This window comes from Patella vulgata, chromosome 8, assembly GCF_932274485.2.
Source record: "Patella vulgata chromosome 8, xgPatVulg1.2, whole genome shotgun sequence".
Lineage (NCBI taxonomy): Eukaryota > Metazoa > Mollusca > Gastropoda > Patellidae > Patella > Patella vulgata.
This window is the reverse complement of record NC_065886.2, coordinates 22,554,547-22,698,725: the sequence shown is the minus strand read 5'-3', so window position 1 is coordinate 22,698,725 and position 144,179 is coordinate 22,554,547. Positions and strand designations below refer to the sequence as shown.

Below are 144,179 nucleotides of genomic sequence, written 5' to 3'. Positions count from 1 at the left end.
TTGTCAGTGATACAGGACGCAGGGCCTGACAAGGACAGCTGTCTAGTCCTTCGGATGAGACAAAAAACCGAGGTCCCGTGTATACATTGGAATGCACGTAAAAGATCCCATGGCTGTTGGAATTCGATATAAGAGTAGGCGATACTGCCGCTGCCCGAGCAAAATTTCCCTCAAAGCAACTGTATGGCGTATTAGGTGGGTAGATATAACAATATGATGGGGGGGGACCTAGAACAAACTGCAACAGAAATCATTTCTTTGGGAACTGTTCAGGTATGGTCTCTAGTACTCCCATAACAAAAGCGGCCATTATCGGTCTTGGGGAAATTTGCATAAATAACTTAATTCCAAGATGGTCGCCAGTGGACTAGAAAATCGACGAAATCTCCGAAACGGTTGGCTTTAGTGCAACTAAATGTATTACCGACCTATAGGAAATCGATACTCCCGAGTTCAAAATTGCCGACATTTTTTTCCTACGTCCTTATCGTAACCAAAGCCCTATATAAGGAAAGTTACGACAACTCATTTCCAGGCGCCATTTTGGATCCCAACTATGACGCCACAAAAACCATGGCGTCATACAGCTTTACTTATCATTACAAAACGTTTTATTTACTTCATGCAGCATTATATAGGTGGGGAAAGATATAACGTTTTACCTTAAACAAATTGCACCAATGCAGTTTGGTTCAATGATAAATATGTCAGACAAAATTATACTCAAAATCGGTCGAATTTGGCCATGGTAAAATAACGTAATCAACATAATTCAATATGGCGGTCTTCAGGAATTTTCGGAGAGCGACATCTCGTAATCAATGTGTTTCAGTGGTGGAAGAATAAATAATTTTCAAATTCCTCAAACACAGAACGATTATGCAAGCCAAATGTGCCGAAAAGTCGAATTTGACAAATATCAATTAAAAAAATGTATTTTTCATATGGTGCCGAGCAGTTCTTTCAAAGTGGCTGCCAAATTTGGTAATATAATGCAATTTAAAAAAAAAAAACATAAATAATATGGTAATAAAAGGGCAGCGATAATTTCGTAAGATATGACTTTTGCTATGACTTTTATATGGTTTTCGATGTCCGAATTAAAAGATAAATTTCTAAAATCCAAAATGGCAGCAACACAAATCGGAAGATGTTAATTTAATCGTCATTTTTCCTTGTTGGATATTACTTGTAACATGTCATTTACACGGTTCTCGATGTCGCCGAGTTCAATACTGATCTCAAAAATGACTCCATGATGGCAGAAATTCAAAATGGTCGGCAAAGTGTTTTCCAAATTTGCGGAATTTGGTTATATATCTTATATATGTATTTTGAAGTTGTTGGCACAACTCTGATCCCAAAAATAAATTTCGAGAATTCTTGATGGTAGAAATTCAAAATGGTCGGCAAAATGAAATCTAAATTGGTGCTATTTTAATTAACCGTCATTTTTTTCCGTTTGATATGTCTTATATGTGGATTTGGTGGTTTTTAGGGTTACTGAATTCAATGTTGGGTTCAAAACTTAATTTCAAATAGGATTGTCACCCACCAAATTTGTGCGTAAGCTAGAAACATCAGGACAAATTACAGAAATCATCTTTTACGGTCAGTTTTGTAAAAGCAAGGACAGAACCTCACCGGAACTCCAATAGAGTGGGAACCCCTCGCGAGGCCAGGTTCAGAGACCCTCGGCCCCCTAGCTTGAGAAAAATTGTACTACTGGGGTAATCACAAGTACCGGTCGTGAAATGAATAACAAACAGAAATGAAACCGCAGTAACTATCGGTCTTGATGTTACCAGGGACGGACCGGGAGTCGAGGGTCTCTAAATCACGATGTACCCTGTAGTTCGGATATAGACTCTAAACTATGATGTGCACTGTAGTTCGTATTGATTCTCCAAATCATGATGTATCCTGTAGTTCGTATTGAGTCTTTAAACTATGATGTACCCTGTAATTCGGATAGAGTCGCTCTAAACAACCATGTACCCTATAGTTCGGATGTACTCTGTAGTTAAGATAGAGTTTCTAAACCATGTTTATACTGTAGTTCGTATGCACTATAGTTTTGTAAATAAGAGGTCGATCATCACATAAATATGAATTGTGCGATATGTTAATCCCAAAATGACATAGTTTTTTTTAAATGATATATTGTTAACACGCTTTAAATATCTGGATGTAGAAAATTCTAGATACATTAAAATATTGGCAACAGGAGAGATTCGTGGTATAGGACGGAATTTATTGTTTTATTAATTGTAATCACAATGTTACACACTAAATTATACCCCTCCCGCTCCCCACTGAGTATTGTAATTAAAATATGTAATGATATCTTAGTTTACATCATGTCTTTGAATCTACCTTGGAGGTATGTGCAACCGTATGACACCTTAAATTTATTAATATGATTATTCTTACAAAGATCCAATTATAGTCTTTAATTACACGCTGTTAACCAGCCATTGGTGTTTTAATGACAATAAATCATATAGTTTATTCAGTTCGACGTAAGATTTAAAATAAGTATATACAGTTGGTTTAACTTGAATGTAGATCTGTTAATCTATGTCGCATATATATCACATTTCAGTTGAATCATATATCATTTGTTACGTATGTTCATGTTGCCTTACGTATTTGTCAACATCAAAGTGAGCTTGTTATATTGTTCCATTAGCTTATTCAGATTTGTTGAGATGAACTTAGTACTAATATGGCATTTTTCCGATAAGACCGGCAATAATTTACTATGTCTTTTAAATGGATGTCGATGTCTCTGAATTAAAAGTCACCGTCGAGTGTAGAAGTCGTGAAACACGCCGTCGTGGGATTTGTTGGGGCCTGTCTTTCCCACAAAATTGACGAAAATTACAAGCCGGAAAACGCGTTTTCTTGCTACACAATTCAGGTCGTGAATACAGCAACATGAAAACGGTCCATCATAATGAAGACATCTGAACTCCAATCAACAAATCAATCAACCAGGCTGTTGTCGTTGCATTCACATGTCACCAGAAATTTCACTGATGAAACAAATATGCCCGAAAAATACACTTTTTTATTTAAATTACACTGATTTTAAATGTTTTATCCATTAGTTAATTTAAAGAAATTTCAATTCCCGAAATATTGATGATACAATTAATGATCGATGACCGAAAACTGTCACACAATCCGGAATATCACCAGACCAAAAGTCATGGAATTTCGAGCACTTTATTTTGCCGGCTAGAAGGCAAATGGGTTTTTCCCCCTCAAAATATTATTCTCAGACTTAAGTTGTGAATTTACTCAAAATTGTTCGCCTTATTTTAACTAAAATATAGCCCTTTATAAAACTTTTGTTGTTTTAATGTATCAAATACATCAATAAGAAACTATGTGCTGCAAAGTTTTGTGTTTCTGCATCAAAGATATTTCTCATAAACAAGGATTGAAAGTTGAGCAAATTCTCAACATAAGTCTGAGAATGCTTTGTGAACTAGGGTCTATATTTTTAAAAGCGTATTCAAGTTAACTATCTTTAATAGCGCTTTTATCTGGTGTATCTTTTATTTTGATTTTTCTTATGAATTCAATTAGGTTATATGACAATTGTGTGCGCTTTTGTTTTTCGTCTCATCCGAAGATGTACGTTGTCCCTTGCCAGGTCTTCTGCCCTGCACCACTGACAAGGGGTACCACGCCGTAAAATCCCGATGAACTTTCTCGGCCAACGCAGGGATCAAACACTGAACCCCCAGGTAAGCAAGCCAACGTCTTACTCTCTGAGCCACCGTGTCTCCCAGCTATAGATGAACGATGATGTACAGTTTCAGTTTGGATGAAGATGTGTTCTTTTATAGAAATTGTACAGCGGTTCCTGGTTTCAATACAATTTGATGAGAACGACGTAATGCCATCAAAATGACGTTACGACGTCATAATAAGGTAAAAAATGTTGGCATTTTTAAACTCGGGAGTATCGATTTCCTATAGGTCGTTAATACATTTATTTACACTGAAGTCAACCGATTCGGAGATTTCGGCGATTTTCTTATCCACTAGCGGCCATCTTGGATTTATGTTAATTATGCAAATTTCCCCAAGACCGATAATGGCCGCTTTTGTTATGGAAGTACTGGAGACCACACCTGAACAGTTCCCAAAGAAATGATTTCTGTTGCAATTTGTTCTAGGTGCATTGTTATCTACACCCGCCTATATGCCCGAGTAGAACAGTAGGACGTTAAACCCCATCTCATTTCATTTCATTTCGATCAACACTGAGTTAGAACCCGGAACCCCCTAAAGGTCCGTTAGTGCCTAAATGCCCGTTTATACTGAGCGCGGCCACGAACGCAGAGTTTGCCTCCAGAGCGATTTATTGGGAAAATTCGCGGGAACGATTGACATTAGACAATCACTACACACTTTCATCGGCGTTCGCACTCAGTATTCTCGTTACCGATGAGAGTTTATCCACATTCCTGAAGTAGTAGTAAAGATCCGTATATTGAATGCGATTGCGAATATGAATGCGACCACTGACCACGCGGGATTTCCGGCGCTTGGACAATTTGACCATGTGTGCCTTTTGTCCTTGCAGTCTGGTTAGTTTATCAAAATCGCGCTAACTGCTCCGAAAAATTCGCCCTGAGGGCAGTCTTGGCTATTTTAATGCTAGATTCCCACTGTCGTGCGATGCCTTACGATACGGTTGTCCCTATTGAGTCCACGCTACGTGCAGAATCGTTCGGATACGTTTCGATACGATCAACACGATTGCTACGACTGACCTCAATATTTGATAAGACAAGATAGGATTATCACGATGACTTCACGATTAAAACCACGATTTCAGTCGTATCACGAATCGTGATAGTGGGGATCTAGCATTTAACATTAGCGCGAACAAAGGATTCGGCCGCGTTAGCGTTCGCCATTCAGTATAAACGACTTCATTCAAACAGTTAATCAATCAAATGCGACCGTCGCGCTCTTGGTCGGGTTCGCAGGCGTGGTCGCGTTCGATAAAAACGGCCTCGTATGAATGAAATAAAATGAAATGGAGTTTAACGGTCTACTGTTTTACACCGACTAGGCAAATGAAGGCAGTCCAGTTTGAAGGATTGAAAGTACTAGAGGATTTATCGGCAAACGAAATTGGTTGACCAGTGATTTAGAGCATACCTGTACAGCAACAAAGAGACGATAGACCATTCACATCCCATAGTCAGTGTATACATTAAGTCTATAACTCATTCGTTGTATACTTAAAATTGTTATATGACGCGAATCAATCAACCAACCAAGTCAAGACAAATAGGAAACTGGGAACCGGTAGATAAGATAGCTCAATCATAACCATTTTACTTTGTTTTATTATCAGTAATAAAATAAAGTTCTATGATAAAATTTGCGATATCCATCGTTAATCGAACTTAATGACCGATGAAATCGTCAACTGGAAAAATCAGTAATGGATTGTTTAACCAAATGAATACAAACCACATACTATAGCACAACCAATGACAACTTTTATGGTCGGCACAGACGACTTTGCTGCCCCTGTGTTTTAAAACCAAAATGGAAGTTATGAATTAAATGGCAAGTCTTATGAAATATGACGCAGTGCAAATAACATGTTATTGTTATTGTTAATATTCTGGATATTTGTTGATCGTTCTTGCTATAATAGATCAAAAATAGGTAATGTGAAATGAATAATATATTGAAAGATGCATTCAAATTACTTTATTCTGAGCGACGTTATGAGTGTTTGAATTGTTCACAATATAGTCTTGATTATGTTCGTGTGTTTTAATTCATTTAAAATCACGTCCACATGATAATGGGGGGGGGGGGTGGCTGAATGGTTAGAGTGCGCGCGCTGTATCATAAAGTCTGTCATTGAGTCGACTGGCGTGGTTTCGAATCCCCGGTTGTTCGTGACAAGGAGTAGGGTCGCCTGTCCAAACTCGTGGGTTTTCTCCCGGACCTTCGGTTTCCTCCCACTGCTAAAGACCCCTACGCGCAAGCGAATTATTGAAATAAAAATTAAACCATATGTTAGTCCCGAAATGACCTAGTTTGTGTCGAGTGGGCGTTAAACCCCATTTCTCTCTCTCTCTCTCTCTCTCTCTCCCTCTCTCTCTCCCACCTGATAATCTAGTGAGATGATTATGGGCTTGCCCTGTGAATATATATACCTAATTAATAATTTCTCTGAAAGGCATTTAGTGAAAGTGATATATAATAAACAGACAGCTTTATGGAATAGATTTAATAGGTTTATTAACTGCAACGTTTCAATGAGGATACTCCCACCGTTATGAAGCACTAATTTATATATAACAAAGGGGAGGTCGGGTGTTCGATCCCTGCATTGGCCGAGAGAAAGTTCATCCAGATTTTCCGGCGTGGTTTCCCCTTGTCAGTGATGCAGGACGAGGGCCTGACAAGGTGATCTGTCTAGTCGTTCGGATGGGACGAAAAACCGAGGTCCCGTGTACATATTGGCGTGCACGTAAAAGATCCCTTGGCAGATGGAATTCGATATAAGAGTAGGCCGTAGCGCCGCTTCCCGGGCATAATTTCCCTCATAGCACACTGTATGGCGCATGCCCGTCTTCATTAGCCCAGTAGGACGTTAAACCCCATTTCATTTCATTTCATTTCATATAACAAAGGCCTGCAATGGGGATGTTTAGCTTTTACATAATGCATCTTTAACAAATATAATGCTGTAGATTTGTTAAAAACTCGAGAATTTTAGTACGAAACGCCACTCTGTAATAAACAGTAATTGTATTCCATATAATTGTGTCCTGTGTATGCCCAATTCAATTACTAAATACTGTGGAAACAATTTAATCTTTAGGGATTCCCTAATTCAATTTGTTGCCTTATACTTAATGGTCGACGTGTCAATTGGCGGAATAGGAATCCCTCGCAAATTACAATCTTGTGAAAGTTTAATCTCAAATACTAATATCAGTCCAAAATGGTTCAATTCCTTTTGTTATTTACAAATTTATGATAAAATGAAATTTCTTCGATCTGTGCGGAACGAGCGTAACATGACGCCGTTATCTTTTATTGGTAGCGGAGAAACCTGATGGGCCTAGTTTAAATGCGATTGAATCCATGTCGAGAGATTATTTGGCGTTGATATTTTGATAATCATAATTAAATGTTATAATATCGATCTGAGTACATATTATTTAGCGTGTAGGCAATTTGATGGTTTAGGAAAAATGCAAATGACGCATCAAGCCTTTAAGTGTAATAAAAGTGTTCGCGAATAGGTGTTTAGGATGTTATTTATTTAAATTTTGGCGTTTGGTTTGCACATTACGGGGAGCTAAAGCGGCTCCGTGAATAAGGTGCAAACAGTTATTCGCTAGCTAACTCAATGTATTGTCCTCTTGTCTGTGGTGTGGGACAGAGAGTTTGGTGATGACCAGCGTCTAATCGTTCGGTTGAACACGTAAATGTTGAAATTCGACGAAGATGCCGCTGCCTGGGAAAATTATCTGGTTGGTTCAGGAATGCCGGACGTTAAATCCCATTTCCTTTCCATTTATTTACCTTGTAAAACTCAGAACAGCTCCTTTAACGACAATCCCGAAATTAGCACCATCAATATTCTTTGTTTCTAAAATCAACATCGAATAAATATTTATATCATTATTCATGTAACCTTTTATTGCCATAAACAGACGACAATTAATAGACACCCCACGTGTATGACTGAATGTCATGTGATTCTTAATTCAGCAATATCAATTTCTACATAAAGGGCAACACCCACGTCCACAGAGACTACGGAGTTTACATATGTGATTGAAATAGTTAAATATAATTTGAACAGGAAAATATTTGTTGTGGTTGTTCTGTAACAACGATTTGCATATTCCGGACGGAAGTGACCCAGAATAAGGGAATGGGTTACCGTTACCATCTGAAGTAGAGAGTGGTAACTGACAAACTATGAGTTCGCCTTTAACTCGTCTTGTGTATAGACTGCGTCGAGTTGTTATCTGAGATTGTGAGTGGATATCATTCGAAAACGACTTATTCCAAGATAAACTGTTTGTCATGAGATTAGAAAAACATGGGAAATAGAAACGAAAAAGTCAGGGCATCAACTTTTTTTGATTAATTTTATGCTTACATTTTAAACGATAATTATAGTTTATTCCTAATCCTTTGGTGTTGAACGCGGACACCATGAGGACCACCCGTGGAAGCTGCTTATATTCAAAAGTACAACAAATGAGTAGCATACTATGTCTCTTAAATTACACGACATCCATCACTACTTATAAATACTTATTATTTGAGTAATCCGTACTCAGAATATTCCGAATTACGACATCAATCAACCGTCCTGTCACACGATTTCCATTGAATCAACACGGTATAACCCGGCCTTCAATCGGTGGGTGTGAAGCCACAAAAGATTAACAAGCAATCACTAATCAATTATCGATGAGATTAAAACTCGCTCGCGTAGGTCTTTGTTGATTACTTTGATAATTTTATAATCTCTTGTAAAACAGTTGTGACAAATACTCAAGAATACCCACGAATTTTCCCACGAATTATGTACAGAAAGGTTTATCATTTTAAACGGAATAAAGTTCTGGGGATTCGAAGCTACATTATAATAATATTTCCGGTTTTCGAAGTCACAATAATACTTCCGGTTTTGAGAAAAACGACTATTCCGACACTCTGCATAATCCGACATATTGTAACGATCCAGTACGATGTCGGATTTGACAGAGTCCACTGTAGTTTGAATTTGGATTTCAACACTATGGCCACCAGTAAATTTCTATATCTCTCTGAATTCGAACATGGGAACTTTTTAGGATTCTAAAATCACTGAACGTTTATAACAAAGAATCGCCATAGAATTAATAAAATATCACACAATATTTAGCGTAATGCCCTTTGTATTTTTCTGTGAACTTCCTTAATCTTTCTGTAACATTGTCAATGTGTCACTGGGCACATTCTTTTTATTTATATATTTGAGAGTGCATCTGCAGGATCTGGTCCCCGAGCACTCATCGTCTTCTTGTTCTTCTCGACGGCGACGCTGTTTGAACCAAGTCTAAAGACCTTTCAATACAAGTACTATCGGCAAGAAACTTAGCATGCTTGTTCCTTAGTACAGCTAGGGTGTTGGATGGCCGAATGGTTAGCACGTGCGTGCTGTATCATACAGTCTGTCATTGAGTCAACTGGCGGGGTTTCGATTCCCCGGTTGTTCGTGACAAGGAGTAGGGTCGCCTGTCCAACCCCGTGGGTTTTCTCCGGGTCCTCCGGTTTCCCCCCACTGCTAAAGACCCCTACGCGCAAGCGAATTATTGAAATAAAATTGAACCATATGTTAGTCCCGAAATGACCTAGTTTGTGTCGAGTGGACGTTAAACCACATCTCTCTCTCTCTCTCTCTCTCTCTCTCTCGCTTTCGACAGCTGTGTATCGATTCGCGGACTTTTTGATATGACCATTCCCATCATGCTGCGATGACGTCGTGTTCGGTTCCTGGTCCATGTAGTACGCGCATACTTGTTCTTCAAAATATAGTTACTTATTACATAAGGTATACATATTCGTCAGCAACGTTTTATTTTACAAAGGGTGTTATTCTTGCATGCATGTGTTCCATGACATGCGCCTGACCTGTAATTCCAACCTATTTTTAGAATATTCGACGAGAAAAGGTCATCGTGAATGCTGTGTTATTGTAGAAAAGGTCATTGTTTATATGTATAATATATCAAACATATTGAATGAATAAAATATGTTTTCTTGATGGAAGCCATATGTTCAGGTTTTTATATATCTAGTACAATATAAGAGATGTTTAGATCACAACACTGTCCACACCCAAATGTCCACTTATAACCTATATAATATAGTGTCTTTAAAGATGGCAAAACTTGTCCTACACGTTAAAGCGACTCACTTATTTACTACAACTTTAGAAGTTTATATTGTCATAGACTTCAAAGTGACTCGGAGAGCAGCGCTGGCTCGGTGTTAGCTGAGAAACTTCCTTGGGATTTGAGACGGGGTTACCCTGTCAGTGAGGCTGGAGAAATGTACCCTAAAGATCGCTTGACATTTGGAAATCGTAAAAATTGAAATATTAAACTTTGATTATGTTCTGTTCCTTTAAAGGGGAGAGGCTGAAAGGGTCCTTATGCCTGAATAAAAACAAAATATTCAATTACAAGTAGGCTTGTAACTCTAATTATGCAATTCCATTTGATGTATCTAATGGTTTAGCATTGGCATTTAGTAAAACATAATTTTCTTATAGACAAAATTCGTAGTGTAACGCCATTAAAAGAATATGCATCAAACTTGCGTCATTTTCAGAAATTGTCAAGTGTATTGTAATTCAACTACCTTTGATTTCCGCCATTAACTGAGTTCCGGGGAGGGAAGTTGTTGTGTGTGTGAATGTAATCTCTAAATGGTATCTTTAAGTTGATTGTGTTTGAATGTAATTATATCCAACGGATGGTGCTCAATTACCTGTTTCCCTTTAACGCCACAAAATACCGGATAAATCCGACTACCATGCATATAGTCTCACTGTTGGATAATCAAGACTATATCATATTACGTCACGGGTACATGGTTTCAACCAGCTGGTGTATTATATGAAATGTTGTGAAGCAGAAAATATCAATCTAACTACAATGATAGCATGTAAGTTATTTTGTCTCTGTATAATATCAATAGAGCTGTATATAAAACAATTCGAGTGCCGTGTGTGATTCTGACGATACGTCGCACACGAATATCTACCACCAACAGGACTCTTCTGCACGGATTAATCCAACAGACAGGGTATGCTTACTCTTTGCTTCCGACCGATTGAATTCGGCTGATTTTACGTGCATGTTATTAATATTAGGGACTGGGCAAGTTTTATGTGGTTCAATTTTCTTTTCGTAATATTGAGCAGGACTAATTTTGTTTATTATTCTTAGTTCCGTTTTTGGCTTAATAAACTGTCGACTGTTGAACATCAAATCTCAACAATTGCTTCGTCTGTGGGCGTAAATTTTAATGTACACAGATCCAACTTCGCAAACTAATAAATTCATCAAATTTAATTAGACCGACCTTTAATGTTTGCCAAAATCAGAGATACCAGTCAAATTCTTTGCCCAAATCCTTGAGGTCGGTACTTTTTACCCAAATCAGAGAGGTCAGTTACATATTTTTTACCCAAATCAGAGAGGTCAGTCACATATCTTTTTACCCAAAGTAAGATATTTTAATTTTGACACCATATAGCTTATACAACTTGTAAACGGGAAGTAACAATTTAAAGGAGGCAAGTCTCTAACTCAATATCATCCACAGCCTTCAACATTGCAAACAGGATTTATTGGTCAATTTAAATCAACATTGATGCTGTTATCTTACAGTGAAAAGTTGGGCTTCTGATATCCAATATTTAAGACAAAATCAAAATTTTCAAAATTGGCACACGAATCGAGTGCCAGAATGCTTTCGAGTCCCATTTGTAATGGAGCGACTCGATGAACGAGGCTAAACATATCTCACAGGAGAATACAACCGGTGTAGACTGGAATAACCAGACGTCAAAGATTGTCCATTTTGTGTCCATTTCTAGGTCATTTGGCGTAGTTTCGATTCCCCAGTTCTACATGACAAGGGATGGGATCGACTGTCGATCATCGTGCAACTGGTTTCCTCCCACTGCTAAAGACCCCTACGCGCAAGTGAATTATTGAAATAAAATTGAATCATTTCTGTGTGCCAAACAATAGAGATTTAGCTCCTTTAAAGCTATATAGCCCATATAATAAAAGCTTGATAACCTGAGTACAAGGAAGTATATTATAAAGCGAAGAATCTGTATAGTATTTAATGGTGCAAGCCATTTATACAAAGGGCTTGAAATGCGTGTAAAAACTAAAAGACACAATGAAGTTTTAAGGGGTTTAATATATTCAATTCGTGGACTCAATTCCAGGTTTAAATTTGTATGATGACAGGAATTAGTACCTTCCTGCGCGCAAGCCAATTTTGATATATGAATTGTTAGTCCCGAAATGACTAAATTTACTAATTTAGTGTTAAATTTACTAACTTCCAAAATAATGACCTTGCGCACGACAAGACAGGACGTGCCAGCTTTGTGACCTTTCGGACATTGGTGACGAATTCCATTATGTAATGGTATGTAATGTATTGAGTTCTGAAAGAAAGAAATATCTACCTCTTTTCTGCTGTTAAAATCCTAGTATTTATAGAGAGAGAGAAATGGGGTTTAACGGCCACTCGACGCAAACTAGGTCATTTCGGGACTAACATATGGTTTAATTTTATTTCAATAATTCGCTTGCGCGTAGGGGTCTTTAGCAGTGGGAGGAAACCGGGGGACCCGGAGAAAACCCACGAGGTTGGACAGGCGACCCTACTCCTTGTCACGTACAACCGGGGATTCGAAACCACGCCAGTCGACCTAATGACAGACTTTATGATACTGCGCGCGCACGCTAACCATTCAGCCCCCCCCCCCCCTAGTATTTATAAGTTTAACTAGTTGTTTATAAAATACCTCAAATATTATCACTTTGGAAAAACTATGTAAATTTATAAAACTTATAAATATGAACAACAGTCCTCCTAGATGATTTAGTAAATTTTGTTGTAATGTTTTTGTTAGTTGTGCCTCACACTGATCAGCAGTGAATATTCGCTAGGCCGGTACCATCAATGAGAGGGATGACATTTTGAAATATTAGAAAAATAAATAAAGGTGTTTGAAGTATATGTAGGTAAACAATATTTCCTATTTAGTGAAAATGGGTATATAAAATGAGTAAACGGCATCATTCTGTCCGGACCAGTTATTTATATCATAAATAATGTCATTGTATAAAGATGGACAGTTTAGTGTATTTATACATATTTACATAGTAACACTGTGGTTTTAATTGGATATAGTTACCATCGTCTATGGTTACATAGTATATAGGTAACTAATAGAAAACATGTACATACGTGTATTAATCTGTTGTAGATGGGTACAATTTAGAAACAATGAGTGGAAGATAATCCTAGGATAGATTTAAGAAAATAAATGAAGTTAATGGCCAATTGTTACTTATTGACTATTAAGTTGAGAAACGTATTTTTTAATAAAATGGTTTTCCATTAATTTCTTTTTCGTGATGTCATCGGCTTTCATTTTATAAAACGGGAAAATTTGGAATTTTACTTGTAGGTGTTGTGCGCATCTAAAGATCTGTCTATTTACAAATAAGGGTCCATTTTCAATATTGCAATCCCGTCGATGGTTGCGTACTCTATCCCGTAGATGCGTGCCCGTCTCCCCGATGTAGATTTTTAGACACCCATTGCAAGTCAAGACATATATGAGATTTTTGTGTCGCAATCCATATTGTCGTTGGCACTAAAAGTAAAGTTATGAAAATTATGTTTGTTATTTGGCGTAATATGGTCACAGCATTAACATCGTAGATCCGGGCATTTAGATACATAAAATCGGTCCTTGTGATAGATGACGGAGTGATACCACCGATCTTATTTGTTTTCTATATTAATTATTTTTCGGGAGCCCCAGTAGCCCAGTGAATATGTGGTTCAGGTTTCAATCAGTGGCGCATCTATTCATTGAATGGTGCCAACATTTCAGGAGCATCTCCATCAGATGAGATAAAAATAAAAGTTAGAATTCGAAAGTACTACGCTAAACCTCATTTTATTGTTTTCTATATAATTTATGTTTCAGTAGGAAGAAAGTGAGGATGGGAAGAAGGTTAAAGAAGAAGATATGTAAAGATTATTTATGTGTTGCTATTCTCGGCTTAATCTCGGGTTTTCTGGTATCCAACGCGTTAATCTTTCTGAAATCACGAAATCATAGCTTGTGTCTTCCCCGTCTTTCATCATCTACTACGAAACATAAACCACTCACAGAAAAACTTTTAATAAATACACTAGATCCAGATTTAAAACTTCTTTTAATCTGTGTGATTACTACTCGTCACCACCTCGATACACGTGCTTTAGCAATTCAAAAAACATGGGCAAACAGCGTCATCGGTGACGTCATTTTCTTCACAGGCGGTGACAGTAATTACACTGGTCCGCTTCCAGTTGTAGTTCTCAATGACGTATCAGATGACGAATATCCTCCACGACACAAATCATTCGCCATGTTGCAGTATGTATCTCATAACTATGGCAACCGTTACCATTGGTTTATGAGAGTTGATGACGATATATTTGTATACGGGAAGCGATTGAGTTTGTTTTTAATGACCATAAATAGCAAGAAAATGATCTATATGGGTCACCCTGGTAATGGAAGTCAGAAGGAATTAGGTCATCTTGGTCTCTATAGTAATGCCCCGTATTGTATGGGTGGTACTGGTATCGTGTTAAGCAGAATAATGTTAAACAGTATAGCAAGTCGGTTACCTGGATGTTTGAATTCTACGGTATCCAACCATGAAGACACGGAACTAGGAAGGTGTATTTATAAATATCATCAAACACCTTGTACCAGGGCGACTCAGGTAAGGGTGTACGTATATTATCTGAAACTGCACGCTCCCCAACCACGCCCAGCCCCATGACCGAATTTAACTTTTCCCCGTATCTTCATACAATATTCCAATTAAGTTATTCCTTGTCACGTACAAACCTGATATTGGGACTGCGACTCTTGTAGCTATATGACTACAATATACGTCCACGTGAAAATAATAGGTACTGGAGGTCCACGAAAAAATAATAGGTGCTGAAGGTTCACAATTTCCCCTCCGCGTATAACTCAAATAGCCACCACAGAATTATCCACCCGATTAGATTTTATTACATACTTCGAGAAGGTATTTGTTGAGTAATAAAACCTTCTAGTAGTTTATCGAGGGCTGGCCGTCCTTACCGCACGGTACAAATAAAACCTTCTAGTAGTTTATCGAGGTTCGGGTGCTTCCGGAGTCCAAAATGGCCGCTTTATATAAATGAGAATTTTGGGGATAACTAACCCTAACCCTAACCCTTTTTAAAAGACTGAACGTGGGTCTAATTTAGTTTTTACTTCTCTTAAAAAGGTTAGGGTTAGGGTTCGGGTTAGTATTCCCCTAAATACTCATTTGTATAAAGCGGCCATTTTGGTATGAGTTCTTGCTTGTTCTGAATTTGTTGCTTCTATATAGTGGTGATAATATTTGTACCGTGCGGTAAGGACGGCCAGCCCTCGATAAACTACTAGATGGTTTTATTACTCAACAAATACCTTCTCGAAGTATGTAATAAAATCTAATCGGGTGCATTATCGTACTGTCAAGAATGTGTTAGTGAAGTCCATTAAAGAAATAACTCGACAAAGCTACAACTCCTTTTACTCCTTTTTCTTTCGTGTTTTCAAGATCAATTATCTGCCTAATAAATGATTCGTAGGCTAATGTGTAAAAATGTCGGCCAACGTAATTAGGCGGAGTGCTGTCTTACAAAAAAAAGAAGAAATATTGACTAACACATAATATGGTGGCCATGACGTTGAACTTGCGTGTACTTTAAACTTGAATATTCGTGTATAACCAAACTGGTAGATTCAACCATAAACGAAAATCATATACAACAGTGAACATACAACATTGGGTGAACAGAAATTACCGAAGACTGTATCCTTGTAGCGTTGGTCAAATTTCCAAACCTTAAACAGCCGGGTTCGGAATGAAAAATGAATCAAACAATTTTCTCGCATAATATATTACAGGACTAATTTAAAATTGCGATATAGAGACAACCACTGATTATTTTAATTGTTGTTATTTAATAACATTTTTTAAAATGTGTAGAAATACTACAGTAGAGTAAAAGTTAGGTAGCTATACTAATTCCTCAAATGAGAAGTAGTATCAGGTGTATAGTTAGCATACCCTGCCTCGTGTGCGACACTATCACTCCTCACAGTACAGCTAACTGGATTTCAGAAGATATATTTGGGAAGGCTGTCGGGGGGGAGTCACCAAACCAGTGGTTTAAATAGGCTAACTAACGCCGGGATTAACAATGGTTTCATTGAAAGAAACCATACTACTTTTGTTTTACTGTTGTATTTCTAGATTATTTGAATAATATCATGCATAATTTACGTTTACCAGCTTCTTGCAAGAGGGAGCCGCGGTGGTTCAGTGGGAAAGACACTGGTTCACTAACCAAGAGGCCTCGGGTTCGCTCCCGGTGTTGGCCGAGAAAGTTCCTCGGGTGTGGTTTCCCCCTTGTTGGTATTGTTATTGGTGCAGGACAGAAGGCCTAGACAATCGTTCGGATGGAACGAAAAACCAGAGTAACCTGTAAACAAGGGCAGCTGTCTAGTCGTTCGGGAGAGGCGTAAAACCGATGTCCTGTGTACACGTTGGCGTGCACTTAAAGGAACCCTTAACTGTTGAAATGCAATATAAGAGTAGGCCATAGCGTCGATGTCAGGGCAATATTTCCCTCGTTGCACAATGCATGATGTACGCCCGTCTTTATTCGCCTATTACGTTTCTTTCTACTGCAAGTCTTTAAAAGTTACGCATTGAAAGAACCGATAACCCGGCTTTGCAACATAAGCACAAGATGTTAGGACTTTACATGCCCACTGATATCATCGATCAACACTGAAGTAGCCTTTACCATCTTTTTTTTTTTTTAATTCATTTATTTATATTCATTTTCAGTTTGACTATTTGTTTCATCAGAATTATGACGAAAGTAGCGGCAAATGGACAGATTCTATCACGTCAACGAAACATCTAACACGTCATCCTATTAAAAACGTGTCCTACATTTATAAAAACGATGTGACGGAAAAATCTAACACTTTACGTCAATTAGAAAACAAGGTTCAAACTTTATCCCGTGATATTTTACAAATGTCCAATTTGATAAACAATAGGATATTTAAAAACAAGGATGATAACCTGTTAAAACTTTTAAATCAAGACATTCCATGGTCTGTAAACATCAACCAATCATATTATTCCCTCATCGATAAAAACTTAAAGGAGCCGGCGGTGCGACGAGGAAGACATTTGACAATACTGAAATCTAGGAAAGCTTTAACTCAATATGTTCAGCAAAATAAAAACCGTTATCATCGTCTGCGATTGGCCTCGACGGGTTATTTCCGTGTTGTCCCGAACCAAGGTCTACAACATATCATCTTTACGAAGGATTCTAGTGACGTCATCAACCCATTCTTCAGTTTACAAACATTTGAAGGACTAAGATTTTCAGAGTCGAACATTATTAGAAATGCGACTAAGACCCCACCAGGACATCACATTAAAATTAAATAAATACCGCAAAAATGTCATATATTGAGGGCGAAGACAAAATGTTATAAAATATAGCTTTTGATAAAGTTTTAGAAAAGATAGTCGTTTGTAACAGTGTGATGAAATACGGCCGTTGAGGAACATTTTGCCCTTTTAGCGGCCTTCTCTTATTTCGACTTCCAATAGTATACACAGAATCCGGGTTTTCGTCCCATAGACTTTTCCCCATAGCCCTGTCTCGATAACCCGGTAGTCCCGGTTTCGATTCCGGTTGATAGCCGGTGGGTGTGTGTGTGTGAGTGTGGGGGGGGTCATCGGGATTTTCTAGCCAAGTTTCCCCTTAAGCATGGTGCATAAGAGATGGCATGACGAGAAAATGCGTCTAGTATAGTTTGGATGAGGGTGTGGCATTCGTGCTGCTATCACGGCAAAATGTACTTCCGTTGCAAATGGCGTTTGCTTGTCTTCATTAACACCAATGGTACAGAAAAGTAAGATATTGAACCATGTTTTTATTAAATTTCACTCTTTGCTTATGAAGCGGACGACACAGTTACACAGACGGCGGTGCCGGTTGTCTGCGAGAGGCGAAGGAGCAGAGCTTATCGTGTAGGACACCCCCCCCCCCCACACACACACACACACACACACGCACTCCGAAAAAAAGAAAAGTTGACGGCCGCAAACGCGTGACAGTGGGAACCTAGCATTAAGAGGGTTGTATTAACATAAAAACTTTTTCCATCGTAACACCTCACTGGTTTGCACGAATAAATGAATAGTCAGACCTTGTATGCTCCTTAACGCTGTCACATATGTAACAGATATTTGAGTAACTTGCTTGGTGAATAAGTATGCCAATAGAAATATATTATAATATGTAATATAAAGTTAACGGTGTGTGAAATATATGGCGTGACTTGTAAATTTTATTAATAACCAGAAGCCTTTTGTGAATGGTGTTTTAGGTGTCGTCTAACCAATATCAATCTAAAAATATCATATATCATTATTTATACATAAAATGGTCCTGTGATGCATAGGCGTGCGGGCTCAATGAATCTGGGCGGGCGGGGGGGGGGGGGGGCAGAACCTGAAATACCGGAAAAATTATTAGGGTTACAGACAGCGGGGTTGGTCGTCTACAAGAGGTGAAGGAGCGGGACTTACCGTCTGCCCTAAACATCAGATTGCCCGTAAGTTAGGACAGTTGCCCCCTGGCTCGTAGCCTATGGCCAGAACAATGACACTTTAGATGTTCAACTGTCATGGATCTTTAAAGGCTCAATACCACTCTTGTTGTAACTGAATAATATGTCCCAATCTTTATTCTGGTCAACAAATTGTACTATTTTAAAATATTCCAATTAATTGGTGATACAAATTTCATCTTAACACACTTAATTTAAAAAATTGGAAAAATTCAACTAAATGATTTGAAAAGCCTAACCTAAACCTTTTCAAATGTGACTTGGATTTAAAAATATTTTCGAACCCTCTGGACAACTAAAATAGGATATAATGGATAATTTACACAACAGGTAGGACACTTAAACATCTAATACTTAGAATAAGGCTATTATTTATTTTCTGGAGCTGTCAAGCCAGCAAGAGTGTTATTGTTCCTTTAATATGCTGCCAATGGTGTACAACAGACGTTAGTTTTTTCGTCACTGAGACAAGAAGGAAACCAGAAAAAATTTTCAGCCAACATATGAAGTCATATATAAGTAGAGGTTTCAGGGAAATAAAATATTACATGTTGGTGAATGACTTGAACCTTTGTCGACCTACATAACCATTAAGAGAAAACGATACGACACATGCTGGGGCTAAAAAGATCAACCAAAATGAATAGGAATGGCTTGCGGCTACTCATGCTTACAACTTCCAGGACCAGGAAACAGTTCATGTTGCAATTTCCTGGCATCCGAGCCCATCTCTGCTGAGTGTATACATGATATTGATTTCATGTCCAATCTGGGCATTTACATCAGCTGTCTAAATGAAACATTTGCAACCATCATGAATGAAATATCAGAAGTGTTCAATAGGCTGACACATTTCAATTTTATTTCTGTTTTAATCATGTATTATTTGTTTAAAGCAGAAATTAAATTGAAATGGATTATTTGTTCTGTACATGTATAGGCCTATGATGTTGAACAGTTTTCTGGCCAAAATCCTACTCCTAATGGGGAGTATGGTTGCCTTCCTAACTTAAGTTTTCTCCAAACACTCCTGTTCTCTCCTCCTCACACTTTTTTGCGCAAGCTAATTATTAAAATGAAAATGTACCATTTGTTAGTCTTGAAATGGCCTAGTGTGTTGAGTGGTCGTTAAAACCCATCTCTCTCCCTAATTATTTGTATCAGCATTCATAATAGGAAGATAAAGAATCAGCTGAGTTTTAGAAAAACATATAACAGAACGATATCTTGAATTTTCTTTAATTTACAACATATACCGTAAATATATCAGTAAATATATCATCGCGTAAATTTCTTTAAAACAATCAACAAAATAGGTTGGAAGGGAGATAACTCTAATTAGTACAGCACTTCCTGAAACAAAATCTATTCTAATAATTTCTGTATCATAATTTACAAATAAAATCCAAAAATTAATACTTATTTGTATCATATATATATCGGTTCCTAAAATAATAATTTACATCAGATATATTCAACATGGGAGTAAGTACATGTACATATGGCTACGGCTACGTGTAGGATTTTTTGTCACAGTTTAATAGATTAATTTTGGCAAGGTACTAGGTCTGTTTACTATTATTATACACATAATATAGTAATGTAGGAAGGTAAGATATTAGACAGGTTTATTCTAATTAAAAGTCTACATGTAAGAGTTTAAATCATATTTAATTTACTGAATTATTCACATTGAAACACTTTAGACATTTTGAGACAGGTAAAATGTTTTGAGTCCTAAAAGCCAGTGATACTCATTTGTATTTTTGTGGCCTAATCCTAGGTAAAGTGTACTCAATTTGAATATTTAAATTTTAATGAGAAAACCAAATCAAAATATCAACAGTAGATGTCCTGGCTTGAATACAATTGGATTAAAAAAAAAGACCCATCAAATTTCATACAAAATCAAGGGGGGGGGGGGTGCATTGGTTTAACAAATTGAACCATATTTTGACTGATAACCTTAAGAGATCCAACTTTCACAATATTGTAGTTGGCACAGGATTTAACCATTCTTCAAGTGATGATCAGAGTCAAATCTTTAAGGGCGTTGGTTGACTAGTCTAAGATACACACTAACTGTTCAACACCAATCATATTAAGACTTTGCATACTTATTCCATGTGTAAAATAACCAAGAGTACATATAACAGTTCACGTAATCATAGAAATACATGCGGAAAGAAAAAAAAACTATTTATAGCAAACGAGAAGTTTTTCCCCTTTTCCCCAGTCTAGATCAGTTCTTGAATAAATTTGGACGTGATCCACAGTAGACAATCATGGCTTGCGCCAGCAACAGTTTCATAATGGATCATTAACGTATATCTATATATGCACGTCGGAAGGAATTCCCTCAAAGACACGATTATCCAGGCCTACCATCTATCATGACTGGAACATCACTGATTTTTTTTTTTTTTTTGATGGTCGAAGTGAGACTACCATTTTTGAATGTATAAAATGACTGAGAGCGGCAGAGTAGTGCACTAAGTAGGGCCTAAATATCTATATTTTATATTCGAATTGTTGTATTTTAAAACTTGTTATGGAAGTATTCAAAGAATTTAACGAAAATCACAAAATCTCCCTTTTGATCTAAGGAAGGGATTATATCTTTTTAGCATGAACTTATATAATTTCCAAGAAAACTCATCATTTTTTGGTGTTTCCATGGACACCAGACAAACCACGTTCTATAGCCAAAAGGTGTCTCTTACCTTTCTTTGACTTGCATTAAGTATTGTTCATGCCAAATTTGATGAAAATCCATGCAGGCATAACTGAGAAAATTCGACTTTTGTTGTCATCAGCACCCTTTATTGTCATACATTTGGGCTAAGTTTGGAATATAGTTGGTAAATAAAACTGGTAAATTTTTTGGTGACTGATATGTAGTTTATCACCCCAAATAACAAAAAATGTCATATCTTATGAACAATACTTACAGTGCTAGCTTTCACATGTGCATTTTAAAGTAATCATCACCCGTAATCTAAAAAGCATTTGCAACTATCACAACATTAAAATTCATGACTTTTTGTAACGGCCTGTGTTCTGGATAATGTGAGCAACATTTGTCAATATGGTTATGGGCTGTGGTTGTTCATGTATAGAGTTCATGCAATGACTTATCGGAAATGTTGTCTCAATCCACCAGTTAAAATTGCATTCTGCACAATTCAAACACAAGGTCAAGATCATTTTTCCTCTCAACCAATTTTATTACTTATACATGAATTCCTAGATGACCTCTGACACGGTATACAAATGTGACACTATTTTGTCCAGCTGAGACTAATATTGTTGTAGTCAAAATGGAGACAATTTAGGCTGAAATGATCAAGACTTGTACCGCATGCTTGTGCAGCTCAATTTTTGATCTTACACACATCCCTCCATACAATATACTGTAGGTTACCGTAACAAATATATATAATAAGTTTTAAAAATATAATCTTTAACAATATAAATATATAAGCATCTAATCATCTAATCACTTTTCTTCACTCCATTTGTAAAATGTTTTGACTTAGCATGTCCATTTTGCTCCAATGTTTTTGATTTTATTTTTAGTACTTCATCCAGTGGTCCAGATCCTTGAAAGGCACTGGGAACGCGGAATGATCCACCCATTTTATCCCACAAGGTGAAAAACTGTCCGTAGTTGAAGGAATAGAATAAATGGTGATCTGTGTGATGTGCCGATCCATTCACATATGGTTTAAAAGATGTGGGTACACGATAATCCCCATCATGAATCGAAACCGACCAGATATTTACAAAGATGAATAACACCAAATATGTAATTTTGTGTAGAGGAAATAAGAACGGGTATATATGGTAGGGTAGACTCTGAACGAATCCGTCCAATGGATGAAAGGCATGGCTGGCGAAGGGTGTTGTTACTTTCCATTTGTGGTGAATTTTATGTAGATGTTTGTAGACTAGTTTATGATGTAACCAGCGATGAATCCAGTATATACACATATCAGTAAATAATATAAATGTTACAATACTCCATATAATACCATACCAACCTAAAATATACAGTTAATACTAATCATACATAAATACACAATCTATTTTATCTTAAAGAGGTAATAGAGCTTTGGGTAAAAAAAGATAGGTTGCCAGGCAATGAATGATACAAAGCATATGCCCACAGCAGTCAAGTCATCCAAGCATTCAAGATACTGAAAATTGCCAGAAATCATGTTTGAGGTTTTATTGACACTATAATACAGACATGATTTGACTACTGCAGAATTGAAGTAATGTAAAAGTCACTATATGCATTCTAATCTAATTGCATGTCACTTAGATAATAACTGTAGCCTACAGATCATCCACAAGAGCAGTTAGAGCAGTGACAGTAATTAACAGAAATTGTTGAAATTTTTTTAGTCAATAATAGGGTAACAACATTACTCTCCAGCAGTTGTAGACGACAGACAGGGGTGACAACAATTTAGCAAGAGATAAACTATGTGAGATTTACATGAAAATATTCTCCCTCTCACATGAATAGCATAGATAAATACTACATGTTAGACCTTTAATTACCAAAGTATTGTGTTGATGAGACTCCGCTGCACTGATTAATCACTTGACTTCGCACAGATAACAGACCTTATGATCTAATTTGATCACACCCTTGACTTATAATGGGTTTAGAATAAATGACATTCTTTGTTTCTGAGAAGTTCACATGACCTAGTTTTTATCATCCATACAAACACCTGGGACTACATCACACCTGCATCCAAACACACTCTGCAGAGAGGGATTCCATGGAAAGTTCTGCTTTAAGATTAACTTTCATTAAGTTGATTTCCCTTTTATCAACTCTATAAATAAAATCTGGCCACATAACTTGTCACATCAAATTCAGGTACAACCCCTCTAGTGATTGTCATTTTTCAGGCGCAGACTTATCTTTTTGCAAGTTGTAGTAGTAGGTGAAGGTCTTAGTAATGAACACATTGAAATATCTGTCTCTGTATATAAAATTTTGGGGAATAATGTGATTCAAGGTGACTAGTACTGTAGGAACCCAGTTTCAAAACTACATGTATCTAACCAAGAAATAACAAAATTCAAAACTTACCAAATTTCCAGTCATCTACACAATCATAGAGTTTACTGTAGCCTCTTATTTCCAGGAAGAACATGGCAACAGTAGGTATGCTCATCCAGGGTATTGATGTACAAGCACAGGTTATTTCTAATGCTATCTGGTTCTGAAATATACATTTAATTGCACATTTTAAAATATTTCTATTTGAAATTCTCTCCCACAAAAAAATAATATTCAGCTACTTAGTAATGGCATAAAAAAATTAACAATGGTAAAAAGATTTAGCATACCCCTGCCTCATGTATGACACCAGTCCGATGTTATTAGCTATTTTTGGTGATAATGCATGGCAGCATTATGCGGCATGTATGTAAAATTAAATGTCAGAAGGTGATCTGAGAGATTTTCATAATGCAGTCGAAACCAAAATAAATTTGCATCAAATGGTTCGACATCATTGATTTTGGTCAAAAATAAAAATTCTCGATTTCATTTATTCTAGATGTAAATTTTTGAAACTTTTAGGACTAATTCTTAACATGCATGACCGGACAGATTTGATTTGGGAAAAGAAAGAAATTGTTGATTGCATTTAAGGCATTAGATTTTATGCTTTGATTTGTTTTGTGGTATGGCAGTTTGTGTTCATTGAAAATTTTTATGTCTATCAATGATAACCCATTTTGTATTTCATTGTCAACACAGTAAGGCAAAACTTACACTAGTAAATAAATGCCAACTTTCATTTAATATTTCCAAACAAGAAGTAGTTACCATGCAAGATACGCCACCTTTTTGCAAGAGATGGGCAGAGAACAAGCTAAAAATTTGATTTTCATACTATTATAAGGGGCCATAATCCAGTCCGACAAGTCTCAATATCAAAAGGAACCAAGATCTTTCGGATATAAACAAATATTTTAAGTTTAATGAAAATCGGTTAAAAATTGTGACCACTAGAGGGTCCACTACCTTGGTATTACATGCTTTTACACTATTTGAGTGAAAAAAAGCAGCCATTTTAACGGGAAGTTTGGGTCCGATTTTCACAATATTCGAAGACAACCGCATTCACTTTGTGTAGCAGTGATATTAATTAACTTTTTATTAAAATCAAATTTAAGTTGTGACCTCTAGAGGGTCCACAAGCTAAAAACATGATTTATCCGTATAGTCAGGGGCCACAATGCAGAAAGTTATGGTCCAATATGTGCCAATATCGTAAGGAACCAAGATGATAGGGTTATAAATATAAATCTTAAGTTATATCAAAAACAGATAAAAATTGTGACATGTATATAGAGTGTCCACAAACAAAATGTAAACAGCATACAGCTACACAGGCAGACATGGGCAACGACTATATATGCCCACATTTTCATGAGCGTATAAAAATTGAATCATATAAAGCTTGCCAATCACTAATAGAAACATCAGATTAACACAATTCAATACTTTATTTCAACCTAACTCTAAGAGGGTTAAGCTCCTTTAAGTCTTGGGGCTGGCTTACAAAGTATGCTATTTAAAGATATTTAATTTAAAGTCTAACATCAATCCACAACATACTCAGGGCTCTTAAAGAATATTTAAATCGATTAAAGCCTACACTCTTTTTTTTACCTTTAAGAATTGAGGATGTTCCATGAGTCGTTTATCATAAATAAATTTATAGCTGAGAGACGCAACAATAAGATACAACAGATATCCACCAACATTTCCTATCACCAACAGGGAGATAATCTGTCTTAGAGGATTATCTTCCACCCAATCAGCAGGGTATACATAAGGTGTAAAAAAATACTGATCGCAGATGTCTAACACAATATCCATTTTTAATCTCTGTTTTCTTGTAGCCTATTTATCCTGAAAAACATGTACATGAAAAAAAGTTATTTTTACACACGTCAATACAATAAAGGTCAAACATGAAGCATCAGACATCAACATACTGCACCCTTGAAGATGCATTATGTAAGATTTAGATAAAAAGCTGGTCATTCTAGCTATAATAGTACAAAAATAGTTAATGCAAAATGAATATATTGAAAATTTAATTCAAATTACTTGATTCTGACAAGATTTAGCATAGATTGTTTAGCCTTGTAACAACTGTACTTGTTATTCAAGTCTTAGCCCCACTTCGACATTTTTAAATTAGACCATTAAAAATGGTGAACCATGTTTTAATCCCTTTAAATCTCTACCATACAATATCTAGAGAGTTGATTACAGGCTTGTCATGTGAATAAATGTCCAAATAATAGTTTTTAAGCCAAATTAAAGAGCTTTAATAGGCAGATTTAGCTCTTATATAATGTATCTTTAAACAGTTTGTGGCATAATCAATTAATCAATCAACCCAATCTACACAGAATTCATATAGTGCATATAATATAATACTTAGAATTCACTTTAAAGTTTATGTGAATTTTTTTATTATATGCTAAGGAAACAAATCCGGGACAGAATGATGGAGCCCATTTCGATATCCCTTACCAAAGTTTGGCGCTGGATAATAAGTAGCCTATTATACAGAACACCATTCTATGGAATACAATGGTAAGGCCTACTATACTGTTTATTGTTCAGCTATGTTTCATCTAAGAGTCTTTAGTCTTTAATGATAAAAATAGAGATTCCAAGTCGAAATGTTGCACTCATTTATATAAACAATAATTATCTTCCATAGAATTGTGTCTCCACTTCAATTATTAATAAATTATATGTCATTGAAACGATTTCTAAGGATGGAACGGGTATTACAGTTTTAAAGAAAAAAATACATGCCCTACCAGAGATGCTATTTCAAAATTTTGCTCATCAGACATTTTTAGTTGGAGGTAATAGAAGTCAGAATTAGGTTGTTTATCGGCTTTTTGAAATAGAGTCAATAAGCTTCCATTCCCTTTAGACTTCAACTACAATATATTTTTATGTTATATATGTAACATATCTGCTTCTGAATACTACAACAATAGGTGCAATAGGTGCACCTCGCTATTCTTCATATTTAATTCCTGTACGGTATTCAAATTTAGGTCATTAATATCGTGCAATTTTGGAGATGACGTTTTCTTTATCCCATGCACATTGGGAACCTTGATGAAAATGGGTCAAAAAGCAGGGCCTATTTTAATGTGCCTACAGTGGCTACAGACACAATTGTGTGTCTGTGGATAAAAAATCTGTTCTTTGAAAAAATGCTATGTATGTGAATCTTCAGGATCATCAACCACTTTTGAGTTATGTTTCAAAAGTTTTGTATTGTTGATGGATTCCTACCACCACCTAAATCACGAAAATTACATAGCAGAAAACACCGTCAGGTGCAGTCAGGTGCAGATGACGGTGAAGATTCATTTGCCTTAGGCTCGACTTTGGATATTTCTTTGGACGGTTAATTAATGATATTGGCATACATTGCGGCTCAATCTGTTTTACAGACCTAATGCGACATCCGTCTTTTATCTCTGTCCAAGATGACTGACCTTTAAATGGTCAGACCGCTGTAGTTCTAAGGGTGACGTCACATCACAATGTTTACCAACAAAGCAAGATGGCATCGATAACGCCCAAAAAAATTACTTCTGTGGCTTGTAAACCAACACGAGCAGGTCAATCAGATTAGACGGTAAAAAATGTACTTCTGAAAGAATTCAGAGTAAACAAACAGAAAAAAACGTCAAATTGATGGTCACACGTGCGTTGTTTACATCGAACGTAGTAATATGAACTGCTACAGGCAGAATCATATCGTTTTACCCATTTTACGCCTCCGCGTACTATTTTCTGTACCTATTTACGCTAATTATGGAATATTTTTTATCAAGATATACTTCAAACACCTTTATTTATTTTTTTAATACTAAAAAAAAATGTTTCAGAATTTAATTTGTCGAAATAAAAAAGTTAATATTTTGTAGTCATTAAGTCGCATCGATGTCATCCTTATCAGTGATTGTAGCGGCCAAGCGAATATTCACTGCGGATCAGTGTGATTGCGGCTATTTACTGTAAAATCGCACTTGTTTGTTTATTTTGACTTACTTAAAAGGCTCTAAAAAAAAAGGTCTAAATTAGACATTTCATAAATTCAGTTTCAATGTAAAATATGATGACAGTATCGCCGATTAAGAAATTTTGGGACAAATATAATATTCATTTCTATTGATCAAGAGAAAGAATTCTACCAAGACAGTGACTGCTAATAAGTAGTCTTGTGTACTTACTTGGTCCAGGCTATATCAATTGCTAAAGTAAAACTAAACTGATCTATCATTACCCAGCGGGCACAGAACGTTGTGACAACGTTTTTCAGAGGTTGTATCACAACGTCTGAAATAAGTCAGCTGTGGGTTGTTTTGCAACAAACTCTTACGTTGTGACAACGTTGTACGGACGTCAAAGCAACATTGTCACAACGTTGTGTGGTGGTTGACGAAAAGTTGTGTGGTGGTTGACGAAAAGTTGTGACAACGTTGTACGGACGTCAAAGCAACATTGTCACAACGTTGTGTGGTGGTTGACGAAAAGTTGTGACAACTTTGTACGGACGTCAAAGCAACATTGTCACAACGTTGTGTGGTGGTTGACGAAAAGTTGTGACAACGTTGTACGGACGTTCAAGCAGCATTGTCACAACATTGTGTGGTGGTTGACGAAAAGTTGTCACGACGTCAAAATTTGTTGTTTTGCAACGTTGTGTGGTGGTTGGCGAAAAGTTGTCACGACGTCAGAATTTGTTGTTTTGAGGTTGTATAAAACCCAGTATAAGCCCCATCCGAACTCCCTACAGTTCTGCCCCTACTGGACTAACGAAGACGGGAATAGGCGGCCGGGCAGGATGGAAGTTAAATTAGGTGTGTGTGCGGGGAAGGGGGGGGGGGGGGTAAATGCCCGACAGATTTGGGCCACGGTTTTGACATAGTGAAACGATACGCGAAGTTTCAACACTCTCACTCAATTAGAATCAAAGTTATTGTGTCCCATCACAACCAATCTAATTGCTTCTTTCTGAATAAAATCAGTATCAATTAATAGGACAGTACATAGTTTCAAAACATTCAATTCAAACGATTATATTACAGACAATATTAATGCTAGAGTCATATAACTTTGCAGTAATGGGTAAAGGTAATAGAATCTGATCATTAAATTTTAAGTAATGGTCATGTAATGAGTAATGGAAGATTTCAAAAGTAATGAGTAATGGAAATGTAATTAATTACATTCCGAAAATCATGTAATGGTCAATTACATTTCAATTACATTTAATGGCGCATTTTTGAATGGCATTTAGTAATTGGAACATAATCAAAAAACACACTTTTATGGAATAACAATTACTATGGTTTATTTCACTGCAACGTTTCAACAAGATTTCTCAAGTCGTTTTCAGGCATATATATACAAATAAATAAAATGAGAAAGATATGAATATATATATAAACATCAGTGCGAACTATCCAATGGTATGCAAGGAAGGTGAACATGAGTAGCTTTCACAAGCTATTGATGAAACAACGGTAAATAATCGTATATACTAGGATTAACTCATTATACAATTAAAAGATCAAACAGAGGATTGTTGAGCTGTACTGAAACCATACACATTATACTATATAATTGAAACCAGTTTAAAAGAAAATAAGGCATAGATCTATACATGATTAACTAAATATACATTCATAAAAGATCAAACAGAGGATTTACAGGCATATATTACAACCATACTCTTATGCATTCAGTGATAACTAGAGTTTTAAAAGCATATAACAAGGAAACATATTTAATGTTATTACATTTTATTACTATTTAAAGATTAGTGCTAATTTAGCATTTAATCAATCAGATTTAAAGACATGGTAAAACTATTGTCTTTAAATCTGATTGATTAAATGCTAAATTAGCTCTAATCTTTAAATAGTAATAAAATGTAATTATTTACTTTCAATGTAATGGGTAATGGTAATGAATGATATTGCTAAAAATGAGAAGGTAATTTTAATGCAATTGGTACCGTAATAATAATAAAAATTTATTTATTTATAAAGCGCCTGTTACCAATATAAAACACTGCTCAATGGCGCAGTTAACATTTTGTGGACATCACACATAGAAAATAAAATAAAATTAAATGGATGATAAAAGAACTTAAAATGGCTTATAAAGATTATAATAAAATATGACATGTAATAAACAAATTAAAACTGTACATGTACCTAATTGGTCCCTCTTCTGTCGGGTGCATATTTTAGATGAGCCGAAACTGCTGTTATTATCTCGGCTTCATTGCAGCTCGGCTGACTGATCATTACACTATCTGAAGAATACAAAAAAACTGTATATTTACTCTGTCAAATTTTGTAAATTATATAATTGAGTCCGATCAAAAAGGTCGTCTTAAAGCTGTAACAGATAATTCTGCATCCCATGAATTATGGAGCAAAGGTGGCTAATTGGGTAAAACGCTGGCTCGCTTGTCTGGAGGTCGCATTTTCGATCCTTACATTTGCCGAGAAAGTTCAATAGGCCTGACAAGGACAATTCGTTTGGATGGTATGAAAAACCGAGGCCACGTGTACACATTGACGTGCAAGTAAAAGATCTCTTTGGCAGTTGGAATTCGATATAAGAGTAGGCCATAGTGCCGCTGCCCGGGCAAAATTTCCATCATAGCACGCGGTATGGCTCATGCCCGTCTTCATTAGCCTAGTCGGAGCAGAACAGTAGGACGTTAAACCCCATATGAATTATATTATATATGACCCAATAACACATTCTATATGAGACATCGCTTGTGTTATAACTTTCATATTCTCCATGAATTTGTACGTGTAAGAAAGGCTTGGGTGTAAATTACAAACAAAAAAATCAATACTCATCGATGAAGTAATAAAAACTCCTGTATGCCCATACCATGTTTGATTATCCGATATTTAAGGATATGTTCGTAAATTGAGTATGATAAAAACAAACCTTGGACAACTTTGTAAATTTCTAAGTCCATTATGGACCGCCTTCCTTTATTTCCCTTTAAATTAAATTGGGCCATTAGGGAATTAGACATCAACCTGTTAAAATAAAAAGACATACTGTTTATGCGTTTGACAATACCACGAATTTTGACTTTCCATTCCTTGACACCTAGAAATGGACATAAATGGGTTGCAACGCATATAATAATGTAATATGAATGTATATTAACTGATTTACATTCAATCGTTTCTGTTTTTACTGTAATGTCTAATCAGTTATGTTCGGCGAAATACGCGAAGAGAGAGAGAAATGGGGTTTAACGTCCACTTGACACAAACTAGGTCATTTCGGGACTAACACATGGTTCAATTTTATTTCAATAATTCGATAGCGCGTAGGGGTCTTTTTAGCAGTGGGAGGAAACCTGAGGACCCGGAGAAAACCCACCAGGTTGGACAGGCGACCCAACTCCTTGTCACGTACAACCGGGGAATCGAAACCCCGCCAGTTGATTCAATGACAGACCGTATGATACAGCGCGCGCGTGCTAACCATTCGGCCATCCAACCCCCCATACGCGAAGAGTCCAAATTGAATGCCAGTCTTTGGCGTCTGGTTATTCAAGTTTACACCCGCATATAGTTAAGTATTCTCTTGGGTATATTTAACTTCATTCTTCGAGTCTCTCTATTACAAATGAAACTTGAAAGCATTCATGCACGCGATTCTTGTGCCAATTTTAAAACTTTAACTTTGTGTTAAATATTAGACATTAGAAGCCCATCTTTTCACGGTTACAACACTGATGTTGAGTTTAATTAAACAATGAGTCCCATGTCGAAGACTGTGGATGATATTGAGTTAGAGACTTGACTCCTTTAAGACGAAGACGATTGGAAAACGAATGTACGATTATTTTATCAATTTGTTTTCAAAAGAAAGAATACGACTTTAAACTGGTAACCACCAAGGCTCATCAGATGGGTTACCTATAGCTATAACAGGAAATAAATGAAACACATCTAGTATATTATTATATTTCAATCACTGTAATATTTACAATCAATGTCAGTTCAATTATGCAGGTGTATGCTCATGAATATTGATGTTGTACATTTAATAATAAAATTACCCTTCACTTGAATTAAATCTAAAACCCACAAGCATGCAATTAAAGAGCTGTGGTGTTAACAGTCGCACTAGCCCGACATTAATATCCACCTGTCCGTAGTTCGACAAAGTACAAGATTTAATTTTCAGAGCATATATGTTTTGTTGCGTGTCAACCTATCTTTTTAATTAAGATCGTAGACTTGGTTGCCTAATAATTAAGATGTATACAGCGACTTGGTTAACTGTTCACGGTTCGGTTACTACTGGTGAAACGGTTAAAAAAAATTACAAACCGATATTCGTTTTCATATCATATTTGACATTCAAAACCAGGAATGGTAGCCAAAAATGTTTTCATTCACTAAAGACTATATAAATAGTTCATACAGCACGAGTGCATATATCACTTGTCATTTGTAATATATCACAAGTTTTGTATACGTTACATTACTATTAACACTCCCTGCAAAGCTTCATGAAATTGGTAACCCTATAAATTTAAAGATAATAGATACTGGGAAAGTCCATTATACAATACTATAAATATTGTAATGGCCCCTTCCAATTCCAGACATAGATTGAAATAGCTCTTTCTAAATCCAGACATAGCAATTAACCAAAAACTAAATGATTAAAATGCAATACAATTATAAAATAAAAACACTAAAGTTTCAGAACTAAAATAAATCATTTAAGAGGTAATAAAACATATTTAAAATACTCAATTTACTTTGCAAGGAGGGTTCAATAATGAAATGACAATAGAAGTTCGGCTACCAGTAGAAAATAATCTACAATTACCGAAACAATTAATTCTTTTATATCATAATTATTTCTAAATGGACACAAAATATTAATTAATCGTAACATACCTAATTTTCAACTTTTACGCCTTCTAGCAACTTATAAAACTCGATAGTTTATCACAGCTCTAATAAAGCAGCCATGCCGGTTTGGCTAGGATTCCTTTTTGGCGGAAAGATGTTTAAATTTGATTGGACCAACTGTCAACCTTACGTGTGTTTTAAAATAAAATATGTATAAGATAATTAATCTTGACCTTTATTGGGTTTTTTTTTATACCGGTACATTAAATATAGATATTTTGCAATTAAGTTATGAACGTAATTAAGTTTTAAAGGTGTATTAAACGTTTAATAAATGTTTTTAAAATTTTTTTTTTTACCTATTTATTGCGGGTTCTTTATAAACGTTTCATAAATCATATTTACGGTACTACGTTTTAATGGAAAATTTTGAAAGAAAACATCAATTATGAACGTTATCTAAACATATTATATTAAACATTTTTATCAATATTTATCGAAAACTTCTGAAAAACTTACACTTAAAACATTTAAAAAACGTTTGATAAATATTTTTTTTTTACATAACCTTTTAGAAACAAAAAAAATTAACAAAAACAAAAACAAAAAACGTTTTTAAAATATTTTGTGCTTGCTGGGATTCACTTAGACCTGTAATTAATTAAATAATGGCCAGGTTTCACACTTATATATACTGAGCGCCATGGAAAACGCATCACTTAGTTTTTCGTATAACAAAATGATCCTGTAAACATATCTTATTTATTTTGCTTCTTATTGTGAACAATATTCAAATGGGAACACATCAATAACAACACATTTGTACACTTATAGATGTTTAATCTGTAATCAACGTTACAAAGTCAGATGTGTGTCCTCCGCGGGCTCTTACGCACGCTGTGCAGCGACGTCGCATGGAATTAACCAATGTTTGAAAGAAGGCCTGGGGCAAATTGTTCCATTCTTGGACAAGAGCAGCTTCTAAAGCAGCAATGGTGTGCCTCTGTGGTCTCCGATACAGACGGCGTCCAATCGCATCCCAGACATGTTCTATCGGTGCCATGTCCGTAGACATGGCTGGCCAGTCCAAGACATTGATGTTGTTAGCAGCCAGGAAGTCCATACTAAAACCGGCGGTATGCGGACGTGCATCATCCTGTTGGAAGCGCTGAAGTTGTGGGTGCGCTCGAAACATCGGAACAACAATTGGTTGCAAGACATCATCACGGTAGGCTACAGCATTAACGCGACCCCTGCAAATGTGTAGGGCGGTCCGGTGATGAAATGTGAAGCCTTCCCACACTATTACACTTCCCCCCACCCCATCGATTCGTTTCGAAGATGCAGCAGTCTGCAAAACGTTCCTCAAGGCGTCTACACACATGTTGACGGCCATCAGCGTGATAAGGATGAAAGCGACTCTTATCACTGAAGAGCACACTTTGCCAGTCTACTCTTCTCCATGTCTGGTGTGTCCTTGAGCCCATATCAAACGCCGCTCACGGTGAGGATAGCTCCAACATAAGGTCGTCGTGCACGGAGTCCTACTTCTCTTAGACGACGTCTTACGGTGTTGGCACTTACTGGTCCTTGTCTTCCGACGACTGCTGCACCTGTTCGAGTCGCTGGGCGGAATCTGTCACGCAGATGAGTGACCAGGACGTTGACGGTCACGTGTTGATCCAGTAATTCGAACACGTTCCACCAACCTTACAATAGTGGACTGATGACAATTGAAGTGTCTGGCAATAATAGCACGTGTAGACATGCCAGCCCTGGACATTCCCATGGCTTCATTCCGTTGATTTTCAGTAAGTCTCGGCATCTCTAGCTCGATTCCTTCACACGTCCAACAACAAATTACGACAGATTGATGTTTCACAGTTCATGTACAACACATTAATTTGAAAACATGCTTTTAAAGGGCTCACACACAATGCTGCACGTGAATATTGGGTTTTTCATGTGCATCTTATGCAATTTTTTTTGTGCACACCGGCCGAAATTTTTTGCGTTTGGGAGCATTGTGTGAAACAATAGTTCATATAGTATTGCATAATATTATACATACAAAACCACCTAGTAATAAAATATTTGGGAAAATATGTGATGCGTTTTCCATGGCGCTCAGTAATATAACGGTATCTACTTAAAATGATCATTTAAATACTTAACTTCATTATTCTTTTATTATCATTACTTTTTTTTATACCGGAATAGTATTATTAAATTTACATTAGCACTATTAGATGTCGATCTACGGCTGTTTTTATTAATAATTTGTTTAGTGAAGCCGAATGATAAAAATCGCGTTAAGTCTACCAACTACCAAGTGTCGATCGAGATTTTGCCGTGGGTAACAAATCTCCGTAAAATCAAATAGCCCAGTGACGTGTAGTATAGATCAAATGGCTTGCTATGTGTTGAAAATTATTCGTTTAACGGCAATGTATATGAGTAATATGAAAAAACTAATGATGAGAGATTTCATTTAGATTAGATCTACTTGCGCAACACATCAACGCAAATGTCTAGCCTAGACTAGTGCAGATCACGTCAGTCAGTTCTAAATTATACGTCGCTTGGCCTAGACTCATGTATTCTGAGCGGACTGACACAATCATGCAGCTGGTCCAGCTAGTTTTAATAGTTAAAGCGAGAATTTCATATTTTCTAAGAAAGTCAAAACATAATTATTTCTATATCTTTTGCTCAATAGGTTGTCAACTCACTATTATAGGATCATAGGTATCATTATGACGCTTATAAAATCATTCACACCGGAAATAATAACACAATTACCACCTTTGTTTTTCTCCCCCTCCCCCCGCCATGGAAAAACTATCTTCAAACGTTTGAATTTGAAGTTGAAAATGATATTTTGGCCAATTTCTCAACTGGCAATAGTGAATTATAGGAATAATAGGATTATTCTGTAACTTAAAAATATAACTTAAAAATATGAAATTCACTCGGCACAGCTGCAGTCTGAGTCTGTGTTTTGAAATGAACGTCGCCACTTACACCGCGGTCGTCAACGAAGTCCATGCCTACCTTACCGGTAATCAAATTCGAGGGGCTTTCATATTCAACTTAATAATAATAGTCCCTGTTACTACATGATGTATGTATAGATGCGCGTGTTTTACATACATGTAAATATAGTTGGTGTTTTTGTTGTTTTATAGCCATTGATAATGCTGTAGCGTAGGTAGCCTAATGTTTTGTTTGTATGCTGTCTCTAATAGCCTAATGGGGTGTTAAGATACAATATAATTTTATCTGATCTTATATTAGCCTTAGAAGAAGCAATTGACGATTTTTATATCCCTTCCACATACCCAGTTGAGAGTTAAAATAATAGAACTTACCTTCGGCACGAACCAAAAAACCAATATGGCGTCCCAGAAGCATCTTTCGCGGCAACATTAGAGTCACGTTATCAGTATCCGCGGGAAAAAAAACCGCTAGTGTTACCAGATAATTTACTGAAGAATTAACCGGAATATTTGTCAGCTTCTAGTTGTTTTACAATAAGCCTTAATTAAAATGTATTATAGCTTGTATTGTGTTATTCAATCTCGATCTACGTCGTTAACCAATACAACTGTACCCAAGATCATACGTCAATTTCTATAGATAAGCGCATTGCAATTCCTGTTTTAGGCCCGTATTATGCACTGAATTTGTGTAGCAAACGCTGCACACTACACAATATGCATTAATCACCATTTTCTGTGCTTTGTGTTATTATTTCAATTGCAAAACACCGAATGTAAAAACAGCGACATTTAGGTGCGGGAGAGGCATCTCGTTTACAGTTCATAATACATTTTGTATAATACTTGACGGACGCAAACGCCTTTTCTTGCTTTCCCAACCCGTGTGCTCAGCAACATGAAAGCAGGCCAGTATTGCCTATTTATTACACCAATAACTTTAATGCATTAAAGGAAATTATGATTTCCGAAAAATTATAAAGCAAATAAATGATCGATGTCGCACACCGCCGAGTGGGACCCGACGAAATGTTTTAATCCGCAATCAATGCAGTACAAATTCGCCGTGTTCAATGACAAGAAAGTGAAAATGTTATATTATACTTAAAAGTCATCGAATTTGGGGCCCTTTATTTTACTGACAAGAAAGCAAAATATTTTCTTCCAAATAACATTCTGAAAGTTCCGCTTTCACTTTCTCTCGGGATTTTGAATGTGACTTTTTACCTAAATTGCTGCCGGGAACAGGGAATGTCAGGCAATGTCATGACCTTGACTCAGGTTACAACCCCAAAAATGACCTTGCGGGTGCGAGTCACGACTTTGACCTTGACATTTATTAGCGAAAGTCTGGGTGGTACATGAAGTTTTGGGACTTTTTCGATCCCAAGGTCAAGGGTCAGGTCAAAGGTCAAGGCCCCATTCGAAAGGTCAATGAGTTGCCTATCCATGGTCATGACCTTTGATTTACCGCGCAGACCCGGGGCCTCACCATGTGCCCGGGAGCACCCGACTCAGTAGATATTTTGGTGACCTTGACCCTTTCAGATGACCTTGACCTACCGTGGTCATGTGGACCAAGATGACATTTTGGAAGGTCAAGGTCCAGTGGTCCTGACTTTATTAGATGGGCCTCTAGGGTTCAAAAACCAAAATACTTCTGGGGCCCCTAGCGGGTCAAGGTCACGACTTTTGGTTGGCGATTTTAAAAAATGAAGAACAAATGTTGGGTCAGTCTATCGAGTCACCAAATCCCGGGGCGATTGGAAGACATTTTTTGGGCAAATTTCCCTAGAAAGTGAAATAGCTGAGTATTACAGCGGTGTGGTCTAAGGGCAGATAACTCGCCCATCCCAAATCGGATCCGACGACCTTGAGGTCGTGGCTTTTTAAACTAAATTGACCCCTGGAAGTCTCGTGGTGAACTTGGTTTGACAATCAGAGGTCAAGGTTCGAACTTCTATATATGACGTTTCGATAACGTTATGACAACGTTGTGACAACGTTTTAACAACGTTGTCACAACAATCTGTATATGACGTTTTGATAACGTTGTGACAACGTTGTGACAACAACCTATGACGTTTTGATAACGTTTTGAAGACGTTGTGACAACGTTGTAACAACGCCGTGACAACAACCTGTATATGACGTTTTGATAACGTTGTGAGAACAACCTGTATAATAATGATGTTTTGATAACATTTTGAAGACGTTGTGACAACGTTGTAAAAACGCCGTGACAACAACCTGTATATGACGTTTTGATAACGTTGTGACAACGTTGTGACAACAACCTGTATATGACGTTTGAATAACGTTTTGATGACGTTGTGACAACGTTGTGACAACAACCTGTATATGACGTTTTGATAACGTTTTGAAGACGTTGTTACAACGTTGTGACAACGTTGTAACAACGTTGTAATAACGCCGTGACATCAACCTGTATATGACGTTTTGATAACGTTGTGACAACAACCTGTATATGACGTTAGAATAACGTTTTAATGACGTTGTGGCAACGTTGTGACAACGATGTGACAACAACCTGTATATGACGTTTTGATAACGTTTTGATGACGTTGTGACAACGTTGTGTCAACAACCTGTATATGACGTAAATACAACGTTGAATATTGGTCGAAAACACGTTGTACAACGTCACGACCAATATTGACGTTGTCACAATGTTGTAACAACGTTGCGTGCCCGCTGGGTATCAATATCAGTCAGAATCAGACGCAGGAACTCAACTATTTTAACGGAGACAATTTGTGTCCTAAATTGGGCAAGCTTTGTCTATATTATAATTCAGTTCATGATAAAAGAACATAATACTTACCCAACGATGTTGTTGCGTTCGATCTTCAGTGTTATCAATCATTATTTTAATCACAAACGAACGTGACAGACACCGCATTCAGACAGACATGGCGATATTTTTTAACCTGTCTTGACCCCACATTCTCGCATTTTGATTGGCTAATGTTAGTCGACTGAGATTACTAAACACGATGTGAGAGAGTGGCTTATTATTGGCAATCTATTATTATTGCAGTTGTTATTTACTTGCTAGATATTCATTATAGAAAATGAACCAGGAAGGAGATAATTAATTAATTAGGGATTAATCTTCGAAGATATCTAGGCGCCAAATTTTGACAAAAAAATTTTTTTTATTTATAAATACTTTTTTATGAAATTTTATCCAGGATTAAAGGGTCGTGTGATTTGAGCAAAAATGTGAACAATTTTTATCTCGATAATTTTCCTTGGCCGCTTATATTGGCTAATTCAGTTTATGGGTTCTATATTAATTATTTATTGCTCAATTTGTATAAAACACAGTCCATATATATATATGCTCAATGGTGCAATTTCTTAACTTTTTTATTACCGACAAAGTTTTCCGTCGGCACCAGACTCAATGGTGCAATTTCTTAACTTTTTTATTACCGACAAAGTTTTCTGTCGGCACCGGAAATGACATAATATTGCCAAAAACTACTATTTTGGCAGTTAGGAACGTCTTTTTGCAAGCAAATAGATCAAGATGAATACACCTACTACGGACTCAGTTTTTTTTAGTTTCGGTTAAAATCGCATTTGCGCTATTTTGAAATGAAAATGAAATGAAATGGGGTTTAATGTCCTATTGTTCTGCTCCTAAACTGGGCTAATGAAGAAGGGTATACGCCATACAGTGTGCTATGAGGGAAATTTTGCCCGGACAGCGACGCTACGGCCTCCTCTTATATCGAATTCCAACTGCCAAGGGATCTTTTACATGCACGCCGATGTGTACACTGGACCTCGGTTTTTCGTACCATCCGAACGACTAGACAGCTGTCCTTGTCAGGCCCGCTGTCCTGCATCACTGACAAGGGGAAACCACGCCGGAAAATCTGGATGAACTGTCTCGGCTAATGCAGGGATCGAACACCCGACCTCCAGGATAGCGAGCGAGCGTCTTACCCACTTAGCCATCATGATCCCCTGCGCTAAGGTGAAAAAAGGTGTAAAAATGAGCTATTTACAACCCATTCAGGATTTTCATATTTAAAAATATTTCTTCCTAACTTTCATAATCTTGTAGCATTAATCCATACGAAGGAAATGTAAGTGAAAATTAGTTTGTAATATGAGCAGTTGCCGAGAAAAAGTCAATTTTGCATGAGTCACTTTTTATGTTATTTTGCCTGAAAATGAGTCAATTATTATTAGATTTTCATAAAAGTGATACCATTTGATGTATAAGGCAAATATGTCTTCTATGTCATTTTGTCAAAAACTGTATTTTTAACCTTTAAAATCAATATTTTTTTCAACTAAGAATTATTTAATATGTATTAAACATTTTAACTCTTGGTTTAAATCAACATATTATTTATATTGATGAAATTCATAAGGCCATAAAGATGTCACAAAATGGTTTCTAACTTGTTCAGTTGCGGTGAAATAGACGATTTTCTACAAGGCACTTTTCAAGATTTTTGGTCCATAAAAGTGTCAATTTTTATTTGATTTTCATGAAATTTCACCATGTGATGCCTAATGTCATGTACGATTTTCATTATCACTGGAAGTAATGTCATTTTGGCTAAAACTGTATTTTTAGCGTCCAAAACAAATTTTTTTTTTGAAGTGAACGATATTCATTATTCGTATAAAATTTTGATATTTGATTCCAATGGACAAATAGTATGAATCAATGCGATCATATTTATATCAAAAAAATGTTTTTAACATCTTTCCTTGCCGAGAAAAAACCAATTTTGTCAGGTTCACTTTTTAAGATATTTCGCATTTTAATTTCAATTTATGAGTTCTGGGTTAATTAAATATTGCCTGATTCGTATAAAACAAAAGCTCATATGCTCCGTGGTGCAATTTCTCAACTTTTTTCTACAGATAAACTTTTTTGTCGGCACCAGAAGTGACGTAATTTTGCTCAAAACTTCTATTTTTACGTGTCAAAAGTTCTTAAAAGAAATATTAATTTTTACAAATCCAAAAGATGAAGATGTATGCTCCTACTAAAGATGCAAGATATGTCGGACTTAGTTTTTTTATTTCGTTTCTGTATTTGTGCCATTTTGATTTAAGGATAAAAAAAAGGTGTAAAAGTAAGCTATTTACAATGCATTCAGCTTTTCATATTTTAAAATATTTCTTGACAACTTTCAGAAACCTGTAGCATTAATCCATACGAAGGCAATGTATGTCAAAATAAATTTGTAATATTAGCAGTTGCCGAGAAATAAGCGATTTTGCATTAGTCACTTTTCAGGTTGTTTAGCCTTCAAAACAGATATTTTATTCAAATGAGTCTGATTTGTAATGTTTTTTAAATTATGATACTTGATTCCCATCTACAAATAGAATGAACCCATACAATCATACAGATACCACAAAATGGTTTCTAACTTGTACGGTTGCAGAGAAATGAAATTAAATGAAATGGGGTTTAACGTCCTACTGTTCTGCTCCTATGCTAGGCTAATGAAGAAATTTTGCCCGGGCATCGGCACTATCGCCTACTCTTATATCGAATTCCAACTGCCAAAGGATCTTTTACGTGCATTCCAATGTATACACGGGACCTCGGTGTTCGTGTCATCCGAAGGACTAGACAGCTGTCCTTGTCAGGCCCTCCGTCCTGCATCACTGACAAGGGGGAACCACGCCGGAAAATCTGGATGAACTTTCTAGTCCGTTGCAGGGATCGAACACCCAACCTCCAGACTAGCGAGCCAGCATCTTACCCATTTAGCCGCGTGATACCCCGGTTGCAGAGAAATAGACGATTTCCTACAAGTAACTTTTCAAGGTTGTTGGTGTACAAAAGTGTCAATTATTATTCGATTCTCATAAAAGTTTCACCATGAGATGCCATATGCCATTTATGATTTCATAGAACTAATTTAACATTTTCATTATCACCGGAAGTAATGTCATTTTGGCAAAAACTGTATCTTTAGCTTTCAAAACAAATATATTTTTGAAGTGGGTTATATTTATTATTCGTTTAATACTATGATATTTGATTCCAATGGACATATAGATTGGATCAATACGATCATATAGATGTCCAAAAATTGCTTCTAGCATCTTCCCTTGTCGAGGAATTTCCCATTAGAAAATGAGCTAACTTAGCGGTAAGTTAGTAACAAATTTTGTCAGGATCACTTTTTTGACATATGTAACACATGGTAACAAATGTATAAATATAATTAATATTGATGGATTTGGTTGATTCTGCCCCTATTTTATAACACATGTGCAATGCTTATGTGGATATCTGTTTAACGGTTTCATTGGTACCGAAAGTGACATAAGTTCAAGGGTAACGTGGCACCGGTGAAACCTGTGATTACTGCGTCGCAGTTCTAGTTTAATAATTTAGATTGTTCAAATTACATAATAGTTTCTTTTAAACGGATGCTAAATTTATCTACCTGCCCATTTTAATTTAATGTTTAATGCTGTGGCCAGTCAGCGTCCTGCTTGGTTTACGTTGTGCACCATAGACCATGACCATGTGGATGACTCAATCTCTATTATAGAATTAGGGTCCATAGTTGCACTTGGAACAAAGGAGGTTGGATGGCAGAATGGTGAGCGCGTGCGCATTGTATCATACGCCCACATTTTGCAAAAGATGGATAGAGAACAAGGTAAAAACAAAAGCTATTTTTCGTAGGCCTACACCAGGGGTCATAATCCAGAAAGTTATGGTCTGAAATGTGCAAATATCGAAAGGGATATAAAGATATATTTTAAGCTTCATCAAAATCGGATAAAAATTGTGCCCTCTAGAGGGTGCACAACCTTCGTAAATACATACTTTTATACATTTTGCGTACAAAGAGCAGCCATTTTGTCAGGCAGTTCGTTTCAACTGATTTTCCCCTTCATTGTGGTGGAATAGACGTGATATATTTAAACGTTTTTTAAAATCGGATAAAAAATTGTAGAGAATCCAAAAATGCAGGATTTTTCATACAATCAGGGGCCATAATCCAGGAAGTTACAGTCTGATATGCGCAAATAGCTAAAGGAACCTAGATCTTAGGGACATAAACATATAATTTAAGTTTCATCAAAATTGGATAACAGTTGTTACTTCTAGTTGTCCACAACCTTGCTATGACATAATTTTACACTATTTGCGTACAAGGAGCTGCCATTTTGTCAGGCAGTTTTGTTCCATTTTTCACGAAATTGAAATTCAACCGTCATTTGGGTGTTATGGTGATAAATTTAAACTTTTCTCAAATTGGATAAAAAATTGTGACCTCTATAGAGGGTCCACAAGCTACGTGATATTTTGTACAATCAGGAGCCATAATCCAGGGAGTTACAGTCTGATATGCGCAAATATCAAAAGAAACCACAATCTCATTGGATTATAAACATACATTTCAAGTTTCATCAACTTTGGTATTGCATACTTTTACACTATTTGCGTACAAGGAGTAGCCATTTTGTCCAGCAATTTCAGTCAGATTTTTACAGAATTCAAACTCAACCATCATTAGGGTGTAACGGTGATATATTCACGCGTTTTTTTAAATCGTATAAAAATTGTGACCCCTAGAGGGACCACAAGCTAAAAATGCGATTTTTCATACAATCAAGGGCCATAATTCAGGACGTTACGATCCGATATGCGCGAATATTGGACCGACGGCGGTGACGACAATATATGACCACATTTCAATGTGGGCGTATAAAAATTGGTTTCGGCCGGTACCTCGAATGTACGAGTTTAACCCATTTTGGGGTCATTCTAGGGATCACCAGTGCCATACACAGGGACCAGACGCCCACTTCTGTAGATGCCTATATGGTCAGATATTGGTACCTCGTTCGTCTCGGTTTAACCCTCTGGGCTCCTGGTCTGTTAGTACCAACTACTGCCATAGTACTGGTTTTGGTGCACATGGCCCCAAGGACAAACAAGCCACGCCAAATTTTTTGTGTGTATCGCCTACAGGCCGCAATTCTGAATGGATCTGAATGGATCTTTGCATACTTATAACCTATACAAGGATGTCAATTATTGATTTTGGTGCATGCCCAGCACACAGAAGTGCTGCCATTCCCATGTTTTTGTCATTTCAATAACCAGAATGTACGTATTTATATTGGTAGACTACGTCCAACCCCAATGGGCATGCTCGACATTTTTATTCGAGCATCATCATTATTTGTCTCGTCAATTTTTCAGAAGATGCAACAGTCTTATAAATTGGTTCATTGGAGTTCAGGGGGGCATTGAGTCAGATTTAGCTTGAAAAACATATAAATAAGGCTATATTGGACTTCTTTTGAGTTGCTGTACTCAAGGCTAAAATAGCAGGAAAAAATGTGTTTCCCAATCATACCCCCAAACAGCACTTGCGAGCAAACGGCCAGATGTTTGTTAAATTTATTGCTGCACATTGATATGAAAAACAAAAACTATAATTAATCAAACATAATTATGGAATTCTACGCTACATTGAGTTTTATTAATATTGAATATAAATAAATTAAAAAGCTCTAACAATTACATATCACTAACAAAAACAATTTCTTATATGTAACATGCCCATATAAGATATGTATAAACTATAACAGAGGCGTAATACCTTGTACTATAAACAGTGGAGGCAGCTGTATACGACCCACTCAAAAAATCGGCCCAAAAAAGATTTGACCTCCACTTTAGACATAACTGGGTTACTTATTTATTTACTTCAATGCATCATGCTTCACGAACCCAACTCGATGGTAATCAACAGTGCACCAAGAAGGAAGGCCCATGAGATGGTGCTCCAGATGAGAGAGAGGGAAATGGGGTTTAACGTCCACTCGACACAAACTAGATCATTTTGGGACTAACATATGGTTCAATTCTATTTCCTCACACTGCTAAAGACACCTACGCACAACCGAATTATTGAAAACAATTGAACCATGTTAGTCCCGAAATGACCTAGTTTGTGTCAAGTGGACGTTAAACCCCAATTCTCTCTCTCAATTTTATTTCAATAATTTGCTAGTGCATAGAGGTCTTTAGCAGTGGGAAGAAACCGGAGGACCCGGAGAAGACCCACAAGGTTGGACAGGCGACCCTACTCCTGGTCACATACAACTGGGGTATCGAAACTCAATGACAGACCTTATGATACAAGGCACACGCTCTAACCATTCAGCCATCCAACCCCTCCTGCTCCAGATGAGCTATAGTATTAGTAATACATGTACTAATAGAGTGGTTGATAAACTCCAGCATGACAGACGGGTCACTTGCTGGCATCCAGTCAAGCAACTTTAGCTTTCATTTTCAAAAAGGTTTTGGCGATTTTCTCCTCGAAAATTGTATTTCTTTCATTACAGTACATAAAGGCTGCTTTTAATATTTGTACAAGATTGTATAAAATGCTCATACTAAACTGGTTAGCTGATGTATATCCTAATTTAGAAATGAAATGGGGTTTAATGTCCTACTGTTCTGCTATGACTGGGCTTATAAAGACGGGCATACGCTATACATTGTGCTATGAGGAAAAATTTGTCTGGACAGCGACACTATGGACTACTCTTAAATCAAATTCTAACTGCTAAGGGATCTTTTAGATGTATGCTAATGTGTACATCGGACCTCGATTTTTTTATCCTATCCGAAGGACTATACATTGTTCCTTGCCAGACTCTCCGTTCTGCACCACTGATAAGTGATCTTTCTTGGCCAACACTGGGATCGACCACAGGATCTCCAGGTTAGCAAGCCAACACCTTACTCACTGAGCATCCGTGGTTCCTCCTAATTTAGAAGTAGCTCTCAGTACGACATACATGTAGTTTCTAATAGGTCGGTGGAAATGCCCTACCAGATGCTTAATAGGGCAAATGAAACAGAATTATATCGTTTTTAACGGGAATGAACGCCGATTTCAAACACAAAACAGACAGCCTAGTTCTGTAATCATAAGGTCTGTCATTGATTTAAATGGAGTGGTTTCGATTCCCTGGTTGTACGTGACAAGGAGTAGGGTCGCCTGCCCAACCTTGTGTGTTTTCTCTGGAAATAAAATTAAACCATATGTTAGATCCCGAAATGACCTAGTTTGTATCAAATGGAGGTTAAACCCCATTTCTCTTTCTCTATGATTACAATGGTCTAGCTAGTTGAGCTGCCTATGTCCCATCAGAGGTTTGATTCGCCTCTGAACTACAAATATACCATGCCAGTAAACTGGTGGTGTAAAATAATCCCTAACATCAAATGATCAAAATGACTTTGATGATCTTGATAGTAACACCATACATACTTTGGAAAGCCTAACTGTCCCCTAGTAACAGTAATGCCACACTAACTAATAATGGCAATCCTGCACTCACCACATTATAACCCATGTGCATGTCACATACAAATCGTTAAAATTCTCTCATTTTGCCTTATTGTGACCTCAATTATTTAATATAGAAGATCAAACAGACTCTTTCACTGAGCATAAGTCTTTCAGTGGTGCAATCAATCTTATCTGTAGCTTAATGTTTGTGTAGTGCATATGGCAACAAAAATGAAGTGTAAGTTATGGCAACAACTGGGTAAACCAAAGTGAGGAGGCATTTAACTGCGGGTCATGAATATGAAGTCTATTTTGACCAGGTTTGTATTAGTGGGCATGTTAAACCAACCCTAAGGTACATGTAAACAGCATTTTAATATGGTTCAGTCATCTAACGAATTGTTTTTCTAAAAATATTTTACACAAATCATCTAGCTATGTGAACATTCATTCCCATATTAACATATTGCTGCTGCTGCTGCTGATGAGCTACAGATGGAGGCGGTTGTTGGGGTGGAAATGCGAACATTCCTGGTGTCACCATCGATTTACCACATGATACTTTATGAGTCTGAAGGCTTTTATTGTACGTAAAGCTTTTTCCGCAAATATCACAAACGAATGGCTTTTCTCCATTGTGGGTTCGCATGTGAACAGTCATGTTATATTTCTGACGTGATTGTTTGCCGCAAATTTCACATGTGTACGGCATCTCACCCTTGTGGATTCTCTGATGACGCCGTAGATGCTGATGACAGGAAAATCTCCGCCCGCACTGTGAACAGGAGTAGGGTTTGATTCCAGCATGGGTTAAAAGATGATCTTTCAAAGAGCGAACACGTGGAAAGCGCTTACCACATTCGTCGCATTGGAATTTCTTCTCCTTTGTATGGACTAGAATATGATTATTTAATTCTGCTCGTGTCCTAAAAGCGTAATCACAGCGATCGCAAGCGTGAGGTTTCGTGTTTGAATGAGTTAACTGATGGACTTTGAGAGTACTCATCTGCGCGTAAGCATTTCCACATAGTTCACAAATATATGGACGTTCTCCAGTGTGCGTTCTAACATGGCCGACCAGCGTACTGCTACTTTTAAAACTTAATCCACACCAATCACACTTGTAAGTTTTCTCTGGCATGTGAGTCTTCTCGTGTTTGATCAATGTTTTACGACAGGGGAAGACTACTCCACAGACAGAACAACCAAAGGTACCATCAGAGGGATGTAGCTTACTGTGCTGGGTTAGTTCGTCCTGTGTTGCAAATCGTCGATGACAATCACGACACTGATGTTCTAATTTATGATGAACACTAATACGATGAGCTTTTAAAGATTTCTGAAAATGAAAAGATTTTTGACAGATGTCACAATTATAGGCCTGTTTGTAAGTTTTGTGAACGTTGTTTATGTGGTTACTGAGGTCTGAAAGTCGGCCATATTTCTTTTTACAGACCGGACAATTGTTTTCTTGAGATATATTATGATCATGATCTTGGAGGTGTCGAGCCAGACTACCTGCGAAACGAAAACGCTTCGAACATAAAGTGCAGGGATGGGGTCTTGTATCAACGACTTCAGATTTTTTGACATTATTTGTTGTGTTTTCTGTCGTCTCGTCCTCATTATCCTGTGATAAACTCTCTTCCTGATTCTCTGAATCAGTACCAGGATTGTCATCTGGGTCATCAGATTGTGCAAAAGACACAGGAACATCACAAAACTCTGGTTCTTTGTCTGGTAAGTATATGTCGTCATCTGATTCATGGTCTTCAAAGGCTTCCTCGCTTGACTCCTCTTGTTCAATGGTTTTACGTGCTGGGGTTCGCTTTCTTAGTTTCCTTAAAGGTTTGCATGATTTCCTTTTAACACTAATCCTCAATGAACTTCTACGTTTATTTGTGTTATTAATTAATTCTTCTTTCGTCTTTAAACCTTTCTTTTCCTTTTTAATTCTAACAATTTTTTTAACTTTTTGCTTCTTGTTACTTATTGCACTGTTTTCTATTATTTCCTCGTCTGGTGGGAATTCCTTTTTGGTTTCAAGGGTCAGGTCATTCAATTTTTGACAGTAGTTGATAACTGATTTATTACTGTTTAAAGATTGGGCAAGAATTTTATTACAAAGAGACACTATCTTATGGGTGAAGAGATCATGTCCAGTTATTTGAGTACTAGTCGAAACAATTTCTTGAAATAAATTATTCTGATCAGTTATCTGTTTTTCTGTTAGTTGTTTAATTTGTTGGATACAGTAGGACGTAGTCAGATGTTCTGCATTTGTTTCGGAATTTATATTGGAATCATCTGATGGACTTGGAACTTGGTACGCAGCTGTTTCGACTGAAGATGATGAATTATTGTGAAATGGCTGCGTGCTATTATGATTCTTAAACTGTGAATTGCTATGATTTTCGAGTTGACAATTAACTGAACTGTGATTTTCATACGATGAAACAGGCCTGTATGGCATGCCATTTATGTGAAAGTTGTCAAGCCTAGCACTGCTGGATAACTGGCCATTATAGATGTTCTCCATTCTTAGGTTATATACATAAGGTTAGAACTTGGCTTAGTAATGTAAATCCAGCTGAAATAGAAGAAAATGGAGATTTTTAAACATAAAGAGTTAATATTGGATTACTGGTACCGTACCCAAGGCTGAGAGCAATTTAAAATTTCCTTTAACGGGTTAACACGTTAAAATTTTGAAGTTAACGAATTAATATAAATTAATTATCTAAGCTCCTAAAACATAGTCATTTTCGTACCCAACCTATTTCAGATAAAGTAAAAAGAATCATTCTTGATCATTATTTAATAGGAACCATTAATTGATGCAGGGATACTATTGCATAGGCTGTACCCTTCAGAAGAGACAACTGCCTTTGCAGGTAGACAAAGTCCATATGGTGAGAATAAACATTCAGATTATGCTGCTAAAGTAGTGTTATCCCCTGTTGCACTGAATTGTTTCCTACAACATCACATCGAGTCTTACCACCATCACACATACTGAATTCAGTGGTCCTAAATCCAGGATTTAGATGGTATTTTGTGCCTTCGACCTTGACCCTTGATTCCGAATCAGTCGGACATTGGAGAACAAGTTTTTTCGACCAGAGACACGCAATCCGGCAGACGTAACTAAAGCGACAATAGTGCTGTGGTCTCTGAATGATATTTTGCATGAATTAGGCCCCTTCATGGATCTGTATAATACTATTTTCATGACGAATATGCATACATGTATAAGACAACACAGATTGTTAATGCGTTAATTACTTTCTATTAACATTTTAATCTCATTTATACATGAATCAGTTAATAAGTTAACTGCTATTAGTCCTGCTGGTACCAATATTCAATTCATTATGCATGTGTTTAGTCATTAATAATTTGTGGAATTTTTAGATTTTCAATAGTGGTATTTTGCATTTGGAAACTCTGTCATCACCTCCCCCACAATTGCTGACGTGGATAGAAACAAATTACCTTTGGCCTTTTGTAGGACCTCCTCGTTGACAATATTGCGGCAGGGAGCAAGCCAGGTTTACACAGGTCACAAGCATCGCATCAGTTTCACAGGGGTATTGTTAAGGCTTCTAATACCTCTGTAAAACAGGACTATATTCAACATGTGATGTCACATCACGCGGCGTCGATCATTGGCACATGCATTGTTTACATAAGACGTTACTGGTCCGGGCAGAATGGTGCCTTTTACTTATTTTACATACCCATTTATTTCAGGAAATATTGTTCTAGAATTTAATTTGCAGAAGGTAAAATGTTAAATCACACCGACGTCATCCCTATCAGTGACTATAGCGACCTAGCGAATATTCACTGCTGATCAGTGTGACATTGCATTGCAATGCCTCTTGTTGGGAACGCATACCCTTGGTACACACTAGCCATAGTAAAATATTAAAATATTTAAAACAGCAGATTTCAAACAGAACTTATGAGATATATCAGTAAGAACTAATGAGGGTATGGTAATGAAAGTTAAATTTTACGATCAATATACATGTGTATACTCAAATTTCAAACGAAGCCATTCAGCAATTAATATGACAGTGAGTTCAATTTAGCTTATCATCTAGGGACAGCGTGTTTAATCTTTGATTTATAGTCAAATTTCATATTAGAACAGTTATGGCTAAAATCATGACGCCAATTTACAAACAATACAAGTATAATTTACCACAAAAACATTGATGAACTATATCAAAAAAATAAAATAATATTAGTTGTGGACGACTTAAAGTAGCTAAGTCTCTAACTCAATGTCATACAAAGTCTTCGTCATAGAAAACACAACTTATTTGTCAACTTAAATCAACACTGATGCTGTGATTGGCTAACTGATAGACAATATTTATGACAAAATAAACATTTTACCATTAGTACACAAATCGTGTACCATAATGGGTTTCAGCACCATTGTAACAAGGGATTGGAAAAACCAGGCTAGACATATTCCACCAGTCATGTCAAACGGTGACACCATATTCTTATCTGCATAGCATGCACAATAAATACTATTGGTGTAGACTGGATGCAAGAGATTGCCATTTGATTGAGATTTCTGGCGTATTTCGCCACACAACTGATTTGAAATTAGAGTAAAAACTGAATCAATTGAATGTAAATCAGTTTATATAAATATACATTCTTAAATGCGTTGCGACCCATTTGTGTCAATTTCTTGGTTCCAAATATTAGCAATTTAGCTCCTTTTAGTTGTGTACAATTCAAGCATTGGTTGTGGATGACTTAACCATTAGTTGTGGACGACATAACCAATGCCTTGTGAACAACTTCAATGGTTCTTGACGACTTTTAACTTTGCTTCTGTGGATGACTTAACTGGCACCCATATCTAGGGTTTTACCTATATATATCATATGCTAATAATGCTATCATTTGCTTGATAAAGAGAGAGAGAGAGAAATGGGGTTTAACGTCCACTCGACACAAACTAGGTCATTTCGGGATTAACATATGGTTCAAATTTACATAATTCGCTTGCGCGTAGGGGTCTTTAGCAGTGGGAGGAAACCGGACGACCCGGAGAAAATCCACGGGGTTGGACAGGCGACCCTACTCCTTGTCACGTACAACCGGGGATTCAAAACCACGCCAGTCGACTCAATGACAGACTTTATGATACAGCGCGCGCACGCTAACCATTTAGCCATCCAACCCCCCACTTGCTTGATAAAGAAGACAGTACTATTGTCGAATCGTTGCATTATTAATAATCCAATAACTGTTTTTCCATAACATAAATAGCTTTTAGCGTGTAGGCCTATGATGTAGCTTGGTTAACCAAGCTGAGCCAACCAAAATAAAATCAAAATGAGAGTGAGTCACTCAGTCCACTGAATTTTTATTCGTTTTATGTTTTCAGCATTTTTTAATTTTAATCATTATTCTTTCAACCGTACAAGAAATGAGAGACAATTGTGTTAGAAGGGCGATCATATACAAACCTCGATTGACAGGGGGCAAAAATAAACATTTCTTGAAGAAGACTTCGCTCTTGTTTATTTCTAATAACATACCATTTCCGGTTGATTTAGACAGGTTTATCCAGGCGATATCTACAAGTAATTTGTGGACGACAGGCCGCACACTGATCCGCAGTGAATATTTGCTTGGCCGCGACAATCACTGATAAGGATGACATTGATGCGGCTTAATGAGCTAGAAATATTAACCTTTTTCCTGCGACAAATTAAATTCTAAAAAACTGTTGTATATATTGAAAAAATAAATAAAGGCGTTTGACGTATTTGTAGTTAAAAATTATTTCCGATTTAGTGTATGGGTATTAAAATGACTAAAATGCAGCATTCTCTCCGAAGCAGTTATGTCTTATGTAAACAATGCACGCGCCATTCAGCCAATGATTCACACCGCGTGCTGTGATAGCACGTGTTAAGGCAGTCATCTATGACAGAGATATTATACGAGACTCGTAATTCTCTGTGAAACAGATTGGACAGGCCGATGTAATGACAATGAGTCTATAATTCTTTCGTTTTCTAAAGTTTTAATTCATTTACTTTTTTAATTGTTCTTTTTACATGAAAATTGATATGGTGTAAAAAGTGTTTTATCTTTATTGATATTCACTGCTAATGAGCTAATAAATATAAGTTGATGACAGCTCATTCTATTTTTTTCTCGGTAAAACAAAACAAGTGACCGGAGGACGCTAGATCGAAGACGGCCTGTTACAAATGACGTCATATGTGGATACTGGGTTTGGGTTAGGGTAATGTTTAGGGCTAGCTCCTTGGTTAGGGTTGGGATTAGCGCTAGCCTTGTTTACATCTTGAAATCTGCAGCCCTAATCCTTACCCTAACCCAAATTCCACATATGACGTCATATGTGCTAGACCGTCTCCGATCTAGCATTTCCTACGTGTTTTATGGAAGGGTTTCGCTGCCAATATTAAATGCTCTGCTGAAATGTATTTGTCATTGATTATTAATGATTATGTGTGAAAATTAAAATGTACAAGGTCATAATAGCGGTTATGATAAAGTCATAATACCTGTTATGATTAAGTCAAAATACCTCTAAGGGCAAAGTTAAAAGTAAAACGTTAAATGCAATGTGTCAAATGTTTTATTGGAAAATGCTGTTTTTTGATGTGTCTACATTTTACATTTCACTCATTACATTTTACATTTGCGCTCTGCTGCATCACAGTTGTCCTTCACACTTTCTACATAGCATCTTACGCAGAGCACTAAGTTTGATATGCAAATGTAGGATATCACCTGACTTAACAGATGGAAAGAAGGCCGAGATCAACCTGACACACTATAAATTATAAAGCCAGCACACTATAACTTATAGTATAAGATATTTACCGCACATATTGAGGCAATCAACATAGCAAACTATAAGAAATTCACTGGAAGACCGTGCCTGCAATGAGAAAGAGAGAGAGAGAGAGAGAAATGGGGTTTAACGCCCACTCGACATAAACTAGGCCATTTCAGGACTAACATATGGTTCAATTTTATTTCAATAATTCGCTTGTGCATAGGGGTCTTTAGCAGTGGGAGGAATAAGGAGGACCTTATGATACCACGCGGAGACGCTAACCATTCAGCCATCCAACCCCTCGTGCCTTGAATGAAATCGTGTGTAGAGCCTTTGACAAATAAGATAAATTGAAAGTAGGGCCCATAGTAATTAGGTTACTGTTGGACAGCGACACATTTCTTTCGATAAAACAACAAGGATTTTTTTTTCTTTAAAGTACTTAATTTTGTGAATGCGCCAGGAAATAACTGATAGATTCAAAGAGCCATAGAAACATACTTTTCAGAGATGTATTACACGATAACTGGAATTTTGACATTTTAAACCCTCGCCACTGCCCACCACAGCCTCTCTCTAAATTTAAGTACAGGCTAATTAACTTTAATCCATTTTAGAAAAAAAAAGTATTTGTGCCCAACAAATAATGAATATAATTAGACAGAGGAATGCGTATACATGAACATGCTTTTCACTGATATGTAACATGATATCTGGAATTTCGTATTATGACCTGTATTTTAACATTGCATATCCCCCCCTCCCACTATCCAAATTTGATGGTTTTTCAAGGTAAGTAAATTTCTTATAGTTTGCCAGGCTGATTTCCTCTTATCATGTGCTGGCTTAATTATAGTGTGCCAGGTTGATTTCCTCTTAACGTGTGCTGGCTTATAGAGTGCCAGGTTGATCTCTGCCTGGTTTCCCGTATAATATATGTTAATACGTCACGTGATATCCCACATTTGCCTATCAAACTGATAAGATGCTGATTTGAAATCTACAATTGAAAATCAAGGACAAAATAGATATGATTATGATGTTCAAATATTAAAAAAAAACTTTTTTAAAAAAGACACAATGACAAATAAGCAAAGAGCTTCGAAACACGTCCTTCGCTTGTGACTGGGCAAGCACGCACTGATTTTCGCGGGCAAGATGCAATCTCACGTGATCTCATAATGTTAATATTGGGTGTTGAAAAATATATGTTAATATGTCACGTGATATCCCACATTTGCCTATCAAACTGATAAGATGCTATGTACTTTTGTAGAAAACGTGAAGGACAAATGAGATGCGGCAGAGTGTAAAATCTAATGAGAGAAATGTCAAATGTAGACACCTAAAAAAACTGCCCTTTCCAATAAAACATTTGTCATTTGACACATTACATTTGGCGTTTTACGTTTAACTTTGGCCTTAGACTCTCTTAGAGGTATTTTGACTTTATCATTACCGGTATTACTAGTACTTTGTACATTGTACCTTTTACACATAATCAATGGAAAAGGCATTTTAGCAGAGCATTTAATATTGGCAGCGACACCTTTCCATAGTGTTTGGCCGGAAATCCCCCGGCGACCTACATACAACGAAACTAAAGTAAAAGTAAAGGGAAGAAACCGCTGACGTAAATGAATTTTAATTGTTTTAGGAGTTCAAAATTAAGAACATTTTAAATGTTTTCCTGTTTAAATATAGGCTAATACTTTTCGAATGTATATTATTATTATTTATAAACATATAACCCAGACAGGTCAAAGCATTTATCATAAAATGATTGACCAAACGTAATCCACTCCAGTCTACACCTATGCCGACACACCCTTATTTGTTTAGCCCTTTTCAATCGACCATACTTAGTTCAGTCAAGTTTCAAACAATCAGGTCGGTAAATGGCATAACTGTCAGTGGAGGCTATTTCTCTGGAGTCTAGCTATCTACCACTGACATTTATTGTGGACAAAGTCCATGGCATTAATTAGACGTAATTTAAGTTTCGGCCACAGGGGCAACTATAATAAATAGTATAATTTATAGTAAAAGGGTGTATGTGCCTATTTTTTGGAACCTTGAAATAGACCAAAATGGTTCTTAAAAGCAAATATTAATGTAATATTAATGTAATACGAATGTATGTAATATGAATGTATGTAAAGTGATTTATATTCAATTTTTGAAAGAAATACTGTAATTTCTAATCAGTTATGTTCGGTGAAATACGTGAACAGTTCCAATTGAACGGCAGTCATTTTTACGCCTGCTCAGTCTATCCTACACGTTTTTTTTTGTTTTGTTTTTTATCAGGCCAAAATATTTCATGGGGCTACTGTAAATTCTACTTAAAAGGGCATTATGTAAGAGCTAGGCCTAAATCTGCCTATTGCATGTCTTTCTTTGGGCCAGAAATATAAATTATTAATTATGGGAGATTTTTATAAAGAGTTAGCCATTCTTGCTATAACAGTTCAAAAATAGATGATGAAAGAAGAATATATTGAAAATTTCAGTCAAATTACTTTATTCTGAACATAGTTAGGCCTATCACCAGTGTAATTTTTGACTAGAAATGGGATTGAATTCCATCTTCACCGATTCTTAGTACGGCCGATCGTTTGATTGACAGGCGTTAACTTCACGAACATAATCTCTGCTGTCTTTTGTCTGTTGTCATCATATCCGAATTTGTGTTTTACCTTTTTGGATTTTTATAACAATTGGACAAAATGGGTGAGAGGGTAAATTTTCATTCTTACTTGTATTTTGGGCATGCATTAAATCAATTGAATATAGGACATAATATTATAATACAATTATGATAAATCTATAGGTATACACCAGTGGCGACGTGCCTATTGGGGAAATAAAAATATTTTTATTGATATTATTAAGACAGAAGACCTGTCCGTCTGTATTAATCATCACACGGTCTCCAGAAATTGTATAATTTGTCATTATCTGTGTTTAGTTTATTGCACTTTAAATAGTTTAGATGTCATTTGTTAAGGCATCGCTCAACAGCGGCCTCGCTTCGTACACTCTATCATTTAGCCTCGATCCGGGAGAGTATGATGTCAACGTAACGGTTAATCTCCGCTTACGACGCCATTTAAAATTAAATCAGTCAACGAAATCCCGTTTAAATACAAGCTGAATCCAAGCCATCCGTGGGTGTACAGAGTTGATTTTGTGCTTGTTGTGTAAATAAAGATCTAATTTATAATTTCTATGACATCTGAAGCCTAAATAAAGACTTGCAATAATCAGATTTAGCTCTTGCATAATGTATGTTTAACATGACAAGACCATAATCAACTCTGGATTCTATCGGATGGTTCAGATTTTAAATAGAGTAGAACGATTCAGCCATGTAATGATTTGATTTAATGTACACATGGAGAAACGAGGCTTAATCTCAAATGACCAGTATGGTACGTAACAGTGATTACAATTAATGCACACATCTTGTCAAAACTTCAACCATTGATAACTTTGCTCAAAATAAATTAATTAGAATGAAATTTTTAATATATTCATTTTGCAATATGTATTTTTGAAATACTATAGCGAGAACGGCCAGCTCTTTATCTAAATATTACATAATGCCCCTTTAATAAAAGAAACACAGCAAAGTATAGTCCTTTTTAATCTTCCATACCATATTATAAAAGTTTCAATTTATATACCAAGAGAACCTATAAAATAAGTAATTTAAACTTGTTCTCATATAAGCTTATATTAATGCTTTACTGTACCAGCAGATTATTGGAAGGATTTATAGAACCACTTGAGGGAGAGCTTATAGAAACACAGAGAATGATTACACAGGGGCCCCTAAAAGCGCTGGGCCCTAGGCCATGGTCTAGTTGGCCTGTTCTTTAATCTGGCCCTGATTAGGATTCTATATTTTCACGGCAAAATAACAACATCAATATTGATAGAAATTGACCAATATTGAATTCTAATTCTTTTTAATTTTGAATATTATGGAAAATATTGAGTTAGAGATATGGTTCTTTTAAACAAAAAAAAACCTAAGCCTGAGACATTGTGCATGAAATTTGTTTTTAGTACCTGATATACTAAATTAATTTGGACTTATTCCGGAATCTGTCCATGAAGTTTTCCTAACATTTTACTGTACCCAAGGAGCTGTCCTGTAATTAATGAAGGTTCAATTCCTTGTCCTGCAGACAATAACTACATGGCTTCCTATAGAAATATTTTGTCATTCTAGTAATTAAAAGTATCAATCTAAATAATTAACACCACAGATATATGTAACCTAAATGAACTAGAGCTCACAAAATGCTTTGTGCGGTTCAAATAGGGTCAGAAAATGTTTTAATATGCATTAAAACTCATCAAATAAGATGCTTATAAAATCAGAATATTTCAAATCAAGTTGCCCCCTCCCCGCCCAACATCCCCCGACACCCCTTTGTGCTAGCTGCTTTATGTATTTCTTCCCGCAAGTTTTTCCGGCAGTGTATTTAACTTTTATTGATGTGTATGAATTAATTGAATTTTGCATCTGGAAATTATGGCAATAATCTGTAGCATCTAGGAAAATTATAGAATACAGTATGGACCAGAAGTAACGCAGATTTTCACTATTATACAGCTAGGCTTAGTAGTGGACAGGTTCTGACATCTAGCCCTGATTTTCATAAACAGGGTAAATTGTAAACTATATTGAGACCATTTTATTTTCAGATGGCGGTTGACTACAGCCAGTTACCAGATGTTGTCTGGGTGAACATCATGAAATATTTAACACTAGGTGACCGATATAGATTGTCCTTGACCTGCCATCATCTCCATGGTTATTTTAGTCACCCGTCACTATGGAACTATGCTTATATCTGTATGGTTGGGGGTAATACTAACTTTCACGTATGCGACACTCTGATGTCCGAAAAATGTACAAAGCTCATCGAAATATTCGGACATCTTTTTCAAAATGTTCACATCAAAATTCGAGGTCATTTCGGACAGTTGGATCCTGAAAGTAAAGTTTTACTCGAAGGTCTGTCAGAAAATTGTCGTCTGCAGGTTTTAACCCTGGAGGTTGGACTGATGATTTCAAGTTTTCATCTCCATGGCAACCAACCGGTAAATGAGGATTTAGCATCTATATTGAAATTGGTTAAAAAAGCCCATATCTTAAAAGAATTGAATATCACTTCTTGGCCAATGTATCCAGCTTTACTCAGTGATCCAGACTACAATATATTTCAGGTCTTGCGTAAAAATGAAAAAATGAAGAATTTGGAGTCTTTAAATATGTTTTGGTTGAAGGATTGTGATTGGTCAGAAAGACATCCTATTCTACCCTCTCCAGAATTGACAACTACAATCATATTAGGATTTAGAAATTTAAAGCGTTTGTCCCTTCGATCACCAATGTTAAGCGAAGAACTTTTTTATGAACTCATTTCACCTGGTCGAACAAGACTACAGTTATTACAAATTTTTGTGACATATTCAGTGCACGACCCGCAATACCAAATGCCAGATATACCAAGTCGATTGTGGGTAAAATTAAAAGAATTTCATCCTAACATTGCAATTGAGTGTACTGTAATGTCACGGATCACCAACTTCGATTTAGGAATTTTATTGAAACCAGAAATGCCATTGGAATCACTCACAATTTTACGACATGCTAAATGTGATGGGGAACTTTTGATTGCTCTGACGGAAAAATTTAATGAAACATTAAAATCATTAAACTGCTATTGTGACGCCAGTAAAAGTGACCGAGAACTGCTGAATCTAGCAAAAAAATGTCGACAACTTTGCAAACTAGTGTTCCATGGTGACATTAACCTAGGAACTATCATGGAGTTAGCTGATTTACGGGAGTGGTCGAAATTGATCTTTTTAGAGAAGAATATAAAAACAGAGAATGAGGATAGCGATAATGAAGATGACGATTCCGTTATTAAGCTGGATAATTCAGGTGTCTATCAGCTGACATCTCTACAGCGTTTTCTCCATGTTGATGAAGAACGAGACATAAAATTAGAACAACTTAAAAAATATGTTTCAGATAAAATTGGCTTCAATTGGGCACCTCTTAAAGCAGAGAACAAAAAAAATGGACTCTGAATGTCTGTAAGATAAAAAAACATATTAAATAAGTGTTTTAATTCTAGTTCCATGCTAGTTCTATGCAAATAATATTCTAGTTACATAGAAATAATCAAGGTTATATGTACATGCAAATAATTCTAGTAACCTTCAAATTAAGAATATAAATGTACTCTTTAATTGAAGGTTAAAACTAGTTAGTATGATCACTCTCTCACCAATTAAAGAAAATAAATGGAGTTAATCTTAAATCATATCACATTTAATATAGACATAGTTAGACTTTCCTAATTATCAAAAAATTAACCATGACTTGACTTGAAAAGTATTAGATTGACAAATTTGTAGAATCGTAAATCAAAGGTAAAAACTAGTTATGTGAACATTCTTTCACCAATTAATAAAAAAGTATATAATTAATTTTGAATGATATCACATTCTAAATAGACTTAATCTCACATAAAATATTGAAAATCCAAGCATTGACGTCCTTGAAAAGCATTACAGATTTGTACAGCTGGTAAATTCCATCTCTAATTTTAATTGCAATGTAATTTGAATATCAAGAGAGGGTTTAAGGTTAGGCAGGCAACTTAACAAGCCTGGCACAAAACTGCATTGATACCGGTAGACCTTATGGCCTAAAGTGCTTGTGTTAGACCACTCAGTTATTTTGTTAACCTGCAGAAACACCACCTCCAAAGAGCTAATGGTTTTTTAATGAAAGTGTAGGTGAGGACTGTACACCTATATTACCTCCAAAGCCCTTTATATAAACTCATAATTGAGTGCCTTGATCTTAATTCATTTGGTTTATGAAGCCTCTTATTGAACTGTGTCTTAATCTTAATTCAATTTGTTCAAAATGAAGTTGTGTCTGTTAATTGGTAACTTTGTAGCCTTATTATGACAATGGCTCACAAAACATTAATCACTGATGTTCAGTCAAATGATTTCAGTGATAAATTGTAATTGTATTTTTGTTATATATTTGTTATTTTTTTATAGAAAGCTTATTAGAGCATAATATTTCTTATACACATATATTGATTGATAAATTAATTGTATTTTTTAAAATTATTTATGAAAACATTGTTTGTTACCTAAATAGTCATAAGTTTTATCGCTCAATATATTGTGCACAAGGAGGTCTATCAATACGTTTTGTACATTCAAGAACACCTAACACCACTTCTCATTAATTGAAAAGTAAACCTTGTTGACGATATTCATTATACATTTGTTGGAATAATTTTAAGTTTCTTTATCTATAATTTTCTAATTGTATTTATAAAATAATCTAAGCTTGCTGAATAAGGAATGTGATAATATGTATTTTTTATAGCCTTTTTTTATTTTTCTAACAAAAAAATGTAAACTTATTGATTTGATGATATATTTGGACTAAAATCATATTCAAACTAATTAATCTATCAATAATTTGCTTCAAATCCCTCCCAAAACTTTGTATTCACAGGGAAATACACCAAGCTATAAAAAATCTGTTTTTAGAAGCCATGTTTGTCACTTAAATTGATTGAGGAAGGGCCCATTTTTCAGAATGTGTTTGTCATTACTTACTGTCCATTACCATACATATTGAGGCCTAAGTAAATTCTTGAATTATTTTCTGCTGTTTAAGTGCAGAGTCTGTTATAAGTCTACACCCACTTTAGATATTTATGTCAAATTATAAGGTATTATCATATTCCAGGTACTGTCTCAACAAATGAAAGTCACACATTGTGCCACTGATATTAGGACTGAGATTTCCACACACAAGACATGTCAAAGGGAGATAATAAATTGCTGAACATTGTTAAATTCCCTGCCAGGAATCTGCACATTTTTCATAATCTGATGTTTAAATAGCTTGGGCATAATAAGCATAAGTAGAAGACATTTCATTCCCTCGATTGTGTCAGCCTAATTAAATTTCTTTGATTAAAATCATTCTACAGCAATGACCAGGTTTGTTTGTTTTGTTTTGTTTTTTTGTGTGGATTGATGTACACTTCCCCGAAGGGTAATATTGCAGACAAATGTTTTCTTTGGAAACTTGCCATTTGTGTTTTGGAGGCTAGTCTAGCAAAGGGTTGATCACCCTTAGCCCCGGGTTATAGGCCAAATCACGACTTTTGAGATACAACGTCTAAAGGGACTATTCAGGACATTCTTACTCAGATCAAAAGGCATTACACCTGGGAACAAGTAATAAAAATAAAAACCGAATCAGGATGACCGTGAGATGAAGGCAAGCAGGTGCTGCCTGATCCATGTTACCACACTCGCTCGGATTTGGCAGGCAGTTGGGTGTCAAGCCCCAACTGCAAATAAAAATAATGATCAGGTGTTCAAGTTTAGACAATATACATCTAACTGTAGAGTAGACTCAGTTGTCAGGAAGATTCTTGTCAAAAAAACTAATTCACAGTAATGGATTATAGTGCTCACAAAATGTCTTATCAATACACTTGAGTTTGTATTTACGACTTGATGGAATGTTCCTAATTAAAAGAGTTTCATGTAGACAAGTTGCAGAATGGAATGTGGTTTAACATCTTATCAACTAATGATATTTTTCGTTTCGAAGGTTAAGTTGGGAGGGTGAGGGCAAGAGCGAGTATTTTGCTCACATACTCTTCATCGCATACCTATTGTTAATGGTTATTTTACATACGTGTCAATGTGCACACATGTGACATTCGATTTTTATTATGTCCGAATGACTAGGCACACTCCTCTTGTCAGCCTGCTGAAAAAGGGGAGTGAGGCCCTACTGCTCGACCACCTCGACCACACCAATGACAAGGATCTTGACAATCAAGTAAAGTTCCATGTGAGACGAGTTCACTACTCTATATATAACAAAATAAAATTTAAAAAATATATATATTTATTAATATTTAAATACAAAAAAAAAAGAAGCACTTGAAAATAGTTTTAAAAGTAAGGATTTCTGTATTCATGAATTATTCTAAATAAAAATGAGACAAAATCAGCTTTGAGGCTTGAACAAATTTTATAATGAGAAAAAATCAAGACTGAGTATGTCTTAAACAAGCCAACAGTGAGGCTGATGTCCCCTGCCGAAATCAAAAAAAAAAATAGAGGACACATATTAATTAATCGCACATTTATTTTTTTCAAAAGTATCAAGCAATCAAACTGATTATCAACTATACACTAAGTTTCATCACTCTCTATCAGATAGCGTCAAAGTTATCTTGTCCCAAAACATCGACCAATGAAACTGTTTAGCTCCACTTAGCTTTTGCTCGAAATGTTAATCATTGAATTCAGTCAAGACATTCACCTAATGAACATCTACATCAAGTTTAAACATTCTACCTCAATTAAAAGCAGAGTTATTATGTTCCAAAGTCTTGACCAATCAAATTGCTTATTATTCCTTAGCCTAAGCAGAAAATTCTCATCATCGAACTTAATCAAGGTAATGATATAATGAATCTATACTCAGAGTTTCATCACACTCACGTAATTATAACCAAAGTCATCGTGCCCCAAAGCATCAACCAATCGGATTTCTTATCTCTGCTTACCGACCAATCAAACTGCTTATTGCTCTGCTTAACCTGAGCAGAAAATGCTCATTATCGAACATAGTCAAGGTATTGATGTAATGAAATTATACACCAAGTCTTATCACTCTCACTTAATTAGAACTAAGTTATCGTGTCCCAGAGCATCAACCAATCATATTGCTTATCTCTGCTTACCCTAAGCAGAAAACGCTCATCCCCGAACTCCATCAAGGCATTGACCTAATAAACACCTACACCAAGTCTGAACATTCTAGCTCACTTAGAAGGAGAGTTATTGTGTCCCAAAAAGTATGACGGACAGACAGACAGACAGATAGACGAACCCATTTAAATTGTCCCCTGCTTTCTTAGAAAGGCAGGGGACAAAAATCCTTAATTGTTATTTAAGATCTTTTGATGGGCTTTTTTAAGAGAGAGAAGTGGAGTTTAACGTCCACTCGACACAAACTAGATTATTTTGGGAATAACATATGGTTCAATTTTCTTGAATGTAGGGGTCTTTAGCTGTGAGATGAAACACAAGGTTGGACACCTGACCAAACTCCTTGTCATGTACAAGCAGGGGAATCGAAACCACACCACTTGACTCGAAGACAGACCTTACGATCTAACATGCACGCATTAAACCATTTGATCACCCAACTCCCCCAAGCTTTTTAAAACTGATTGAATCCACTCTAGAAAATTTAAGCATTTAACATTCCCCTGTTGACATCTAGATAATGCTGGGACGTAAAAAGTATGACTGCATGATCTTACATAGACATTTTCACCCTGAATAGTTATGGGTTAATTACCTAAAAAGCAAAATTATATAAAAATTATCCCGTAGTCTTAAAGGGCCTATAGCTCTATTCTTTGGTATCTGAAAATGGGTCGAAAACCAGATCAATGGTGTAATTTCTAAATGGTTATGTTTGGTGAAATAGGTGAACATTCCATATTAAACAACAGTCGTTTATGCCTTCTTAGTCCATTCTACTGGGTTTTTTTTTATCATTAATATTTTGTCGTTTGTGAATCAGTATTTACAATTACTTCCACATTGTTTTTGTTCATTACAAATAGCAGCCATAACCATAGAACACACATCGTCGTGTACTAATTATAAAATGTTCATTTTGTCGTAATTATTGGATATTTAGGATCCCATATTTTCAAGACAAGTATTTTAGTCACTTTGAGAAAAGGGTGTTTAAAGTGTGGTTCTAAATGTTGGTGTTCAAGTCTATTGGATAGAAAGTAACATTACTAAATTATTATACTGACCTAAGATATCTCACTGAGAAATTATCTTATCTTGCATTGAAGCCCATAAATTATAATAACAGAATTATGAGGAACTAATAATAGGCCTACATGTGGCACTGCAAATGTGGAAGGAAGTAAAATCTATATATAATATTAAATAAAAGTTAAAATAGAGAAGCACATTTTTAACATATAAAATACTTTGCAGTAAATCTGCTGGACATTGAGCATTTCAAGAACACATATCCCCATCGTCCAACCCCATCCCTAACATAATATGCAAATAGGCATCAATATGTCGTGAAATAAAAAATACATAGTGAAGTGTTGGGTGTAAAAAGATGGAATGGAACGGACCGAAGGTCATTCTTGAGGTCATCTTGAAGACTGTGAATTTGCAGACATCAATCTATTTTTTTCATAAGTTTTATTGTATCCTGCAAAAAAGAAAGCAGACGTTTAGGATTTAGAATACCAGTAATGAGATTTGAAATAGGCTTAGTTTTTTTTCAGAAATTTCTGAATGGAAAGATAATATTATACAAACAACTCACCGTAAGGAAAATAAAGTAATTCCATTTCTATAACAGTATTCATCTTTAATATTTTTACAGCCTATAAAGATAAAAGCTAATGTACAAAATACATGTAATGGGAACTTTCGATGACCATAACATACTTTAGGATTGATCATTTTTAATACATTTTGGATGGATATGCTTATCGATAACACAATATGGGCAGAAAGTTTATATTCTTAAATTCTAAATTGTGAATTGAGGAGGATATTATATATTCTAGAAGCTATTTGCATGTGAATTGAGTATGAAGCTATTGATCAGTGGGTCTTTCTGAGTGTTGAGTTAATGTTTTGAAATGGTATTTTAGAGCCAAAAAAAGTTTACAATCGACCCCCAGATACTCAAAGATAGGTTGCCAGGCAACGAAACATACACCCACAGCAGCTAAATCGTCCGGGCAGTAAATAAGAGTTGTCGCATATTTTTCAGAAATCAAACATTTATAATACACTAAAATCTGATTAAGAGTAACAAATCGTTAAGTAATTATCAGAAAACCATTAGAATTTGTTTGAATTTTATAAAGTTCTGCCCCATGCTAGCGTTTAGTATTGAAACCTTTAATATCATGGATGTAGCTGTTCAAGTTATACAAATTCATTGAAAATCAATATACTTGTTCATCTCATGACCTCAAACTCTGTGTATCAATCTGAAGTCAATCGGATGATAACTTTAGCCTCTACAGCATCACAAGATTTTTCAAAGTGATCAAGGGCCATAACTTTGGTAGTAATTATCAGAAATCGCTGAAAATCAATAGGCTTCTTCGCTATATGACCTTAAACACTGTGTATAAATTTAAAGTGAATCGGATATTAACTTTAGCCTCTAGAGTGTCCAAAAGCAATTGTGCGCGCCGGACCGACAGACGGACGGACGGCGGGGGGGCGACAATATACGACCACATTTGAATGTGGGCATATAAAAATTCAGATGACTTACCTCTGAGTGCTCTATATCTTTAAAATCAAGGTTGTTAACACTCAAAATCTGTAATAAAACCATGATTAATTCTTTTAGATGACTTGAACATGTTTTTAACATGTTGAACGCATTAAATAAATGACAATACTATAAGAAGTAATGGAGCTGACTAGAATAATCCAGGTTGATTCCTAGCGTTGACTGATAGTAGCCTTCAGGATAATTCAAGCCCAACTTTTGACTTTTTGGGGTGGGTTCTCGGAGACTGGGGTCTACTTATTATGTACACATTGGTGTGCAGATAGAAAACCCTTGACTGTTTGAAATTAAAGAAAAGAAGGAATTAAACCCCATTCCTAAGGCAAATAGATAGCTTCTTTTCTAATCTTTATAGAGGTGCTGATGTTTACAGGTTGTTGTGGGTGAGGACTGGTGTTTACAGGTAGTTGTGGGTAAAGGCTTGTGTTTACAGGTAGTTATGGGTGAAGGCTGATGTTTTCAGGTAGTTGTGGTTGAGTGCTGATGTTTACAGTTAGTTGAAGATGAGTGATGTTGTTAGTTGTGGAGAGTGTTGATGTTGACAAGTAGTTGTGGGTAAGTGCTGAAGTTTACTGGAAGTTGTAGATGAGTGCTGATGTTTACAGATGGTTCTGGGTGAGGGATGGTGTTTACAAGTGATGAGTGCTGATGTTTACATGTAGTTGTGGATGAGTGATGTTGTTAGTTGTGGAGAGTGCTATGTTTACAAGTAGTTGTGGGTGAGTGCTGACGTTTACTGGTAGTTGTAGATGAGTACTGATGTTTACAGGTAGATGAGTGCTGACGTTTACAGGTACATGTAGCTGTATATGAGTGCTGTTGTGTTCAGGTAGTTGTGGATGAGTGCTGATGTTTACAGGTGTTTTGAACAAGACAGTGCTGGTGTTTACAGGTAGTTGTAGATGAGTGTTGATGTTTACAGTTAGTAATTACAAAACCATAGGACAAAAAATATTGTTTACCTGATCAGCCTCTTTAACACCTAAGTTATTAGCTTCACTGTTGGGCATCACCTGGTCATAAGAACAACTGTTTTATTTAATACATTTATTACAAAGATTACATATTAATGGAAAACAATCACTCAGGAACGACAGTCTCGTTGTCAGTCATCCAGATGACAGAAAATATAGTCCTACCCGGTGACTATTTATTTTTTTAATTTAAATTTAAACAGATATGTTAGGGACAATACAACATAATGAAAACTTTCTACCGCATGTACAGAAATCAACTGGGCTAATTGAAACAGGTAAACACCATGCTGTGTTTTATGAATGAAATTTTTTGTCCAAACAGAACCAAAACCAAAAATATAACACAAACGTGTATTCGTAGTACTTTTGAGACCAAAGTACAATAACACAAACATGTACTTGTAGTACTTTTGAGACCAAAGTACAATAACACAAACATGTACTCTTAGTACTTTTGAGACCAAGTACAATATGCTACAGTCTAAGTTAACAAATTACCATAACCGTGATCAACAAGTTGCTAAAATCATAAGATAATGCATTAAATAAAAATAACTAGTACCTTAGAAACATAAATACCACAGAAATGTTCTTTACCTCCACGAATATTAAAACCAAGCTAAAAATAGAAATAAGGATTAAGCTGATTTACATCATCTTTTGTCATCATTACTTTACAGTCTTGCAAACTGATGCGCTAGAAATATATGACCAATGTCTAGGTCATATGTTATTTTAATATTTTCTAATTCTGTTTTTAATTTCAAATCTATATTTTAATATTCATTAATGTTTGGTTAGTCATAAGAGACAGGCAACAATTAATCTGTCAGTTAATTTAAATTATGACAGGGTGGCAAATAAAGTATCTGTTATGTTTCTTAACTATTGTATCGAATGCCTTTAAAAACTTAATTGTTAAACATACATTATACAAGAGCTAAATCTGCCTATTTCAGGTCTTTCTTTAGGCCTGAAATGTTATCTAAATTATTAATTAGACATTAATTAACCTATCCAGGCCATAACCAACTCTAGATGGCAGCGCTAGCCTGCAATCTTTAGTGGATTGTAAGCCGATTTACTGCATAACTTTCTATCTGGATTAAACGATTAAATGGTAATCGAGACTATGCTGTTTATCGTACTAACTTTAGTAATGATGACCGAGGCTTATGGGAATTTCAGTCGCTTAGTTCTCGGTTCATAGTGGATCAATTTGAATGAAATTTTCACCAAATTGCCTTTACATTATCTAGTTTTTAACTATTATAGTGAGAACTGCCAACTCGTTACAGAATCTCCCATAATGTATCTTTAAGTAATTATATTTTTATGTCAACCCCTTTTATAGTAACTAATTTATTTTAAAAAAATAAATGTATGTAAGATGATCGATTAGTTGGAGAGACCAGCTTAGGGAACCGGTATACTAGTTGGAGGACCGGTTTATAGGAAGTTATACATGTACATGTAAGTTGTTTAATTGTTGCTGTTATTTATTTGCTCCTGAAATAAAGTGTTTAAGATCCATTCCAAGAATCTGTATTCATTTCTGAGACTTAGAGAACACTCGTCTGTGAGCTACATTCATTGAAAGTCAATTGTAAATATATTTTGAAGAAGAGAGGATGGATACCAACTTTATTCTTCCCTACGCAACAGTGTGGTCAATAAGAAACATGAATCAGCTACCAGTGTCTTGGAGTCTCAAACAGGATAGGGGTTCTACAGAAATCAGCTTTAAATGGGCCTTCTCAGAAAATTCATTACCCAGTCCAGAAAAGAAATATCGTTCTTTTGCTAAAACAAACAACAGGATAGACAGCGATAGCTCAAATTGTTTGCAAAGAAGGATGCCAAAAAATTATAGGTTTCTTTGGCCTCCAGTAACCAGCGGCTGCCAGGCAGGATACGCCCACATTTTGCAAGAGATAGATTGAGAACAAGCCAAAAACAAACGTGATTTTTTGTACAATCAGGGGCAATAATCCAGAAAGTTATGGCCTGAAATGTGCAAATATCAAAAGAGACAGAGATCTTTGGGATATAAAAATATGTTTTAAGTTTCATCAAAATCAGATAAAATTTGTGACCTCTAGAGGGTCTACAACCTTCGTATTACACACTTCTACACAATTTGCTGCCATTTTGTCAGGCAGTTTCATTTCGATTTTCATGAAATACGAATTCAACCTTCATTATGGTGGAATGGTGATATATTTAAACAGTTTTTAAAGTCGGAAAATAATTGTGACCTCTAGAGAATCTGCAAGCTGAAAATGCGATTTTTCGAACAATCAGGGGCCATAATTCAGGAAGTTAAGTTAAGGAACCAAAATCTTAGTGTGTAATGGTGATATATTCACACGTTTTTTTTTTTTAAATCGGATAAAAATTTTGACCTCTACTGGGACCAGAAGCTAAAAACGTGATTTTTTGTTCAATCAAGGGCCATAATTCAGGATGTTACGATCCGGTATGTGTGAATATCGAAAGGAACCAATATCTTTGAGTTATAAACATGTATTTCAAGTTTCATTGAAATTGGATCAAAATTGTGACCTTTAGAGGGTCCATAACCTTGAATTACCAGATGTTTACACTATTTGCGATCAAGGGGCGTCCATTTTGTCCGCCAGTTTTGGGGCCATATTTCAGGAGGTTATGGTCTGATATGCGCGAATATCGATGAAATCTCTGAAATATCTATAGCAATATGAAATTTAGCGCATTAATAATCTTCCAGCTTGGATACAATCGGATTAACAAGGGGCTCATGTAAATATTTAGCAAAGATTATAAGATGTGGAGCTAGCTTGTTTTGACCATAACCCATTTATATCATCTGCAGATGTTGAATGTAACAAGGGATTGAAAATCCCTTGAATGATGATCAGAGATTTTAATTATGACCAATATGATGATGAACAGTATTTTCATTACAGACTAAATTAATTTGATTAAACTGATTCATCCAATCCCTCTTCCTACAAAATTTTAATTAAATACGGCTAAAGAGGACCAGACAGCACAAGCCTTTCCCATAAAATTTATGGAGATTTTGTGCTAAGTGCAAATGATTTGATTACACTCTAAAACTCACAGCTTCTGATGTTTGATTTCTCACCATGGTAACACATCTCGGTAGGAAGTTTTTTACGTTACCAATATAGTCTGGATGATCCAGACGCTGAAATCAAATAAAGGTGTTTTTTTATATATTCATAGAAATACAGGATATATTACACAATCAAACTAAAGTCAAATTCAATTATTTTTGTGGTTTGTTTTGTTGTTTTTTTTTAGGTTATTATACATTGACATCAGACATGTTTACTTTCTGTCAAGCAAAGTTGGGGTAATGGTAATGGTAAAATCTTACATGTACATAATGCATCTTTAATAAAAAAATTAACTGTTCAATTATATAACACCTTATTTTAGACATGCAAAGCTGGGGTAATGGTAATGGTTAAATCTTACATGTACATAATGCATCTTTAAACTAACAAGCCAACAGTGAGGCTGATGTCCCCTGCCGAAATCCCAAAATAAATAGATGACACATATTATTATTAATTAATCATACACATTTATTTTTTTCAAAAGTATCGAGCAATCAAACTATACACATCACTCTCTATCAGATAGAATCAAGATTATCTTGTCCCAAACCATCGACCAATGAAATTTATCAGCTCTGCTTAGCTTCAGCTCGAAATGTTAATCATTGAACTCAGTCAAGACATTCACTTAATGAACATCTACATCAAGTTTAAACATTCTACCTCAATTAAAAGCAGAGTTGTTATGTTCCAAAGTATTGAGTTTGGGCGACGGAAAATATCAACTGAAGATTTATATTGAAACTATGGACCGTATAGTTCCGTTGGTTGGATTCTCTGCCGCTCGCTCGAGTCATGACGAGATCTCAATTGTCAACGGCAAATCAAGCGATGTGATATTTGACATAGCTGGATTTTATACAGATTAATTTCTCGAACTTACAGTATTCTTATAGTTACATGGTAATTTTTCAACCCAATAAGTATTCCTATCCGGTAGTGACGAATTTCTCCAGTTTAGAACTTTGAAATTTCCAAATGCAGCAGTTGAAAATTGTGGAATGATCGATTTCAATATTTTCGTAGTTTTTGTAAGCATTTTGGTTTTGCTAAATACTCAAAATTCCCGCATGGACGAAGGATTTTAAAATTATGAAAATAAAATTCAAGAATAATACTGTCCGGAATGATGATTAATTGTGCAGAAGTAAAAATTAAAAGAATGTTTTAGTAGGTTTGTTTTTAACGAAAACTCGACATGGTTTTTTCGAATTCACATGGGTGCGTCTGAAGTAAACAAAGACGATGTGTTGATACATTTACTACATTTATAGTAGTCTATCTATGTATGGGTGGCAAAGAAAAAAAGAGTAGCAAGATTAATAAAAAATATTATGAATTGATTTATGTTTCTTTGCTTTTAACCTTAATACTGGTAATTGCGCGAGGGGAGGTAATTTTATTTTAGTCACGATTGTCCGGTCTATTATATGTTGTGGCACAAAATTCCTGAGCATACACGGTCCATGTTGAAACCATTGATCGCCAGTCTATCAAATTTTAATCACAATGAAAATATCACTGATACTCGTAAAAATAAAGTCATATATAAACTAAAAATATGTTATTAATTTATCATATTAAAGATAATCTTGGGAAATATTTAAGGCCCGTAAAACAAATGTAATTGTTGTTGTGCAGCATGTGTGTTCAAAAGAAAATGATCTCGTCCGAGTAGCAAATCAAATAATTAAAACAAAATATTTCAAAAGGTGTAAAGTTATAAAATTTGCAGAGATTTTACTAGAATATAAAAGACGGCAACAAAATAAAAGAATACGGACAGTTATGTGAGTGAACGCACAAACTCAATGCCGAGCCGAGATTTGTACTGTAGCTTTTTCTTAAACCAAACTTGAATTGTCGTAAAAGTGCCGATTTGCTATGCTGTCACCCCTTATACGAAATGATATCTCTCGGAGAGTGACATAATCAGCTTCCATATTGGTATTTTTCTGTGTCAAAGTTTGTGGGAATTCAATTTTTTTTTAAGAGAGAACATTTTTATTCGTTGGGATAATTAGTTGTGCAGTGGATTTTATTTAACGGGAGTTGATTTCAAACACACAGGTAAGTTTATAATAACCAAAGTTAAGTAGTTTGTTCATAATCGAAGAAATCCGTTTTAAATTTACGATGGTTCACACAGTAGACGTGAGTAGTAATGACTGAGAGTGAAAGCAGAGCTGAAGAACAAGAAGACAAGCGAAACAATAGATTAAATTCCGCGTGAGCGTTAAGACTTAGACAATACATAGATATGCTTTACCTGGCCTGGTGGAACATAGGGTGGAGGGGGTTCATACGGTGGTAAAACCATATCTTTCGTTATGTTTTCTATGAAACTCATCGTGAATTCAATGAGTGTATGGCAATAAAACGAGTTTGTTTACAAAATATGCCGCCATTAATCAAAAGGGGGGTAACTCTAATACGTTTTACCCACAATTCCTTCATCGTCGCCTTCCAACTTCCTCTTTTACATTTGGTAGCCGAAAATGGCTGTGGGCAAGGATAAGCGTGTCCAAAAAGGAAGCAGAAAGGGAGGCAAAAAGAAGGCGTACGTTTAATAAAAATTCAAATATGACTTCCTAAATCATTTATCTTTTCATTCCATATATTTTCTATGCTAGATGTTACGAGGATTTGTTGATAAATAATGGATTGAGATGAAGACTAGTCCAGCCTATAAGCATGGCTTAGATGATGTCTCGCTTATAAGTAACTTAAAACAGAATTGTTTACATTTCAAATTGACAAAAGCTTGTCTTTAAGATCAGATCAAAGTTGCCCAGTTCCCTGTGCTCACCCATTTTATGTCCAAAATTGTAGATATTTGGCGCAACTTTTGATTTATGTTGAAAATTGAAAGAAAAGTACCATACTGAATATCAGTAACTGATACTGATGTCATGTGAATGTTGAGCGTGTGGTTGATATTCATAGTCACATACTGTCTTAACTTGATTGATAATGATATTGAAAACAAGTCCGAAGACCAGACAGGCAAGTGGGACAGGGAGTGCCAAATAAACTTTAAATTCATCAAGATCAAGTAATTAGTAAACACAAAGTGACAAACTTTTATTACCTACCTACAGTTTTGTTGGTGACTTTTTCTTAATAATAATAGACTGGGTTATTCGTCCAACATTGTATCCATATTGTACTTGTAGGATGTACCACAAGAAAACATATCAATAATTATGGCACTATGTTCATGTCATGTATTAACAAGACTTGCATTAGCCCCCCCCCCCCCCCAACACACTTATGATCTCCAAAAAGGTTGATTGTAGTACATTTAATAAGTTATAAACCATTTAAAGTGCAATAAAAAATAGATTTCAATTGTGCGTAAACGACAAAGTGCTAAATAGATTATGTGACATTGGTTTGAAATATTATCGCTAATCGGATCTCCTTGCCATTCTCCGGCTGAAAAATTGACTAGTATAATAGTAGGCCTATTAGTAGTATTGTATTCATGACTTGCCATTTAATGTAACGAACCTAATTTTTCAGAGCCGACCCTTTCTCCAAGAAGGAATGGTACGATGTCCGTGCTCCATCTATGTTCGCAGTTCGTGACATCGGTGTTACCCCAGTAACCAGAAGCTCTGGCACAAGTAAGTGAAAATACTAAATTGACACTTGTTAGAGTTTAGACTAAATGAGATAGGATGTTTTGTCTTACTGCCTCACTGTATTCATGATGGTATTATCAAACCCTCAAGTTATAAGATTAGAATATCATGTGGGCTTATTATACAATGGTTAATGATGATACTCCAGTTCTGCTACTGAATTACAAATGTTGATATTTATACCAACTTTCTGAAAACTTTGTATAGTAACCTTTTTATGTGGTCATATAGTATTAGTTATTGTTTGTTTGTTTTTTTGGAAATTGCATATTTTCATTCGGTCATAATATTTATCCTTATCTGTAATACTTTGAAACAGAATTATTTTACACAAATCAACTTGGTATTATATATATATTTTTACAAGGGGGTTGGGTGGCCGAATTGTTAAGGCGTGTGCATTTGATCACAAGATCTGTCATTGAGTCAAATGGTGTGGTTTCAATTCCCGCTTGTAGGTGAAAAGAGTAGGGTCACCTGTTCAACATTGTGGGTTTTCTCCGGGTCCTCCAGTTTCCTCCCATGCAAGTGACTTAATGAAATAAAATTGAACCATATGTTAGTCCTGAAATGACCTAGTTTATGTCGAGTGGACTTTAAGCCCCATTTCTGTCTTTATATTTTTACAACAGAATTGTAGATGCAACATGAAATGGGGTTTAAAGTCTTTACTTTTCTACACTAATCAGACTAATGAAGACGGGCATATGTCATGTTGTGTTCTATGTGGGACATGTTGCCATGCCAGGATGCTTTACTTGACATACCCTCTGTCCTGCACCATTGAGAGGGGAAACCAGACGACAAAAGCCTGAGAACTTTGCGACAAACACCAATCAACACAAGTTAATTATGGTATCTAGGTCTATTAGGTCTGCACAAAGTTTAATGATGATACTCCAGTTCTGCTACTGAAATATAAATGTTGATATTTATACCAACTTTCTGAAAACTTTGTATCAAATAGTTTTCCTGCCATAGGCTTTTTTTTTTTTTTTTTTTAATCCACCCTGTTCCTTTTCCCATAAATATAATATCATTGATCATGTGACAGGGAGATTATCCTATAGATACATGTAACTGTTTTCTTCATTTTGATGTATTTAAATTTCAGAACTGGCCGCAGACAGTTTAAAAGGTCGTATGTTTAAAGTATCCTTAGCTGACCTTCAGAATGATGAAGTTACGTTCCGTAAATTCAAACTGTTGGCTGAAGATGTCCAGGGAAAAAATCTACTGACAACCTTCCAGGGAATGGAACTCACCAGAGATAAACTCTGCTCTGTTGTCAAGAAATGGCAGGTAAGTTGAAATTGAATAGACAGGACACACATGATAGGTGTAAATGTTTTTACTCCATACTCTTTTCAACAAGTCTTGAAATCTGTAAAAGAACAAACAAACCAATAATTTGAATAATGACTTGATCTCTGGTCAGTTTAATTTGACTATACATTTATGTTGGAAAGGTTCATATTCTGTGAGACAAATCTAACCATCCATTGCTGAAATGTTGAAAGATTCTTTACAGTTTTCAAGTACCTTAATCTTAGTAGATCAGTTATGAAATTGTTGATTATTGGATGAATGTGAGGTTATTTTGAATGATAAATAAAATTAAATATTTCTGTCTTGTTGGAAGTTGACATTGTCTCTGTAATAATTATAATGGTTTATTTCAGACTATGATTGATTCCAGAGTTGACGTCAAAACAACAGATGGCTACCATCTACGTGTTTTCTGTATTGGTTTCACCAAAAAACGACCCAACCAAGTCAAGAAAACCTGCTATGCCCAGAGGCAACACGTAGGTTTATTCGTTCTTTTTCCATTATAACTACCATATTTGTGTCTCAAATGACCATAATATTACATTGAGACCTCAAACCATTCCATTCTTCCCCAAAATTTCTGTGAATAGGATGCCTGTTAGTGCTCTTTGAATGAGTCCTTCAAATGGTTCCCATGTCAGTGATGCAGGGCAGAGGGCCTGACAAGCACAGCTGACTAGTCGTTCAGATGGGACGAAAAACCCGAGGTCTCGTGTACACATTGGCGTGCACGTAAAAGATCCCTTGACAGTTGGAATTCGATATAAGAGGTGCCACTGTCCGGACAAAATTTACCCCATAGCACAATGTATGGCATATGCCCATCTTCATTAGCGCAATTTGGAGTAGGACGTTAAAACCCATTTCATTTCCTTTCCTTCAAATGGTACAAAAAAACAAGGTCCCATGTGCACATAAGCAAACCCTTGACAGTTGGATTTTGAGTTAAAGTAGGTAGAAACACCGGGGGAACAAAATATCCCTTAAACCGCCTACAAGCCTGGAAATAAGGCACCGGTCACAATGTTAGGCATAAATACAGGCTTTGTCAGGCACAAAGCCTCTGGTGTCTGTCATTTTGTCCCGCACTGATTTGTCTTTTTTATTGATATTATTAATGTCCAGCACGAAGTTGAAAATGTCAGGTACTTTTTCATTAGTGCCTGACATTTTGTCAGGTACAACTAAAACCATTGTTTCCAGCCTGGTCTTGCATCACTACATCCCCATCTGAATCACAGGCGGCTGTAACGTGGAAAATATTTCAAAGCTACATGTATGTATAAAGTCTGTTACGTCATGTTGGTAAGCGAGATTATCAAATAACTGGTCTGGCTCTGATTTCTAACTTTGTGGCAAATAACTCGTTTAAAACCAATTCTTTCAGTAGATATAATAATACCAAGGTGAGAAACAGATTGGAATTAAATAATTGGTATCAAAGTTCACTACTCTAGATTACTCACTAATTTTCGCTAGATAGAAAATCAAGTCTATGGTACGTTTAGAAATTGTCCACATGACTTAAAGAGGGTCACGTGGATAAGTTTAAAAAGTCATTGTAGATTGGGTTTTCTACCTAGCGAAATTTAGTATTGCCACTGGTTGACAAAATCTAGAGAAGTGAATTTTAATCTCAATTATTTAATTCCAACCTGTTTCTCAACTTTGTATTGTATCTACTGAAAGAGAATCGGTTTCTGTCGAGTTATTTGATAATCTTGCTTAAGAACATGGACATAACAGACTTTATTAAACTAAGTCATAGCTTAATGTTATTTTGAAATATTTTCTATGTTACAGGCGCCTGTGATCTGAAATAGTTCAGTTTCAGAAAAGTAAGACGTGAAACCTCATTATATATCCTTTCTGTTAACAGGCAACTGAATTATTTTTGGTTTTATTTTAGGTTTTTAAAATCCGTAAGAAGATGGAAGATATTATGAGAAAAGAAATCACAGCTATTGATATGAGAGAAGTTATCAATAAATTGTAAGTTTTATTACTACTGTCAGTTGCCTTGTCAGTCAAATGATATTAAACAACTAGACATATATAGACAGATCGCAGACAAATAGAAATCAAAGAATACACAGAAATGCTTTGCCAACAAATATTTCTATGGTGCCTATAAAAAGATTCTATTCTGAGCACCATGGAAAACGCATCACTTAGTTTTTCGTATAACAAAATGATCCTGTAAACATATCTTATTTATTTTGCTTCATATTGTGAACAATATTCAACTGGGAACACATCAATAACAACACATTTGTACACTTATGGATGTTTAGTCTGTAATCAACAGTACAAAGTCGGAGGGGTCAAAACCAAAAGTATGACACAGATGTCAGTAGCGCGTGTGTCCTCCACGGGCTCTTACGCACGCTGTGCAGCGACGTCGCATGAAATTTACCAATGTTTGAAAGAAGGCCTGGGGCAAATTATTCCATTCTTGGACAAGAGCAGCTTCTAAAGCAGCAATGGTGTGCATCTGTGGTCTCCGATACAGATGGCGTCCAATCTCATCCCAGAGGTGCATTATCCTGTTGGAAGTGCTGAAGTTGTGGGTGCGCTCGAAACATCGGAACAACAATTGGTTGCAAGACATCATCACGGTAGGCTACAGCATTAACGCGACCCCTGAAAATGTATAGGGCGGTAGCCTCCCCACACCATTACACTTCCCCCACCCCATTGATTCGTTTCGAAGACGCAGCAGTCTGAAAAACGTTCCCCAAAACGTCTCCACACACATTGACGGCCATCAGCGTGATAAAGATGAAAGCGACTCTCACCACTGAAGAGCACACTTTTCCAGTCTACTCTTCTCCATGTCTGGTGTCCTTGAGCCCATATCAAATGCCGCTGACGGTGATGATTCCTGAGGATAGCTCCAACATCAGGTCATCGTGCATGGAGTCCTACTTTTCTTAGACGTCTTACGGTGTTGCCACTTACTGGTCCTTGTCTTCCGACGACTGCTGCACCTGTTTGAGTCGCTGGGCGGAATCTGTCACGCAGATGAGTGACCCGGATGTAGCGGTCTTGAGCCTGGGTTGTAACACGTTGTGGACCAGGACGTTGACGGTCACGTGTTAATCCAGTAACTCAAACACGTTCCACCAACCTTACAATAGTGGACTGATGACAATTGAAGTGTCTGGCAATAGCACGTGTAGATATGCCAGCCCTGGACATTCCCATGACTTCATTCTGTTGATTTTCAGTAAGTCTCGGCATCTCTAGCTTGATTCCTTCAAACGTCCAACAACAAATTACAACAGATTGACGTCTCACAGTTCATGTACTGCACATTAATTTGAAAACATGCTTTTAAAGGGCTCACACACAATGCTACACGTGAATATTGGGTTTTTCATGTGCATCTCGTGATTTTTTTTTTGTGCACACGGGCCAATATTTTTTGCGTTTGGGAGCATTGTGTGAAACAATAGTTCATAGTATTGCATAATATTATACATACAAAACCACCTGGTAATAAAATATTTGGGAAAAAAAGTGATGCATTTTCCATGGCGCTCAATATATTTTTTATTTTCAAAAACGTTTCCTTAAACAATATTTAAGCAGAAGTTCTATCTGAGCTTTCATGTAAAATTTATATATTTTCAGGATTCCTGATTCTATAGGTAAAGATATAGAAAAAGCCTGTCAGGGTATCTTCCCTATTCATGAAGTCTACATCAGAAAGGTTAAAATCCTTAAAAAACCCAAATTAGACTGTAAGTATATATTATAATCATCATTTGAAGAATGTTAATTCCTTGCAAACTGCTATATTCGGAAAGTTTAATATCCATCAAAAAATGGTTCAATTTTGTTCAGTACTTAAATATATGATGAATCGAAAATTAGAACATTCACCATCCGCGGTAGACGAGGTATAGAATATTTTTTCAACACATTTTAGCATGATTTAGTCAGAACATTTAAACATCTGACAATTCATAAAAGAATTGACTGCCACTAGATAAGTGAACACGAAAGAAAAACAGAAAAAGTCTGTGCATTACCATGTTTTTATAAGGTATAGAATGAATATAAACAAGGGAATGTACAGACTATTTCTATTTTTCTCGTGTTCTCCTATCTAATGACATTCAATTACTTTATTGAATTGTCAAGTATCCTCTTACAGTCCCAGGGGGGTTGGGTGGCTGAATGGTTAGCATGTGCGCGCTGTACCATAAAGTCTGTCATTGAGTCAACTGGCGTGGTTTCGAATCCCCGGTTGTACGTGGCAAGGAGTAGGGTCGCCTATCCAACCTCATGAGTTTTCTCTGGGTCCTCCGGTGTCCTTTAATATTTTCCACAAAACACAATTCACAACACTTTTCAAATGTTATGAATTGAAAATTTAGCATTAGTTTGTTTGATACATGTAAATAAAAAATATCAAGGATTTCCTTCAAAAAAAAAGGATAAATAATATTGAATATAAAGAAGGTAGACACTAGCAATGATGCATAAAATTTTACTTTATCGGCACTAATTGTGTTATATTTATCTTTTAGTTGCTAAGTTATTGGAGATGCATGGAGAAAGTAATGCTCCTAAAGCTGCTGCTCCAGTTGTTGTTGAAGAAAGCGGTGAGAAAGTTGATAGACCCGACGGCTATGAACCACCAGTGGCTAAAGAAGTCTAAAATTTAAAAAAAAATAATAGAAAAATAAAAGAAAAAAAATCATTGACTGTTCTTTTTATTTACCCACTTAGGCGGGGCGGGTATAGATAACAATACACCTAGAACAAACTGCAACAGAAATCATTTCTTTGGGAACCTTTCAGGTATGGTCTCTAGGACTTCCATAACAAAAGCGGCCATTATCGGTCTTGGGGAAATTTGCATAAGCAACATAAATCCAAGATGGCCGCCAGTGGACCAGAAAATCGCCAAAATCTCCGAATCGGTTGACTTTAGTGTAAATAAATGTATTAACGACCTATAGGATATCGATACTCGCGAGTTAAAAAATGCCGACATAACCTACGATCTTATGACGTCGTAATGTCATTTTGATGGCATTACGTCGTTCTCATTGTGACGTCATTATCAATTGTATTGTAACTACGCTCGGAAAACTGTTGGAAATCATGAACCGCTGCAATCTGTTTCACAGAGGATAACGAAAGTCTTCTAATATCTCTGTAAAAGAATCAAGATGACTGCCTTCAACACATGACGTCACGTGACGTCAATCATTGGCTCAATGGGGCGTGCAATGTTTACATAAGACGTTACTGCTTTGGGCAGAATGCTGCCCTTTACTCATTTTTATACCCATTTACACTAAATGGGAAATAATATTTACCTACAAATACTTCAAACGTTGTTATTTATTTTTCTAATACTTAAATGTTTAAGAATTTAATTTGGAGTAAAAAAAATGTTTTAGAATTTAATTTGTCGGAGTAAAAAAGTAAATATTTGGGGCTCATTAAGTCGCATCGATGTCATCCTTATTCACTGCTGATCAGTGTGGAACCGCTGTAAAACTCATCAAACTGAAACTCTACATCATCGTTCATCTATAGCTGGGGGACACGGTGGCTTGCTTACCTGGAGGTTCAGTGTTTGATCCCTGCGTTGGCCGAGAAAGTTCATTGGGATTTTACGGCGTTGTACCCCTTGTCAGTGGTGCAGGACAGAAGACCAGGCAAGGGACAACGTATAGTCCTTCGGATGGTACGAAAAGCCGTTAAGGTTCCCTTGCCAGTTGGAATTCGATATAAGAGTGTGCCGTAGTGCACTGGCGTATGCCAGTCTTCATTATCCCAGTCGGAACAGAACAGTAGGATGTTAAACCCCATTTCTTTTCATCTATAGCCATCTAATAAAAGCCGATAAGAATAGTCTACCTACTTAGAATATGAAAACAGGGACATAGTTAAAGTCAAATCTTACGAAATTATCGCTGGTCTTATTGGAAAAATGCCATTTTAGCACTAAGTTCTTTTGAGCAAATCTGAATAGGCTAATGGAACAATAGAACAAGCGCACCTTAACGTTGGCAAATACGTAAGACAATATGAACATAACATGATTCAACTGCAGGTTGTGATATGATAGTCATGGACACTTGACTTGCTTTGGGGATATGTTGACAGATGAAGAACTTATCGCCCCAATAGAACCACTGAGCTGCACACGCGACTGATACACGCAATAGCGCCATACACGCGGAAGGGGTTTATTGTCAAATTTAACACTTCAAGGAAGGGTTGATGAAAACTGCCGTGTGCTAGTTTATCCTATCCATGTTTGCTTTCCTATCGGTTCTTGCATAAGATTTACTGTGAAGTGTATCATTGCTTTAGTGTGTTACGTTTAATTTGATCGGGAGACGTGTTCGTCGACGTCAACGTCAACCGATAACACTGCAAGAATTGGCCGTGGCACTGCAAGAGGAGTTGGTCAGATTGCCCCAAATCGTGATTGGACGGTTGATTAGGAGCATGCCACAACGAATTGCTGGATGTTTGGGGATTGGTGGAGCAATTACTCATTATTAAGACAAAAATCAAAAACTTCCATTTTCACTTTTGACAGTGTATCTCTTTGCGAGTGAAATGGGGCCGTCAGATAAGCCGCCCATATGAAATGTTTATGTTCATGTGTAGGCAATTGGCCTGTTATTATCATACACTGGTTACCTCTAATAAAAACAGCAGTGCATTTCCGCAGTTTTGTATTGTTTCTGAATATCCCCTACTTTTTTGAAGAGTATATTATAGTTTTATTTCTAAAGCGCTACATTATAGCAATTGTTATTTCTAAGCGCTGTACAGGCATATACATGCAATATAGATGATTAATATCTACATTCAAGTTAAACCAACTGTGTCTATATATTTTTTAAGTCTTACGTCGAGCTGTATAAACTATATGATTTATTGGCATTAAAACTCCAATGGCTGGTTAACAATGCGCAATTAAAGACTATAGTTGGATCTTTGTAGAAATAATCATAGTAATTAAATTAAGGTGTCACACGATTGCACATAATATAAACTACGATATCATAACATTCTTTAATTACAATTCTCAGTAGGGGAGGGGTATAATTTATTGTGATTATAATCAAAACAATAAATCCCGTCCTATACTCCAAACAAGACATAGCAAGAAATACCTCCTATTGCGAACAGTTTAATATACCTAGAATTTTCTACACCAACTCGGGGGGGGGGGGGGGGGTTAGAGAAACTCGACTCCCGGTCCGTCCCTTGTAATATCAAGGCCGATAGTTATTCAATTCACGACAGACACTTGTAATTACCACAGTAGTACATTTTATCACAAGCAAGGGACACTAGGGGACCAAGGGTCCCTGACTTTGGCCTCGCGAGGGATTCACACTCTATTGGAGGTCCGGTGAGGTACTCTCCTTGCTTTTATAAAAATGACCATAATAAAAGGTTTTCTGTAATTTGTCCTGATGTTTCTAACTTATTCACAAATTTGGTGTGTGGCAATCCTATTTGAAGTAAGTTTTGAACCCAACATTGAATTCAGTAACCCTAAAAATCCTTATTTTGGTTTCAGTTTTACACCATCTGGACCATTCTTAATTAGTTTTTTTAGATAGAGATTGAACCAAACAATCACCAAACCCATATATAAGACATATACCAAGCCATATTCAACGGAAAAAAATGACAGTTAATTCAAATTCCATCTATTTAGATTTCATTTTGCCGGCCATTTTGAATTTCTACCATCAAGAATACTCGGAATTTATTTTTGAGATCAGAGTTGATCCCAACAACTCCAAAACACATATATAAGATATATTACCAAATTCTGCGACTTTGGACTAAATTTAGCCGGACATTTTGAATTTCTGCCATCATGGATTCATTTTGAGATCAGTATTGAACCCGGCGACATCGAGAACCGTGTAAATGACATGTTACAAGTAATATCCAACAGGTAAAAATGACGATTAAATTAATATCAGCTGTCGGAGACCGATAACCATATGAAAGACAGCAAAAGTCATATCTTACGAGACTATCGCTACCCTTTGATTACCATATTTATGGGTTTTTTTTTTTAAATTCCATTATATTACCAAATTTGGCAGGCATTTTGAAAGAAATGCCCGGCGCCATATCAAAAATACATTTTTTTAATTGATGTTTGTCAAATTTAATTTTTAGGCACATTTCGCTCGCATAATCCCTCTGTGTTTGAGGAATTTAAAAATAAATTATTTATCCTCCCACTACTAAAACACACTTATTACGAGATATGGCTCTTCGAAAATTCCTGAAGACCGCCATATTCAATTATGTTGATTACGTCATTTTGTCTGACATATTTATCATTGAACTAAACTGCATTGGTTTCTTTTGCAATTTGTTTAAGGTAAAACGCTATCCCACCCAACATAATAATACTGCAAGAAGTATATAAAGCTGTAAGACGCCATGGTACGTCATGGTTTTTGTGGCGTCATAGTTGGGACCCAAAATGGCGCCTGGAAATGAGTTGTCTTAACTTTCCCTATATATGGCTTTGGTTACGGTAAGGTCGTAGGGATAAAATGGCAGCATCTTTTAACTCGCGAGTATCGATTTCCTATAGGTCGGTATTACATTTATTTGCACTAAAGTACACGGTTTCAGAGATTTCGTCGATTTTCTGGTCCACTGGCGGCCATCTTGCAATTATGTTAATTATTCAAATTTCCCCAAGACCGATAACGGCCGCTTTTGTTATGGGAGTACTAGAGGCCATACCTGAACGGTTCCCAAAGAAATGATTTCTGTTGCAGTTTGTTCTAGGTCCCCCGACACATATTGTTATCTCTACCCACCTAACTCCATTTATAACATTTTTATGAAATTTGTCAGTTTATAGTGTACTATTTCTGTTTTGTAACAAACTTCATTGTATGGATCCAGACCACTAAATAATCACCTCAGTTACTTCCCTTTTGCATGACAATTTGTATCCACCCATATTTTCATGTGGATATGTGCTGTCGCCCCTGTCTGTCCGTTTACAATTTGTTTGTGGACACACTCTATAGGTCACAATTATTATCCGATTTTGACCAATCTGATTAAAACACAGATCTATTTCGTTTTGTTTTTTTAGTTCAAAATTTCGTTTTACTTGCTTTTACTACACTAGGATCTAGAAGGGTTATATCATCTGTATTTTGGATGACATGGGACATTAGTCAATGCAATGGTCTGTTACAGCGAGGTGCACGGAACTTTGGGTAAACCACTAGAAACGTCAACACTGATGGATTAATCAATGTCTGACGTCATAAGGTCAATAGCTGCGCGTATGACACTGACACAATCTTCCTTTACAACTGGTCAGATCTTCATGTAGTTTAGGCCATCGAAAGTATAAAGAAACGAAATATAGATCTGTATTTTAATCAGATTGGAATTATAGGATTATCCCAAAGATCTTGATTCCTTTCGATATTGGCATGTACATTTATGGATTATGGCCCCTGATTGTATGAAAAATTATTCGTTAGCTTATGGACACTAGAGGTCATATTTGTTATCCGATTTATGTAAAAACTATATATATGGTTATAACCCAAAGATTTTGGTGCCTTTCGATATTTGCGCATATTGGACTCTAACTCGGGGGCGGATTAAGCGATCGCCCAAAGGGCGGGGCGGATGAAAAAAAATAATTTTGTCCAATTCGTCCAAAAAACCTTTTTCTGCTGAACATTATATGGGGGAGGGGGGTATTGGACCGGGCATGGAGCGATGATGATCATGTATGTGGCCGGTGTCTTTAACGGGCCGGCACGCCATCACTGGAGTCTGGAATGGACTGGTATAATAGACTCTGTACAATGGTGTCTCGTGGCCTTCCATCACGGGAGGAATCAACTAGCGCTCCCAGCAACAAAAATGGGACATTTTTCAATGAAAATATTCCTACTTATTCAATATTTCTAACTGGTCAAAATTTTCTCAACTAGTCCCATTTTTTAACCAGTTAAATTATCTTAACTCTTAACGATACAATGATAATACGTTAATTAATAAAATGACGATATGATAATTTCACAGTGTTGATGGTTGTAAATTACTTGCAGGTCGGGGTTTTGGCCTAAATTAATCGATTTATGAGATATATTATCATAATGAGATATGCCACCAAATCGCATATTTGGGGTTCATTTTTCAAAATTTTCCAGGGGGAGAGCCCCCGGATCCCCCCCCCCGTCCGGGCCCCGCGGACATTAAAAGGGGCGCTCCGACACGGGAGCCCGGGCCGGTTTCCGGCCCCAATCCGCCCCTGCTCTAACTTCCTGGATTATGACCGAAACTTCCGGGAACCTCATTTGTATTATGGTACGGCCGGCGATGATCCATACATCTTAGTTATGTCGCCGTTTGCCGAACTATTCACGCATCTTGTTGGCACAATAGAGGCTCTGATTTTACAATGAGATTCAAAGTAAATATTAGCTTGTCGTAAAAGAAGGCAAAACAGTTCGGCAGTTTTTTGTTTTTTTAAATTTTAACAGATTTTTCCTAAAACTTGAAGCATGACCACGAGGATCCCTATTTCTTTTCGAAAAAAAAGGGATTTATGTCACTTTTTGTGTATAACTGTATAAACTACTTATGTCAGAGGTCACGGGGGGGGGCGTCTAGAGTGCCACGCTAACAACTCTAGCTAGCCGGTCACCTCTGGCTTACGGTTGTGGTTTCGATCCCTGGTGTGAGTGTATGCGGCTTGGAGATAGGGGCACCTACTCAACCCCGTAGGTTTACACCGGATATTCAGGTGCCCTCCCACAGGAAACAACCCTGTGCGTGCGCTGAGATAATAAAAGAAAAATAAGACTTGTCTGCGATATGCCTTTGGTGGAAGCGGGCGTTAAACACCGAGAACAACAACGGAGGTCAGTTGTCACCAGAGAAGCAGGGAGATAAGGCGGATGCTAAGGAGTTTGTCTTACTGTGAACTTACCATAGACTTCCATTATAACAATTTCCATTAAGTAGCTCAAGGTTATGGGCCTGTGTTTCACCATGTAACTCTCTAAGGACAAACGTTTTCTTCAGATCTATATATAATACCATTTATTCAAATTAGTGAGACAAAAAATCCTATTTAATCCCAATAGTTTCTGTTAATTACTTCTCTTAGAGTTATGGATCTAGTTAATTTGTGATGGCAACAATGACAAAAATTATCATATGATATTGAAATATAATATTTGCATTATTGTCCCCCGCCTTTCGAAGAAAGACTTGATCTGATTGGTCGAGACTTCGGAACACAATAACTCTCATAGAATGTTCAAACTTGTTGTAGCACTCGACGAACCTCAGCAGACTCGTGTACCCTACATCTAGATCACAAACCTCATATTTCAGAGATGGTGCTATATACATTTTCTACGTAGAAACTCACAACGGGACTCAGTAAGCAAAATTGACATTATTTTTCATCAAAACAACGATTGATTATTGTTATTTATATTTCTGCCACATCCAACTACAATTTAGCATATAATCCTACCTGAAAGGGGTATCAATCATCGTATTATTAAGATGTTGCATGCATTAATAAAGAAATTGAGTTGCCCAATCGTAGCTAAAAACAAGCATATCAGTATATCTCGATGTTTTTGTCCCCTGCCTTTCGAAGAAGGCAGTGGCTATTGTTCGTCTGTTTTGCCCCCCCCCCCCGAAAAAAATTTGCCGACCATAGCTCTAAAATACCTACTGTAGACTGTGCCTGGTGTGACCCCCCCCCCCCCCTAAAAACCTCACTGCCCCTCCGAAGCTAGCAAGCTGGCTACGGGCCTGGCTAAAAGGTGAATGCCTTGACTGAGTTCAATGATTAACATTTCGAGCTAAAGCTAAGCAGAGCTAATCAATTTCATTGGTCGATGCGTTGGGACAAGATAATCTTGATTCTATCTGATAGAGAGTGATGAAACTTAGTGTATAGTTTAATTGCTTGACGCTTTTGAAAAAGAAAATGTGCGATTAATTAATATGTGTCATCTATTTATTTTGGGATTTCGGCGGGGGACATTAGCCTCACTGTTGGCTTGTTAGTAAAGTTTTAGTAGCTACCCTACATAACATCAAGCCTCGACTGTATGACGAAGTCCGCCATTGGAACTACTTTCAAGTTCCCGGATTACCAATGGTGAAGCATGTTTATCTTACAAAGCTTTCAAAGTCTGAAGATCCGAATTTCTTTAAACAAGTGGGTGACAGCGACGAAACCCCGAGTAGCCTATAGATTCATTATATCAATTCCTTGACTGAGTTCGATGATCAGAATTTTCAGCTTAGACTAAGAAGCGATAAGCAATTTGATTAGTCAAGACTTTGGAAAATACTAACTCTGCTTTTAGTTGACGTAGAATGTTTAAACTTGGTGTAGATGTTCATTACATGAATGTCTTGGACTGAGTTCAATGATTAACATTTCGAGCAAAAGCTAAGTGGAGCTAAACAATTTCATTGGTCGATGCGTTGGGACAAGAAAACTTTGACTCTTATCTGATAGAGAGTGATGAAACTTAGTGTATAGTTGATAATCAGTTTGATTGCTTGATACTTTGGAAAAAATGATTAACATTTCCCGCTAAAACTAAGCAATTTCATTGATCGATGCTTTAGTAAGATAACTCTGATTCTAACGGATAGAGAGTGATGAAGCGTAGTGTGTAGTTTCACTACTAGGTACTTCAAAACCTTCACTGAGTTTGACCGTGATGCTTAGATAAAGTACCTGGGATTCCTATACGACTAATTAGATGTGGTGTTCAAATTCTAATAATCAGTCATTGCAAATTTTATGGGTTATCTGCAGATAATTATTAAGAACCAGTGTTCAGAATTTCGATGCCCCCCCCCCCCCACACACACACACTGGCTACATACTCTGTTGACCAATATCTGAATGCCAAAAAGAACAAATCATCAGTTTAAAATTTAAAATATGTGGTGATAATGGGGGCATGACTCATGTTCGTTATTGGGGTGGAATGTAGATCTATCACGAAATGCTTTATTTCTAATGAATGCATACACAAAAACTGAATATTTATACTATTCGAGTTCTTTCAAGCGACGCGCGTATTTTAGGTCATCATACATACAGGTCAGAGGGAGTGGTACTGTGCACTACAATTACAAAGAAGCGTTATTTAATTGAATCCAAGTTTTATATTACGTATTGTTTAATGGTCGAGAGCGAGACATTAAGTAATATATTGTAACAACAAGAGGACCGTCAGGTCCGAGTGTTTTTACAATATATTACGCAATGTCTCAGCTCGAGACCATTAAACATCTTAAAATACAGACACTCCGCACGTGCGTTTACAGTGAAATACGTCACTCGAGTCTAATATTTGACAAGGTACGATTGGCAAGTTGCCCGTACAATTATTTGAAATAATGGTACGCCAACATCAAAGGGTGACGTCACATCTGTATTTTAATGCTATATACAGCACAATAAATAGGATGTGTGTGTATGTTATGGAAGACCAAACAGCTCTTTATTCAGTGTTCTTACTTCTTAATTCATAGTCCGTAATTCTTATTTCTCCACTTGTGGTATTTCGACATTTGTATACTATGATTAACATTCGTATCTTATAATCATTATTTGTTTCACAAATCAGACATTTGTCCGATCATATTTGTAAATCGCATCTTTGTTTAATTATATTTTATTATAATTATAAAATTTCTTTTAGGAAACTTTAAAAATAAATACATTTACATTTCATCAGAAACATACAACGAAAACAACTCTCGAACAACAAGTTTCCAAATACCAATTTTGCAAAACAAATGTCAAAAAAACATTTTTCCATCGAACCTGAACATCATGACGACAGAGGACGCTAGTGATGGGCTCTGGAAGGGGGCTCTATACCAAGGGGATCACGTGGCTAAGTGGGTGAGACGCTAGCTCGCTAGCCTGGAGGTCGGGTGTTCGATCCCTGCATTGGCCGAGAAAGTTCATCCAGATTTTCCGGCGTGGTTCTCCCTTGTCAGTGATGCAGGACGGAGGGGCTGACAAGGAAAGCTGTCTAGTCGTTCGGGTGGGACGAAAAACCGAGGTCCCGTGTACACATTGGCGTGCACGTAAAAGATCCCTTGGCAGTTGGAATTCGATATAAGAGTAGGCCGTAGTGCCGCTGTCCGGGCAAAAATTCCCTCACAGCACACTGTATGGCGTATGCCCGTCTTCATTAGCCCAGGTTAGGAGCAGAACAGTAGGACGTTAAACCCCATTTCATTTCATTTTTTTTTTTTTGCTCTATACCAAACAATAAAAAGCAGTAGCTGCGCTGTACGGTTCTTTGATAATATACATTCTTTCTTGTAATTGTTACCGTATAGAGTTCCAATATTGTACATAAGTTAAAAGTATAATTTATTCAAGTGACGACGAATTTAAGGGCTTGAATAAATCGCCTATTTTCAAGTAATTTGATTGGTGGATGCTTGGTCATTGATTGGTTAAAAACCAAACTAGCCTTACTCGATCTTTCAAGTGTCATATTGAGTAATTTTATTGCCTTCAGTCACCCCAGCGTATTGTTTGAAAAGTCTTACGCGCCACCATTAATTATACGTAAAATACAGATGTGACGTCATCCTTTGATGTTGGCGTACCATTATTGCCAATCGTACATTATCTATACTAGATGAAATATTGGACTCGCGTGACGTATTTCATTGAAAAGCACGTGTGGGATAGTGTCTGTATTTTAAGTTGTTTAATGGTCTCGAGCTAAAGACATTGCGTAATATATTGAAACAACACTCGGCTTACGCCTCGTGAAGTATCAATATATTACTTAACGTCTGGCTGTCGACCATCAAACCATATTTAAAAGCATACTAAAATAACATACAATAAAGGACTCTTCTAGTGTCTCTTTAATACGTCAATATTCTTATATAACAGAGTTGCGCTGTTATCTATCAACGTCAGCAAAGAAATTTTACTTTAGTTTTAAAATAAAATACGCAAATTAAATCTTATTAATTAAATACGTTTGCAAATAATATATGAAAATATACACTACTACAGTATTACTCAGTGGCGGATTAAGCTCCACCAAGGCCTGAGGCGGCAGTTGCTGGAAGGCCTATTTAGTTTTTAAAGTTAGAGCCAAGGTAGTTGCTAACATTAAAAACGGGATTCGTTACTGAGGTTATAATATTATTAAAATATTAGTTATAACTATTGAAATTTGTCGTACAAAATGCTTTGACAGCAGACACGTCACCGGAAACCAACTGTACATACACCTATTTTCAAGGATAATATTTCCTCATGATGGGGTGTTTACATCGAAACTAGCGCAAGATCTTTTGCTAGATATTTTTTCTTAAGCCAAAGTCGTTTGATATTGGTAATGTAACTTTATATGCCCATAAATGACGCCACGTGGATACAATATATTAAGCAAGACATAACCGAAAACTTACAAGGATTTAACGTACATTGTAGGCCTACGTTTAAAAAATAAGATCAGATCTCCAAACAATAGGGCCTATTTAAAATGGCGTGGGCCTAATTAATTTCGGGTGAGGGCCTATGTTGATTCCCGTTGGGCCTACCCCCCCCCCCCTAACATTCATTGTCTTATATGCGTTTTTAATCGTATCAGACAAGTCTAAAAAATTTTTTTTACAAAATCTTTGGGCCTGAGGCTGCAGCCTCATCAGCCTCACTGATAATCCGCTACTGGTATTACTGGATGTTTGAAATCTGTATTGTGTGTAACTTTTATCTGTATACAGTGTCAATATTTGTTCTACACGTCTTTTTGTATGACCCGGTGACGCCTTGTTTGTTTAACTCTCTTTTTTTACATCATTAGTTGAAAGGACGGGGAGAAAAGCCCAGGTGCTTTGTATACTCTTTGAGTTTGACATCACGTTAAGGATTTCCTAACAGTTGGAAATCGAAATAAGCGTGTGATGGGGAAGGGAAAGAGCCGCTGTCCTTGTTACAATTTAAATTTCATAGTAACCACTTGGGGATCTGGAACTTAGAAAACCTTTATTTGAATATCAGAAAAAAATTGCGAATCATTTCAAACTGGCGGTATGGGCTACATTTTATTATTCACCGTATTCAATCAATTTTATGGAGGTTTTATCAATTATAAACACATCTTTCAGTTGGATTTATTTTGCCAACAGTTTCTTTTTTCGGGTGCCATTTTATTTTTGCAATTTTTCACATTTTATTTCTTCTGATCGAGGTTTTATTCGCATTTTTTTTCTCAGTTGTTCCATGGCCTGTATGCAGTCTTTCCAAAAGAATATTGAGTTCGACGGTATCGAAGGCAGAAGACAGATCCTTATTTCAAGAAACTGGGGTTAAATAGTGCGGTATCGATACGATCCTGAGAAAACCGGATTGATTGGATCCTTTTCTCCGTCGAGGCGTCGACTCGTATAGATCATATCGATAGTGGACGATATTACTGTCCTGAGAGAATACCGATGGGATGAGAATTATTGAACAATCTATGAAGTCGAGGACATCAATGATTGTGATAATTGTACGTGTCAATAGATATTAAAACAAAATAAACTCCCATAAATCAATCCATTATTGAATACCGTACTCTTAAGTTTGAAGAGTTACCAACCAACTCGTTAAAGTGCCCCTGGCCGTACAAACTATGCCCTGGTGGATGTAGCGTTATATTGTTTGTCAGGAACCGATACGGTTATATGTTTACTCTGTACACACTATATACTTTTGCCATTGGAAAGAATTTGATGTTTGCCCTCAAAATGTCTTTGATGAATAAGATGTTAAATTATTTTTTTATTGTTTATCCAGAGACCATAGTAATGATAAAAAACAAAGGAGAAAATCCGACGATATGTAATAAGGTAAGTAAGTCATGCAGGGGATTAGCATACCAGCAGAAGATTCTTCAAAGAAATTAACCTAATCTCGGGATTAGTGACAAACGAATGAATGGTCTGGTAATAAAACCACTGACAGTTCTGCTAAGTTCAATCTTCACGTAACATAACATAACATAACAAGGGAATGCACGGACTTTTTCTATATTTCTCGATTTCTCTTACCTCCTAAAAGTCAATCCTTTTTATGAATGGACCGTCAAGAGTAAGTGCATCAATCCGCAGAAGGCCTTGCCCTACCCCACCCCCAACATTTTGGGGCTAGCTACGGGCTTGGTCTACTTGGCTGGTTGAATTTGTCATGCAAGTTTGCTGCCTTCTTTTTCCACATTTACATTTTTACATCAGTAAACCAATAAAATTGTAAGATTAAACAATTTAAATCACCAGCATATTAGAATAGATGATTAAATTAGAATTGCTAGAATATAAATAATAATAAAAAAAAAATGATACAGCAAGATGAAATACAAGTATCAATGTAGGCTTTAAGTCAGGTAACTATCCAATCGCAACGACCGACCGACCCATCCTATTATTTTGTTTGGGCCAAGTAACCGTATACACAGGTATTATTATTTTTTGGTCTAACTTGTTGAGCTGTGTCAACATCCAGGTTATAACATCTAGGCCTACATGTACATTGAAAGAGGGACATTCTTCAATAACAATTGGTGTTCAGTCTATACCGTCACTGATTGTGGCGTTCGTTTTAGTCGTTCATAGTTTCAATTACACAAGATTAAATTACCAACTGGAAGAAATAATTATTAACCATAAGTTCAGGTAAACTATTTCTAATATCATTATAAGAGCTAACACCTTTATCTGAAAGGGTAAAATATTATAACATTGAATAGCTAATTTTGCAATCGTTTGTTATCTACGGTTGATAAATAGACGGAAAATGGATATTTTGTAAATGGGTAATAGTTTCGTTATTATGTTTTGCTGTGGGAAAATGGCGGAATTTGCAATGGTGGTCTGTTCGCAGCGCATGTTTTCCGGCTGGTGTGAAGAGTTTTATAACCTAACCAGACGATTTTCCGCTCTCTGATAATTCCTCTGGTCTGAAACTGCGAAAGGAGGTCAGATTATTCATAATAAGAAATTACTGCCACATTAGAAAAGACGAGAACAAAAAAGACAAATATTTAGTTCGCGATCTAGTTTTGATTAAATTTGGGGTTACGTTACAAACGTGAGTTATATATAAATAAACTAGTCACACGAGTGGCGTGGCAAGAATTAGTACCCCCAGCCCCATCGTTGTGTTAAATCCAACCATCACAATCCTTAATACTTAATGCATGATATACTAAACCTTGTATGTGGACCACCAATGAATAAAATCAAATACTGCGTTGGTCGTTTGCATTAAAATTCTTGTTATGCACAAGAGCATACAGGTGTGCCGCGAAATTTTGAATGGAACACTAAGAAAATTTATCACTAAAGAAGCCAGCTATTTAAGTGATGGAATTCGAAACACTACAATAAAGCAACTTCGTAGCTGTGTTTTTCTTTATTTAGTTTGAGTCATTCTATGTGTCTATGACTAGTCTGTGCCTACGGTTGTATGCCGGCTTTGACTTGCCATGTTTTTATTTTGCAAAATTCAAATAGTTTTCATATATATTTAGCCAGGTGTGCCGCTATTTTTTTCATGTGTTCCAAGGTATGCCGTTGGCAAAAAAGGTTGAGAACCACTGCACTAGAGGCTATATATATATATAAATAATATACATACATGTATTTGTTTTTAAATATGTGTTTGTCTATCGTAGTTAAAGGAGCTAAATCGCTAATATTTGTGACCTAGAAATTTACACAAATGGGCTGCAACGCATATAGTAATTATAAACTGATTTACATCCAGTCGTTTCCGTTTTTACTGTAATTTCAAATCAGTTATGTTCGGCGAAATACGCGAGAAGTCTCAATCGAATGGCAATCTCTAGCGTCTGGCTATTTCAATCAACACCGGTAGTATTTATTGCGCATTCTCTGCTGATAAGAATATAACGTCACCGTTTGACATGACTTGTGGAACATGTCTAGCCTCGTTCTTCGAGTCCCTTGTGGCTTGTTACAAATGGCGCTGAAACGCATTCCGGTACTCGGTTCGTGTACCAATGCCATTATGTTTATTTTGTATTAAATATTGGATATCAGAAGAAAATCTTTTTCCGGTAACATCATTGTTGATTTAAATTGACAAATCATTCTCTTTTCAATATCGAAGACTGTGGGTGATATTGGGTTAAAGGCTTAGCTACTTTAAATAATACCCCTGTTAAACTGTTAGAAATAAATGTTAATTTGGGGTGTTCCCACTTAGCCGGCAGGCTTTGATGTCAAATTTTGCCGCTAATCCAGAGTTAATCCTAGAACAATGGTGTTATAAACTATAGTCCATATGTTTTTTAAGACTAAAACTGTATTGATTTAAACAAATTTAACTTTTATTAAATATCATTAAATAGCGTACCCATATAAAAATATATTGATTTTAACAAATTTAATATTTATTAAATAACATTAAATGATTTACACATATAAAAATGCATTACAGTAGCTGGACAAGTTTTTGTTGAACATTTCCAATGGACGGCATTTGGTCTGCTTGACTTTATACTGAACTTGTAACCATTGTGTATTAAATATCGGCCACCTCGATTATTGGAGATAAAGCGAATATTATCCTGAACGTTTGCCATTTTAAAATAAATATAATTTCGACAAAGATCGACCATCTATTTATATTAATATAGTGAATTGAATTCATGTTTGAAATCATACCGCCGGCATGAACTGTGTTCAAAATGTCATTAATTAGTTGGTTAATAAATTTTATTAAGTGGGATTAAGAGCTCATTAACGCTGAACACTAGTGAACAGTTCTTGAGTGACTACTTTTAAATAGACTATAGTTTTAAGATCAATCAAAGGATTAACAGCCTGCCGGCTAAGTGGGAACACACCGTTAATTTACCGTAAGAAAGTGGTAAAATATTTACGTAGTTGTATGTTATTTTACGTATGTATGTTTTATTACACCAAACAGGAGTGATAGTACAAATAGTCGTAAAAAAAACATATTATACAGGTGATTTTACCGTGAAATAATTTATTTTTACATACGTAACGTCAAAATACAGTAATGTCCAGTGTATTCAAACTATAGGAAGATGTACCGTAGCCCAAATTGGTTGTCGTAAAATGTTGAAATCACAGAAATGTTTTATTCAATAGTATAAATGAAAGCAAACCTTGAAATATTTTTGTTAACATTTCTCAACACACAACCAATTAACAGTGACCGTTGAAGTCCACAACCAAATAGCAAATGATGTTACGACAACCACCAGGTAAACTGTCAGAAATGTATGTAAAATTACAGTAGTACAAGGGTTTTCTGTACCTCAATTATCGGTATATTTTACAACATATACTACTTTTACCACGTCTAATGTATTTTTACCGAGTTTCAAGTATGTTTATCGAGTTTCATGTCTTTTTGACAATAAGTGGCGATGGAATCAAAGACATATTCAAAATCCTGTAAAAATACATATATTGTAATAAAATTGAACTGAAAGTAACGCAGCAAGCGTGTTACTTTACAGATTTTACGTTTGTTCACATTATTATGTAATTTACTTTTAGGTAAGAAATATAAGTAAAATTACAACAGTTAAAGAATTTGTTTTTACCTTAAAATATTGAACGGAAAATAACATAGCCAGCATGTCATTTTACAGACTTACGTTTATTCACGTTATTTTGTAAATTTACTTATTCGGTAAATTTACTATCTCTTATTGTATTTTAGTATTCCATAGAAACGAAACATTTCTAATAATTATCTTCTTATGGTATTCATTTCAATTTATTAACCATAATATGGACAATCACATCTTGTAAATTTAGTATATTGCATGTCATGTATATCTAGTTTCCATTATTTATAAGATCTATAAAGTGTATTGATATTTAGCGTACGTTAATCAGTTTGTAAGTATTTTCTTAATTGCATAAAAAAAAAATGTTTTGACTTTCTGGCCGTAGGTTGTATTATCTCGTTTTCAGGTTCACTTGAAGACGGTAATTTAAACCGATTGGCCAGTGTTAGTTGAGCCGGACTGTCTGTAAAGCAGGGTTATAATGGCTGCAAATAGATAGTACCGCGAAGCTTACATCTGAAAGCCTGGAACCATGCTCTCGTCTACCAAACAGGATTATCGATATTCAATATATATTGAAGTGATATTAATACGAAATATTTTACACCGGGGCTATTGCTCGAATCTTGCATGTAAAATTACCAATATTAGTATTTTTAACAAAAGTGAAAATAACAGTGTGATGTATTTTTACAAGAAATGTAAATTAACATTGTGATGTATTTTTACAAGAAATGTAAATTAACAGATTATGTCCTTCTACAGTAAATTGTTAAATAACTAATGGTGTAATTTTACCTATGATTTAGGGGCAACTTTTGCTGCCCGTAATTTGATGGTAAAATAACCAAAATATTTTTAACAGTGTAATTACCATGATTTTCGATAGTAACGTTTACAGTAGTTCCTATTATAATCTTCAATTTATACGATCCGATTTTTTTTTTTAAATTCACATTGCATTGGTTGCCTATCCTATTTTTCTCATTTTTATAGTAACTGAAAGAAATTAATACTCCCCTCCTCACTCCCTATGGACATTCTCTGGCCGAAATATGTATATTTATTTTATGATCAGTAGTGGAATACCGCGTTTTATCAGTGAAATAAAAGTGTTATTCCACTGGCTGAAATAGTCCATGTTGTTTTTACCTAAAATGATTGTAAAATCATAAAATAAATAGAACATTTGTCGTTTTGTCGTGAATAACATATTTTATTTCATCTCAAAGCAAAAAAACGTTTATATTTTCACTCATGCTACGCATTCGTGAAAATATAAGTTTTCTTGCTTCTCGATGAAATAAAATATGTTATTCACTCTAAAACGACAAATATCCTCTATGTAATGGGGTTGTCAGTTGGTAAGATTCGGTGGAGATTAAAGATGGGTTCCCGCGTACAAACTGGGTGATTTAATGGTATAAATGGACCAAAAACATATTCAAACTAATTAATTTGTCATAATTATGCTTCAAATCCTTCTCAAACATTGTAATTGCGAAGGAATGCCCTGCTATTAAAATTCGATCAAACCAGGTCATGTTTACGTCACGTCTTGGGAGTCAGAGGAGAAATCATTGCATACATAAGACGATGTTGTCTTTAATCGCTTACTATTTATTACAAATATCGAATCCTAATTAAATTCTCGGATTATCCCCACCCGCCTCTTTTTCCGTCATTTTTATCTCAGAAAGTATTGTACGTCTAACTCTTCATTAAGTTTATCAACTTGTACATCAAGCGCTCAATGTTCGCTTGTGACCTTTGACATCGTGCGTTCAGAAGGTCATAATCGTCGGGCTGTTGATTAGGGGAACCCTTACATTTTTGTCCTGTGTACGCTCCATGAGTGTTTTTCGGGGAACCCAGTATTTTTCTAGTAAGATTGGATATCTCTACTTTTCATATATACCAAAAGTGCCATAATTTTATTGGAAATAACCACCCGATAAATACTTTTCTAGGAACCCATCTTTAAAGATACGTTCCCAGAAAAGTATTTATCGGGTGGTTATTTCGGGTGGTTGTCCTGTATGGGGCGCATACAGGACAAAATGTAAGGTTTTCCCTAATCGGCAGCCGGACGATTAGGAATGTCTGCTCGCGTGACGTCCAATGTCGCACGCGGAGATTGGTCGCTTGATGTACATGTTCATAAACTTTATGAAGAGTTAGACGTACAACACTTTCTGAGATAAAAATCACGGAAAAAGACGTGGCCAATGCATAATCCGAGAATTTAATTATGCTTCGATATTTACGATAGGTAGTTCGTCAGTGAAGTCACGTGACACAAACATGGCCTCATTTAATAGATTTTTTTTATAGCCGGGGTATTTCCTCACGTAAACAGTGTTTTGAGAAGGATTTGAAACAAAATTTTCATAGATTAATCAGTTTGAATATTTTTTTAGTCCAAATACATCATCAAATCACCCAGTTTGTGCACGGGAACGTATCTTCAAAGCAGGATTTATATATATGTATAAAATATATAACACCCGGCATTTAAGACCATGGTCTATATAATATTAGAGATTTTAAAATAATAATACAAATTATTGGTATAACATCAATATTTTAGAAACACGACAATTTACAATTCCAGAAAGGATAGTAAGGGAACTGGTTATTGCTTTTATGTAATATATTATTATAATAATGCTATACAGTATATAAAATCATGTTAGAATTATTATTAAACTAGCGTAGTTTAAACAATATTTATTCATAAAATATCATATAATACATTACAGTTTTAAAGATATGATACAAAAACAAGCTTGCTTCATATATGTTTATGTTATTTACTTTTGATATTTCAAGAATATGATAATTTACTTGTTTCTTGACGACGAAAGTTCCAATTTAACAGTGTAAATTAATAAGATAAATAAATGAGTAACAAGCCGTTCTAACCACCACGCCAACTAACTAAATTACATTAGATATACAGTTAAAGTTAAAGAGTAATTATTGATTATTTATTTAAAGACTTATTCCAGTCGTTCGCAAAAGTGATTGTCTATGTGTCAAAACGTTTTGTTAGTTTTAAATAGTCATGAACTATCTGGAATATATTTTCGTTTATGTCATCACCAAGATCATTGTTACCTTTAATTAAATAAATGATAGACCGCTGGTCATAAGGCAGTTTATTAATAGTTACATTGCAGATAGCTGTATAATTATTACAGTACAGAAAATAATGTTCGGGATTTTCTATTTGGTGGCCACATGAGCACATCGGGTTATCACTAATATGCATAAGGAATTTATGGAAGTTTAAATTACTTTTGTTGTTACGAATTCTGCAATGGATCAATTCGTACTGACGTTCGCCAAAATAGTAATATCTTGGGATTTTAACCGCGCCGATAATATTATACAGCTCCCGCTTAAAGGTAGACATATTTTGGGCGTCTTTGATTCTTTCAGGCAAAATATTCCATTCGTCAATTACCGACGGAAAAAAGAGTTTTTATATAACAAACTTTTAGCATGAATTTTTCTATATTGGTTTTGATTTCGCACTGGATAAGGATTTAAGAATGAGTTCGCGAGAGAATCATGCAAAATTTAAAAAAACCGGCACAAGCGATGTCAGGCGATTTTGACCAAACTTTGCAGATTTGGTCATTGGGTACCCCGTATACCCCACATGAAATATGAGGATCACCAACCTTGTAGTTACGGAGAACCAGCTATGGCCATTTTAGGGTTAAAAAACCGTCATTTTTTTAAAAAAAAAAATAACCCCTAAATTCAAATATTTCCCATAAATTGTCTATTGATTTTAATTTTTTTTTAATTATTTTTTATGAATGATCATGTCTACTACTTCAATATATATGACTATTAAATTTTTCCGAAACCATTTGAGGCTATGAGGAATTTTTTTTTGAGACGTAGTTTTTGCTATATGCTAAAACATAAAAATTTCATGATGCTATATCTCACCCACTGCGGGACTGAGGACAATTCAATTAATAATGGAAGTTGAGGACTACTAATACTAATATTTGGTTTTGACAAAATGACTGGCACGGATTTCTTTCATATTAAATTTGATGGTCGAACTTGAAGAAAATGACTTCATTTTTTACATCATTTTTCCAATAAAATCATTCATTGCCTGTATTATTAGGCCTGATAATGCCCCATGCAACCGCCTTCCAGCAACCCTCTGTAGGGCCGGCACAGAAGGTTCGGGAGTTCCACAAGGATAAGTCCTTGGACCTGTCCTTTCTGTAATGTGTACTAAGAATTTGGACAACTAATCGATAATCATGGTTTCTAGGACGATATTCTTGTGCAGATGATACACAGGTGATCGCAAGTTATTCCCTTTCAAAAACTGTTCCATTCCCTAATTATTCTGACATCAAATTGTGTACACATGACATTAAAGATAGGATGAAAAGAAATATGTTGAAATTAAATTTAATTGAATTAAGTAAATCAGAATGACGTGGTCAAAATACACATCTGAAAAATACAAGTTCAAATGATGTGGTTGTATGAGATGCAATATTTGTACCATGAGACACTGTGAAGAGGTTAGGTTTCTTCTTGGGGTCCAATTTGAGCATGGACAGTCACATTAGTGAAATTTGTCGAAACTGTTATCTTTGGTCCAGGAACATTGGCCATATAAACACTTTATTAGCCAGGAAGCAGCTGCTACACTTATATGTTCTTTGGTATTCCCAAGGATTGACTACTGTAAATTATTAGTAGAAACATCTAGTGCCAATATTTTAAAAAATCAACTTGTTGAAAATACCGCAGCTCGAATTCTTACCAGATCATCAAAACACTCTCATATTACTCCTGTTCTGAAATCAATCTATTGGCTGCCAATCATCTTCAAAAGTCTGTCTTTGACGTATCAGTGTGTGAATGGCTTAGCTCAAATATACTTATCTAACTTTATGCACATACAAGTTCCCTCGAGTAACCTCCGGCCGAACACACATTCATCAGTTTTGTTGCTCAAAGTGAAAATTAATATCATTTGGATACGGATCGTGCTCAGTGAATGCGTCTAAACTGCGTAACAATCTTCCAGAGATCATTAAATCATCTCAAACCCTTTCTTGTTTTACATCAAGACTTATCAAGATTAAGTAAATTAATCTGTACATGGAGTACGTGCGCTATATAAATGTACTTATTAATATTATTATTATTATTCGTCAGGCCGAAGTTAGATTTGCACTCCAGCATCCAAGATGGCGGATGAAATCAGCTGTTCATTTTCCCATCCTTTGCACAAATAAAATGCGGTTTAGTAGCCAGTTATCCGAAAGAAACTACAATAGCATATCCCTGAAGCAATAGCCAGAGAAATGCCGCTCTGGCCATTGCTGGATTGACCTCTGATACTTACATTTTTGAGGGAGTGTGTCTATTCTTCCCGTTTAACCAAATCGCTCCTAGGTAAAGTCTTTAGTTTAATCTGGGGTTTTCCCTAAAACTTTGGACAGTGATTTAAGGTATTAAAAACAGTGAAAGTACTGTTCGTCTCCAAACAGTATTGTTTACATTGTAGCCATGTTGATAGCCTCGTGTGTCACGCAATTAGTTTTTCTGCAATATTCTGCTATGCACTGGTTAATTGGGCGTAATAAATTTCGTGAATCATGACGTAACGTTAAGTTAACATATTTGAAACTCTGTTTAAGCCAGAATGATATTGTTACGCAGTTAGGTATTGGTTGTTAATCGGACTGACCAATCATAATTTGGAACAGAAATTTGCTTTCACTACGGCAGTGTTGAGTGGGATTAGGTCTAATCAAACGAAACATCGTGGGGAGTATGCTAAAATAGTGACCTTACGCTCATATACAATTTGTTTTTTGTCTTTTTGAAATATTGCTTGATTCGTTTGTCAAGTATAGACAGATGCATATAACTAGTACACTATTTAGTTTTTACGATTTGCTGTTCAAAAATTCATCATCCTTCTACTAGATCATGAGGTTATATTGCCGAATTAATAAAGGGTTGAAAAATAGTCTAGAGAGATTAATTGTATTTACCAAGAACAGCTCTTTTGGCATTTACAGTAAATTAAGCTTTTCAAACTTCATCGTTTGAAAATTTTAGCGGTGTAATTGTGAGCTCAGTTTTCGTGATTAGGTACTTTTTGGATAGATAGATAGATAGATAAATAGATAGAAGATAGTGCTAGATAGATAGATAGCGCTAGATAGATAGTTATAAGTAATTGTAGTTTTGATAATGGAACATTTTTTAAACTTGAATTTTTTGATGAAAGTATATAATCTGCGTTTATATTTATTTGTTTATTTCTATTTTTATTATGGCTTGCTGTTAATGGAACTGGAAACCACGTTAATTTGGTTTCAAGTGCCATGTTACACTTTTCAGTGTGTAAATAAAGCGGTTTATGTTTTGTCATTTTTGTTGAAAATCGTTATTTTTGTACAAAAATGGAAATTATTTACTACTTAACGGGTCGAGTGCCACCCATTTTTTTTCTTGATCTTAATACTATAGATCATTGCCTTTTCAGTCAGCATTCCAAAAAAATACTTAAACCTGCAGTGGGTGAGATATAGATAGAATAAAATGACATACCTAAATTGAGCTATTTTGCAGCAATAAGTCCCTGTACCAAAAACCGCTCCATGAAAATCCACCAAACTTTCAAAATGTATACTCACTAACCATATCTGCTATATACGCTATAAAGTTTCATTAATCTACTCGCCGTAGTTTAGTTGTACGAAATAATTGAAAAGTGGCCTGAAAATGATGATTTTTTGGCTTTTTCCGGTCTTAAAATTTCAAATTTTTTTCTACGCTCTAAAAATGGTTCGATTGATCTAAAATTGTGGCAGTGGGGTTTGGAGGGGTTACCCATCATACATAAAAAAAATTGTGAAAATCGGTCACCCACCATGTGCCGGTCCCTGCATGGTTCTCTCGCAAACGCATTCTTAAATCAGTAACTTTTGGGGGTAGTTGCTTAAATATACGGGGCGGGGGGGGGGGGGGTGATTTTTGGACATTTTATAAAATAAGACAAGCTTATGCATATACCTCCTATCTTTGAGAGATGGAAGGCCAGATTCGGCATAGAGGTGTTTGTGCGAAGTGCCTCTAACAAGGCCTGTAATAGTACGTAATGCGTCCAAGTGTAGTTTTTCAAGTTTAGCGGCATCGTCCTGACTACAGTTATTCCACACCACGTCAGCGTAGTCAAATATTGGCAGAATAAAACTTTTGTAAATAACTTCAAGTGATTTACGCGAGATTCTATATTTGAAACTGTGAAAGCATTCGATCATCTTACTGGCTTTGGTAATAACATAATTTACATGGGAAGACCATTTACAGCTTTTATGAAATATTATTCCGAGATGTTTATGTTCGTCAACGTCCTTAAGTTCAGTCCCATTGAAATTCAGTTCAATATTAGTTGGCACATGTTTTCGGGAGAAGGTCATGGAAGTTGGTTTTGTTGGGTTGAAGGTAACTTTCCACTTGGCTGCCCAAGTCTTAATTGAGTCCAAATCATTATTAAGAATATTACTACATTCAAAATTATCTTCTATGGCCATGTATAACGACGTATCGTCAGCAAAAAGAGACGTATACTAGACTTGATATCATTTATTACATCGTGACAGTAATATCTTAAAGGAGCTAAATCGCTAATATTTGGGACCTAGAAATTGACACAAATGGGTCGCAACTCATATAATAATGTAATCTAAATGTATATAAACTGATTTGCATTCAATCGTTTCCGTTTTTACTCTATAATTTCAAATCAGTTATGTTCGGCGAAATACGCCAGAAAGTCTCAATCGAATGGCAATCTCTAGCGTCTGTTTATTCCAGTCTATTGCGCATATGCTCTCCGTTTGACATGACTTGTGGAATGTCTAGCCTCGTTCTTCGAGTCCCTTGTTACAAATGGTGCTGAAACGCATTATGGTACACGATTCGTGTACCAATGGTAAAATGTTTACTTTGTCTTTAATATTGGATACCAGAAGCCCATATTTTCCCGGTAAGATCACATTAATGTTGATTTAAATTGACAAATAATTCGTGTTTTCAACACGGAAGACTTTAGATGATACTGAATTAGAGACTTGGCACAGGCACTTGAAGGGATTAAAACAAAACTTCTTACTACTGTAATATATAGTAAAAGAGTAGTAAGAAGTTTTATTTTAATCCCTTGAAGTGCCTGTGAGACTTGGCTACTTTAATGTATATTAAAGAGAGGCAGCCTTGAATAAATAAAGGAGACGAATTAATATAAGCCTTTGGCTTGTTTTTGAATTCTTATACCTATTGACAGTGTATGTATACAATATCCATCTTATTTGAATAAAAATATTGTTTAAATCAAGAAATAAAACTACACTTACATTTTCCATTTACAATTGATACGACTGGTCAATTGTGTGTTTGGATTTAAGTGGGCGGGTAGTTAATGTTATGATACGCCGAGTCGCATAATTTGGGCAGTTCAGAAAATAGTGATCGTTGTCTTATTGAATATGACCACATCATCTACATGTCGGATTATCAGAAATATGCTTACACTTCACAACCTTATTGTAAATGTTCTATGGGCGACACCCTCTTCCAAAAAAGACAAAGGCCACGTCAATTTAAGTATGACCTACCCGAAACTTGGCATGCATGTTTTTTTGACACTACTATTTTTTTTTTTTTTTTTTTTTTTTTTTAAAGATACAGAATAAGTTTATTTATAATATAATAGAACAGCGTGCCAAAAGTTAAATGAAAAATAAACTTCAAAAATAACATCAATTTTAAAATAACATCAATTTTAAAATAAAAACAATTTACCAGCAGAGGTGTCATTTTCATTAAGGAAAGTAATAAATTATACTTTGCACTTTTTATTTGAACTGATTTAATTAACCCATTGTACAATTTAGGACTTGACGAAAATAAAACAAAAATAGGTTTGTAATTGTTCACGTTTCCAATAAACGAATTTGATTATAATAATAATAATGAATAGCACTTTAAAGATAATAATCGATATGTTTCTCCATAGTTTATATCGGGAATAGTACTAAATGCATTTAGAGTTTAAAATATAACATGTTTTATAAATAAATGTATAATCAGTTTACCTAATATTTAAAGTGTGAGATATTATTGCCATGAAAAGATATTCCATTGTCCTACAAGTTAATAAAACTATTGGAGCATAGAAAAATAACATTTAAGCTCCTAAAGAAGAAGACACTTAGTTTGAACATTGAGTAGGCATGTAACTGAACAAAATAAAATATTTTAGAAATGCAAATGATTCTAAGTTGCAAAAAGAGTTAACCTAGACCTTTTGTGATCAGCAGATTTACATTATCTCTATATGCATAAATATCAATGTAAGTATTTATATATATATACACATTGTAGATTTGACAGTTGTTGGTAGTAATATAAAATAAGCTGATTTCACAATCCACTGGTATTACTAACTTAAAGCTTTAATAGTGGTATTATTAATAAACAAAAATGAGGATTCCTTCAATATGTTTCATAGTCCAGTGTCTTATCTCTACTACTGATATAAGATTAGCAGTTCAAGCTATGAGAAATCAATTCTTTTGACTTTTTTATATCTCCAATAAACAGTTATATTAGGTCAAAGGGAATATTAGTAAGACAAACTTGTTTAGGCATAAAGCAGATTATTTATCATCTGCTTGACAAATTGTCGTATAACAATCATTACCTATATTGATAAAGACAATGTCTAATAAAGCACAATAACATTTATAACTGTCAATATTTCTCACTGCTCCTAATATACAATGAAAAGAAAAGGCCACACAGAGGTTGATACTTTAATTTTACATCTTGTCTGTATGACTAAATTATTATTGTTCAAATGAGCTGTTCGGAATATCACACCAAGATTGTTTGTGTTGGAAAATGTCTAGTAGGTAAGATATTACGATAACTAGTATTCTTCTGGTTCTTCCTCTCCATCAACAAGCCCATCTTCTTCAGGTGGTGCAAAACCATCCTCTGTGGCATATAATATTTCCATAATTTTTTTAATAGTAAGATCTTCTTCGTTTTCTTGGCACAAAACTTCAATATCACGTAATTTTCCAAAGTAAAAATCTCGCTCCTTTTCCAAACCTTCTTTTTCCACTGTCAACTGAGATATCTCAGCACGTAATCCTTCATTGACAGCATCACCATGCCCATGATTATTTATTCTACCAATTGATGGTTTTGATACAGGACTAGGTGTTGACTTTGGCGAAGGTTTTGAAACTGTTCGTGCGGGCTGTGGAGGTTTCGGGTTTTTATTTAAAGCTGAAGATTTAAGAGTTGATCCTACAGCTTCTCCCCTCCGTGCCGCTAAAGCATCATATTCCTGGCCCTGGTAATTTGCATCGAAAAATCTCTTAAACCATTGAACAAATTCGAAATTATCTTGGAACCTTCCTTTTACAAGTCTTTCCACCGGTATAACCTTATCTACTGTTACTTTCTTGAAAGAATTTTGTAAAGCCTTAAAGTTGGCTATATATTCATGCTCAAGTTTTGTGTTGAATTTGATTTTTTTCATAGACAGGGAGCCTGGAAATAAAAGATCCATAAACTGGCAGTATACAGCACCTGTACATAGTTCCTCAATTTTTGCATAATTCGTCTGTAGAGATTCATTTACCCAGTGTAATATATCATGGCGACTAAGATTGTCAGCTGTTGCATTTGTACTGTACACATTAACTGCCATTTTAAGGCTTCAAGAAAACCCTTTTTCGGCAACCCCGCTAAAGTTATCGTCCGTCTGTTCCGCAGTATCGTCCAAATATAAAGCGGTTTATGTTTTGTCATTTTTGTTGAAAATCGTTATTTTTGTACAAAAATGGAAATTATTTACTACTTAACGGGTCGAGTGCCACCCATTTTTTTTCTTGATCTTAATACTATAGATCATTGCCTTTTCAGTCAGCATTCCAAAAAAATACTTAAACCCGCAGTGGGTGAGATATAGATAGAATAAAATGACATACCTAAATTGAGCTATTTTGCAGCAATAAGTCCCTGTACCAAAAACCGCTCCATGAAAATCCACCAAACTTTCAAAATGTATACTCACTAACCATATCTGCTACGCTATAAAGTTTCATTAATCTACTCGCTGTAGTTTAGTTGTACGAAATAATTGAAAAGTGGCCTGAAAATGATGATTTTTTGGCTTTTTCCGGTCTTAAAATTTCAAATTTTTTTCTACGCTCTAAAAATGGTTCGATTGATCTAAAATTGTGGCAGTGGGGTTTGGAGGGGTTACCCATCATACATAAAAAAAATTGTGAAAATCGGTCACCCACCATGTGCCGGTCCCTGCATGGTTCTCTCGCAAACGCATTCTTAAATCAGTAACTTTTGGGGGTAGTTGCTTAAATATACGGGGGGGGGGGTGATTTTTGGACATTTTATAAAATAAGACAAGCTTATGCATATACCTCCTATCTTTGAGAGATGGAAGGCCAGATTCGGCATAGAGGTGTTTGTGCGAAGTGACTCTAACAAGGCCTGTAATAGTACGTAATGCGTCCAAGTGTAGTTTTTCAAGTTTAGCGGCATCGTCCTGACTACAGTTATTCCACACCACGTCAGCGTAGTCAAATATTGGCAGAATAAAACTTTTGTAAATAACTTCAAGTGATTTACGCGAGATTCTATATTTGAAACTGCGAAAGCATTCGATCATCTTACTGGCTTTGGTAATAACATAATTTACATGGGAAGACCATTTACAGCTTTTATGAAATATTATTCCGAGATGTTTATGTTCGTCAACGTCCTTAAGTTCAGTCCCATTGAAATTCAGTTCAATATTAGTTGGCACATGTTTTCGGGAGAAGGTCATGGAAGTTGGTTTTGTTGGGTTGCAGGTGACTTTCCACTTGGCTGCCCAAGTCTTAATTGAGTCCAAATCATTATTAAGAATATTACTACATTCAAAATTATCTTCTATGGCCATGTATAACGACGTATCGTCAGCAAAGAGACGTATACTAGACTTGATATCATTTATTACATCGTGACAGTAATATCTTAAAGGAGCTAAATCGCTAATATTTGGGACCTAGAAATTGACACAAATGGGTCGCAACTCATATAATAATGTAATCTAAATGTATATAAACTGATTTGCATTCAATCGTTTCCGTTTTTACTCTATAATTTCAAATCAGTTATGTTCGGCGAAATACGCCAGAAAGTCTCAATCGAATGGCAATCTCTAGCGTCTGTTTATTCCAGTCTATTGCGTATATGCTCTCCGTTTGACATGACTTGTGGAATGTCTAGCCTCGTTCTTCGAGTCCCTTGTTACAAATGGTGCTGAAACGCATTATGGTACACGATTCGTGTACCAATGGTAAAATGTTTACTTTGTCTTTAATATTGGATACCAGAAGCCCATATTTTCCCGGTAAGATCACATCAATGTTGATTTAAATTGACAAATAATTCGTGTTTTCAACACGGAAGACTTTAGATGATACTGAATTAGAGACTTAGCACAGGCACTTGAAGGGATTAAAACAAAACTTCTTACTACTGTAATATATAGTAAAAGAGTAGTAAGAAGTTTTATTTTAATCCCTTGAAGTGCCTGTGAGACTTGGCTACTTTAATGTATATTAAAGAGAGGCAGCCTTGAAGAAATAAAGGAGACGAATTAATATAAGCCTTTGGCTTGTTTTTGAATTCTTATACCTATTGACAGTGTATGTATACAATATCCATCTTATTTGAATAAAAATATTGTTTAAATCAAGAAATAAAACTACACTTACATTTTCCATTTACAATTGATACGACTGGTCAATTGACAATACATTCTTTAAGCCTATTCTATTGAAAGAAACGAGTCACGGCTAAGTGGAGCCTACCCCTATTATCCCTACATGATAGTCAAAATTTGACCAATGTCAATGTTTCAAGCTCAGTAACTTTGCACACATGACCAGTTGTTAATGAAGACGTATGGTGGGGTTTTCAGTCAAAGATTTCAAAAAGAGTATATTCGAAGGTTGAACCAATAAGTGGCGGGGTTCCCTAGAAAGAAAGTTGTAGCTTGTGCTTTATGAATCCTCAAATTTTTTACCAACCCCACCATCTCTGGTATACGGTAAGTACAGTGGAGCTTGGTGTTGCAGTTTGTTGTTTTTGTCGTAGTATGCTTACCATTAGTCGAGACCTTCATGCTTGGTTGCATACACTTGGTTTAAACAATATTTTTATTTCAAGTACAACATGAGTATTTGCAATATTGATATAATGGATTTGAAAACAAGCCGAAGCTTAAAGTAGCTAAGTCTCTAACTCAATATCATCCAAAATTTTCTCCATTGAAAACACGAATTATTTGTCAATTTAAATTACCAGAAAAAGATGGGCTTCTGATATCCAATATTTAAGACAAAATAAACATTTTACCATTGGTACACAAATCGTGTACCATAATGCGTTTCAGCCCCGGTTGTAACAAGAGGAACGAGGCTAGACACATTGCACCAAATCAAACGGCGTCTCCATATACTTATCTGGAGACCATGCGCAATAAATACTATGTAGACTGGAATAACCAGACGCTAGAAATTTGCATTCGATTGAGACTGCTGGCTTATTTCGCCGAACACTTGAAATTAGAGTAAAAACGGAAACCATTGAATGTAAATCAGTTCATATAAAGTCATATTACAGTATTATATGCGTTGCGACCCAATTGTGTCAATTTCTAGGCCCCAAATGTTAGCGATTTAGCTCCTTTAAATTCATTTCCATGTAAATTAGTCATCATCATCATCATCAACATTTAACATTTATCACTGTCGCCTGCCAATTACCTCATTTATTCAAAGCGTTAAGTTAGTTTAAAATACTTGTGAACTTGACTAAAAATTGCTTCGTTAAACATACATTATGCAAGAGCAAAATCTGATTATTGCAAGTCTTAATTTAGGCTTCAGATGTTATAGAAATTATAAATTAGATCTTTATTTAAACAACAAGCCCAAAATCAACTCCGTAGTCCCACGGATGGCTCGGCTACAGCTTGGATTTAAATAGGATTTCACTTATTAATTTATTCAAATATGGCGCATCCTGATGAGAATACGTCAGTTAGATCGAGGCTTAGCGAGGCCGCTGTAGAGCGTTTCCGCATGCCATTGAAAACTGTACTTGATTATCGAGATATGTAGGTGGATTTAACGCCTGTCAATCAAACGATCGGACAAGGTGAAGGCACATTTCACTACCATTTCTAGTCAAATATTACAACGATGATAACTATAATGTTCAGAATAAAGTAATTTGACTGGAATTTTCAATATATTCTTTTTTCATCATCTACCTTTGAACTGTTATAGCAAGAATGGCCAATTCTCTATAAAAAATCTCCCATAATGTATCTTTAAGTTACTTTCCTTGGGATCGCCATAAAGAAACGCTTTTGTGTGTTTGGATTTAAGTGGGCGGGTAGTTAATGTTATGATACGCTGAGTCGCATAATTTGGGCAGTTCAGAAAATAGTGATCGTTGTCTTATTGAATATGACCACATCATCTACATGTCGGATTATCAGAAATATGCATACACTTCACAACCTTATTGTAAATGTTCTATGGGCGACACCCTCTTCCAAAAAAGACAAAGGCCACGTCAATTTAAGTATGACCTACCCGAAACTTGGCATGCATGTTTTTTGACACTACTAAGTGTGTGCCATCATCATTATCCCAGTTTGTGCTGAAAAGTAGGTCATTAAATCTAATTTCATTTAGAAAGAGCTTAGCGGTTGATTAGTCTGTAAACTTTTCTTAACAGACTACCAGGGTGTATGACAAGTGTGAATTGTAATGACACGTATAACTAATGCAATTAATTCACTTATTTCATTACAATAACAATTTGTAACCACCTGTTATTAATGAACAATATCTGTCTCTACTCTTATACTAAGTCTTTTGTTTGTAAACGACTTGTGGAAACTAGATAAAGTTTTGAAGTGTAGTGATTGTATCCAGACCGAGTAATAATCACTATAATCAGTTGCTAGCTGCTTCTCAGGGATTAAACAATTATCTTTCTTTAACTGGTGGTAAACGTCCAGGTTCCGCTTCCTTAGAGTGTTATATCGCAGCCAAAAAATAATTTAACGTGTGAAATAGCTTTATTTAACGCCCGCTTCTACGTGAGTCATATCGCTCACAATGAAGTTGCATAATATTTACGAAAAAGGAATATAACAGATTAACCTGGGTCAATTCTTCAATCCGTTTGATGTCTGGTCATTGTGTCCTAATTAACTCTATTATTTGGAAGACCGACCATAGACCACCATTTGGTCAATCCTATTAATTAAGAACTTCTAATTAGAAGGCTATTATGTAAAGAATTAACACTAATTTTCGATATAGACGATTTTCAACAACCACTACATGAACTGATCTGCCTTATATATCAGTGTATCACGTTGGGTGGTCTTTATCTGCGATATCCCTACCGTGAAGCCGGTGTTTAACTTCAACTAGTCAGTTAGTCAGCATTGGAAATAGGAGTTGTTACATTTACGCAAGGTGAACGATATAACATGTCTATGTAAATTTAATGATTTGGGTTATTTTATTTTAGCGTGCTGGGGTTTTATCTAGAAATGGTTCCACTACTGATGTCTTCCTCCTTACTCCAGCATCAGTTTAACGTTACAAGTATAGTAACTAGGGTTTTATCCCGATTTTGAGCGAGAAAGTTCAACGAGATTTTCTGGCGTGGTTTCCATTTGTCAGTGGTGAAGGACGGAGGGCTTGATTAGACAGCCCCCATTCGCTCGGAAGGGACGAACAATCGAGGTCCCATGAGCACATAGACGTGCACGTCAAGAACCCATGACAAATGGAATTCGAAATAAGAGTAGGCCATAGAGCCGCTGTCCGGTGTGATAGTTTGAGTTGACTCCTGGTGTGTGTTTTCTCCTGGGCACTTGCGCATGTCCGAAACTGATGTTCGCCTTAACAACGAAACTATATCTACTTCCTGCGGTGCGAGTTGGTTCCTGGGATGGTCAAGATCCAGTAGCGTGCCCTGGACGACAGTATGGAATAATACTAGATCTTTAATTGTGTCATCTGGAGAATATCTTTCTCTAGGGTTAGGGTTAGGTTTATAAATTACATGTCAAACGTACAAATTGAAGCTGTAACAACGGTGGATTGTGGCTAAAACTATTCTGAAGGGTTAGGGTTAGAATTGTGGGTATAAACACTGACAGATGTGAGATATTCTACATATCGGTTCGCATTTTGGACGGGTATATATACTAAATAATAATAATAAAGATCGTCAATTTGCATCCTCTCGTGGTGGTAATACTGTAAATATCGGTACATAATAGTCTATATATTGATTTGACCGTAAGAAAATCGTAGGGGAAATCCTATCACGAGGAGTCAATGCACACCGCGACTGTAACGGTGTGAGTTGACTCCTACAACTGCGCATGCGCCAAACGGTAATCACACACCAGGAACCATCTGAAACTGCCACACCGGGTAACATTCATCTGATAAAACACTGTTTGGTGTATTCCGTCTTCATTAGCCCATCCGGAGCAGAAAAGTAGAACGTTAAACCGCATCTGCTTTGATTTTGTTTTATAAAAAAAAATCCATTGATTTGATAATGAATATTATTTCTTTTATTCCAGATGATGGGTGTATTAAGTAGTCCAAGTAAACAGTTATATGTTGTGTTTTGTTTAACTTGCTGTATGTTTATATATGTGGTGTTGATATACAAAGCTCTACCTTATAAATTAACAGTCATAAAACACGAAGGAGATTACAGATTATCAGATTATAAACATGCTCATTTTCACAGGTATTTTCTTTTAATTGAAATGAAATGAAATGGGGTTTAACGTCCTACTGTTCTGCTGCGGGTGGACTATAAGCGGAATTTTGCCCGGACAGCGGCAATACGACCTACTCTTATATCTAATTTCAACTGCCAAGGGATCTTTACGATACACGGGTACGCCTAATTTTATTTTAATTAGATGACTACAATCACTATATTGTGGTACGAATGGATAATTATGGAACTGTAAACTGGTTTCTTTCCCACTTGTGCCCTTATTAACGTGCCGTTATTACCGTGAACCACTGAAGTACATTCCGCGGCGACCTGAATTCAACATGGAATTGAATATTTCACTATTCAACTTAGATTGGCCCATTAATTTCATTTAAATTTTTATATTGATTTGTTTTGTTGAGTGACAATCTGTCTTCTTAAAAAAATGTAAGATCCATATAGATAAAACAAGTTTTGAGATAAAATTGTCTTTTGTGTTCAACTGTAAAAACAATAAGTAAACTATGAAAGCTCAGTGTTGAGATATAGCCAATGTTTGTGTTCAACTGTCAACACGCGAAATATGAAATTAGTAAACAAGCCGAGTAATGCTTAATATTTCGAAACAAAAAAGTTTAATCGTAAAGAGCTCACTCCATCACCGAAATAACATCTCAATTCAATACTTTTTTTTTCAACCTAAATCAATGAAGTTTAGCCCCTTTAACATTTGTGTTTGGTATTTTTCAGACGATACAAGCAACAGACTGGTAGTTTATATATTTTAAACAATGAAATTATATCTGATAGTTCAATACATGATATACAAAATATTCCAGATGCCCATTACGTTCAAATAGCACAGTAAGTTTTTATATACTCAATATTTATTATAATACGATAATATGTAATACTAATATGGAAGATATTAAATTTATCAATTTCATATACTTCGGTAATATGTAATATGCAAGGTGTTTAATAATTTCACATAATATGTTAATATGTAGCTAGTATGCCAAATATTAATTAATTTCATATAATACGGAAATATGCAATATTATGAGTTATTTATTAATTTCATATAATACGGTAATATGCCAGATATGTATTACTTTCATATAATATGCAATATTCAAGATATCTATGGATTTCATATACTATGCAATATGCAAGATATTTATTATAATTCATATAATACGGTAGTATATGTAAGATAATTATTATTTTCATATTACACAGAAAGTTGTGAAATGGGGTTAATTCGGGTTAATATACAGTTAGTTTGTTTTATACAAGATTTATGTGCCTTATGTTGTTATATACAAGATGTATATTTTGGTTGTACAACGTGGCAGACTTAAGTTATGCAGAAGATGTTTGCTGCGTCCATGTACGAACTAATAGTAAGGTGGGTTTTTTTCTGTTTATATCTGCAGGTCTGTGAGATCCATGGTTGACGGTATTAAAATGTCCATTGAACAAGGTGCTTCGTGGATTTATCTCCCTTCTTCAAATCAACACCTGGGTCAAACCTTGACGAAATTTAACTATAAAAAAGAGTTAAATAGTTTAATTTACACTGGACCAAATAAAAATGATGTGAAATTTCATTTCATAGCCCAAAAATTCAACAATCCTGATGATTTTAAACGTACTTACGTTTTTGGAAAATATGAAACGCCATCCATTCAAACATTCTTCCAAGTCGACCCTCAACAGTTAAAGTCCATGGATTATCGTGCTCCTCCCGTGACGGTCAGTACATCCCCGCTTTACCCTTTTACTCAGCAAAGCACCCTCTATTCATATAAAGCATTCTGGGCTTTGGTTCCGCTTCAAATAAACTCGGTTATCTGGTCGCTGTGGACGGGAAGGTTACTAATGGAACTGGAAGACTATATGGCGTTTTATGCACCCCCTTACGTCGGCATACAGGGGTTCAGTGAAGGACATATTTTGCATGAATTTGGAGAGATGAGGCGCGCCTCACTCAACTGGAAGTGTGATGAAAGAGTCACATTTTTTACGTGTATGGTGGACTTAAGTCAAGTTTTAAAAGACAAAGCGATATTTTCCGATTATGATGTTTCCATGGTTACAAGCTGGATAGAAGAATTGATATCCAGTGGATATTCCGAACCTAAGAGAAAAACACAGAACACAAAAATACAATTTTTAAATAAAATGTTATTCTGGCCTTCCAAGGGCGTGGCTGAAAAACTTAGTAAGACGGAAATATTCAACGGGACTTGTTCAAAATCTATCGGTAATTGTGACACTGTTAAACCCCTTGGCAATGTTAGGTTTAATAACGTTTTATTAGTTATAGTCATCAACATGCCCGGATATTATCACGTGATCGATTACATGGAATCTTTATATAAACCGATATTTCCACAACGATTATACTGTTCTTCTAATATGACAAGTCTAAATCAATTTTATCGTAATTTAAAACACAAAGAAATATCCTTTATTGAAGTTAACTTCTTTAATGGACAGTTTGGTTATCAATGTATCCAAAAAGCTCATCAACTTAGGTATGATGTCAACGGGTACCTGCATCTATCTGATGACGTCATGATGAACTTGTGGAATATCGCGTCACTTCCGTTAGACAGACCCTGGTTTCAACATGATATGAAAGTTGGGAAATTCACCGATAAAAAAGTTGCAGATGTTGCTAGCAAACCTTTTTGGTGGCCATGGGGTAGTTCTATTGGCATTAACGGTGTTAAAAAGGCATTCAATCAGCTCATAAATGTTACAAAATCCAACGACCCGATGAGTGACAAAGTGCTTTCCTTTTTTAAAACATTAGCGCAGAATGCTGGAGGCAGCAGTCGAGCATTTTACCAGGCATCTGACATACATTACTTGCCAATAAATATGGCGGATGATTATGTGTATTTTGTGGATTATTTCAATAAAAATCGTGTGCATTTAGAGATAGCAGTGCCGACGATATTAAGTGGTTTAACGCCTAACAAGAACATTGTTAAATTACCGGGTATTTATTTATGGCACGAGAAGAGACGGAATTATCGAGAATTATATAAACAATCGGACGTTTTTTTACACCCTATGAAATTAGCCTCATGTATGAAAAACCCAACTTGTTATCAATTCTACTGTAAGAGTTATATCTCATGTTGGTATAACGTATGAAACATAGGGTATGTCAACATTGCTTTCTTTTTGTACAGTTACCGTACATTATTACCACTGCACCAGCAAAGAAAACATATAGGTTCACGCACTAACTAGAATGTGCTGGTCCGAATCCAGACGTGGGTGGCGTCATCTTCAAGAGAAGGCTTCATCTCGCTCACAGCTTTATATCAAGATGTTGTAAAACTAGCCGCCGTTGATGCGGGAACATGGGACAGCGTGGACCGAGATGATTTGACATTTTCCAAGCCTGGTTACCATTCTTATCACCTGACAAGTGATGCGACGGACAACTGAAGGTCTGAAGTCGTCATCAATATACACGTGATTATTCTGCAAATCCACGGGAGGAACATCCTATCACTGAATTTATCTCCGGGCGGAGGGCTGGGGGGGATCTTGTAAATATGGTGTTTTGGTGCTAACCCATCTTCATTTTATATTGGTCTATCATAATGTTTTACAGATATTTAAATTACATCTTATTTCTAATAAATATTGTTCACTGTTGAAACGACTTTGTTTTAGTTAAAACACAACATGGATATTAGCGCGAGGCGGGGATTTTCGAAAATAAAAGGTGTGAGCGCGAGGCGTGGATATTGGCATGGATATGGATGAGGTAAGATATTCGAAATTGATATGAGAGTGACGGGGATATTCGACATTGATATGGGTGATGTGGATTTCGACACTCGAGGCACGGACATCGTACATATATGGGCATATATGGGGGGGGGGATTCGTGGATATGAGCAAGGCTGGAATGAATATTCACAGTTTACCTGAGCCACGCGGGGATGTTCGACATGAGCATGGGGAAGGCAACGATAGTTCTATGTGGAGTCGTCACGATTCTGTTGGATTCGAACGCAGTTTAAAGTCAACATAAATAGCTAATTTGATAATTCGATCGTATTGATGCATAGTCCCTGTTACCCAGACGTATATTGACACAATTAGTGTGGGTAACCGAGACTAGCCACGGCAGGACCAGCGACTGTACTCTTTTACGTGTAAGATCGCGTTGCATAGACGAACATCGAATACGATCTCCATAATATATAACGTATATCAAATTGAAAGTATGCACTCGAGGGCCAGTCGTAAGCGTAGAAATGTTTTCGTGCACAGAAGAACTGTGTTAGGCGTCACATATATACTTTCTCAGACAGAAAAAACAAAATCTTTCAATGTAGCAGACCCAAAGTATCGCACCCCTCAAAAAGTCCCTCGCACCGCCATAGCTACCTCCAATCACCCAAGCTCATCTGATAATAACAAATACAGAGAGATACACATATAATCATTTATTCCAATCATCTGTTAATTATATTCTAATAAAACCATAAAATATATTTATTCGTATATACCATAAACATTTATTATGAAATTACTTATATAATCTAAACCGGTTGTATAGTAAAAACCCCAAAATATAAATATCTGGCCCAGCCACGTACCACCCAAACCCAAATTTGGGTTCAGTCATTGAAATTAGCAGTGAATACAAATCCGGTGATACAGATCTTTCAAACACAAAAGTATGTGTAAATTTGTTGTCAGAAACATTTGTCGTTCATATCAAATTTATTTCATTTAACGAAAATTACGAGTTCCCCGAAATGCTAATATCCACGAGACCTTCACATGAGGGCATTATGCTAGAATGATTTGAACATTTTTTTTTTCTCTTTTTACTGCTAAATAATTTTCTAATTTTCACTATCGGATTTATCAAGTCCCTGTCTTTTCGTATTGTTCTAAAAGATTTGTTATGGTTTTCATCAAGTCAATGCTTTCTCATAGTGTTGTATATTTATATAAATGAGTACACTGCTGTATGTCTAACTGTATATATTTATGCCTTATATTATATTAAGTAGGCAACATTCGTCAATAAATTCCTGTAATTTCCGACACAAGAATACAATATTTAAACAAAAAATGACCATCATTCCATTAAAAATTCCTTCCTTAGTAAATCTTATGATCAACTTCTAAAAACTAAAACATTCATCTTAAAAAGTTAATTATCCCTTCAAAACATTTAATTTATATATAGAATCAATATGACCCCATAGTTATTCTTAAAAAACATTAATATGACCCAATAATCATTCACAATAATCATCAGCTGTGTATAATATGGCCCACTGGATAAATACATTAATATGACCTAAAAATCATTCACAATAATCTTCAGCTATATATTATATGGCACACTGGATAAATACATTAATATGATCCAAAAATCATTCACAATAATCTTCAGCTATATATTATATAACTGTTAGGGTAAAACACCTATATGACCCAATAATCATTCACATTAATCTTCAGCTGCATATTATATAAATGTTAGGGTAAAACACCTATATGACCCAATAATCATTCACAATAACCATATTTTAAAAGAACAGAAAAATGAAAATTTGGAATTAATTTGTCCTGTTTATATGCAGATACATCAAGTCTGTGCAGAGAGCGAAGTTAGCCAAATTTTGTGTTATTTTTGTTTATATTTATTCAGTAAAAATTAAATGTGTTAAAGGGACAATAACACTCTTGCTGGCTTGACAGCTCAAGTAAATAAATATTAGCCTTATTTTAAGTATTAGATGTTTAAGTGTCCTACCTATTGTGTAAATTATCCACTACATCCTATTTTATTTGTCCAGAGGGTTCGAAATTATTTTTAAATCCAAGTTACATTTGAAAAGGTTTATGTTAGGCTTTTCAAATCATTTAGTTGAATTTTTCCAATTTTTTAAATTAGGTGTGTTAAGATGAAATTTGTATCATCAATTAATTGGAATATTGTAAAATAGTACAATTTGTTGACCAGAATAAAGATTAGGACATATAATTCTGTTACAACAAGAGTGGTATTGAGCCTTTAAGGACCTAAAAAAACCATTGAATTTTGGACAATTTTATATGGAATAATCATTTTTCTGGAACTTTCAATTAAGGTAAAGACTAGCATCAATCAATATATAATATATTTAAATCAATATAGAATATATTTTTAAATCAATATAAATTAATTATTTCAATTAAATTAAGGCCTCGCTAGGCTATATATACTCCACATATATTCACAATCAAGTTTACTAATCTCATATTTAAGCTCTATAAAAATACATTATATGTTTTCAAAACAATGCTAATAATAAATTAAGGCCTCATAAGCTACATTTTGTCTTCATATTTATGATCATTTTCTCCTAATAAAGCTCACTCTAAAACAATAATACCATACTTATAATGAATATTTTATTCTCCCAAATCATTGATTACTAATTGACATTTTCATGGTGGCAGACTCTTCAGTGAAATGAGGTAGCAATAGTCATTATGCTACCATGACTGCAAAACGTTTTAGTGGCATCATATCTTAACATGGTGTCTAAAGTTATTTCACTTCATTTTAAAACTATATTGATATGCCTCACTTGGCTAAGTTTTATTATAGACAAACAGTATTTTATTAAACAGTAAATTTGCTAAATTGCTGACAGTTTGCTTGACACTTGTAAAATTACAACCTTAAAAGTTACTGACCATCAAACTATTCGTTTATCTTTAAATCATCACAAAAAAAACCATCACAATTAAACAACAATGAAAAATAGATCCACATGAACAATATCAAATATAGAGGTAATTAATGTCATTGAAATATAAATCAATTCATTCCGCTACAATAAAAATAAATCTTGGGTTTAGAGATTTTCAATCATAAATTCTAGAAATCAAATATTATGTATATATTACTAGTAAATAGAGACAGAATATTCTTTATGTAATGTAGGGTTTTAGCCGAACAAATAACATCAATAACATGGTCATCAATGAGAAAATATATTATATTAATACCAAACATCTAAAAAACAGATTACCAGTTATCAACAGTTCATGACACACATGATATGTCCATTGAAGGCCGACAAACGACAAACACTGTCTTCTCTAATATTCCACCATAGCGATCCCACAGTGCAACATTACCATAAAGTTATTAAAGAGATGTACAATGCATAACCGTATAAAGCAATACCCACAGTAAATTATTGATTTCAAAAACTTATGTAAGAATAGATCATCTGAATTTTTTTGGGGACCAGTATTAGAATTACAACCATCTCAAATATTTCTGTTTGTATCTGTATTTTGCATTAGGAGTCTGTTTTGGAAAATAAGACATGCCTTAACTAAGTAGTATACTAGCAACTCTAAATTGATTTCAGTTATTCCAGAAAAAGTTCAAAAACATTATGCAGATATAAGTTTTATGCTGATTTTGTTTTTTGAAATGGATAGATATTGGTGTAATAATATTGCTAGAATTTTTGCTCTTGAAATTAATGATGGCAGTATATTTCATTAATTAATATCTTTGGCAAGTTGGTAGATTTCCACATATGTGGAATTGTACTAAATCAACTTAGTCTGTAATTGATATATTGTTACATAAAAAGAGCTCTTAAACCAACACAGGTGTCAATAATTTACCACCAGAATTACACATGAGTGGAATTATTCTAATTGCATCATTTGGCATAAAGTAACCAATCATATCGTTAATTGCACAGGTTCAGGGCCATGAACAGGCTTTCTGTGCGTGATGTCCAGGAGTCTTATAAAATAAATCATAGTAAAGTTTTAAGTCAGACTTCTATTAGATTTCAGAGAGGTTCCATCTGAGTTCCTAGTCATCCGCGAGGCTGGCTAGGGTAGAGAAATGGTTTTAGCTAGTATTGTAATTTGTGCTATGCTTGTATCCATATGTATTCGGCTATAAAATGTAGAAGCAAACTGTTGCATTGTTATTCCTGGTAAAACAAACGTCTTAAGAAACTGTAAGAAGTAAATACACAACGTGAAGCAGAAGTAAAGACACCTAGAGACAAATTCTAGACGATCACAAAGCTACAGAAATATGTAGTAAGGAAAGATGCATGGGTTCTACGTAGGATGTGGCGACCGGTTCCCCTAATCCACTCTCCACATCAGACAAAAGACCTATGGTGCTACATTGGGGAACAAGAAAAGCTATATTTAGACTTGTTGAGGCCCTTAGCTACTCATATTATAAAGCTTGGAGAACCTTGTTAAAAAGTTACTCCAGATTCCAGAAGGTCTCTCAAAAGTGGGTACCAACACAGGACCTTGGATCACCATAAACAATATAGATGCCTTTTAATTACTTTATAGAAATTTAAGGAATTGTAAAAGTAAAACCATAAAAATTTGAGCTTATGTCTATATCCAGCACAGCCGCCACAGAGTGTATGTAATTGTGAAGCATCTTTCAGATAATGATGATTAATATAAAGCGAATACATAACAAGCTATATTGTAAACAAACACAAAATGGATTTCTGTTGATCAATACTGTTTTCTGTGTTATAAAATAGTGGGAAGATTTGTTCCTCGTCATTATGCTTCAGTCTGCAACAAGAAAAACAAAACATCAATAATAATACTACTGCATTCTGCACAGATTTTAATTTGTATGTTTTATTAGAGCTGGATATTGCAACTGTTGATAAGATGCCTACTTTACTTGTGATTTGAACCATAGAATTCAGTACAATTCATTGCAGAAATATGAAATAAAAATTTCAAGCCAGCTTAATGTTTTTTGTACCAACAACTTTCTGTGTGCTATCTATCCTTATCTTGTGAGTGGGATATGTTTTACTACCAACTGGATGAAAGTCTGTGGGCTACCTAACCTTATCTTGTGAGTGGGATATGTTTTACTACCAACTAGATGACAGTCTGTGTGCTATCTAACCATATCTTGTGAGTGGGATATGTTTTACTACCAACTAGATGAAACATTTTACTAGATTAGTAAATGGAAAAGTTTGTGTGTGCAGTCTTACCGTATCTTGTGAGTGAAGATTATTTGGTGCACTCTCTGAAGAAGTTCTGATATCTTGTAAAGCATCAAACAGAGTTAAATATAAACGATCCTCATTCTTCTTTATAAAATCAACTCTATCCAATGTGTCATACACAACAACTGAAATTAATACATGAAATTTATACAACTAATCCAATACTAAAGTACAAGAGAAACTGTTGTGTAAATAAATGTGAAGTGGTATACAATGTGGTAGAAAAAGTAAGAATACCCTGTCTTATACATGACCCTTATCATTATGTATAGCCAATTGGAGCAATAGTCCTGAGCTGAAATAATACAGGGCCCTTATTCACGAAAACTTAAACTAAGATACAATCGAAATTTTAAGAAATACTGCAATTCGATTGGCTGACCAATATGCAAATTGGATATATGCAAATTGATTTTACTGGTCAGCCAATCGAATTGCAGTATTTCTTAAAATTTCGACTGTATCTTAGTTTAAGTTTTCGTGAATAAGGGCCCAGGTTTTAACCTCCTAATTTTCTGCACCAACTGGACTAGTGAAGAAATGAAATTTGGCTTAATGTCCTACTTTTCTGCAAGGACTGGTCTAATGAAAACGGGCATACACCATGCAGTGTGTGCTATGAGGGAAATTTTGCTGCTCTACTGTCTACTCTTATTTTGAATTCCAACTGTCAAGGGTTCTCTTTATATCTCAATGAGTACACAAGACCTCGGTTTTCCATCCCATCCGAACGACTATACATTGTCCTTTGCCAGGCTCTACACAACTGACAAGGGGGAACCACGAAGGAAAAAAACAATGTATCAGGGAGCATACAGTTTAACTTTGAATGATGTAAACTGTTTATATTTCACTTCAACAAAGATGGACGTATGACATAAGTTGGGCTAAAAATTTAGGTTAGACACTATCTTCATGAATAGAAATGAGTTATCATTCCAACTTTGACAGACAGTTACCAGAAATTAAACAATATGAAATTTACCGAAAGTGTGAACTTTAAATGACTAGTAATGTTTTTCATTGTATTTTGTTTTTGCCTACAGCCTCTATTAATATATATATATATATATATATATATATATATATATATATATCTGATCAATAAAGTAACTTACCTGCTATATTTGTGATTAAAACTTTGATATCTATTTCATTTAATTCTGTTATAATCTGAATAAAGAAAACAAAATATTTTATTATTATAAGTTTTTATCAATCATACTGATATGATACATGTAGTTTAAACTTTAAGTGTAAAATAATTGTGAAATATTTGAAATTGAACCTATATTTGAACTTACTAATTTTAAAATGTTAAATATTTGTAATTAACTTACTATTTGTAAAATATTTGTAACTGAACTTATTAACTGTAAAATATTTGTAATTGAACTTATTAACTATTTTTATTTTGTAATTGAACTTAATAATCGTTCAATATTTGTAATTTAATTAACTTACTGACTGTAAAATATTTATAATTGAACTTACTAATTGTAAAGCGCTAGCACCCATTAAGTCTATAAAGCTGACACCACTGATATCTAAGATGACATATTTTGGAAGTGACATGTCAGTTTCAAGTGACAGCATGACGTCTTGTGTATCATCTATTTTATTTTCTGCCTCTAAGGGCTCAAGATCTTTTAACTCATTATCATTCTGAAACAAGAATTCACATAACTATAAACAAGCAGGTTTAAAGGGGTTGGTGAGGGCAACCTGAGGTTATTGTCTTGTCAACACATAACTTCGGTCAGAGGGATATATGAAAATATATGAAAAATATAATTCCTAAATAAATCAAATGAAATGGGGTCGGTTTAAAGTCCCACTGTTCTCCTCTGACTAGGCAATTGAAGACAGGTATATGCCATACAATGTGCTAGGAGGGAAATTTTGCCCGGACAGCAATCACTACGGCCTACTCTTATACCGAATTCCAACTTCCAAGAGTTCTTTTACGTGCACGCCAATGTGAACACTAGATCTCGTTTTTTTGTCCCATATACGTTGTACCTTGCCAGGCCCTCTGTCCTGCGCCACTATAAAATCCTAAAGAACTTTCTCTGCCATCACAGGAATCGAACACAGTACCTCCAGGTTAGCGAGCCGTCTTATTCACTGAGCCACCTAGTCTCTATAATGCCTAAATTTGAGGAGAAAGATAGGTTGCCAGGCATCAAAACATACAGCAGCTAAGTCGTCTGAACCAGTTCATAAAGGTTGTCTGATTTTATGCTTTTTTTCGGTAATGGAAGCATTTACAAGAAACTAACAAACTTAGGAAAGAATTTTTTATAATCAACATCAAGTAGATTATCAAGCTGATGTTGATGTAAAAAAAAAATAATTCCTAATTTTGATTGTAGAAAAAGGGAGTTTTGGGTTATAGCATTAGCGGGACGAGGGAGACAACAATATACAACCACATTATGATCTATGAGTGGGGTGCAGAAAAGGTGAATCAAGCTAGTTTTGTTTTCTCATCATGTCACATATTCTTCACCATGATGGTGTCCAAGTAAACTAATCGGCAGGTTGGTCATTTTGAAACTTACATAAGACAATTTTGAATGGACAGTGGCATTTTGGTCTACTCATCTTTGATCTCCAACTATTAAGGGCTATTTTACATGCATGCCAGTGTATACACGGGTTGAAATCAATTAAGACTAACTTCCAGCATATGATTAGATATCTTGAATCATCATCAGAAATGACTCAGTCAAGTTATCATATAATAAAGGCTAGTTAAGTTTCCAAGTTAAAATCGTGGACCATACTCAAGATGGACAGACAGCATCTTTATGGTTTTACATGTACCATAACAAAAAAAGCTATCTAATTGCCTTCTCTTGTGTTAACTTTAATTACACAACATACGCAATCCATTGGTGATCTGAAGGGTGGCATCTCTTCTTTAGTAACATTTGTCTGGACTCCTTTTGTCATGGCACATCTAAAACCATGAGGATGTTTTGTGGCCATCGTAAATACAGACCATAGTTAAAAAAATATGACAATAAATGAAAAAAAACCTTTCAAATGAACAAATTACTTACATGATTAGAGTTATTCGCATTTTTTTCACTTTTTATTAATTTGGCTTTTTGTTTTTGTACTTTGATAATGTTTATGTCAATGTTTTTGAAAACTTTCTGGACGAAAATATCGGAATTGGCAAAGCACAAGGGTTTGTTGATGTGTAAAATTTTAATATCGGAAGACAGGTCAACCTGAAAAAGAAAAGACATTTCATGAAAAAGTTATTAGCTGTGCCATAATGAAGGTGTATTTGCCACCATCTGAAAGATAATTTCAGTTGTATAGTGGACAGATAGTACATATTTTCAATAACCTGTTTTGATTGTGGAAACATGTTGTGAGGTCATAAATAGAAAGTACTGGAGATGGTAACCTAAATTGTTACACAGACCAGTGATGGGATTTTGCCCATATATTCCGGACTTGTCCGAATCTTTTTTCCAAACGCCCAAAATTGTCCGACCGGGAATATGCCCAATCGGACATCAAGACATGGTGAATAATATTCAAAATTCCGAAATTAATATAGTTTACTGAGTGTATAACTACCACTCAACCCGATTATCGTCGATAATATGCTGGGTTTATTAGGTAATTAAGTGATCAACGTATTTATCGTGTTATACTGTCTATAGTATAAACCTACCTTGATTTAACTACTTAATCTGCCTTGATTGACTGACTTAATCCTTTGTCGGACAATTCATCAATCTAATCTTAAACAGAAGTCATTGCTTTCCTTTTGTCGGACTATTCATCAATTCAATAAGAATGATTATAAACCTCGTGGTTTCTCATTTGTCGGGCATCTTAATCGCATTGATGTGAGCCGACATCATCTATAATAAACTAATCATAGATGTCACATATCGTAAGAGTAAATAACACCCTAAATCAATGGACAGTCATTTTGTCTACGATATCTTTTACATCTTTTAAGAATCCATATAGAAATTCTCATCCACAGTGGCACTTTCCCTTGATCTCGAGCGCGGCACGAATATTGCTTAAAGGAGCTAAATCGCTAACATTTGGGACCTAGAAATTCACAAAAGTTGGTCGCAACGCATATAATACTGTAATATGAATGTATATAAACTGATTTACATTTAATGGTTTCCGTTTTTACTCCAATTTCAAATCAGTTATGTTCGGGCGAAATAAGTCAGCAATCTCAATCGAGTGCAAATTTCTAGCGTCTAGTTATTCTAGTCTACATAACTCCATTTGATTTGGTGCAATGTGTCTAGCCTCGTCCCCCGAGTCTCTCTATACAACTGGAGCTGAAGCGCATTGTGGTACGAATTCGTCTGCTTAAATAACGATAAGAGTTATGCCCCTTTATTTTTGGTAAAATGTCCGACAAGTAAAATTTTGAAATTCCATCACTGACACAGACAGAGATCGTCCATTAGACCAAAACATGCTGCATTAAAAAGTATAACCAGCGCCTGCCAGGCAGGATATGCCCACATTTTCGAGAGATGGATAGAGAACAAGCTAAAAAGAAAGTGATTTTTCCTACAATCAAGGGCCATAATTCAGGAAATTACAATTCGATATGCGCAAATATCGAAAGGAACCAAGATCTTTGTGTTATAAACTTACAAATAAAAATTGTGACCTTTATAGGGTCCACAACCTTGATATACTATATTTTTAGACTATTTGAGAATGAAGGGTAGCCATTTTGTCCGTTAGTTTTGGGCCGATTTTCATGAAATTCGAACTCTGCCGTCCTTAGGGAGTAACGGTGATATAATAATACGTTTTTTTAAATCGGATAAAAATTATGACCTCTATAGAGTCCACAAGCTAAAAACGTACAATTTTTCGTACAATCAGGGGCCATAATTCAGAAAGTTACGGTCTGATATGCGCGAATATTTAAAGGAACCAAGATCTTTGGGTTATAAACTTACATTTCAAGTTTCAACAAAATTGGATAAAAATTGTGACCTCTATAGGGTCCACACAAGCTAAAAACGTGATTTTTCGTACAATCAGGGGCCATAATCCATAAAGTTTTAATCCGATACATGCCAATATCGAAAGCAGCCGAGATCTTTTGGGGATAAACCTATATTTCAAGTTTCGTCAAAATCGGATAAGAATTGTGACCTGTAGAGAGTCCACAAACAATTGTGGACAGACGGACGGACGGGGGCGACGGCATAATACGTCCACATGAAAATGTGGGCGTATAATAAAAAGCTTATAATTTGTTATTGTATCATTGCTTGATATAGACTAGAGAATCAAGGTTGAAACATCACTCAATATTAATCAGTCTATTTCCAATTATCAAATAATACAGCAATTACAATACTCACTGTTAGAAAGCAGCAAATAAAACGAAAGTATAGGGCAGATTTCAACTACACAAACGTTTTGAGTTACAGAGAGATTTGGCCAAACACATGGTGATTGCCAGCCAAAACAGCTCATCAAAAACTAAATGTTGGTATTTCTTTGACAGTGTTGATTGGGACTAGAATAAAGGGATTTCCAAGAGCCTTCCACACAGAATTAACTGGTTTTAGTCACTAGAATATATCTAGGATAAATACTTACACTATGATACAAAGATGGTGTTCGTGTTTCTTGTGTTCCATCTACAACACCTTTTAATGTTACTGGTGATCTGAAAATATACAGTAGACTGAGTACACATGAGGGCTTTAATATAACATTGAGAAGGCAGGCAATAAGGCACCTCTCACCCATATTGTCATTCACAAATTCAGCCTTTATCAGGAAGAGTTCTTCTGAAGTCTGTCATATTATCTGGAGCACATTTCGTTTTTCTTTTTTATCGGTGTTTTTATAAGGAACTATTTGATCATGTATTACTCATCATGCTGTGTACCATTAATTTGGCCATGGTGTATGCGGACTTCAGATAAAGAAAATCTGAGCAATGTCATTTAGCTCTTGAGGTGAGTATACTTACTGAATGAAGAGGCAAGCCTCCGTCTTATCTATTGACCAATAACATGTGAATAATAACTTAAAGCTACTTACTGTTGTGTGATGATGATAATAAGTAGAAAAGAGACCGCAATTCCTGCTAACAAACCTGGTATAACATCAACAAATACTGATACACTAAACGTCACAACCCAAACTATCTGTAATAATAACCCACAATATTTGTAATAGTAATAATATTATATTTCATATATACAACTAAATGTAAACATAACAAACCATACTTTATGAAATACATATTGACCTATCAAACAATTTGTTTGAAGTATCTACTTCAACCTTATTTTTCTGTCCTACCTACATTTCATTGTTGATTATCAGTAGTCAGGTTTTACCCATGTCCAGGTTTAATTAAAATTATATCATTAATGACTGATAGAGGTCTGCCCTGATTGATGTGGAAAATATTCTAGTCCTGCTAGACATGTGTCAGGGCTTAGCAGAAAAGGCAATTTAAGGTTAGCTGGGAAGTTGGTAACTTCTCTACCTTCTTTAATCATTCACATATATCTCTAAAGTTGAAAATATGTTATTTTCTAATACTCAGACAGTTGTAATTAAGCATCTTTAAGCATTGAAAACACTTATAACAAATGCACTGGCTTGTACAATAAAGATAGAAGAATTATCATTACCATATATGTCCAAGACAGATAAAGATGGTGGCATGAAATCAATAAAAACCAACATAATCTTTAAATGACCATAGTCTCAGTTAGAATTGATTGATTTGGTTAATTTACTTTTGATCAAAATGATTTCTAATAAAAGTACTTTTGATTGTATATGGTCTTAAAGTCTATATTTAACCTGTATCTAACCAATATTGATTTCAAACACAGAAAACATAAAAATAACTTACAAAATCAGACTTTGATTGTTTTCTAAGTGGATTAAGTTGTGTTAACTTCCAGAACATCCCACGTAAATTTACAACAATAATCGCTGCTAGAACGCACTGTAATAAAATATTTTAAACAACTATTGTATATTATTCAAAAAAAGTAGGGGATATTTGATTTTGGGGGCATAATACTAAAATATGCAAATGACTACGAAAAAAGTCACTATAGAACCTAACAGAAGAAACATTTCCAGTTACATGTGACGCCCAAACGCACCAATAGCTACCGCATGGAATGCAGGTGATGCTTGGGATCATCATGGGGGTCCAACCCAAGATTTGCACGACTCTGACTTTGAATGTTACAGTCATTGTGGCATTGAATTCCAGGGTGGAAACATCAGTTTAATTGTTTTAGTGACCAGAAAACAAATTTTGATATGCGTCGGCTTACCCAAAATGAAAGGTTACGTGCCCTTGGCATGCTACAGATCGGCACAACACAGGCGGTTGTGGCGCGGACGATGAATGTTTCTCAGTCTGTCATAAGCAGGCTATGGTCCAGATACCGTGATACACAATCTGTACAGGACAGACCACGCTCAGGTCGACCAAGGGCGACAACTCAAGCCCAGGATCGATTTATCCGTACCTTGGCCTTGAGAAATCGTGTCATCACAGCAAATCAGATCAGCGCTCGCCTTCAAACAGACACTGGTGTGAGAGTGAGTGGCCAGACAATTCGGAATCGACTGCATAGGGGTCACCTTCGCGCCCGACGTCCTCGCGTGATCCCTTGTTTGAGAGATCATCACATTCAGGCAAGACGTCGTTGGTGTAGGGATCGTCAACACTGGGATAATCGACGCTGGAGCAATGTGATGTTTTCAGATGAGTCAAGGTTCACTGTTGATTTTTTGGACAGACGTAGGAGGGTGTGGCGTCGTCGAAACGAGCGCTTCCAAGACGTTAACGTCATCAGACATGATCGATTTGGGGGTGGTTCTGTTATGGTGTGGGGAGGCATCACTGTTGCTGGAAGAACGGCTTTACATGTTGTTGCAGGGCGTGTTACAGGCCAGTACTACCGGGACAACATCTTGGCAGTCCATGTTGTGCCATTCGCACGACGTCATGGCCGCCATTTCATCTTCCAGGATGACAACGCAAGATGTCACAGGGCCAGGATCGTTACAGGTTACCTCCAACAACAGAACATCACCACATTACCTTGGCCAGCACTGAGTCCCGACCTCTCCCCCATCGAGCATGTCTGGGACATGCTTGGACAGAGGTTACGTCAACGTCAACAACGTCCTGCCAATGTCCAAGAACTTGCTGCTGCGTTGCAACAGGAATGGGACAATCTGGACCAAAATGACCTTAGACGTCTCATTAGGAGTATGCCACGTCGGATCAATGCTTGTTTGGCAAACAGAGGAGGATTTACCCGTTACTGACTTGGTTGTGATGCTGTGGTAACTTTGCTGTTTGACCCCGGGTATCATTTTACCCTTATAATGGTCAGTCTGTGCCTTACTTAGTCTAACGATCATTTGGAATAAATCGATGAATGTGAACTTCATTTCATTTTGTCATTTGTTTCTTCGTCAGTTTCATTAGGTGACTTTAATAACACTTAAAAATCAAATATCCCCTACTTTTTGTGAATAGTATATATGATGTGTTTGAGTGAATCTTTTCTGGGTTATAATATTAATTAGTTTTCATGTACATTTTGATAACCATCATGGTTAAACCATGGGTAACGGATTTGAAAATTATATTTACGGCAAAATTTACCGTAATCGGTTTCACCTACCATTGTATTTACCATGACAATTTACCATATTGATTATGCAACTCTTCCGACTTGCTCGCCAGCTGGGTTGGCAATTCGATTTCCAAAGTGATGTGCTCTACAAATTATCTGACGTGCATGACTTGAGTTAATTTTCTCTTGAATTCCATGTTAAGATATAAAAAATATGAATGTGGACATTTCTAACAGGGGCTCCCTGTCCACGGGACATTTAGGAACTGTCAACGGATGCAACTTCTCGTTTTATATGTCTGTATAAATTATAATATTTCACAACGAATCCTACGTCGCCTAGGCCTAAGTAAGTAACTTTAAGTAGTAGTAGTAGTGGTATGCAGGCCAACATTAAACAGATCATGTAATAAATCTATAACTGTACCTGTATATTTGAATGATGAAATAGCATTTGCCGAATATTATAAATAAATATTTATAGAGGCATTCATACTGTGGCCTGTTTAAAGTGAGAAATTCAACAAGTCTCTGGCTAATAGTTTATTCATGTTGTTGTCATTTTGCAAAGCATCGCGTCATGGGATGCCTGCGAATATGCTTTGATCGAATATGCTTTGATCGTATGAGTGATTTTGATATATATACAAAAGAGGAGATTATACTTACTAGAGGTAAGTAGTAGAAATATGGAGCTAAAACAACAATAACTAATAATACTATACTGCATGCTATTAACGACGTCACCTGAAATATATAAAACAGATAGGTTATTAAAATTTGATGTCCCCAACAGGCAACAAAATGTGGCCTGATTAAAGAAAACTTAAACCAAAATATGTTTAGGATAACAATGATTAAAAGTTCAAATCCTAATACAAATCTTAGCTCTTTACCAATAAATGGGAAGAAATTCTTAAAATAGTTTGGTTTAAGTTTTTGTGAGGTAGAAGGCCATCAACAATTTCATTATTTAAATGTGACAAAATTAAGGAGTGAAAAGTAATTTAGACGATTAAAACAAAAAGTTTAAGTAAGATGCCAGTTTGTGAATAGAAATATCTTTTACATGTAGACGTCGACAAGACGATCATAGGAATTCTAAAACAGATTACCTGAGTTTTTCCACCTGCTCCATTAACAACAACAGTTCTTGACACAGAAGCTGCCGTTATATAACCCGAAAATAACGAACACACAACATTAGCTCCACCACATGCAAACATTTCCTACAGAAATAAATCAACAGAAACTGTGTTCTGAATCTCTAAATAATAACATTGCTTTCACCATGATAAATAACATTACAGCCAACAAATTAGTCTTTTATCAGGGTTTCTAATGATATCTTTAATACAAATCTGGTACAAAGTACAAAATGTCAGGTACAATTAAAATCATTATTTTATTTCCAGGTAAGCTTAACCAGAGATATAAAATAAACGAACCTGATCGGGGTCGATCTCATATTTATGTAATAAACCAAAAGTTTTAGCTAAAGCTACTGTCTGGGCATAGGAGACTACAGCTATTAATATACCATCAGCTAAATAATCTGTAGCTAGAGTTACGTCTGGTAGTTTAGGACTAGGTATTCTAAAAATAGAAAAGATAATTTAAATAACTGTCCACAACCAGCTGTGCACCCACAATGAATGTGGACAGATATTTTCATCAGAATATTACGATTTCAGCTGAAGCATGAAGATTTAATATGCTTGGGCCTGCAGGCCTAGAAATTTGTCATTTTTTGCGAGAATCTAAGCGGATTCTCATATATGGAATCCTCCGAATCTTAATTAATAATATTGTCTAAAAAAACAAAATTGTGTTTATTGTGTTAATCTAAAACACCAAAATACAACAACAATGATAAAGATAGGTTGCCAGGCAACAAAACATACGCCCACAGCAGCTATATCGTCCGGGCAGTCAACAAGAGTTGTCGCATATTTTTACTTTTTTCGGTAATGAAACATTTATAATACATTAAAATCTGATTAAGAGTAACAACTCATTAAGTAATTATCAGAAAACCATTAGAATTTGTTCGGTTTTTATAAAGTTCTGCGCCATGCTAACGTTTAACATACGAAACTTTTAACATCATGGATTTAGCTGTTCAAGTCATAAAGATTCATTGAAAATCAATATACTTGTTCGTCTCAAGACCTTAAACACTGTGTATAAATTTAAAGTCAATCGGATATTAACGTTAGCCTCTAGAGCTTCCACAAGATTTTTCAAGGTGATCAAGGGCCATAACTCTGGCAAAAATTATCAGAAATCGCTGAAAATCAATAGGATTCTTCGTCTCATGACCTTAAACACTGTGTATAAATTTAAAGTCAATCGGATATTAACTTTACCCCCTAGAGCGTCCACAAGATTTTTCGAAGTGATCAAGGGCCATAACTCTAGCTGTAATTATCGGAAATCGCTGAAAATCAATAGGATTCTTCGTCTCATGACCTTAAACACTGTGTATAAATTTAAAGTCAATCGGATATTTACTTTACCCTTTAGAGCGTCCATAAGATTTTTCGAAGTGATCAAGGGCCATAACTCTGGCAGTAACTATCGAAAATTGTTGAAAATCAATAGGCTTCTTCGTCTCATGACCTTAAACACTGTGTATAAATTTAAAGTCGATCGGATATTAACTTTGACCTTTAGAGTGTCCACAAGATTTTTCAAAGTGATCAAGGGCCATAACTCGGGAAGTAATTATCGAAAATCGCTGAAAATGATTAGACTTCTTCGTCTCATGACCTTAAACACTGTGTATAAATTTAAAGTCAATCAGATATTAAATTTACCCTCTAGAGCGTCCACAAGATTTTTTGAACTGATCAACGGCCATAACTCTGGCAGTAATTATCGGAAATCACGGAAAATCATTAGGATTCTTCATCTCATGACCTTAAACACTGTGTATAAATTTAAAGTCAATCGGATATTAACTTTAGCCTCTAGAGCGTCCACAAGATTTTTTGAAGTGATCAAGGGCCATAACTCTGGCAGTTATCGGAAATTGCTGAAAATCAATAGGCTTCTTCGCCTCATGACGTTAAACACTGTGTATAAATTTAAAGTCAACCGAATATTAACTTTAGCCTCTAGAGCGTCCACAAGATTTTTTGAGGGATCAAGGGCCATAACTCTGGCAGTAATTATCGGAAAAACGCCGAAAATCAATAGGCTTCTTCATCTCATGGCCTTAAACACTGTATATAAATTTAAAGTCAATCTGATATTAACTTTAGCCTCTAGAGCGTCCACAAGCAATTGAGGACGCCGGACCGACGGACGGACGGGGGCGACGACAATATACGACCACATTTCAATGTGGGCGTATAAAAATAAAACAATCAGATGGAGTTTTTGGTAAACACTTAAATTGTGTCAAAAATAATATCCAGAAAATGCCGTAGTCAAAATAAGCTGATACAGCACCATGGCATTTCTTAATAGCACAATTTGTAGTCTTTTGTTCATCACATAACTAGTCATGTAACGTGCAAAAGTTTTTATTCATCGTCGATGATAGACAAACAACACAATGATCACGTGACAACCATAACTGAAATTGCTATAAAATAAAATTTTGTACGACTATGATATAGCCTTCAATAATATTTTTAAAATTAAGTCTCTGTCAGCATGTATATAAAATAAGAAATCATAACGGTAAACACTATTTAGAACTGGTTTATTGACTTAATTCCAACCGATATGTCACGTGTCATTGGAATTCGGCATTCAAGATTTTGTTTGGAAAATATCCACGGTTTCTTTCCCTGTGTATTCGGTGTTCTATCAGGGGATTATATTCAATGAAGATTTAAATTTACCTAACAACTGGTCAGTGAATCAATCAATGTATGATCCAGTCATTATTTTAATATCTACCAGTACCTGGAATTCACATGGACGGAGCATGAAAGATGCGCGATTCCCATACCATGCTGAGAACGTCTTCATTCACCATGTGGCGTATTTTACTGAACCTAACGTCACTAGCGTTTTGTAACATTCCAGTGTTTTAAATAATGTGCAAAACCATTTTTAGGGCAAGTCTATATTTTCAACTTTGAGTGAAGATGTAACAATGAATTATGAATGTAAAGCGTAAAGTGTATATGGTAGACACTGGCTTTAAGTGCATACCACTATTACATGGTTGTTTTATGTGCTCTATAAACAAATCTTTTTACTGACACCATGAAAAACTTATGTAAATAATTGTCTTACCCTTTAGGTATATATTCTACAATTTTTACTTGATAGTTGGAATTTAATTCCAGAAAATATGATGCAACCGTTCCAAATATAACCTGAAATACAAAAGAACAAAGAAATTTATTAGCCATGGGAACTTTCCAGGCAAAACAGAAGTGTCATCAGATGTTCTAGAAAAATAAGTTTGGGATTAATGGGAATGCATGTTATTTTGGTATGTTTCTCTGATAAAGCATGTACACTATTACACTCGATCATGTCACTTTGTATTTATGGACTGTGAATTTGAACACTCTTTAAAAGGCATTACCAATCTCACCAATAAAATATAAAGAATATCATGTTCAAAATAAAATGAAGGACTCCCCTATTTATCAAAAATCCAAGCACCGATCTCTACATGAGTGTTCATTAAACTCCTTGAAATCTACTAAAATATTCCTACCAATAGTAAAAAGTTGAGGAGGCAGATCTCAGCAGATGCAAAAAGAAGCTTATACTGGTTGAGAGTGTGAGTGAGTGAACATTTCATGACTAATATATGGTATACATTTATTCCAATAATTTGTCTGCAAGCAAAGATTTTTAGACATGGGATAAGAAAACCTGTAAGTTAATCAGGTGACCCTACTCCTTGCCACATTAAAACAGCAGATTAAAAACCTGATTTGCAATGAAAATGAGCCTTAAGATCTAAAGTCCACATTTTAGATCACTAGGCCACCCAACCCACTGGCAAAATATCAAAAAAGATATCTAATTGTGGGATCAAGTTTGATGAAATATTTACCATGATTAATTCTATTGGTATTGGTATCTTCATCTTCTTTTTAAATCTGTCGTTGATTTGAGCTTTTACCAGGTAGATTATTATAATACAGATAAACCATGTTATTAACGTTGCTACGTTAGCCTCGGGAAGATGAACACAGACCTCATACCATGTCTGAAAAATAAAAATACAAACTCACACCACATCTGAAAATTAAAACAATTACAAAGTATAGATTTATCATGATATAAAAAGAATCAGATTGGTAGTCTTTCCATAGATTTAACTATGTTCGAACATTTCCACCCGGAAGATTCAGTGGAACTTTTTTGAGTGACTGCGGAATCTTAACCTATTCAATTGCCAAATAATTTCTACAAAATGTGAAATCTTACCTTTGGCAGTTTAAATAAACCTGATTTCCTCTCCAACTTTAAGCCAAGACCATTTTTCAGCTGACTTGTGAACACATGTATAGAAACACCCACAGTAAAACTAGTTATCAGAGAGTTGGACATAAAACATGTCACAAACCCTAGTCCTAACTTTGACAATAAAATCTGAAATATACAATATTTAACATGGTTGATTTGCAATATTTTAGTACCTGGATAGAGCAATAACACTTAATACATACAATGAAAATTAGTAGCTGTTTTCCATATGCTTATGTAGGTTGGTTTGGATAACACATTAATTAATAGTCTCAGAGCTCTTCTGTACACGTCACAAATAAACAAATAATAAATAGACCGAAAAAATAAAAGGAACACTTCAGAAATCAACCTATTAACACTTTTGCTAACATGCAGTGGTTGTTTCCAAAAAAGGGAAGCCGAGTTGAAAAAGTCTTCTCTAAATTCTAAGAATTATAACCCTCTTTCTCTCCTATAGTAATCCAGGAGTTCAGATAATATGTAATTTTGCACGACCGAAACCATGCTAAATTATACACAAATTGATTATTTAACATTGAATTAAGAAAACATAGCTATAATATCAACATAGTTTCTTTTATCTCTTCTCCTTTGCATTCTAACCGCCATGGTTATTTTACGGGCATGACAAGTTGTTTTCGACAATAATTGACAAGGGGGAACTAAGCTGTAAATCTTGCAGAATGGTAGCAAAATTTACTTATGTTTAGTAAGCCAGTGAGAAAAAGGAAAATTTACAACAAAGAAATCTACAGATTCAATTCTAATGATAAAAATTATAACTAATGATTAGTAAGCCAGTGAGAAAAAAGAGAATTTACAACAAAGAAATCTACAGGGTCAATTCTAATAATAAAAAAACAATAAACGTACGGTTATCATACCAACAACAAAAGTAACGGCAGCCGCCACTTCAATTCTCTTAGCCTGGATATCAGGTGATATGTCGTCAGTAAACAGAGAGGTCATATTGTCTGTTGCGTAAACAGTTGATGAAGCGGCAGCTATTTTTGTATTCTCGTCATACAGATCTAAAATATCAGCCATCATTAAACTCAAGACCGCTATACAACCTGTAAAATAAAATTCTGGGACTAATATGTTGTTCTGATACAATACATAAGTCAATGTTGATATGCATACACCAGAATAGGCCCATCTGTCACAATGGAAATTAGTATTTACAAGATATTAAGTGTCTAGTGTGTGACTGGGGGGATTATGTTTGGTGATTTTTTTACAAAAAGAGCGCCTCCTTTTTACCCCCACGGTATAACTTGAGATCCATGTTGACCTTCACTATTCCAGGGATTCTTTCACTCACTACTAACACATTACTAAGGAGTTTATTCGTTGAAGTCTTGAAATTATGTTAAGATTTTAGTGAACAAGCCACTGAAATTCATTTCAATAAAGTATGCATGTATTTAACTTGAATCGTGCTACTTTTTTACACAAATCAGGCTAATAAAGATGGACATATGCCATGAAGTGTGCTATGAGGAACATTTTACCCCCAGACAGTAGTGTTTTACCTAACTATTAATCCAATTCCGACTGTCAACATACCATATTGTTTCATCCCATTCAAACATGTTGAAGCTGTTCTTTACCAGGCCCCCGTTTCCTACACTACTGCCAAAGATAAACTGCACTGGAAATTCCTGAGGAACTTCCTCCACCAACTCCGTGGTCGAACCCGGACCTCCCTGCTATAGTGAGCCAGTGCCTTATAACCGAGACACCATGTTTTTGGAGCATATTTATTGGTTATTCCTATGACATCTATTAAATGTCATAGTAAAATCGCAAACACTCAAGTTAATGAGCAGTTTATTACGGACTCTCAGGGTGGGCTAAAGTTTACTGTGGCCATAAGTTCAGAAATCTACATGTAGTAGTATTTACTGGTGATGCTGCAAGAAGGACTGATTCAACCTGCTACCATTAACACTTGGAACAACATCATTATCACCTGTTACAGTGTAACGTCTACCAGACTGTAGATTAAACCCCTTGCTGTTATATCACTTACTATACCTGACTCCACTTCATACTGTAGATAACAGTAAGATGTTCCCCATTGACAAAACAGTTGACAATCTATGTAAAAACAGAATGATTTATAGTAGCTGATTATAGCTTATCTATACTTACCCATAGAGATCTGTCGACAAGTACCAAGGAAGAAGTAAGTTAATGGTGCAAACAGTGATATATATAACCCAACTATAGGGGGCAGTGTTGATAATGCACCAAATGCCATTCCTACAAAACAAAACCTTAATTTTAATCCCCTCACTGTCAAAGGGACGACAAAACAATTTTTAAAATTACATGAGAAAATGTGCGATTTGAAACACAATCCACAGAAATAATTGAAAAAAAAAATGATTTGGTGGGTTTAGGGTTGTCATAATGAATATTTAATTAACTTTCTGTACAATTTGTACCCATACTAGTATTACTACAACCAATAGTGAAATTCTAAAGTTGAGCAGACACTTGTGACCACCGCTTTGCTCTAAAAATAATAAACCCAGTTCACAATATTTTTGTCATAGTGCCAATATGAATATGATATTCATTACATTTATTTTCTTGTTGAAAGTTCTTATTCCTCTTTAAATATACAAAGTGTCTACTTTCATGAAATGGTGACGCCTTATTTACCTTGTGGAATCATCATAGCTCCAGCAGTTGATCCAGCAATTAAATCAGGAACAATATCGCTTCGTTTATAATTGCGTATCATCGTTATAAAGGGGAGATTACTCAATAATATCTTCTTAGCACTAGTTTGTTCGTATTTACGTCGAGTCCATGTCTTTAACCTGTCACAAATACTGATTTCTTCCGGATCTTTCCTGTATTCCTTTTCAAAATCCACCAATCTACGGTGATGGGACACCATCTTGTCTTTGTCTGCACTCAAGTTTGGTTTTGTCTGAAAATAAAATTTGAAATATATATTAACAGGTGGGCTAAATCTCTTTTGTTTTTGTCAAAATAAAGTGTTGACTTTGTTTGATCCACTCTCTTATTTCCATTACCAGTAGTGATAGAGTACTGTAAACCCTATATTGTCTCATGAACAAAACCAGTTTGCCTATTAGTATTACTGGTGTTTAAATTGAAAAGTCAATAATCATTTTGCTTAACAGAAATGAATGAAAACCATTATTTAGATACAATTATTTAGATACAATTATTTAGATACAATTATTTAGATACAATGTAATAATTTAAGACTTAAACCAGGGGTAGATTTGTCACACAAAAATTAGCACACATTTTTTATTGCGTCTGACAATGTGTGTGACAGATGCCTTATGTCCACCCTTGATATATACTGTATGTTGTGTCATAATTTGTACTTGACAAACGTGCATTCATCAGACTGCTAAAGACTCTGAAGTAGATCATAAGGTCTGTCATTGACTTACATTGTGTGGTTTCGATCCCAAGTTAGTATAAATCAACCTTGGTTCCTCCCATTGCTCAAGACCCCAGCATGTATTGTAAGCTAATAATTGAAATAACGATACTATTTGTAAGTCCCAAATTGAACATGTTAGTGTTGAGTGAATATTATACTCTATTGTTGTGGTTTTATCTTTACCTTAACATCACACATTTCACTTGTTTCAATATTTTCATTTATATCGTTTTCAGTGTCAACATTATTTATTGATTGTTTAACTTTAATGGCTTCATCAACCTGAATTTTGTTAGAAACATCTGCTGTAGTTTGAACTTCAAAAGACGCAATAATAGGTTCCTCATTTGAACAATCCATATTTGTATGCTCCAAATGTCTATCGTATGAAGAATCCAAATCAATATTCTCCAAAGGTGCATTGTTTGAATCATTTAGTTCGATATCATCTGTTGCAAATTCATTGTTTACATAATATTCATCTGTTTGTGATTCAACTTCTGCCTTAAATTCATCACCTGTTCCTGTTTCAATTCCATCTTCAATTCCCTCGGTTTCAATCTCAATGCTGTCACTGTTTTTACTTTCAATGCCTTCGTCCTCCTTACTCTCAATTCCATCATCTGTTTTACCTTTAATCCCATCTTCCTTTCCATTGCAAGTTCCATCCACATTAATTTTATTTCCATCATCAACATCAACGGTTTCATCTACAATTCCCACATTCAATTTACTTAATCCATTATTTAATTCTCTTTTGATTTCAGAATCTGTTTCTGCTTTAACTTCAAATCCATCATCTTTTCCAGAAGAAATTTTAGTTGTGTCATCTTTCTTAGCTGAATCTGATTCTTTTTCTTCGTCACCCATTTTTCAACAAAATTTCACAGCACACCAAGTTCACATAGTAAATTTACGCATATGTTCTGTTCTACAAAATGAAAGATGTAGATAACACGAATACCTTGGACATGACTTCCCTTAATCTCTTTATATAAGAAAACTCTGCAGTATAGTACATGTACTTAAACGGTCATTTCAAATAGTGAGTTTTCATTCTCAAATTATATCATGTTTCCCACCAGAATTTGCTTTCAGTCAGATATTTCTGATGAAACAATAGTGCTATCAAGTGAACTATACGATATAACATTGGTAAATGGTCATTTGGAGATCATGATGCCCCAGAGAATGTATTTAGTGATAGTATAGTTAATAATGAAGTATATCATATCAAAGCAAATTTATTGACTGAGGAGCTTGTCTGTCATAATGTGACCATTAAAATTTACTCAAATTATAGTTACATGTTTAGTCCTCTGCAAGTCCTATAGTTTATATGTAAACAGTGAAGTCAAACTTGGTCCAGGCTGTGGACCACTAAGTTCTAGTGTTAGGATCATCAATTCTCTTAATGTTTTAGATGGGATGAGAGAATAAGAATTGGGGTTTAAAACATCCATTCAACAATAACCAGGTCAATTTTAGACTAATGTATTATGATATATTTTTTATTTCAATCATTTGCTTGCGTCCTAGGGATTTAAAGAGTGGGAGGAAACCGGACTACCTAGAGAAAACCCACTGTGGTGTCACATACAAAACCGGGCTACCCAGAGAAAACCTCACAAAGTTATGCACACTCATTGTGGTGTCACATACAAAACCAGGCTACCCAAAGAAAACCTCACAAAGTTATGCAAACCCACTGTGGTGTCACATACCAAAGCAGACTACCTAGAGAAAACCTCATAAAGTTATGCAAACCGACTGTGGTGTCACATACAAAACCGACCTATCTAGAGAAAACCCCACAATGTTATACAAACTCACTGTGGTGCCACATACAAAACTGGGCTACCTAGAGAAAACCCCACAAAGTTAAACATGCAAACCCATTGTGTGTCACATACAAAATCGGGATTGAACTCATGACTTGCATAGATAACAGGTCTTATGAATACACTGCAAGTCATCTACCAAACCCCCTGGAGGAAATATCAAGGTTTTTTATACCAGAAGATTGCACCCTACAGTTTTATGTTTTCTGTATCAAGGTACTTTATATAGATATATCAGTCAATGAGCTAAATGTCCCTTTAGAAAAAGATTGAACACATACAGTATGATAATGCATTTTATTTCATAAACTCTTGCTCTATCTTAATCCAATTAATTATTCATTATCATGATTTAATCTACATATACAAAGAACTCTGTCTTAAAATATCTTGAAATTATCTATAGACTACATGTATGGGAAAGGTGAAGCATAGACCTTAAAACTTCTGTAAGTGTACAGCAAACTATTTGGGCAAGGTGAGTACTAGCCCAACATTATAACATGTGAACAAAGGTAAAACATGGTTAGTCAAAAAAAAAAGCAAACAACAATTTTTAAAAAGTATTTTATTCTTGCATACTTTAAATATCATTTATAAACATAATTGCAATATTTCTCTCTATTTAAATGATTTACTAATATAAGCAGTATAAGCTTATACACTTCCCCAGTTGATTGGTCGGCCTGTATATCGGGGGAGCAGATCAGTTCATCTCACAACTGTTTCACCTCGACAGTTTGATCCGGGCTGTTTCATCCCAAATTTACATTGGTCATTTCATCCAACTTATATAGGGTCGTTTCATCCGATAAAGATCACTGTCAGTAAAATTCACGAATTCTATGGATAAAGCTAAATGTTCGTAATAATAGTAGATCATCATTCGATCGAAATTAGGATTGCAAAGTTGCAAAGTTGCAAAGTTTGCAAATTTGCAAAGTTTTTATTAATTCGTAGATGATAGACACATGGCACAATGATCAAGTGACAACCATAATTAAAATTGCTTTACAAAATAAATTCTGTACCATATGACATAGCTTTGATCACTTGGTTTATTGACATAATTCCAACCGATGCATGTCACGTGCCATAGGGATTCGGCATTGGAGATTCTGTCGGAAAAATATATTATTAATGACTGTTTCTCGATGTATTCTGTATTCTATCAGTGGATTATATTCAATGGAGATTTAAATTTAACTAACAACCAGTCAGTGAAACCATTAAATGTATGATTCAATTATTATTTTAGTATCTACCTGGAATTCGTACGGATCAAGCGTTACCATTATCAAATTAACATTAAACATGCTAATTACTCGGGTGATGAACCACATGGTATGACCGTTACTGTAGTCGATAAGTACATGTATGTTGATTGACTTGCTTAATCAACAAGTAATAATTAACGCGTTGTAATTTAGAAAAAAAAACCAGATTGATTTGTAAAAACGATAAATATTGACCAAAAAAGCAACGAGTTTGGTAACAACTATCCTTTCAACAATGTGAATGAGCGACTATCTACTCGCGCTAAAACAAATTTGTGTGAGGTTGCATGCCCACGAGAGATAGTTCGCGTCTTTACGTGTTTATTTAACAATAAATAATTAAGTACATCTCAGTTAATTAACTGCTATTCTAATAACATGGGGGATGAAACAGCCCGATAAAAAAATATGTTGGGATGAAACAGCCAGAGATGAAACAGTCGTGGGATGAAGGTACAGGTTAATAAAGTAGAAAAATTAAGAAACATAAATAAACTGAACATAATCTAAATTATTCAGGCTGGTTAACATAACATTAGAGCCCTGCATTATTTGATCAATTTATAGACAATATCACATGATCAACACTACTGCTGACCTTCCACATGGATCAGGTATGTTGTAATATAACCACTTTTGTGACTATTATTTATCTATGAACATCTGTCCGGTCTGATGTTTAATTCGGTTTTTACATCTGAATTTGGTTGTATCAAGGCACCTTATCATAAGAAGTACAAAATATTTTGGCAGTCTATTAATTATTACATAATTATTAAAAAGGGCGTAAATAAATGTATGCAACAAAATTGTGTTATAGGAATAAATACTATCTATCGTGCATCTGACCTGGACACTGGACAAAAAAAAAATCTGGGTCATACGATTGTGCCAGGTTCGAAATCCTTATTATTCTATTGGGAGAAAACTTTGTTTCAAATTAAAATGAATAGCGGTTGCATAGCATTTGTATTGCGTCATACTTACAGAAAGGGGGGTATCAGGTATTATTCGAAGACATGTGATTCTAGTTTTCAATTTTCAAAGACGTTTTTCTTTTACATTTGACGTTTCATTATAGGGCGCAGCCATATTGGTAGTCACACATGTGTAACCGGAAATTAACCGAAACGAAAGCATTAGAAAAACGAAACGAATACTACAACAACTAAATATACCGATTAAACAGATCCATGCAAAATATACTCCAAAAATTACAAATATAAAATGATATGTAAACTATAACTTCTCAAACCAACGGTTGTCATGCAAGATACGCCCATATTTTGTTGATCTGCTTCAAAGAGGTAGGTTGATCTCGTGGCTAAGTGGGTAAGACGCTGGCTCGCTAGCCTGGAGGTTATGGAAGGGTATCGCTGCCAATATTAAATGCTCTGCGACAATGTCGTTTCCATTGATTATATGTAAAAAGTACAATGTAAAAAGTCCTAATACCGATATTGATAGAGTCAAAATACCTCTAAGGCAAGGGTTAGATGTAAAACGTCAAATGTTAAGTGTTAAATGACAAATGTTTTGTGGGAAAATGCTTTTTTTGACGTGTCTACATTTTACATTTCTCTCATTACATTTTTTTACATTTGCGCTCTGCCACATCCCATTTGTCCTTCACGCTTTGGGGGGTTGGATGGCCGAATGGTTAGCACGTGCGTGCTGTATCATAAGACCTGTCATTGAGTCAACTGGCGTAGTTTCGAATCCCCGGTTGTACGTGACAAGGAGTAGGGTCGCCTGTCCAGCCTCGTGGGTTTTCTCCGGGTCCTCCGGTTTCCTCCCACTGCTAAAGACCCCTACGCGCAATTAGCGAATTATTGAAATAAAATAAATTAAACCAAATGTTAGTCCCGAAATGACCTAGTTTATGTCGCGTGGACGTTAAACCCCATTTCTCTCTCTCTCTATCCCTTCACGCTTTCTACATAGCAACTTTCGCACGGCATCAAATTGCATAATGCAAATGTAGAATATCACGTGACTTATTAACATCTATGGAAACCCGGCATAAGCACACTATAAGGATATTCACCGCACGACAAAAGAAATCAAGCTGGCACACCATAAGAAACTATCTAGACGACCGTGCGTAATTTTAAATGTGCCAGGAAATAATTGATAGATTCAAGCAGCCAAAGAAACATACTTTCCAGTAATTTATAACACAATAACTGGAATTTCGTATTAATACCCGTATTTTATATTTTAAACACCTCCACTCTTTCCGGTCTCTCTATAAACCGAGATGTGTAGCCTACTTTGATCCATTAAAAAAAACAACAATATATACTGAGCGCCATGGAAAACGCATCACCTTTTTTTCCCCAAATATTTTATTACTAGGTGGCTTTGTATGTATAATATTATATGCAATACTATGAACTATTGTTTCACACAATGCTCCCAAACGCAAAATATATCGGCCCGTGTGCACAAAAAAATGCACGAGATGCACATGAAAAACCCAATATTCACGTGCAGCATTGTGTGTGAGCCCTTTAAAAGCA

At 35.6% G+C, this 144,179-nt stretch overlaps 9 protein-coding genes and 1 non-coding gene across 13 annotated transcripts; 5 read left to right on the top strand and 5 right to left on the bottom strand.

The window, feature by feature from the left end:
• Positions 1-10,605: 10,605 nt before the first annotated feature.
• LOC126830670 (chondroitin sulfate synthase 1) lies at positions 10,606-17,467 on the top strand. 2 transcript variants are annotated; one of them, XM_050561090.1, is made up of 3 exons: positions 10,606-10,734; positions 13,820-14,609; positions 16,767-17,467. In XM_050561090.1, exons 2-3 carry the CDS (start codon positions 13,836-13,838, stop codon positions 17,385-17,387), a joined length of 1,395 nt encoding a protein of 464 aa, XP_050417047.1. In that variant the 5' UTR covers positions 10,606-10,734; positions 13,820-13,835; the 3' UTR covers positions 17,388-17,467. The 2 variants fall into 2 exon arrangements, with proteins under 2 accessions (XP_050417047.1, XP_050417048.1); XM_050561091.2 differs by lacking the exon at positions 10,606-10,734 and adding an exon at positions 10,740-10,875.
• A 2,762-nt stretch (positions 17,468-20,229) lies between these two features.
• LOC126830672 (lathosterol oxidase) lies at positions 20,230-38,534 on the bottom strand. Its single transcript, XM_050561093.2, has 4 exons — positions 38,426-38,534; positions 25,284-25,526; positions 23,691-23,823; positions 20,230-22,620 (listed from the first exon to the last, which is right to left on the bottom strand). Exons 2-4 carry the CDS (start codon positions 25,491-25,493, stop codon positions 22,073-22,075), a joined length of 891 nt encoding a protein of 296 aa, XP_050417050.1. The 5' UTR covers positions 25,494-25,526; positions 38,426-38,534; the 3' UTR covers positions 20,230-22,072.
• A 5,508-nt stretch (positions 38,535-44,042) lies between these two features.
• LOC126830663 (zinc finger protein 37) lies at positions 44,043-51,514 on the bottom strand. The gene is made up of 2 exons (XM_050561070.2): positions 51,428-51,514; positions 44,043-48,516 (listed from the first exon to the last, which is right to left on the bottom strand). Exon 2 carries the CDS (start codon positions 48,463-48,465, stop codon positions 46,354-46,356), a length of 2,112 nt encoding a protein of 703 aa, XP_050417027.1. The 5' UTR covers positions 48,466-48,516; positions 51,428-51,514; the 3' UTR covers positions 44,043-46,353.
• Positions 51,515-54,360: 2,846 nt separating this feature from the next.
• On the top strand, positions 54,361-60,842 carry LOC126830668 (uncharacterized). Of its 2 annotated transcripts, none has more exons than XM_050561088.2 (2): positions 54,361-54,409; positions 57,496-60,842. In XM_050561088.2, the coding sequence occupies exon 2, from the start codon at positions 57,496-57,498 to the stop codon at positions 58,891-58,893; it is 1,398 nt and encodes a 465-aa protein (XP_050417045.1). In that variant the 5' UTR covers positions 54,361-54,409; the 3' UTR covers positions 58,894-60,842. The 2 variants fall into 2 exon arrangements, with proteins under 2 accessions (XP_050417045.1, XP_050417046.1); XM_050561089.2 differs by lacking the exon at positions 54,361-54,409 and adding an exon at positions 54,584-54,666.
• Positions 60,843-61,779: 937 nt separating this feature from the next.
• LOC126830674 (PDZ domain-containing protein 11) lies at positions 61,780-71,771 on the bottom strand. The gene is made up of 7 exons (XM_050561095.2): positions 71,614-71,771; positions 69,323-69,409; positions 66,779-66,835; positions 66,202-66,252; positions 65,219-65,266; positions 64,247-64,307; positions 61,780-64,129 (listed from the first exon to the last, which is right to left on the bottom strand). The coding sequence occupies exons 1-7, from the start codon at positions 71,692-71,694 to the stop codon at positions 64,068-64,070; spliced, it is 447 nt and encodes a 148-aa protein (XP_050417052.1). The 5' UTR covers positions 71,695-71,771; the 3' UTR covers positions 61,780-64,067.
• Positions 71,772-79,034, top strand: LOC126830673 (40S ribosomal protein S3a). Its single transcript, XM_050561094.1, has 7 exons — positions 71,772-71,904; positions 72,870-72,973; positions 74,106-74,293; positions 74,674-74,799; positions 76,233-76,315; positions 77,960-78,069; positions 78,862-79,034. The coding sequence occupies exons 1-7, from the start codon at positions 71,843-71,845 to the stop codon at positions 78,990-78,992; spliced, it is 804 nt and encodes a 267-aa protein (XP_050417051.1). The 5' UTR covers positions 71,772-71,842; the 3' UTR covers positions 78,993-79,034.
• On the top strand, positions 73,875-73,943 carry LOC126831188 (small nucleolar RNA snR61/Z1/Z11). Its single transcript, XR_007684166.1, has one exon. It is a non-coding gene; the product is annotated as a small nucleolar RNA snR61/Z1/Z11 (small nucleolar RNA).
• A 12,851-nt stretch (positions 79,035-91,885) lies between the features above and the next one.
• LOC126829745 (uncharacterized) lies at positions 91,886-115,489 on the top strand. The gene is made up of 4 exons (XM_050559860.2): positions 91,886-92,074; positions 111,755-111,927; positions 112,654-112,767; positions 113,343-115,489. The coding sequence occupies exons 2-4, from the start codon at positions 111,755-111,757 to the stop codon at positions 115,072-115,074; spliced, it is 2,019 nt and encodes a 672-aa protein (XP_050415817.1). The 5' UTR covers positions 91,886-92,074; the 3' UTR covers positions 115,075-115,489.
• On the bottom strand, positions 103,850-105,839 carry LOC126829746 (microtubule-associated protein RP/EB family member 1-like). The gene has a single exon (XM_050559861.2). It carries the CDS (start codon positions 105,764-105,766, stop codon positions 104,975-104,977), a length of 792 nt encoding a protein of 263 aa, XP_050415818.1. The 5' UTR covers positions 105,767-105,839; the 3' UTR covers positions 103,850-104,974.
• Positions 115,490-116,372: 883 nt separating the features above from the next.
• On the bottom strand, positions 116,373-142,759 carry LOC126829844 (sulfate transporter). 2 transcript variants are annotated; one of them, XM_050559990.2, is made up of 18 exons: positions 142,645-142,759; positions 137,774-138,047; positions 137,258-137,368; positions 135,974-136,173; positions 135,059-135,223; positions 134,682-134,837; positions 133,904-133,986; positions 131,098-131,245; positions 130,765-130,878; positions 130,319-130,396; positions 127,894-127,989; positions 127,065-127,171; positions 126,615-126,684; positions 124,058-124,231; positions 122,484-122,654; positions 122,108-122,162; positions 120,975-121,114; positions 116,373-120,534 (listed from the first exon to the last, which is right to left on the bottom strand). In XM_050559990.2, the coding sequence occupies exons 2-18, from the start codon at positions 138,012-138,014 to the stop codon at positions 120,523-120,525; spliced, it is 2,121 nt and encodes a 706-aa protein (XP_050415947.1). In that variant the 5' UTR covers positions 138,015-138,047; positions 142,645-142,759; the 3' UTR covers positions 116,373-120,522. The 2 variants fall into 2 exon arrangements, with proteins under 2 accessions (XP_050415947.1, XP_050415948.1); XM_050559991.1 differs by lacking the exons at positions 137,258-137,368; positions 137,774-138,047; positions 142,645-142,759 and having other exon boundaries at positions 135,985-136,092.
• Positions 142,760-144,179: the final 1,420 nt, after the last annotated feature.

Coding starts and splice junctions, on each gene's coding strand:
- LOC126830670 (XM_050561090.1), top strand. CDS start 13,836: ATGGGAAGAAGGTTAAAGAAGAAGATATGTAAAGATTATTTATGTGTT. Junction 14,610..16,766: donor CTTGTACCAGGGCGACTCAG/GTAAGGGTGTAC, acceptor ATTCATTTTCAG/TTTGACTATTTGTTTCATCA.
- LOC126830672 (XM_050561093.2), bottom strand. CDS start 25,493: ATGGATATTGTGTTAGACATCTGCGATCAGTATTTTTTTACACCTTAT. Junction 23,824..25,283: donor AACATCCTCAATTCTTAAAG/GTAAAAAAAAGA, acceptor TGTATATTTCAG/AACCAGATAGCATTAGAAAT. Junction 22,621..23,690: donor TGTAGATGACTGGAAATTTG/GTAAGTTTTGAA, acceptor TGTATATTTTAG/GTTGGTATGGTATTATATGG.
- LOC126830663 (XM_050561070.2), bottom strand. CDS start 48,465: ATGGAGAACATCTATAATGGCCAGTTATCCAGCAGTGCTAGGCTTGAC.
- LOC126830668 (XM_050561088.2), top strand. CDS start 57,496: ATGGCGGTTGACTACAGCCAGTTACCAGATGTTGTCTGGGTGAACATC.
- LOC126830674 (XM_050561095.2), bottom strand. CDS start 71,694: ATGAGTTTCATAGAAAACATAACGAAAGATATGGTTTTACCACCGTAT. Junction 69,410..71,613: donor CCTATGTTCCACCAGGCCAG/GTAAAGCATATC, acceptor ATTTGATTTCAG/CGTCTGGATCATCCAGACTA. Junction 64,308..65,218: donor AAGATATAGAGCACTCAGAG/GTAAGTCATCTG, acceptor TTATCTTTATAG/GCTGTAAAAATATTAAAGAT.
- LOC126830673 (XM_050561094.1), top strand. CDS start 71,843: ATGGCTGTGGGCAAGGATAAGCGTGTCCAAAAAGGAAGCAGAAAGGGA. Junction 72,974..74,105: donor AACCAGAAGCTCTGGCACAA/GTAAGTGAAAAT, acceptor TTTAAATTTCAG/AACTGGCCGCAGACAGTTTA. Junction 74,800..76,232: donor GCTATGCCCAGAGGCAACAC/GTAGGTTTATTC, acceptor GTTTTATTTTAG/GTTTTTAAAATCCGTAAGAA.
- LOC126829746 (XM_050559861.2), bottom strand. CDS start 105,766: ATGGCAGTTAATGTGTACAGTACAAATGCAACAGCTGACAATCTTAGT.
- LOC126829745 (XM_050559860.2), top strand. CDS start 111,755: ATGATGGGTGTATTAAGTAGTCCAAGTAAACAGTTATATGTTGTGTTT. Junction 111,928..112,653: donor AAACATGCTCATTTTCACAG/GTATTTTCTTTT, acceptor GGTATTTTTCAG/ACGATACAAGCAACAGACTG. Junction 112,768..113,342: donor CATTACGTTCAAATAGCACA/GTAAGTTTTTAT, acceptor TTATATCTGCAG/GTCTGTGAGATCCATGGTTG.
- LOC126829844 (XM_050559990.2), bottom strand. CDS start 138,014: ATGGTGTCCCATCACCGTAGATTGGTGGATTTTGAAAAGGAATACAGG. Junction 134,838..135,058: donor GTTTATTTAAACTGCCAAAG/GTAAGATTTCAC, acceptor TTTATTTTTCAG/ACATGGTATGAGGTCTGTGT. Junction 122,655..124,057: donor ATGCGAATAACTCTAATCAT/GTAAGTAATTTG, acceptor TTCTTGTTTCAG/AATGATAATGAGTTAAAAGA.